Source organism: Neolamprologus multifasciatus, chromosome 13, assembly GCF_963576455.1.
Source record: "Neolamprologus multifasciatus chromosome 13, fNeoMul1.2, whole genome shotgun sequence".
NCBI classification, from domain to species: Eukaryota; Metazoa; Chordata; class Actinopteri; order Cichliformes; family Cichlidae; genus Neolamprologus; species Neolamprologus multifasciatus.
In genome coordinates, this window is record NC_140451.1 from 22,290,363 (window position 1) to 22,400,413 (window position 110,051).

At 40.0% G+C, this 110,051-nt stretch overlaps 2 protein-coding genes and 1 long non-coding RNA gene across 3 annotated transcripts; 1 reads left to right on the plus strand and 2 right to left on the minus strand.

Moving 5' to 3' along the window:
* The first annotated feature begins 20,147 nt into the window (after nucleotides 1-20,147).
* On the plus strand, nucleotides 20,148-71,139 carry LOC146505551 (uncharacterized). Its single transcript, XR_014877555.1, has 6 exons — nucleotides 20,148-20,556; nucleotides 20,797-20,921; nucleotides 21,400-21,455; nucleotides 27,684-27,746; nucleotides 63,107-63,193; nucleotides 64,843-71,139. It is a non-coding gene; the product is annotated as an uncharacterized LOC146505551 (long non-coding RNA).
* Nucleotides 71,140-85,211: 14,072 nt separating this feature from the next.
* hmx2 (H6 family homeobox 2) lies at nucleotides 85,212-92,413 on the minus strand. Its single transcript, XM_085183356.1, has 2 exons — nucleotides 89,663-92,413; nucleotides 85,212-89,053 (listed from the first exon to the last, which is right to left on the minus strand). Exons 1-2 carry the CDS (start codon nucleotides 89,934-89,936, stop codon nucleotides 88,506-88,508), a joined length of 822 nt encoding a protein of 273 aa, XP_085039482.1. The 5' UTR covers nucleotides 89,937-92,413; the 3' UTR covers nucleotides 85,212-88,505.
* A 3,089-nt stretch (nucleotides 92,414-95,502) lies between these two features.
* On the minus strand, nucleotides 95,503-98,810 carry hmx3a (H6 family homeobox 3a). Its single transcript, XM_085183445.1, has 2 exons — nucleotides 97,857-98,810; nucleotides 95,503-97,078 (listed from the first exon to the last, which is right to left on the minus strand). Exons 1-2 carry the CDS (start codon nucleotides 98,143-98,145, stop codon nucleotides 96,456-96,458), a joined length of 912 nt encoding a protein of 303 aa, XP_085039571.1. The 5' UTR covers nucleotides 98,146-98,810; the 3' UTR covers nucleotides 95,503-96,455.
* Nucleotides 98,811-110,051: the final 11,241 nt, after the last annotated feature.

The following is a 110,051-nucleotide window of genomic DNA, read 5'->3' on the forward strand; positions in this document are numbered from 1 at the left end:
TGTGATTGTTGCTATCCGCAATGGCCAATTGTCTTCTTTTAAATGTTCGCTTTTGCATCCTGCTTGATCGCTAGATATATATATATATATATATATATATATATATATATATATATATATATATATATATATATATATATATATATATATATTACTGTTTTTAGAGATTAATATAAGGATGAGGCCTGGTTGCAAATACCGTGTTTGGTTCTGAATGTGTCGCTCTCATGAACTTACATTAGTATTTTGAACATGTATGCCTTCTCACCCAGTATTATTGAGTTCCATCTCGGATGAGAGGGGCTTGCTGGCATTCAAATCACAGTCTGGAGTTCATCCACATAGGTTGGATGCATCACAGTGTAGAATATTAATTTTGAATTTGAATAAGGTCAGTATCCAGCGACAGCAAGCTTAATGCCACATGGGACACCGTGATTTAAGCCCGTTCTCATCAATTTACTTTCTCTACAGGCGGCCTTGTTTGTTTTCGTGTAGTTATATGAGTCGACTAATTAAAACTGACTGTGCCATTGGTTTGTCTGCTTAGCTGGACATCTCCTGTGTCCATCTGCACAGTTACTGCTTCGTCACACCGAACATGCTACTGGCTAAAGGAAAAAAAACTTGATGACCTTTAACGGAGAATCATAACATTTCCCATCTCTGTATATTTTTAGGTCAGTTACTCAGTACACCTGTGCTCCCTCTCAGTGTGCTGCCTTCTTCAGATGTTGGATTGCTTTCATGTTGAATTTACACTTCATGCAAAGCTCTGGTTTTAATATTGGCTAAACCTCAAATGACTGGTTGTTTCTTGGCTGTACATAAATTGTTGCAGCCATTCCAGGCTCCGTTAATCATACCCATTGCCCATCTGCTTTGATGTCCTTTCTCTGGTAATGAGTGTAACATCGCTGTACACAGCCGTGACAGTAAGCAGCTTCCACTAGCCTTTTTAAATGGAGTGCTGGGTAAGTTTTAATGAGATATCACGATGGTACATGTCAGGACCTTCATAATCTTGACATACGAGGCTTTGCTTTATCCTTCTGGTCTCTCCTAGCACCTACAACTGTGTGTGTGTGTTTGTTCCTAACCTTCAGTTCTTATGGCAATTAAAAATTGCCAGAAAAAATGCCTGACTGCAGCCCGAACTGGCTCTTTTGTATTTTCTGGCTGTCTTTTGTTCTTTTTCTCTGTTTGGAGCCATATCACATTTTTTAAGCACAGTTTCATTTCCACATAAATTGCCAAACTGCTAGACAATGTCATGGTTCATCCTTTTAACAGAGAAGTGCACAATTACATTTCTGCATTTTAATATCTATAGGTGATGTCTTAAGTTCAATACTAGTAGCAGCATGTGTCTATTTGCATTAACTCATTAAAGTTATTCTTTTTGAAAGCTTTTAATCTGGTGATTTGTTTTTCTTCTTCTCTGGTGTAAACACCTCTAATGGCAGTGGATTCTTTGGCTCCTTTGGATTTTAGAGCAGATCCTGGGTGGATTGGGCGTCTTCTGGTTGAAGTTTGGAGGGCTTGTCAGCACCCAGTGCTCTTTGCTGCGCTCTCATTCCTGAGTCGTTATTGCAGTGTGGCGTGTTGCACTGCTTTACTTAGAAAGGGGGGCGCTGGGGTGTGTTCTTAGCATGACAACGTGTGCATGGTCTGTAAGAATGTTTACAGATGGATGGTGGTAACAAAGTAATGTTATGCTGTTCTTACTAACATGATTTTTAAAACTGGTCACATTCTAATGTATAATTCAGCTTGTGTCAGCCTAATCTGATCATTTCATACATTTTCTTGCTTCTTAGGTAGAAAATCATTAAATAGCAAAATTCACTACACACCTGTTACATACATGAAGTCGTGTGAGAGGCAAATATTCTGACTTGATAATGCACATAGCAATAGAAGTAAAGGGTTAACGTGGGGATATGTTTTTCTCTTTTTTAGCTGCAGAAAGCTGCAACAGAAAACATATAAAAATGAATATAACCTTGAGAATGTTTCAGTTCAGGATGCTCAGACAGTTAATGTAAACTCATTTTCTTTGTTTGCCTCTCTGACCATAAAAGCTGTTTTTGTTTAATAGCTGAACAATGTGGTTCCTGAAACATATTAAACTCAATTATTTTAAATAATGATGTGGAGGATTGGAAATGTCGGCGTTCACATTAACAGGAAAGGGGGGTTTGTTTAAAACAAAAGCCGCCTCTGTTTTCTGAGACGACTGAGGTGCTTTAACATCTGTTTGCTCTGGATCTTTTATGAGGTTGTGGTTGCCAGCGCCATCCTCTATGTAGTGATGTGCTACGGCAGCAGACTGAGCGCAGCGGATTACAACAGACTCAATAAACGGATTCACAAGGCCAGTAATGCTGTGGGTATGGAGTCTGGCTTTCTGACAGAGGTTTCAGAAAAGAGGATGCTGTCCAAGTTATGGTCAGAATTGGACAATCCTTCACATCCTCTCCATTTTGTGCTGAACAACAACAGGAGCATGTTCAGCAAAAACTCCTTCCACCGCAATATGTCGGAGGAAAACATTTTTCAGTTTTCAACCTAAATTTTCATTTGGATTGATTGTTTGCCGGACATGTCATTGCGATGTCACTATATCTACTTCTATGGGTAGAGCGAGAGAAGTGTCCATGATAGGAGTGCACACCTTTTCATTTACCATTAAGGCTGCTCTACTGGTCCTTTCATATCGTAAGCACCACAGTATGATAAATGACTGTGGATACATTTGTTTGCTTTCATTGGATGCTCATCTTTATGTTTCATTGGGACGGCATCAGACAAGTGCCATTGTCATCTCTGCGCCCATTCCAGATCATCCACAGTACACAATTGCTTCTCTTTAGCTCTACAAGATTAATGACATGAATCTGAATTTTCAACCAAAATAAACAAAAATACATTTGTTTCATATCAGCTGAATGAACGTCCTCCAGGTGTGTTGATTTCATATTTGTTTTGTCAGAGGCTGTACTTCACCTTTGTTTAAACCTACAGCATTGTATGTGGAGGATGCCTCCCCTTGTGGTAAAAGAGGAAAGTAGGATTGTTGCCATCTCCTCCATGTGATAAGAAGCTACTGTTGTCATACAGCAGTAGCATCACGCCCACACTGGACATCTTTTCACCTAAAGCATGGTAGAGATTCTGTTAATCTGCTTTCTGATGCAGTGCTTCCCTCTACTGATTAAGAAATGGTAAGAAGGGAATGACTGTTATTCAAATACAAGAGTAACCGTGTGACAATATTCTTGCTACAAATAAAATTTACATTGTCAATTTTGAATATTTCATTAAAACTTTTTAAAAATTATATTAATGTGACTATTGGTACATTTTCTTAATAGTTTTAGTTATTAAATTACATTGCATACAATTATGAGAAAATTACTCAGTTTTACCTTTTTATATTAATGGGGAAGATACAGGAAGGGAGAGGGGGAATCTTTTCCCTGGAGCACCTTTGAGTCTTCTGGTGATGTCCTTTTTTGTCCAGAGGAGGGCGCTCTCTGCTCTGTTGACGCTCTAAAGACTGAACCTGGTGGAGGTGAGCTAATGCAGTGGGTGCTGTCTGAGCTGTCAACACTCATTAGTGCTGTCTCATTAAAGTAATGTCAGTGGCACTCCATTAGCAGTAAAATGAACAGCTGCCCTGCCTTGAGGCCAAGTCAACAAGTGAACTTTGTGAGTCCGTGCAGCCTGCAGGTCAACCTCCTTTTAAGTAGGAGGAGAGAACAAACTGTTATTTGTTTTGGTTTTTAAATGAGTCTGCAAAGCTGTTTTTAGGTCAAATTGTAGAATATGGTTTCAGATTAGGATCGGGCATAGCTCAAAATTTAGGTAGTCACTGATATTTGAAATTTTGCAGGATGTATGCAGATTTTGGAGATGCATTTGCAGTCATGGCTTGTTTAACACAGAAACATTGTAGGTGTCTGTTTTTCTCCAGACAGGTCAATAACAAAACATGATGATATAAAATTTAGAGATCTCAGTAAGACATGGGGAATCTGGCCCTAAGATCAAGCTTGAGAGACACGGGAAATTGTACCTTTGCTGTTGTGGCCCTAAAAACTCTCCAGTAAGCTTTCCTCTGCATATTAGACTCACTTCTCCACTGCCTTTTTTTAAAAAGGTATTCCACTTTTAAGATACATCTTTATTTATACAGTTTTAACACTGTGTGAATATAGCTTTTGTTTTTGTTGCTGTTTAATTTGTATTGCTCTCGTTGCTTAATATCCTATTTTTTAAATTGGTGTTTTTAATACTTTGTTTTTCTGCTTTGTACAGCCTTGTTTGGTTTTGAACACACCGTCTTCATCATTTTGAATTGATAAAATAAACAATTGAATGGGGAAATGGGGTCCAGAGATTAATTATCTCTTGAGTATTTTGTTAATTTTATGATTTAATAATTGTGTCGATCATGGAAGACCACAGACAACTGACTCAGAACCTTTTATACATCAATGTGTTTAAAAATTCCATGTTGTGACACCAGAGGGTGAAGTTACCCCTTCACTTTGATGTAATGACTGTGTAAACATTAGATTTTGGGGCATTAATATAAAATTTATTCATGAGACATCAATGTATGTATGTGTGATTTGTTTTCTGTCAGTTGTCAGTTAAAGATGTTTATTAAAATGATGATACTTGTCTCATTACTGTTGTAGCCCATTCATGGAGTTGCAGCAGCTCAGAGATTTTGCCATGTTTTTATGTCTTCCTAGTAATGACAGTAGGTTTGTAATTCAAGTTTCAATGTTCTTTGTTTTACTTTTGTCCACATTTTATTTCATGCTTTTTTTCCCTTTTTTTAAAAACACATTTTTACACATTTAATGTTTAATGTCCTCTACCACAGTGGAGACTATATCCATAATAGTGAAGGAGAGAATAGTGGAGAGCATTTTTGGGGGGTGGGTGCATTTTTACCCTTTCTAATTGATAGGACAGTAGAGCATATACAGAAAGGGATAGAGTGAAAAATATACTTTTAAAATATGATGTAAAATAACTTAAAAATGTTCATCTGATCCTGGTTTCTAATTTCCCGACTTTGAAACTTGGCAATGTGTGTGCTTTTAACGATCTGCTAGCAAATTACAGCAAAAACATTTGATCTTTTGAAATGCCTTAATAAAGGCCAGCCACACTTTAGCTCTTTTAATGCAATCCCCTTCCTCTCCATCGGCTCCTTGTTACCCAACACATGCTACACCTCAAACAGCCACTCAGATAGACCAAGATCTGAGTGGTATTTGGGGTCAAAACCACGATTTCCCCCATTTACCTTCCTCCATTAATGGCCTATTTAGCGTACTGCCTATGGCAGTAAAGAGATAGCTGGGCTTTTATACCTTCTGACTGGATATATTAGCAGGTAATGTCCTTAAAGAGGATTAGCGGATGGAAAGAGAGGAAAAGAGAAAGGGAGGGAGAGTGGCTGAAAGTGCCGTAGGGATGGCATGGCAGTAAATAGGCAGGTGATAGCAGGGAGGACAGGAGAGCTTATGCTGCCTTGTGCAGCCTCTGGCTATAGATGGGGGGATTAGCTGCCATTCTGGATTCTCTGGTATCTTTAAGCATGTTAAATCAGACCTGCGTAATTTTTTATTTCTTTGCATACAAAGAGTATCTGTTGGAAAATAATTCTTCCTTTTCCACATATGCATTGAAGAATATGTTGTTTTATCATATTGTTAAACCTCATTGTATAGCACTTTGGGGAAATGCAAGGTATTAGTCGCCATGGTCAGTAAGTGGTTAATTCTGCATTTGTGGTTATCTGTTCTTTCAAATCCAGTGGAGTCAGTAAAGAATGTGCCCTAGATCAAAGGTCAAGAGTCCCAGTAAACCAAACAAATCACCCGTTTACTGTGTTCAACCTCATTTCTACTTAAATGCATTCTTAAACAGGCAGAGCAATGTTTAATGGCGACGTTAAGGAGGTGAATTATGAAGTTGACAAATGTGCGAGTGAGGGAGCAATTAAAAGTATTCACACTGTCCATCGAATGTAGCAGAACATATTTGTTTATGCGACTGAGCTTGAAAGAAGACACTGATTCTAAAAGGGTAGTGCTCCTTGATGCTTTTATAGATATCCTTTATTCTATTTCTATTTCTGTGTGGCTGGTGATATTTTCAGAATAATGACGATATCTGGCCATTTTGCAGCTTGTTACACGTCAATGTTCAATTTCAGTGTCCTTCGTGTATAACAAGGATAGATGGGAGTCATAGATGGGTGTGTGTCTGATTTTCACATGGAAGACAAGTTTTCTGTTCTTTCACACTTCAAGGTTGTTATGTATCAAGTGGTTGAAACTGTTGCTAACCTTATCCTGGCATTTTTCTTTTCTTATTAGTAAATGGTAGACTTACATCTGAAAATGTTGTAGACGGAGGAAGATTGAAGAGGAATGACAGTGTTTGTCGTCTTTTTTGCCACACTGACATAAATGAGGGAGTAAAATGTAATGTTCTGGATTATATTATATGCAATATGACCTGATTTAAAAACAACAACAAAAAAACCAAACAAGCTTAAGCTGGAGAGTTTTCTAACTCTTTTACCAACAATTTTTGAGAATGTAGAGGTTTGGTAAAAGAATCCTTTATAAAGTGTTGTTGTATTGAACTGCACAGGTGTATCTGTTAAGGTGCTCTATGGCTGTATATCGAGAATATTATGTAAAAGTACACCAATTTTCAAGAAACCATTTCAAGTTGCTCCTTAGGACCTTACATGTGGGATGTGGGTGGGGTTGGGCGATTGCTAAATGAGCAAGTCTACTCAGGCCATCCCCGCCTCCAACATTCTCACTGCAATATGACTAATGTCCTAGACCTCGACTTGGCCCAGCTAAGCTGTTTTTGGGGTATTTGATCATGCATAGATGAGTTAAATTGGGTCACTGCAGAATCTGCTTTAGTCAAAGTCCGTTGGAAAGGAGTCAAGTGGAGGGCAAGCACCTGGGCTAGCTGACCTTTATCTGGGAGAGAGGATATTGAGAGGGATCAGAAGGGAGAGACTGCAGAGATCTGGTTTGTCAGAGCGTGCATTTCAAAATTTCAGGGATGAGTAAGTGAAGTATTTAGCTTGGCATGAAATCCTGTCATCAAAACTCTCCATCCAGTTTCTGATTTACTTTACTTACAGTATTACTTAATTTATCTTCCTTGTACATGGTGTCACAGAGTACTTTGTCATGTAAACTCAAGTTTCCAAATCTTCAGAAAGTGTGAGATTGCACCCTCTCCAGGGGAGGTATGCACAAAATATATTCTGTGCCAACACATCCCTGTGACCATCTCTGCTCTCAGTAGCACCAGGATATGAAAGAAGCATTGTGAGCTGCTTCACGCTCCATGCCCAATTGACTTCTTTCCCCGTTAATTAAATGCACTGTTTACCTAATCTTTCATAGCATTTCAAAACCATTAAAGCAAGAGGATTATCCTAGTATTTCTGACAGTGTATCTTTTCCTCGGCGCTTTGATAAAGCTCTCGTTTCCTGTCTCTCTCACTGCCTGTTCCCATTTTTTTCTTTCCTTTCCTTTTGATTCTTGTCATATTTTTACTTTATTTTGATCTTACAGCTTTCCTTTCTCTCCAAAGTTTACTTACTGCTCTGTGTACTTTCTCCAACCTGCCGATGGACATGTGTATCCTTTCTCTGAATATCCTTTCACCGATTAAAGCAGATTAAGCAAATGGAAAGGGAGTCAATCTGAAATTGGGTTTAATACTGCACTTAACTGTATTCTTGACTGCTTTCTTAGTGTACACTTGTGTCTTTGAGCAGGAAGTTGGTGTTGGTTAGAGGGGCTACATTTCGGAGAGTATATCTTATGTTAGAGAGGAAATTGTGAATTGAATTGCACTTAAAACCCTCTTTGTAAAACTAGACGAAGCACACAGCAAACTCACATGCCAGAACAGTTGGCCAGGAACTACAGATTGGTTTAAAGGTTGTAGCCAAGCTGCATTGAAGCTTATTATAGCCCAAAGCTGTGGGAGCATGCAGTTACTTTTCTCACTCAATGTACATCTCAGATATCTTCTAATAAGGTCAAAAACAAGAAACTTGACTTAGAGAAATCTGAAATTTTAAACATTAATGTGCAAAAGTCTCGAGCTACCCCTCATTTCTTTATATTTTGAGAGGAATTTTCTTGTCATTTTTTTCTTGAGCAATAGTTTTCCAGGATTTCTGAAGGTCTTTTAAAGGTTTTCCTTTAGACATTGGCTGTTTTTCATTCATTTTCAGTCCAATCCTTGCACCTGACCATATTGATTAAATAGTAATCATAGAACAGCTTTGGAATGACCTTCAGCTGTTTCTGAAGACTACTTAAAGAAATTACAAGAGGACCTACTTAAGAGAGATCAGGTGATGATGAAGGCTAATGTTGAATTTAAAGCTTGTTTGAATCTTACAAATTTTGTTTTTGCTTTTCTACTTATGCTTACACGTGTTTCTATGAATCACTGCATCCATTTAACATTTTCCTAGAAAAATAAATAAAAAAATTAGGGTTGGGTCAAGAGTTTTTCACAGTAGTATTTATCCAGATATCAAGGTGCTGACAATTCTAAGTAATTTCTAAGTTTTATTGCAGCTAAATAATATCCTCAATTTCATCTATATTTGGCAATATTATGTTTACAGCAAGATGAAGTTGTGTTTTCTTTATAGGCAAAAGGTAATCATGTGGACTGGATGAGTATGCAACGTGTCTGGCGTTTGTGTGGGAGATCTGGACAGACATTGATGATTTTATTAACCGTAATATTCATTTTTTGTCTGTGTGGGTATTGTATAAAGATGCAATTTTATTGTTCTGGATGTAAGAAGAAAACAAACTGAGTAAATGCAGTTTGGATTTATTTTATGTTAGTGTGAAATATGAAATTTAAATTTAAAATAAAGGAATTATGTTCCTTTTAAATTATTTTTTGCGGAAAGTTTGTTTCAGCTTCCAGCTGGAGTTCGTTGTTGCTTTGGAATGAACAAAGGCATGTGTTTTCTTTTTCTTAGCCCAGTCTAATCCTTAAATGATCCTTATTTATTACTGCTGATAACTATAAAGACTTTTGAAGTGTGCGTTATGGTTTTCGGTATGCTTGTGCACACGCGTGACTGAGTTAGTCACGTTGATTGAGTGGTTGCTGATGATTCTGAGGGGTTAATCTGCATTTAGTTGGGCCATCCGGATGCCTTAGAAGCCATCTTATTAAAGGAAATGAGACGTTGTGAGTTTTTTTTTTTTTTTCAGCAGACAGTTACTGAGCTCTGCGTGCATTCCTTCATGTCTTCTGCATACTGGACAGGAACAACGCTGTCCACAGTGGGTCCTGACAGAACAAGGCAAGACAAAAAGGCCCTTGTGCTAGTACACATGTTAGAGAGGGCATGCCGGTGTGTCAATCCAAAGCAATTATGAAAGTTTATCTCTAAACAGAACGTGACCACCGTAGACGGCTGAAGTTCTGAACTATTTGGATCAAGATAGCTGAAGAATCTAGAACCGTAATGCTTTAAAAGATTGACCCAACCCCCCCAGATACAGTGGTGAGGTTGGGGGGAAAAAATGGGGACCTGTTGAAATGGACTAATAACGTCTTATACAGGTCATTTTTTGGCTTGCCAAGGAGTTGACTGTACGTTTAGATGAAAGGGTTTAATTGGAAATGATAACCTGATGACAGAGGGCATCTGTCAGCCCACAAGCCCTGGCTGTCTGTCTGCCAGTACTGCAACAATATCCACAGGGAGATTGGCAGATAGAAGCTGCTGTCAACGCCCTTAACTCAGGGTTGTTCCAGCACTAAACCTGCACTTGTGTCTGCTTCAGCAAGGGTACCTTTTACTGTTGCTGGCTCTGTCTCACAGCTAACCCTGAGCGGATGGAAACAAACACATTTTCTAATTTACATGCTAAGGATAAAAGGATAAAGACACAAGTGAGATGAGCATCAAAGAAAGCAGACCACAAATGCTTTCAGACCATCAGAGTAGTTCAACAAGATCCGGGACATCAAAGTCACTTAAATATTTTTCATTCTTGGGGCCACAAAATGTAGGATGATATGACAGACACACAAAAGGCCCACAGTTTCCTCTTGGCCCCCGCAGTAGTGTTGACATGAGTAGAAATTAAGTTATCACCCTTTTTTAAAGTCCAGACGGCTGTCAGACAAGACCCAATGGCACGGAGGTTGATTCGATGGTTCCAGCAGCATGGCTACTTTACAGGGAGAGCTCTGTGTCACATATCCATTTCCAAGAATACTGCACAGAGCATACCACACGTGTCTCAGGAAGGATTTGAATGTACTTCCTGCTTGGGGCATGCATTTCCATTTTTAGATGGTTTATCAGTTGCTAATACTGCATATGTGGTCATACTGTGCTTTTGTGTATTGTATTTACATTTCATTTATATTGTGTGTAGCAGATATTTTACATATCACAGTGGAGCCGCCTGTTTTTTTGTTGTTTTGTTTCACCTCCTGGTCCTCTATGCAGCGTTTGATCTCATGCCTGACCTCAACCCTCAAACCACCTACTACTATTTAGCTAAGCATGTCACAACAGTCTTTATCCTTCTCAGACTGCAGGCGGGAAGATTAGACTAACTGACAGGTGAGTTAGTTTAAAAAAAAAATGGTGATTCAGTTTGGCACATGTTAATGAACTTTTTCTGATCGGGTGCACAGTTCTGTTGAGATCTGTTTGTGGAGCTCTTGAACATTGAACAATTCTTGAGCTGTTTCTGAATATACATACATCCAAAGCTGTTGAATTTTAGTCTTTAACCTGACAGCTCCCAAGTATAAAGTCTTTTGTTCTTTTGAATAAAACGTTAATATTCTGGTGCATTCGCTGCTCTTTTGAAAACCTGTGTGCATCCAGTATCCAGATGGCTTCTTTGCCTAAAACATGCAAATGTAAATGTGTTATAAAATGTCTGAAGCTGTTTATTTCCTGCTTTGTGCTATATACACACATAGCAGACGGGTCTGGCCCGGATCTGGTGTCAAGCCGGCACTGCTGGCTGACTTCTGGCGTGGTAAGTGGTATGTGATCCGGATATGGGCCAGACCTGGCGTAGATGGCACTGTTTATGTAACCTCGTCCGATTATGGTTTGGTTTATGTGGCCCAGGCTCATAGAAAACAGGTCTTCCCCAGATCCGGCATCAAGCAGGCACTTCTGACTGACTGGTGTCATGGCAGGGTGTATGTCAACCAGATGTGCGCCAGGTCTTGGCAATGATGGCACTATTTATGTTCCTATTTTCCTATTAGAAGACCCAAATGCCGTGTTGCAATACTACACTTCTATGGTAGCCAATGTTTCAGATGCCACGGAGGACAATTGGATCAGCTTTAGGGCTCATTGCTGTGTAACTGTGATTGATGATGACCCTGAAGAAGTCCACAAGCCAAAAATAAATGTTAAAGTTTTCTGTATAATTCAAGTGTTGCTGGAGCTCCAGCCTGTTCTGGCAGTATTTGTCAAAATACTTCTAACTCAGTGGAAACTGGATTTCTAGGTTTATCTGGAATGTCAGCACGTTTCTGCCCTTCAGCAACACAGACACTTTTTTTTAGTTAGTTAGCAGGAATGATCTACCAGATCAAAAACTCTTTTTTTTGTATTCTGTAAATAAATGCTTAAAGAAGTGCGCTTGCTCAAATGGAGCCACCTTTGATGTTCTGCTTCCTGAAGGTGTTGGTTTGAAAAAAAAAAAACATATTCTTTATCCTTGCCCCTGATCAAGGGTCTGTGTCACCCTAACGCATCCCCACTGAAACAAACATGAAGTGGTTCCTACATTAAAAATGGAGGCACACACCATCAAAGAGCCACCATTTAATTACAACACACAGGAAATTATCCCTAGAATGGGCCCAGTGCTGATAAGAAGTCCAGGGCTTCTGGATGACAGCTCTAGAAACCTGAGAGAACTTATCACCAAAGTGGAGGTGGGGGCCCACGACTTGGTGCCTGACAATCTGATTGGACTGTCATCTCCAGGTCATAATTAATATATTTATAAAATAATAACTGAAAAGAAAATCTTAGCATCATTGGCGCTATTGTAACAGAAGCTTGCCCTGGCCCCATAGGTGAACAGTGGCCAAATTCATGTGGCGGCTGGTTTCCCTTGTGGCTAATAAGGCTGCTGTCAGTATAATGGAGCAGAGGGGGGCAAAGTGACCTACCTCTCTTGGAAGCCTTGACAGATAAATTGCCTCCCCATGCATAGAATGAAACAGAATTTAGAGAAAGAAAAGAAATATGTTACTGTCTGCTGACAACTATAACCACAGGCTTTGCATATGAATACTTGTTATTGTGGAAAAAGTCGTATAAAAAACTGTGCCAGACATCACAACACAAAATTGTTTGATTTTCTTTTTTTGTGATGTGTCTAACATTAGTATGAGAAACTGTTAAAATATGTCAAGCTGACATAAGAAGTTATTGTTAGCATATTATGATCCTGCAGGTAAATGCATTGGTTGGGCTGTAGTTAACACATATTGGGATATATTATGTATCCAAATGGGTGCCAGTCTTTAATTTGTCTAGCAGAGACTGTTGCAACTTCATTTATATTTTTCTCAGTACTCTTTTCACTGTCGGCAGCAGATTTAGTATATGATGCATCACAGCTAATTGAATGCTGGTGAAAAGCCAAGTGACTTATTCATAGAAAGATGATCATCAGCCTTTCAAATACATCACAGTAAGCTTAAAATGAGTTTAGTTGCTGCAAAATAAAATAAAAAATAGATATTTTTTTCTAAAAGTGATTTTTGCAAACCTATTATGGTGGAACTTTATGTTCTCTTTACCGCTGATCTAAATAAAACATACTTTGATACTGTGAGGGATTAGAAATTATTTTACTGCTATTGTTAATAATCATCATCATTACCATTGCATTAATAATACAATCTGCAGTATTGATATTGTATTCAGATGTTTAAACATATTGGTACCCAATTAGCCTTTATTACAGGTGCAGTGATAACCACTCTAAACTGTTGAGTTGAATTATAATCTTAAATGCTTTTGAATGCTTGTTATAATCTGAAATGTGTACGTGCTGGCCTTCTGTCTGGTGGAAAAGGTTACAAGTTTCAGCTGGTGAGGTCGAGCCACATACACAAACACACAGTAGACTTTGTCTCATTTATAGGTGAGAGGTTAATCATGTTTGCTTGTAACTCTAAAATTGTCTCTGCAAAAAGAGGAACAGTTTGGTTTTCCAGACAGGAAGTGAAAGTCAGAAGGTTGACAGGAAGCATCTGCTGTGGAGATGGAGACAATGTTATTTTTAAACTGTGTTAAGTCATTGTGGTTTTGAAACCTATGTGTGAACTGTATCTGAGTGACGTTTAAGGGCGTCAGTAAATTTAAGCCCTGAAAGGTATAAAACACCTGCTTATGCTCTGTAAGTCGGGGATCGGCGCTGTCTGTGTACAGCGGGCGGTCTTCCCACGCGTGTCATTAAAATCATCGTTTGACTCCACCCGGCCGGATCAGTGTTGTTATTATGGAAGTTGATTACCTCCTCTACCCCTCCTCAATATTGAACCTAACAATACATACTTTCCTTTGGCAAACCAGTCATTGTTTTCATTAGATATCCAAGTTGCTGGCATTAAATTAGATTCTCTGAACTGCCTGAAGTAATAAAAACTGTTTTTGGAAAGAATGATGGTTTTATACTTATATGGTCATTTTTCATTTTTCAAGAATCAATCCTAGAGAATTGGTCAGATTTTTGTGAACTGGCACACAAGGATCACTTAATGGTTTAGCCAAATCATGCTCAAGGTCAAGGTCACATTTCTTGTCACAAGTATCCCTATTACACCTGGAGTATTGGTCAGTTTTTCCTTGACTTCTGAATGGATTTTAACTTGCATTGTTTGACTGTACTGCACCAACTAATGCTTTCTCTCTGTACTTCAAACATTCTAATAATCTAGCACTGGAGTTTCTCAAAATGTGGACAGATGCAGTAATTTGCATTGGTATTTGCATTGCTAAATAACACCACAGTAATGGACAGACCCTTCTTAAATCTGCGGTAACTGACTTTTTTGCCTGTAAGTGGGAGTATAAACCAACTGCTAACACATCAGTGATATAAAGCCACTTTTGATGGCAGACATTTTATAGTACAGTTGCCTTTTTACATATCCACCAGATATGCTCTATGGTTCACTGCTACATGCTCCACATTCCCCAGCTAGTTGCCAGCCCTAGATCAAAACAAAGCTGCAAAGCTTGCAAAGAGCAATCAGAAAACACAAGTTAACCAAACAATGAGCTTGAGTAATAGAGCAGCAAAATAATTCTTTGTGAGTTTCTTTGCAAGCGACTGCTTACATCTATAAAAAAAAAAATGTAACTATTCACGTGATCAGTTGTTAACATTAAATGTTTGTACATTTATCTTATAATACTGTATGTCTCATAATGCATGTAAGTGATATTAGCACTTATAAAAAATATTTTTATTTCATTAAGTTCCTCAACCTCTTAACCTAGGTTACAGAACCCCATGTTGATTCCCCCAAGGGACTGAATTTTAATTCTGACCCTAGACCACTGCCATATCCTCTCCTGTGCAGGTGGAAAGCCACAGTGGGGATACTTTTATTGGGCATTCCAAGGGTACAAAACAGGAAGGAGGGAAAGCCGAATTGTAAAGGTAACACAATCAGCCGCTAAAGTAGTCACAGGAGTATCAGTTTCTTTAAGCTGCACTGAGCGCTGCACAAGATTAAGATGTGGATTACTGAACATTTACTTCATGTCACACAGACTGAGCCATGTGGTTTGTTCTATAGAGTGATGCGGCACCCTGACCTTATTGCAATCCTGTCACAAGATATAATTATCCAAAGAGATATACTAATGCTGTTTTACTTTAGAGAGAGTTTGTAGCAGCCCACTAAAAAACAGCTCGGGGAGGGCAGAAATACTCATCTGCTGCTCATGCACGGTCACTCCAATTTTTTAAAGTATTTCCCCCCCACACTGGAATCTAATCCTGTGGACAGACTTCACCTTTGACTCTTGTACTTGACCCCATACCTTGGGAATGAGTTTGTGGAAGTCAGACATGCTCAGGCTTTGTATGCATCATCGCTTGACCACTTTCAGGCTGATGTATGAGAGAGAAAGTAGGTGTGCAGAGTCTTTGACTGATGGCACAGCTTTATAGTGCACAATATTAAGCGCCCGGTCCTGAAAGTTAGATGCTCTTTTGCTATTGAAAGGGAAGCTGTAATCTCCATTCGTCTCTGACCACATAGAGAAGGATTTCGCAGTCAGATCTGCAGCTATCAATAAATAAGTTGCCTGTAAGTTGAACTATGTGTCATATCTCAATCACCTTTTGTTCCATGTCCTTGGGGGTTGCCTGAATTTACTGCCACTCTATATAAGTGAGTGGGTAGCACAGGTGTGCATTGGCGCACAGTTACACTGACACTCCATCCCCCACCCCGCCCCACATGCCCTGGGTTCATTGTGTCCATTTTCTTTATCCAACAGAAAATGTGCTTCCACTTTCCAAAAACTGAGTTTGAGATCCAACCACACACCCACCTTGCGCTCATCCAAGTTAGACACAAATGTAAAGATTTCCACCAATCTGGGGAAAAAGATGTGGGTTAAGATATAATGTGAGCAGCACATGGAGGGTGAGGAGCAGTTGGGACCCCCACCGTCACCCCCACCTACCCCTCCTCTACACATCAACCAACCCTACAGACTTTCTTTCAGGTTCTTCGTGTAGAAAAAGGCTGTCCCGCTGTCCCAAAGCGTTTCGCCTCTGTGAATACGCACAAGATGTCCATTCATGCCCCATGGCCCTACAACTTTGCTGCACCAACCCTCCCCCCACCCCACCTCCCGCCCCCTCCACTCCCTTCAACGCCAGCTGAGGCAATTCAACTCAGGCCAAAAGCAGGGACCTTTAATCTAACAGAATGTAGCAGGCACCTGAACTACTTAACCGCTGTGCTTGTTCAAGGGGGTGGGCACAGAGGCTAAGGTAACTGGCGTGTAACAAAAAGCCCCGAACTTTATCCTTGGCCAGGATGAGTACATTTCCTTTCTGTTGTTCCCAACAAAGGCCAGCAGGCACAAATGGTCTGCTATCTGTGTCACTGGGAAGTGGAGAGCAATTTGTTTCTATTAAACAGGACGGTCCTCATCTTCCCCAACCGCAACCCCTTTTGCTCCCCTCCCATACTGATTTAGATGGCTTTTGTGCTGCAGGTAAAACTCTGCCAGTCAGTATGTTTCATGTGAGAGCTCACCTTGACCAGGTGGAGACCTTGTAGACTTGACTAGCTGGTGGCCTTAAAAAGAGCATAGAGGACTCTCGGGGGATTTTTGTGGTTTAGCTTAATGCGAGAATTTGTGGGGGGCAAAAAGGATGAGGAGAACCAGAAATTGACTGCAGCACTCAGGCAAAAGTTGTCCTGCTACACCTGCTGTTGATCAGTCCTTTCCAGCTAATGACTGTGGGTCTCTGTGACACACAGCAATTCAACACTTGTTAACACACACACATGCACTCTAACAGCATAACCCATCTCTATGCCTTCTTACTACATCATATCAGTGGCAGCTTGACCTTCTTGATTTATCAGGATTCCAGTAGAGGGCAGAAATACAACAGCGAGCCACTGTATTTCACCCACATTGGTTCCAGAAGCACACAGACCCATTCCCTGACTTTGACAGAGCCAAGATGGCTGCTTTCGTAAGAGGGTGTTTCTCTTTTTTATTTAAACCCTAGTCTTAGCCCATTCATTTTGTCCTTGCTACAGATATGAAACCTTTTGAGTACAATTGTATATCAGTCACAATACCACAAATCAAGCTGCAAGAAACCTTCCTATTATTTCTGCATAGCGTAAATGTATATACTGCTTGTGAAACGAGGCGCCATGGTTTTAGGTTTATTGGTTCCATTCATTATGATTAGTGTTTGTTTGAATTTCTTGAATGTTTATCTAAAATAAATACAAATAATGTTCTAATAGAGATTAAAATTGCAAAAAATTGTAGGGATGAAAATTTGTCATATTGAGATTCCTGTGTAAATGAAGTGTTCCTTTTCTTCAGTTAATTAGGAATTAGACACATATGGATCAATTCATTTAGCTAATGAGCATCTCTAAATGGTTAAGGCGAGACTCCATCCCTCCTCTCTTCATTTGTCTTTTCATTTCTTCACATTTTATTCCCTCACCCCTCTGTTTTTTGTCCTGCCTCCCTCCCTTCCTTTGTATTGACGCCCTGGGACCCCATCTGGGCCCTTTGGAGGCGTGAAATGCACAGTAATTATTAGTAATCATCACACACCATCAGAAACGGATCCTAGTGCTGTAATTACATGATAAATGTCTGCCTAACACATGCCCTCTATTTAGCAGCCCCCTGGAGACCAAGGATAATAGACAGCTAACAGGGATCCGCAGAATGGGCCTTTCAGCGCTGGCCAGGGCTCATTGTCTACGCGCCAATACACCCTCGCCCCCCGTTTGGCAACAATGCAGACCCCGATCAATCCCCTGCTCTGCTCCCCTATCCAGCCTGCTGACCCCTCCTCATACACACATATCCCTTGTCACTGCTAAGTAGACAGCAACGTCAATCATTGGCATTACACTGCATTGCTAATGGCTGCCAAACAATTTCACAGGAGAGAGAAGAGTTTTGTTCAGCCATTTATCAGGTAATGGTGACTTTGTTTAATGCTGTTGCTGCTGACCCCTGAGCAAAATGTGATAATTGGAGTTATCATTATCTGTGTGTCTTTTGTTGCTTTTTCATGAACCGTTGTGATCGGAATGTAGCCAACATCTGGCTGCTTTTGATCAAGATTTTTATGTCTGAGCTGCAAGAATTGTGATAAGCTTTTGCCTATATGCTTGCAGTAACACATGTGCAAGGACTGCATGCCTGCAAGCCTTAAACATTCTGGTTTATTCCAGTTCTTCCAACGTATGCATTATCTTGTACAAGAAGATAGACGGTGACAGGCTAGCATGCAATAAAAACCTACACATGATGGGACTTGACTTCTCACTTGAGTAGCCACATGGCAAATTTAAATTAAAGTGGACAACGTTAATTTGGAGTTATAGGCATATATTGCGTTTGTGCAATCTAAGCTACTTATTTATATAGAGTAGCATTATAACCACAACATGAGTAATGGCTTTTAAATGAATTATAATCCCTAAAAAGCATTTGATTTATAATGTACACAAAAAATGTATAATTTTCTTTTTCCAAGTTTAAAATTATTATTTTTTGTGCTTCCACATCAGTTCTAGTTCACACTCATCACACTAGATCTCACCTAAGTTAAAACATGCAAAGTCACCTGCAGGCAGGGTGTAACTCTGAAAGCAGCAGTCAGAACTGACAGTGACAGTTAGGAGAGTGAAAGAGGCCACCAAGCCTAAAGGAGACTGCCTCTGCAGTTTTTCGATGCAAATAAGGCCTAGGTGAGTCAATAGACATGTGCAGGGCAACTTTTACACAACGCTTTTATATTAGTTTTTCATCGACTGTCACTGTGCCTGAATCTACATATGGAATGATCAGATATGCATGCAAAGAAGTACGCTCTTATCAAAATGCATAGAGTGAAATGAGGAATCGTGTTTGTGGACAACAAGGGGAATTTGCCTGAGATTTGCCTAGCTGGCTCTAAACAACGGTCAACTATTCGGGGATATTTTATATATTACCCAGGTACGGCCACAAGAGTTTTGGCTGTTAAGCAAATTTTATACACTGTCTTACATCTGGCCAGAATTTTAACAGTAATCGCTTTAAATTTTGGCATGCACACTGTTTATTTCTGGTTCCTGTTAACTCGTGAATACATGCAATAACTGATTTACAAACATGGGTGTCAGTTGATACCATGGAAAGCCCAAATGACCTGTTTACCTCCAGTAACTGTTGAAATGGTCTCTTACGGGAAGAGGGTTGTGCTTTAAGACAAAGGCAGTTTGAGTTTAAACGGAGGCCCACAGTTTTCCATGCTACCACACACTGTTAGAGACTCTAACAATACTTTATTTTATGTGTAATATGGCGACTTTAATTTAATTTAAATTTATCTTTAATTTATTCTGACCTTACTTATCCTTTTACTGGTTGATTCTTTAGCTTCTCTGAGTTATTGCCCAACATTGCCATGACCACACATACAAACTACAAATGTAACAGCTCTGCCTGAGCACAAAACCGAAAGCAGACACTGAATGAAAAGCAGAGCAATCTCAGAGTATGACAATAACAGACATATCAACTATCCCCTAATTGATACAGCTAGGCGGTCAGTCAGTCACTTAATGAATTGCTAATAGTCCTCAGCAATGCTATGAGTGACAGGGCCCAAACATTCCACCTGCCTGATGCTGCCCGGGGATTGAAGCGGATGGAGATGCTTCTCATTAACGGAGGCAGGATGCTTGGTGATTGTTCAGTCTTGTGTGGAGAGGCCTCTTCCTCATGGAGGCCACGCTTCTCCCTTAGCTAGTCCCCTTAGCGTCAGACAGCCAAGCATCAGAGTCACCGACAATGAAGACTTGATCAAAGAGACATTCCACTGAGCCTGGCTGAGCAACGGGACGGGATGATGGAGCAGAGCAGAGAGACTGACTGAAAGAAAGATGAGAAGAAAGAAGAAAAGAGAGAGGGGATGGTGGGAAGAAAAGGCTTATACTCTGCATAGTAATGCTGTAATTAGAGAGTTTGCAAAGCATACTTCTGCTCGCTAAAGAAATGGGATTGATCTAGAAGTCTGGCCAATGACACGCCGAAGATGGTTGTTGTGGGATTGGGATCCTGTTAAATCATTTACGTTGGCTTAACAGGATGGGTGTTAATCACTTTTCATTTATGTGTATTTATATATTGTAATATTTTTTTTTTTCTGTTCTGATCAGCCGGAGCTGCAGTGAATGACTGCCGGTGTATCACTGAAAAGATATACTGGATAAAAGAGTTAATGCGCATGGGTAAGAGTCGAGCTTTATACGCCATGCATTTATTTCTGTACTTGTCACCAACTGCAGCATTATTTATCTTAATGCATATAACTACTAGACCTTCAACTGACCCATAATTCCCTACTAATAACTGCTGTGGGCAGAGTGATTATAGCTTTTCATTAGTGCCGGCAGCTTTTACTAGTGCTATCCCAGCTAAAGGGCCCTTGCTGTAATTGTTAGCCATTATAAATATAGTGCGTTGAAGGTATAAGGGGGGTAGTGATGCCTTTTTGTTAACTGCTGATGATTGAGCAATTAAACTTTGGCAACTTAATTACCTCTCCACAGAAACATGGCTATGAGGCATTAGGACTTACATTATGGTAAACATGTTGTCAGAGATCAACGGCCTTGGCCTGCGTGATGTTTATTTGCAGCTGCTAGAACAGGTATGCCAGACATTTACTGTCAGGTGCAAACTAACACTGTAAAGTTATATTTTGTATCATTTTTATTAGTTAAAAAATAAATATTTCAGTAATTATCATAATTTCATTTACATCAGTCATACTGCTGTTAAAAGTAAAATGTACTATTGGTATTTTCTATTTGTATCAGTACTGTTATTATAATATTAATTCATGCCTGACCACCAGCCTATTAATTAACTGCCTACTTATTGTACACAGAGAGAAAAATCAGGACCCACAAGCGGCGCCTCAACTAGTTTGCAGCATAGAAAGGCTAACAGATGTTGTATGGAGAAAAACAAAAAACACCAGAATAAAAAACCAACATCCATTCATCAGCCCAAGTAGGAATCACACTATGCAAGCTCCTCATTAAGTGGCATTAAAACTGTGAAGGTCTATAATTATCGAATAAATCCTTTCCCACATGAATGAATTCATCTGCGTGCCATAATTCTTCCCCACACAGAGCAGCTCTGGTGGTGAATGAGCCTTTTGTGCACCACTGTGGGAAGGCTTTTGTGAAATTACACTACTGCATAATGATGCTAATCATAAATTAGCATTTCAAGATGGAGCAGCATGTTTGTGTGTTTGAGTGTGTGTATTTTGTGCACATGTGTTTATATATAAATTTGTCCATTTCAGTAACACACAACTTTTTTTTTTGTTTATTTTTGTTTCTGTTTGGGCCCATCCACCAATTTTATATACTTTCCACATATTTTGTTGAGAAAAGTTATTTACGAGCCTTTCAGTTGTAAAATTCAAAAGGTCTCGTGGTTTGTTTCATGTCTCATGGAACTTTTTATCCTCTCTCAGGTAGCCATTGGAGGACAGAGAGGATGCAATGTCGACTAAAGAGAAGCTAAACACATGTAAGTTTGCTTCCTTCACCCTGCCCCCTAATTCCCTTTTGGATTGATATCTTATAATAATCTTTGCCTCCTCTGTCTTCTTTGTCTTAAAACTGCAGCACAAAGAGAGGCACAAGCATGCACCCTGCAACACAAACACAAAACACAGGCATTGTGTATCCTAATAGGAACCACATGACGGTGATATTAGATTCAAGTTTCTATTCACTGCCCGAGAGTAGCAGGTGTGTGTTTCATTACCCACGAAAGAAAACACGACTCCACTGTGGGCTTCTTAATGTAAGGGCTTGACCCACTAATGAAAGGAGACAAAGAGAATCTAGAGGCAGCGCCCACTCTGTGTCCACTTAGCACCAAGCTAGAACCTTTGTCAATTAAGACCTGTCTGTTTGATGCGACAATTAACAAGGAGGCGGTTGGTCATTAATCCCAATATGGTTTCACTCACGATTAAGATGCACATCTTTGTCACAAACATCCATGCAGTCACAGAGTTTGCTGTAAACATCTTTGGAGTGTAAAGGGGGAAAGAAATAAACAAAACAAATGGATAGACAGTTGCGAGTTTGTTTGCATTGTGGTATCTTTCCCTAAATGATTATTAATATTGAATTGTCTGCTGTTTCAAATTGAGCAAATAAGTCATTTTAATAAACACTGACTCTAAGTAGGTATGTAAAAACATCTGTTAGCTTTGACTGATGGACACTTGTCACTCACAAATGATGATTCAAACTCGGTGAAGGTGGCTATAAGTTCTTGATATTTACTCGTAAACATTGCTTTCAATTACTCAAACAATGACTGTCGGTGCCGTAGGTGTCAGGGTTATACAGAAGCTCATTTGCATGAAAAAGATATTTGTGTACTCAGAATGAAGCACACATGTAAATGATAACTGATGCATTGCGTGTTACAACAAAGGGATACTGATAGATATCCACATTTAAATTTCAATACTATTTACTTAACCACAGCTTTTCTCTGGAAGGGGATTATTCCAAACACATTGTTGTACATTTACAGTGAGTCATCAGTTGTTTTCCTCTTTGTTGTTGTCCCAGAATAAGGTCAGTGGGAAAACATGACCACAGTGCTTTGCATCTTTCTTAGCTCTGCCAAACAAATGGGGTTTGTATATGCAAAGCATATGGGTTTTCAAAGATAGAACTTATTAAACAAAGACACCAGAGGTGTTCCTCAACACCACCACTACTTCTACAGTGTTTTACAATGTAATTCTTGAACAGTTTCTGAGACAAACGAAATCCATTGCACATATAAGCCAAGAGGAGGATGCTTATTAACACATTTTTGCAACTCGAAAGCAAGAGGAGAAGATGTGGGGGGATCTCAGTTTGGGATTTTTTGTGTAATTCATGTATGTAACACCCACTTCATGATCTGAAGCATGTTTCAGTAACCCTAGACAGGAATAACTTTCATCAACAGATGGACAGACACAATCTTAAAAATGAAAGCCGTTACAAAAAAAAAAATACATTTTAGCCAACTTGTAAAGAGTGACAACTAAACTAGTTTGCAATTCACTGGATGCTGAAGGTATAGATTGGAAAACAATGTAATCACCAACAAAGATTTCAGAAGGACGGCTTAAAGCTGTAGCATTGACTGTGCACTAGGTGGTGCCCCGTCTCTTTACCAAGACAAAAAACACATTGTGTTACTTTTCGGCCAAACTCCACACTAAAGCTGTAGTGACGGGGCCATACATCCGAGTAGAGTGATAAAGTTTGAGTCATGCGTGACAAAAAATTTTAAGTTACTGTCAAAGATGCTGTCTGTGTGTCTGTTTAAAGTTCAAAATTAAAAATGCACAGGGGGTTGCTTTAAAGCGTGAAGAAAAAAATAATGCTTGAGCGTGAAGAGTGCACTCTTTCAAACATGTATATTGGCACACAATGCATTCCTCTTTCTCTCCATCTCCCTCTAATGTGATCTGAGAAGAGAAAACTAGTGCTGTTTGATTAAAAGGGATTCAGGTGATGAAGGCTTGAGTGTCGGTGCTCAGGGCCTATAGTTTCAGCCTGGCCCAAGGCAGCAGCTGGAAGCATAATTACATAGGCTAATTTATACATCATTAAGGCCTCCATATAAGTCACCCGTTTTGAAAAGAGCAGTTAAGCTACTTACACTTTTCACAAAACAGCAGCAATTCTGTATAAAATGAATGTATGCCGTTCTTCTGAAGGCATATGGTATATTTCTCACCTATTAATAATTCAAGTCGAATGAGCAAAAATTAGTTGGCTCGGTTACCGCTGCGTTTGTCCCACATTAATTTCACCGACATTTTGTAAATGGGGCTATTACGCTAAAAACAAAGCAGAGTGAATGACCACGGTTTGCCGTACTTAGGAAAAGAGAGGGCCTCATTCGTACACCTGTCATTTTCAAACAAGGCACCATTATGGCTTGCAGAGAGGTGATATCACACCTTTCATTGTAGCTGCGTCCCTTCTGTGGAAAAGCTGTAGCCATGAAATAGTGAATTTCTGTGAGAGAAAGCCATTTGTAATCTCGAAATCCAGACATTTACTTTTCACTTCAGAGTCTGTCAAATTACTGCGTTTCAGTGGGCATTTCAAAATAAAAGAAGCCAATAATTTGCATTTTTACTGAGGCAGTTCACTGTCTGCTTTACTCATATTCTTCATATTCTTTTCATCTAACAAAACATACACTCAGTCTCTCCTAAACTCTTAAACTCATAACTAAGGTTTAATTGAAATCAAATTAGGTCTTCTTTATATGGGGAGCTGTAGAGTAGACAAGTGAACAGGTGTTCTTTTAGATATATCAAAGCATATACATTTTAACAACCCTTGACATCTTACATACACACTTAGTTTGAGATGCGCGCACACACCGACACACTCACATACACATTCACCATCAGCACAGAAGGAGCAGCTCAATGGGGCTGAGCACATTGTTGCTTTAACCTTCTGCGCCAGTTATCCCTCTCAGAGCTCCAAGCCTTGGCAGCTAACTCTATTGGCTTTTTGTCATGAAGCCTTGGCTTGTACAGTGGCTGGGAGTTGGGGGGAGAGAGATCAGGGAGAACAAAACGACCAGAAAAAGTCTTTTCTTTAACATTATTTTTGAAGTGAAGTGAGTGTGAGCAATGGCTAGAGGAGGCCTAGTCGAGGCTTTTATGGGCCTTGTCATCTTGGGGTCATTATGCTCAGCAGATCATTAGGCTTTGAAGAGGAGGCACAAGACAAGGTGCCCACAACCTCTCAGATGTGCCACAACTCCCCCACCTGACCCCTCTGCTCCTCATCAGGGCTAAACATCGCTTAAATGAACCGACCTCTGGCAGCCTCAGCTAAATGTATTGCAGCATCTATAAGGCTGACTGATTTTGAAATGAATAGAGGGATGTTGCACACTTCCTTTCTAATCCTCTGGGTAGCTTAAAGTGCAAAATGGGTCCAGAAGTGGGTGCCTTTTGTCCCCTTCATCTCCACTCTGCAACCTTCCACGGTGTGTGGTTGGAAACACAGATGAAGGTTTCCCAGCTTGGTCGAGAGGACTAACACAGAAATGGCAAAATCAAATCTTTTCACGTTATTTTCCAATTGCAAGTTGTGATTGTGTTTGTGTCATTAGGATATTTTACATGATGAATTCTTTCCCTAATGGACCCAGTAGCATGCAGGAAGAAACCAGTCAAAGAGAGGTCATATCTCAAATGGTTCACGTTCATAAATAAAAGGGCAGCAACAACTGAGGCGCTGTTAGATTCGTATGGGCTACATTTACAAACTCAGCCCTCTCTCCGTCGTTCTCATCCTTCCTCCGCTAGTATCTCTTCCTCCTTTGCTTGAATGTCACCACACTGCAGGAGGATTTAACGTTGCTTTTAACCCTCACCGCCTCATAATTACCTTGACATTTACCCTGCATTCAATCAAGTTTTTAACAGCAGATTTATTGCAATGACTTTTTTGTATTGCAGAAGGCAGCAGTAATTATGCAGGTTATTAAGAGTCTTTGTGTTAATGCAGTTTTACCCATGTAATATTCGCTGTGCTCTGTTTTCCTGTATGGAGGAGCACGGTGTCAGCTGCCTTAAGACAGAGTGACACAAGAAAGGACAGAAATACTATTAGATGAAGTATCAGATGACTTGGGGTATGAGGAGTGGAACAGGGTAGCACTGCCTATCCTTCCTTTATTGCTCAGGTTATTATCACAACTGCTGGGGAATTGTCGAGACGGGGAGATAGGAGTGGCAACGATCCATCCGGGACTCGTTCATCACCACACGCCGCAGCCCCCCGAATAGAAATTACATCTGCATCTGAATTAGTAACATTATTCGCCAATTTGGCTCAGAGTGAACATTGTTCCATTGAAGGTGGAATTAAATTAGAAAATGAGTGAGTCTTTAATTTTCAGATTATAAATCAGGGAATATAATTCACCTCCTTGTACCTTAAGGGCAATCACATTATCCTAAGCGACATTTTATCCTCAGCCCCACCAAGTGATCTCATCATAATACAGAGTCACACACCAATCATGCTTCCTAGGGAAGCAGGAAATACATCTTCTGCTCCAGAGTTAGACATAAAATATGGGTGTCTTCTCCTGTGCGGGAGCTTATTTTACATGAAATTTGATGGTCGTTTTGGACTCGCAAACACGGTAAAGTATTACTTGGTTCGAGTGATATTGCTTTCCTTTTTTAGCCCTCTTGAAGCATAATTTTGGCAGTTGATGACAAGTTGAACATCCAGAATATCAAAGTCTTACAACAGTAATTCACATGGCACTTGGAGAGTTTTATAAATGGAAAACGTATACCCACAACAAAAGGTATCCAAAGGTGTCAGCTGTAACGTTATGGATTTGAAACCACTCAAAAACACTACTGTACTTTTGCTGCAGTATGCGTTTTTAGTGTGACCCAAGCATTTGAAAGCATCTACCATGGGGGAAAAAAATCTTCTGCAATAGCATGCGTGCTTTGTCCCTTTTCGAAACAATTCTGCAACATTTCAGTGAAATTGCTGCTCAGCTGTAATAAACAGCTTAGCAACTTAGAATTGAACATAACCTGTTCAAATTAAAAAGGATGGATCGACCTTTTAGAGCCAGCCTTTTCTAGTCTGTGTCCCAAAACTCTCTGTTCATTTCATTCTGGCCAATGCCCAGACCTCATTAAAAATAAATGCACTCCTTAAACCCCAACACTAGGCCTTTTCCATTAGGGAGAGAGATATGAGGGTGATAAACATTATTTGTGATCGGATATGAATCGTGCGAGGATTGGCTGCAATATTGGAAGCCACATTGAAAAGCGATTGTGCTTGAATTCCCCCATGCAGTTTCATGCCATATCACAGCTCTTGTAATTTGATTCCTATTCATTTTGACCATTGTTGTGTATTATATTGAAAGCCCTATCAAGCTAATCTAGACCAACCAATTTGGATTTTTGTTATTTTGTCCCACTTGGTTGATTTTAAGCTGATCAGGATATTTGCTTGGCACAGTCTTGGGCATTCTGAATAGCCTTATCTTACATTTAATTACCATACTCCCTTTGTTGAAGCAAAATTCATCTATTTTGCGGTGCAGTAGTGGGGTGTTTTTATGCCTGCGTGCATAAAAGGAAGAGGGGAAAGAGGGAAAGAGATGGGGAGTGTTTAGTTGTCCTCCCTTTCTGTCACTTTCTTTGATATACTGTACAGGTGTATTTTCTTGGAAACAGTGCGTTGGTGCATCCCCCATAAAAGGCAATAAAGCTGGGGCACACTATTGGAGATTCACCCCTGAGCGCTCCACTGACAACCTCCGAGACGTACACATTTAATATGCCATTGATTGATTGATTTTATGAGATATGGTTAACATTATCATCAATACCGCCCTGAGGACCAAGGCACCAAGTTAGTCTTGAAGGAATACTGCTTGTCACATGCTGTACATGCAAGATAAACATCAGTATAAAGGAAATTCTTTATAATATACCTTTTTTTTCATTAATTTATGACGAGGAAAGGGTGCATATTGGTGAAGCAAAGTGTGCGTGTGTAAGGCATTGTGTAGGTCTTAAGCGCGCATCCATAAAGGAATGCGTTCATATGAAATTGCAGTGCAAATATAGTATATGCTGGTGATGGTTTGAGCTGTATTAGCCTGACTGTTTGACCCCAGCACGGTAGTCAACACGCCTGTCTTACTTTCCTACAGGTTCACTGACAGTCAGAGCAGGACGATAATGGCCACCCTTGGACATTCTGCACCACAGGGCAGGTATGTGATGGGCTACAGCTCATCTACAGCACATATTAATATTAATACATATAAAAGCTGTCCAACTGGCACAGAGTCATCAGCTGTAGATAAGCGTACACACACAGGAATGCATAAATGTGCATATGCAAAGGCACACAGTCTCTCAGAAACACATCTGCCTGCTTGCAGATACACACATATACAAAAAAAAAGAAACAAGTAAAAGCCCCATTATGGATGTAACAGCACAGCGTTTGTGGATGGACCGTTTCCCGAGGTCAGTTTGAAACATTTGCCAGCAGGAAACCTACACAGAGTGCCGGTTGTTCGCACCGTTTGGGGAAAACACACATTATGTAAATGATTCTTCTTTTGGAATAGAGCACACACAACTAGAAACGGTGTGCTAATGGCTACCGTGTCAGCCAAAGCTAATGGTTGTTGTGTGTGTTTGCACATATGTGCGCTGCATTGCATGTGTTTCGTGCATGTCTGTGCATGTGAAAGTATGTTCACATCCCCTTTAACCGTGAATGAAAGGAGGGAAAAAATTAAAGTGCAAAGAGACGCAACAAAAAACAGTCAACAAGGAAAAAGTTTGTCTCGCTTTACATATTTCGGTTAATTCACAAAGGCAGTTTGGTAATGGACGAGACGTGCGCAGAGAGCTGACCCGCCTTCGGACGCAAAAACACAGCTTTTATTCATGAACTTGACAAAGTCGTCCCTGTCTCTCTTCTAACAGAAGGCACTGTAAGTAATCCAATTCTATTTGCATACTTTTATATTGGTTGATAGTTTGGTATCAACAGCATCTACAAACAGTCTGAAGTAATGGTGCATATACATAGTTCATTTGGCATAAATTGCAGGAAATATCTGATTTTAAAGAGTTGGGATTATACCTTTTCTATACTGGAGGCCATGCTGTTGAAACACAAGGGCAACAAGGAAATAAAACTCACATGGTTTGAAAATGAAGTTACTGAGGGGTGTCTGAGTCACTGACATGAACGGTGATCTGAAAAGCAGATTTCAATGTCAGTAAGCAAATGACGAGCCAGGTTCTTGTTTTCCTCTGCATTTCAGTAGGAGATGTAACCGCTGAGAGGGAAAATTAAATAGCAAATTACAAAGCCTTCTACGTGGTATCTCAAGAATAAGTGTGCACCGGCATGTAATGTTCATCATACTGTATGTCACAGAAGTGCTTGCTTCCTTGAACCTTATTGAATCAGCCTCTAATCTGTACTCAAACAAAAAATGAAGTCAGTTCCGGAAATATTGAGTGGGATATTGTTAAATGAGACAATGTTGCAAAAAGGTTTAAGCACTGAAGAATTGCAGTAAAGTTTCAAGAACAGAAGGACCTTTGGATTTGACCCCACGTGGTCCATTTGTGACTTCCTGTTTGCAATATGACATGTTAAGAAAGAATGGGCACTTTTATTATTTTATACCTTGCCTAAAAGGAAGTAAAAGAAGGTCATATATGTGTACAGCCCATCTAAGTGCATTTTTTATTGGATTAAATTAAACCATGGCTCCCTGGGGCTTCCACTATGACTAAACTTGATTCTGTCTTTGGTGCTAAACACGGACTCACTGAGACCTGTGATTACACAGTATGACAGAAATGAAAATAACTAAAGAAAAGGAATAAAAGGGTTGTTTGACAAATAACTAGAAAACCAAGATAAATAATTCATGTTCTGCAGATTTTTTCTTTTTTCCTTTTGCATCTCTAGTCTCTAATCAGACAACTGAAAAGAACAACACATGCAAGCAGCTGCTTTTAGTTTCACCTCTAGACTACAGAAAACTCTGGTCTTCTCCGGAGCGGGGGGTTGGACTGGGACAGGACATTTTTCACCGTCAGCCTGACTTGCCCTAACAATGTGACAGTTGGTGACAAATAACCTGGCTCATGATTGAAATCTGACAAAATAACACTATGTTTTATAATAGTGTCCCCAAGCAGAAATATGGCCGTCGCAAACTAAACAGTGCTTCATCACCTCCATGCCAGTCCCAGCGGTTCTCCATTAAGGGCCAGATCATTGTGTTTTGCCTCCCCCCCCCCCCTATCCCAGCTGACCGCCGAAGTGACAGCCCCGGCTTGCTGCCATGACATTGAAAAATATTTGTACTGACAAGGCCACAAATCACTCGCCGACAAGTTTTAAAACTCAATGTTCACTCAATGTGCATCTGCTATATTCTCGTTAAAAGTGTAATATGGTAGTCTCTCCCCTCTGCGTTCTTTTATTATTACGGTATTGACAGCGACTATAATAAAGTTGTGCTGTTTTGATGCCAGGGAGGGAAGCGCGTGAGATGGAGAGATTGAAGGAAAGGGTGTATGGGGGTGAGAGATGAAGAGAATAGCTGAGATGGTTGAATGCTCACATGGCACTGTAACAAAAGTGCTCCATTTTCATGACAGAACTTCATCTGACATGTTTAGTTTGATGGTCTGCCTCTAGGTTTCTCAATAAGTCCAAAGCCTGCATTATACCGCATGTTGAAACATAACTTTGGAAGCATCAAATGTAATATCTTACCTAATATTCACATCTAAATCCCTCTATTTTCAGCGCTGCTGCCTTTCATTCAGCATACTGTAGCGGGGTGGAGTATAATCAGTATACTCTTTACCTGCTCTAGATTGCCATGCTCCTACTATACTAGTGCCATCGAGCCAGTGGTTACTCTAATATCCCCTTAGTTTGAAGCCTTGTCGACCATGTAGGCCCTAATGTGTGCCCAGTGCACACGAGTAAGTGTGCTTTAGGCTCATTGTTAACATAAGGCCAAATCTGTAATATAGCACGGACAATTAAGTGCACAATTTTTGTATAAATGCAAAATCCCTCACTGTGAATTATTTAATTCCCTCTCTCCAGTTCATTTAATAGAGCCCTTTTGGCGGGCGGTTTTAGTCACAGAAAACTAATTTGATTCTGCTCCTTGATTTAATTAGATTTTATGATATATGGTATTGCTAATTCGGTGGCTCACCATGCGTTGTCGGCGCCTGTCCCTTGCACTGGCGGTGAGCTGTCAGAGCCCCATTTTTAACAGTATTGAAAAATTCAAGCTTTATTATTGCCCCCTCACTCATTTTCTCCCATCAGAGAGAAAGTAATGAGCTTTTAGTCTCTCCTCTTTTACTCGTCCCCCTTTCCTCTTACTTTTTCCTTTTCTCTGTCTTCATCTCTCTGTGGCTCCTGCTTTTTTTTTTTTCTTCCTTTCACCCTTTTTCAAAACAAGAGTGGATAAAGAGTTTGGGAGAGAACAGGGAAAGAACTGTAAGAGCGGGGGAGGCGGAAAGTAGAAATGATGGCACCAACAAGTGCAATACAATAAGGGAACACAAAATGACATGAGCAGAGAATGAAATGAACAAATAAGATAGCAGGACAGGGGAGGGATGATCAAGTAAAAGACTGAGAGAAAAGAATAAACGTGTCAGAGAGAAGTGGAATGTGAACATAGCAGTGATGGTGAATATGAGAGATAAGTAGCAGTTGGAGTGGGAAAAGGAGAGAGAAAAGGGGAGTTGCTGAGGAAAATGGAGATCAAAGAAGCAGGAGACAGAGAGAGTGGATGGGGGGGGAGGGCTGCTGGAGACTGTGCTGCACGCTTGCAGCGCTCCAGGCTCGCTGCTCCGGCATTAGCGCACTGATTCATGAGTTAAGTTTCCCCAACTGCCCACGGCTATTAGCTTTCAGTTCCTTCGGCTGTCATTTAGACTCCAAAGAGTCTTTTGGTTAATGCACTGTTTTAATGAGAGTGCACCACTCGCTAATATATTTGACTGTATGAAAGGTCACAACAGGAAGCTAAACAGATTGAAAGAGAGGGAGCACAATGGCGGAGGCACTGTCAAGAGGCAAGACAGCTTTTCGAGAAAACTGATTGGAGTTGGGGGCGTTAGGGGTGGGCAGCAGGGTTAGCGCTAACCTGTGAGGCAGCCGGCTGTGGTGTCACTGTTCCACGCCTTGTACTCCTTTTACTCAGCGTCCAGCTGTGCGTAATAGGCCTCAGAACTGATGGGTTACTGCTCCCTCTAATAGTTACGCCCCATCCATCACCAGCTTTAACCAGAAAGAGAGAGAAAAGTTAGGGGAAGAGATGGAGGGGGACAAGCAATGGAAGGGGCAGACAGGAGGAGGCACATGTTTCATTACCCATATAATCACCAGTCTGATTGCCACACAAGCAATATAAGAGCATCTCACAGCAGCCCCGGGAAATTTATAGCTGTCTGACTATGAGATTCCCACCAACCCGTTAAATATTGCTGGAATGCTGAGCTGATATTAAAGGCAATGGGATAACTAGAAATCTGCGAACCTTTATTGAGTCTTATTCTATATAAAGATTATTGGTGTGAAAGCTTCTTTTGTTTTCTATTTCTGTCCTTCTGCACTGTGTCCACTCAACTTTCACTAATGATGCCTCTAACCTTGAGGTTCCTCACTGCTTTTAAACCCCAATATTTAAGCTTGAATAAGGGGGAACAGCAGTGTTATCAAACATTTTGACAACTCTGCATAAACAAGCATGGCCTCCGCCCTCCACCCTTCTCACTCTTTGTCAAGTCGCGGCCCCCGTTTTGTCACAGGACACCCGTAAGGGACTGTCTCCAAGCCGCAGAGCCGTGTCTAGGTTTGGGCCCCAAACCCGATAATCTAACAGTAATCCATTCAAAACTAATCAAACATTTACAAAGGTGCCATGATATAGAGAGAGCGCTATTCATCAGCGTCCTCCATCACCATCACGCTCGCGGCGTCTCAATCTACCTATGCAAATGAGACAGCAGCGCGCGGTGGTGAGCGGGGGACTGACAACCAGACTTGTGTATAGAAATTATAAACAAATATTCATCCATTATGGGAGGAGTCACATGATTCAGGAAGTGCCTGGCAGTGAAGGTGCATACAAACTCTTCTTCTGTTGAGCAATTACTCACCGCGCAGGAAGTGACAGTGTTGTCAAGGTGAATTAGCAGCATATGTCAAGCTTTTGTTATAAATCCAAGCCTACTGTAACCCTTATTTCCCCCCTCTACGATGTATGTGCTCAGTTGATGATATATCAACACAGCTCAGAGATTTATAATTCAGCGAGGGTGATTCCACAGGGGGAGTTGTGGTGAGACATGGGACAGGTCTTGTGGTGATGGTTGAGGGGTTTTGGGGGGTGAAAAGTGGACTCCTTTCGCTGTAATCCTCTCCAAGTGCCTGTAGGCTCCAGACCTTTTCCCCCCCATTACCCAAACCATTTGTTTATTGTGCAGTAATTACAAACCTTCAAGCCTAAAGGCAAACAGGCGGAGAGGCACTGTAATGATGGATACATTTATAACAATATATCACAACAGCAGTAGAATCAAAGAATGTATTTAAGTCACAGGATATCAATATCAACGAACAGCAAAACAACCAGGTGCCTATGACTTCAGTGAGTTGGGGCTTGTTGAAGAAGGGAATATGCACTTGTTTTGGTAGACTATTATTGATTTGTAATGAGCTTGATTCCCCTTAAAGGCTAAAGTGTTAGCAAGGTAATATGTTGCATTTTATTTAGCAATTTCATGCATGTTTGCCTCACAAGGTTAAAAACCACAATCTGTTCTGAGACCAAAAAAAGAAAATTTTCTCATTTTCAGCACTCCAGAAGCCATTTAATGCTCCCTGTGTTAGAGTGGCAATCCCTATTACCGCTGGATAAAGTGTACCCTTTTTTATTTGAAATGAAAATGTCAGTAATTTCTTTTGAGATTGATGACTCCTTACACGCAGGCCCAATAAATGAAAAATTGATGAGGCTCAGTTCTCTCTTTTAATATTTAAGGCAATATTAAAGTCTCTCTTACATCTCATGGAAATAGTTTTATTTAAAAGGAATAAGACCATTGGGCATTGTTTACTGAGCACCTCATGCATGTTTTATAAAGCTGGTGCCTCTTGGAGGAATTCAAAGGCCCTTGAAATCGTTACTGTTTTGCAGTAAGTATAAAACGACTTAAGAGGAAGTCGAATGGCATCAGCATTGTTGTGTAGCTGCTCCCTTGTTGTTGGATGTGGGCTGCTTTGATGAGAGTTCCAGTGGTGGATAGCAGTGCCAGAAAAGGCGGGTGGGGGTGCACAATAAATGGCTGAGATTTTATTTCTTCTATTGGGTCGTAATGTGTGCTCGGTGAGGAAATTGATGTTTAACGTGGCTGAGCGGACGAACGGGATGAATTGCCATTTAAAACAAAGACCCATGGGTTGAAAGCAAGGCAGCGAGGAGGAGAGGGAAAGTTAGGAGTAGGACAAGGAGAGGAAGCCACTTCAATGGTTCAGATAGTTTAAAACAAGGCAGAGGCAGGGAGAGTAGCAGGCAAAGCAGAAAAGGATACCCAGGTATTATCGGATAAGTTGTGTCGGTTCATATAGGTCCTAAAATGGGCCGAAGCGGTGAGCTCGTATATGAAAATACACAATGGACCAACTTGAACAAAGGACTTAATAGCTGAGAACAAAGCTTGACCCACGCTGCCTTTCATGGCGTTTGTGTACATTGAAAGCTACATAGTGTTGAGTAAAGCGTGAGCTAGATTACTAGGTTATTGACCCCAGAATATTTTAAAGGCAGATGGTGACAGCATCAAGGAACAAAATCCTGCCAAGATCATTTGAGGCATATTCACAATACCACTCTATTGTTATGCTAGTGTGAAAAACCTGGCCGAGATTTAAGTTGAATAAGTTGCTGAAGTCTAATTTTTTTTTTTTTATAACCAAAACTCACTACATGTACACACCTATGAACAGACACAAGCATGGAGCATACTTGGACACACACACTCGAACAGAAAACATCATATAGTGGAAAACCTCCTATACCAGCAGGACTCAATCAGCAGCTCCAAGTTGAGGAGCCCATTACATTGTAGTGGTGGTTAACAGGGACATTCGAACTGAGAACCAAGATACTCCAGCTCCCATTTAGACAAATTAAATCAAGTCCCATAATGCTTTATGTATCTGTTGCCTGGGTTACACATCCTAGCACACCAGGCCCCTTGATGGAGGGTGGAATGAAGCCTTTTATATCAGATGCTTCGACAACAGGGGGTGACTACTACCTGCCAACTATTATCAAAGGCACTGGTTTCATAGCCCTGCCATATTTTTTGATTGATCTAAATTACACGTCAGTGAGTGCTGCAGTAACATGATCTATAAAGAGATAGCGACTACTTGTACATTATTAAACTCCCCGAGCGGCTGCTCTGCTTTTCGATTGCTGTAATTATCTGTGCTGGAGGCACAACAAGTGGCCCAAACACAGCTGTTAGCCTGCCTGTGCACCCGAACACTGGTTGGCATTAATTGTTTCTGAACAGAAGCTACATTTGGCAGAGGTTAATATTAAGAGGAGGGGTAGAAACATGCCATTATGCTTCGATATAAAGAAACAGCATATGTGCATTTTTGCCATTTAGATTTTTTTTGTGCAAGTAAGAATATTATCTAAATTGAACAAATGTACTCTCAGTCTTGTGGTTTTGGTAAAAGCCTTGTTGACACCACTGTGGTCCCAGTAATCACAACTCAGCTTGCTGGAGCTCAGGAGCTCAAGATGTGCCACTCAGCTGATATTCATCTTTACATCTTCTCTCCAATACCCCATGAACGGAGATTAATCAGCCAGTGGCCTTTATATCTTTTAAAATAGAAATTCCAGTAAATCCTCTCAACTTTAATAGTAACTGCCTCTGCCCCTCTGGCATCCCACCCCATAAGATACAGAAAGTCAGCTAAAAAGGATGGCATTCTGGGAGTCCTGAGGGACCTCTGTGGGACTCTGTCATGTGACCCATGGTGTCTGACACCATGGCACCAACCATGATTTGTGGCTGGTCCTGGTGTTGTGGTGACACAGACCGTAAACAGGGCATATCAGTTTTACCGCAGCGCTTTTCTTTACCTCAGAAGAGATCTCTTAGCACATTACTCTGCAACTATAGCTAAGACGGGGCATGATAAAGCAAAGGCCCACAAATAATAATAGCGCTATTAAAATCATGGATTCCAACTACCTTCACTAATGTTGTTCTGTTGCAGTTTTATGTAAAAGCAGAACATACATGTAAACAGATTTTTTATTAAAGAAATCCATACACAAGCCTGCATAATGCGTCTCTCTTGGTTTACATCACCACACGCCATCAATGCCTTTTGCTTGCAAGCCTTATTTCATATGGCTCACCTTTTACGAGGACTGCTTGGGAGTGGAACAGCAGATGCAGACATTGAATTCGAATTCATACAAGGCAGACATAATATCAGGCAATATAGAGGCAGACAGAGAGGCTATTGAAATGCAAATAGACTGCTGGGGCCGTGGCAGCAGGGAAAAGAAATTGGCCAGGATGACAATGCAAGTAAACCACTCCAGTTTGTCAAGAAGGCCACGCTTTGTCACAAAACTGGGAATGGATTTCAGTACAAGTGCTGCTACAGCACTAAAAAGAATAATATTCAAAAATAGGAGGAAAGGAGAAATAAAATAGTTGCCCACTACACAACTCTCATGTTAAGACTGAGAAATGCCTGTAAAGTTAGCGTTTTTCAGTTTATTGCTGTGTGTTTTCCAAGGGACCCTCTTATGTGTGCCGGTTTATGGTGGACCATGAATGTGAGCGATGTTGAGAGGGAGAGGGAGAGGGATACAATGTGCATGCATGTGTGCGCTGGTGCTGGTGTGCATGCACACTTTCTTCATGCTTCATTCTTCTCATGAGTGGCCTTTCAGTTCATGGCGTGTTTTGTTAGTCAGGTTGGCACGCTCCATCAGGAGGAGGGACACAGAACTGGGAGGCCTCACCGGACCCTCAGCCGTAATAAATTACCTACAAGTGCTGCAGAACAATAACACAAAAAAGTGCGAGCCATCCATTTCACCACCATTTACAAGAAATCAATATCAATACTTAATGCAATGCGGATGAAAAATGAGCAGAGATACAGGGGCATAATGCAAGCTCAAATGAAAAACCTCGGAGTGCTGCTTCCCAAGGGTTTCGGGGGATGAGGAGGGAGGTAAAATGTAAAAAAAAACCTGAAGTGTAAGAAAAAGTGCATTATACCTTTTGTTTTTGTCCCTAGTCTATTTTTGTAGTTTAAGTTTCATAATAATCTTTTCTCAGCCTGATTATCTAATTGTAAATCAATATGCAATTTTGCCTCGCCAACAGCCCAGGACAGAACATGCACAAACATCTATTTAAAATACTCCGTCTTTAGAAAAAAGTACGTTGCACTTAAAGCTGAATTTTGTTCTTTTTCAGCTCGCTGTAGCGGCAGTGGTCTTCACCATCATTACCTGTTAAATGTGCGGACGTTTCCGTAGCAGTCAGTTCAGATCTCTTTACCATGTCCCAAATGAATCATCTGTTAAAGATAAACATGATCTATATTTGTCCTGGAGGCATGTTGCATGATGTCATCTCTGCCTTAATGTCCCATTTCATTGTGGTGCTTGGTGATGTATTACAGATCTTTGCATGCTGTGTAGAAAACTATATATACATATATATATATATATAGTTTTCTTTTTTGACTAACTGGTGATAAAGACACTGAAATAAGTGTAAGAAAAAATTGGGTAAAACGTAGATGCAAGGAACCTTTTTGTGAAGATCTGAATTTGATTGCTGTCGCATGTTTGTGCATTGTTATGTGTTTGTTTTATTTAGCTGATTTATGGTATTACGTTGCATCTTTTTATGCACGAATCACAAATGTCTGTGGCTATTGAGTGAGGAGACACATTTTACTGCTAAGGCCTCAATTAGACTTGTCACCTGCAATAAAAGTTGATTTTGTGATGATGTTCCGTGTATTTATGGTTTGATAAGCTGGAGAGCTACCTAGCCGTTTAGTCAAAGGGTCACATCTTCCTCTCTCCTCCTCTTCATGGTCCCTGATAGCAGATGCACCATTCAACATATGAACTGTAGTTGTCTGGGTAAGATATGATCTTGCCCCCACAACTCTAAAATTGCCTTTGCTCTGGAACATGCAGGCTTCTTGAGTGAGACCTTTAATGAAAAAGCATGCATAATGAAAAAGGCAGGTGAAAATGAAACAGTGATATCTGAAACCTGTTCGGCTTAATATGAATCCTTTTACTGCTTCTTCTGCACTTTCCAACCAGCTCCTGCTTCCCCAAGTGTTTCAGCCATGGTATTTGTCACCAGTAGATGGCACTGTAGCCAAGTTTCAGGCTACACGGCCAGCAATTTCACCTGCCAGCTCTGGCTGCCAAAGAAAAAAGTGCAAATGTATTTGTTTCACCCTAGCTCTGAGGGCTTTTTCGGCTGTTGTGTTCAGGGCCAGATGCAGTGTGTGTGACACAGGGAGAGAATATCAATAACCAATATGCTCACAGGCTGCTGGCCGATGGTTCCAAGTTCTCTAAGCACACAGTGGCGATCCCCCTTTTAAAGTCTGTCCCTATTCAAATTACACTCTTGTTGCCCTGAAAACAAATGATCACGGCTTTGGTAATAAGCAACCAAAAACTTTGCATTTTTCTTGTTTTTTTTCCTCACTCTTTGTATTTCAGTTACTCATGTTACGTGCCATCAAAAGCACCGTGTATATTCTTTACTATTTCGTCTGCCTACATCTGACTTATCAAAAGCCAAATAACATCAATTAGTCTTTGGAGGATAGAGTATTTTGTATGGTTAAAGGTCTGGTGTCGAGTTCTGAAGGGAGCCATTGTCCCTTCTTGAGCTTCAGTCCTTTAGAGAGCATAAGTGTTTATTGAACTCAATAGAAAGCGTCGGGACAAAGGGACCTGATATTCCTTACTCACTTGCTGCATAGTTTGTATCATAATTTCACTATAAGTTGTTGCGATCAGCGCATTGTGAGGAATTTTGGCAGCCATTCAGTGTGGCTCTTTGAACCCGAGCTGGCCCAGTTGTATTGTGGGTTTCACCTGGGCACTCTTGAACACCAATAATAACCAAACAATGGTGCTGACTTTGAGGGTATTTGGGATTTTTATGTGTAGCATTAGTGGGTTATCTGCTGTGGTTGTGACAGGGTTGACAGAGTGGGGTGAGCTTTGAAAGGGTTGTGGTTTGACATGACATGTAAAGGCTGCCTGTTGTTGTGGTGTAGAGCTGCAGGCCACGCAGAAAAAGAAAGTGCTCATATTTCTTAAATACAAGACAAAATTATCTCCACTAGATTGGTATTGAACTTTGGGGGAATTCATGCTTTTTTTTTCTTCAGTGGGCGAAATGTAATGCAATTAAAGCACTCCAATTATAAAGAAACTCCACCAGCTCAATAAAATAAAGATCAGAATTTACTCCAAATATTCTATTACAAGTTGTGAGGATTTTTTTTTTAGCAATAACCTGGAATCATGTACTTCATGCATTACACACCCAGACAGATAAGTAAGCGATAGTGCAGAGAAGAGTGTGACAAAGTTCATGCTGTTGTCCCTGTGTCACTCGAGGCAGGATGAGCTCATGGCTGTGCAGTACAGAATCAAAGAAAGGTGTTGAACCGAGGGCGGGCCTTAGTGTTGCCGTGTCAGAGCTAACATCAGTGCAGCACACACAGCAGTCATTCACTATTGTTTATTGAATGACTCTATCAGTGTCACAGGGCACGTATAATATGCCTTTCTGCAAACAAAACCTTGTAGTAACAAGGTACGGGTGTTGTTTTCTTACTATAAATATGCGTCACTTAACATTTTACGGTGTAACATTTGTGGAAATTGGTGTATTCATATTCTTAGAGATATATAGATAAGAATATCAATACCATGTTCATATCTCAAGGTTAAGTGATGAAATGGTTAGCGTAGCTTTGGATAAACAGTGAAATCAGAGGAAATGATGTGCGTGGCACTTTCCAAAGATGAAAATGTCAGCATTTCTAAGGCTTGATAATTAACAGGTAAGTAGGTAAGGGTGTTCTCCTAAATGTCAAACTTTCCTTCAAAGAGCAGACTAATAAAGTGAATGGCTAAATTACTTCCTCATCTTGGTCAATATTTTATTTCTTTTAATTTTAGCAATTTGTACTCATACTTTGATTGAAGTACTCACGCATTTGTTTGTATTGCAATTAGAGATTAAGTGTTAAGGTTCAGTATATTTGCTCATTTTGGAGTATTTCCTGAAGCGTATTGCAACTTAATTGCAAAAATGTAGCTTCATGTTGAGTGATATTAATTTCTCTGGTTTGAAATTTGGGGTCATCAACCCAAAAATTCAATGACTACACCCACTCAGCTTTCACGATGCCCTTTTACATTAATTCCAAAGCTTCCTTTCTGCATCACCCGCTCTTATCTTTTCCTTCTTTCCTTCCCTCTCTCCTTCGCCTCATCTACCCCCACATCTCTCTAGTGATGTTTTTTATTTTTTTTTTTTAGATCACTTCCATTAACACTGGCATGCTGAGCTCTAATTACTCACTCACTCAGCGTTCTGGGCTGCCCGCCGCTCATTTGGGTAAGCAATGTGGCCCGTTAGCAAGATGCTTGTTAACTGAATGCACTTAATTATATAAGAAGATAATTACATGTAAATGTTGCATCTAAAAGCAGCCATCCAACCCTGCTTGCTGATTTAATAGGCACATGTTTAGGATCCCTGTTTTGTTTATTTTAGAACGAGGTGATTAATTGCTTGCTCTGATGAATCTGCTGGATATTGTTTCCATAGTGGCACAGGCCCAGCCACAACAAGGTTTATGAAAACATGTTTACTTTCCTGATCTGATTTCTATAACATGGAATTACATGTTAAAAACACTGACTGTATGGACTTAGGCACTGTTCACTGATGTGCGTGACACAGCACAACTAAGAATAATGAGGAAAGTCACTTAGTAGACATGATGCAGCAACAACATAATCATGGACCAAGATGCAATAATTGTTAACAAGATTATGTGCTAAGAACAGGCTGCCTATCCTTTCTTCTACATGTGCAAAAAGAAGAAAAAAAAAGATGGCATTAAAGTGGCTCGTTTATCAATATTCTATTGTCCAGGGTAAATGGTGCGACTCTAAGCTGAATTTCATTCAAGCTCCTGTCAAATGAAGGATTATTTAGTGTGTTTTAAGAAGCTGGAGTGCAGGGTGGAGATAGGGGTCAGAGTTGGAGGGCTCCCTGGGGAGGTCCGGAGGGTCTTGGGGACATCAGTCGTCCATTATGAGCTAATCAGAGGGGGGAGTGTTCAGCTGTGTGTATGTTTGTGTGTGTGTATTGAAAATGGGGCTGGATAGGATGAAGAGAAGTAGAGAGCCGCCACATGTTGTGGGCGCTGTGTGTGTGTGTGTGTCCATGTGTCCATGTGGTAGCAAGGGAGATGATGAGGTCTTGCATCTTAATCTCTCAAAGCAGCAGAAGGCGAGATCCCCCAGGATGTTCTCCGTGGAGCCTCACTCCCCGCATGCATGTGGGACATAGACTTCCAGCCTCCAGATGCTTGCAGTTCGATACAAGCCCCAAGACTGACATCCAACCATACTCTCACAGGGCTCTTTGCACAGCCCAGGGGACCTGCTGTGTTAAGAACATGATATAGTATTTACAAAAAAATATTTGTAAATGGAAGCCGTTAGCTTGTCTGTGATGGGGGGCCTGTCCGTGCTGCTATTTCCCAGCTGGCCCTCTTTGGGAGGAGGGATAAATGTCAGGAGATGTATGATCCAGGCGCTTGGCTGGGACTGCTTCTGTCTCATTCAGGCAGCCAATGTGTGCACTCTGTGAGTTTAAGCCACTCGGCCAAACAGAAGCCAACGGCTCCTTCTCTTACCGCCACAGAAACAAACCTTGATGACTGAAAGTGCATCAAAAACATTAAGTCGTATTTCATTTCACATAGCTGGAGCCACCCTGTAGCGGAAGGGAGACTGTGAAATTTCCAGTAAAAAGCTACGCTTGTTACGTCCCCCCCCCCCCCCCCCTTTATAACAAGCACTTTCAGATAATGAATTGATGTTTCGATTAGATAGGCTTTATTTGTAACCACTCAGGAAACAAATACACCACAAGAAACAAAATATTGCCAGAGAAAATTCGACAAAAAACCTCCATTGATTTTCTTTTTCATAGAAAGAGAGGAAAAAGTCCATAGCTTTGATGCTCTAAAAGCACTAACAGAGCTGTATGTGATAAACTGAAATGCTGTTTGTGTTACTGCAACAGTGGAAAGTTTAACATGTCATAGTCGGTCAAGCCGGAAATTTTCCAGGTTGATTTGAACGTTATTTTGCAATATTCACATTTTCCACTTGCCAAATATAAATTGATATCAAGACAAAGTTAGTTGATTTTAATTTCAACAAGGACTTGAAAGCTCTTTAGCAGGCGTGACTGGGAAGCCATTTTTAAGGTTACTTGAAAAGATAACACAGTTTATTTTTGAGAACAATTAATTACACAGCTTGTTTGCAGTGTTCATTTGGAGGATACATGGATTGGTAGCCTGTAAGTAGAAGCTGCTCAGGGAGGATTGGGTGTATCAGAGACATCTGATCCATCCCTAGGCGCACTTTTACAGCCTCTGAAATGAGACGCATCTTTGATTTGCCTGCCCTGTAAACAGAAAGAGACATGAAGGGGCTCTGGTCTCAGCCTCACTCCGAGCTGCCAAAGATTCACTGCCTGAAAAATGGACACAGTCAACCTCGTGACTCTGACACATTTTTTCCACTACCCTGCCATATTAGACAGCTGTTGAAATGGTGGTTTTGTCAGTGTTGATGTAATTGGAAACTTTGTTAACACACTCATTGTAATGGAGGAAAATAAAGTATATTCATAACCGACAGTTGGGATCAGGATTGACAACAGAGCAATGTTCACATGCCCATTGCTATTTACTTTTTTCATTATGAAATACTTCCCAGTTTGGAAACACACACACACACACAGACACTCTCTCTCTCTTTCTGTCTCCCACTCTCACTCACACACACACAGACACACACTCTTGTTGTTTGGGTTCCCTCATACCCCGGGGCCTCTTCTTGGCCTGTCAACATAAGGGCCGCGGGTCTGTGAACCGACTGACAGCCTGCTGGTGCTTTCAGTGGAAGCCTAATTACATTGTACAACATATTTAGAGGAAAGATAAAACCTCTATGGGAAAATAGTTGGGCTTAAATGGGGTGACAGTGTCAGTGGTGCGCCGTAATCTCAAAAGGTTACAGATTTGTTGTCTGAGAGGAAGATCTCATAACTTTTACAGTTGGTGCCTTGAGCAGAACGAACAGGTTTCTCAATCTGAATGAGATGCCGTGTACAAAACAGCTTTGTAAGTGCTGCTCAGGGCTTTTATAGTGCATTAACCTTTTTCCAAAAATGTAAGGAAATGCATAACACTTTTTTTTTAATCCTTCAGTGAGGTCAATTAAAATTTGGCATTGCATTGAATATTCCATTATGTTACTACATAAATTGTATGTTAAATTTATTATTTACCGCTAATGTAATGTAATCCCAATGATAATAAATAGCAAAGTAAAGTAGGGTTTAAAAGAGATTAATATTGCACTTAATTAATAATGAAGAAGTAGGCTAGCTGCAGTTAATTAATATTAATTAATGTAATTAATATTAATTAATGAATTAACTATATTTAAGGATACCTCTTTTGTTAAACACAGAAACTACACTTAGTATCAGTAATGTTCAGCACTGTAATATATGAATAGTAATTTTGCAGTAGTTGCAAATAGAAGACATAACTGTTTTTACTATTAATAATAATATTATATTTGGTTAGTGAAGACTTTTCAGTGTACCCTAAGATGAAAGATAAAACTCCACTAAACAATACATTAATTTGAATAAGGTGCGCCAATAATTTTTTCTTTTTTTTAGTGTTGGTGCAGCCTTCAATGTGCTTGTGGGGAGACTTTGAGAATCAAGCAGCAGCCACGGAGAACAGTCTGTTGCCCCGGGGTTGGTGCTTGGCCCTGACTGAGCATCAGAGGAGCAGAGTTTGTTCAAAGCACCGCAGTGATGGAGTATGTTGGTGAGGTATGAGGGTACAGTACAGTCTAACTCGCTTGAAACAAAACCTCCTCCAAGGTAATTACAACAAAAAGTGTCAGCAGTCTAAATGATGACCAAAGAGACCAAAAATATAATTGTTGACTACTGAAAATGTTCATTATGATAAGTGCTTATGCTGTTCATAGCGACACTATTTCTACATAAATTTGTGTTGTTTTTTTTTAAGTGAGTGTGTGTGTGTGTGTGCCAGTTAACATGTGTGCATGCTGTGGTCTGCTTAACATATTAATGCCATCTAGACAGATGAATCATGACTTAATTGGCTGTAATGAGCTCAGTTGTTTTTAATAAGCTATTCCTGGCAAAGTGAACAAGTAGAGTGGTGGGAGGTAGAGGACAGAGTAGTCCGAGTTGAAAAATCCTGTTGATGCTTTCATATAAACACTGCGTGCTCTTTCCTTGTGTAAAAGGGCAGCTGGGCATTACTCAGCCTAAATTTATATTGTAAATATTTTTATTTTTATATTTGACAATCTAAACAAAGACAGATGTGATTTCCACACCGTGCCTTTGGTCTGCTGTGACCTTTCCTGTTGTCCCTGCTGCTGTGGGCTGAGAGTCAAAAGAGCAGTGATGAGTCAGGAAGGAGGATGGAGTGATGGTGAGTGTTGCTCCTCCTCCAGACAGTCTGCCTCCACTCTGTGAACATGAAGCGGTGCGGTTGGCTAATGTGGCTGGGGAGAGAGCGGCAGAGCTAAGATGTCATGTCTGTCTGTTGGCTAACAATTAAATGTGGCACCTCAAGCAGATCAATTTGACTTTGAGGCTTCAGGTTTTAACTCCTCACTCATCTCTCACTCGTGTTCTCTCTCCCCACTCTCTCTCATTTTTCTTTTCTTTTTTTAAAAAAAATCTCTCTGGCTCGCTTTTTCTCTCCTGAATTTTTTATTTTCCCTTTTGGCAAATTAACCTCTAATTTCCTCTAATGCCCTCACTTCTATAATATCTTTTCCCCTTCAGTTTTTCCTTGTTTCCCCCATTTTTTGAGGTTATGTCTTTGTTTTAAAAATGCAACTAAGCTGAAATCAGAACATAACAGCACATCGCAGAAACCAAAGTAAAAAAAAAAAAAAACACAACACAAAGAGTCACTCGCGCCAGACAGACTCCCGATTCAGGACGGAGACGAGCGATGCTGCGGGGAAACACAACACCAGCACAAACCAGCACTTGAAATATCAACGCTCCAGCCTTCTAATTAAAGCCAAGACTAATGGGCCCTAATTGCATCGCTAAAATGTACCAGTTCTTTTCTCTCCAGTGTAACTTGACTACACTTCCCCCGTATGGATTAATGGGGAACGGAGCTGCAAACTAAAAAGCAGTTAATTTGTTGGAAGATCTGTTAGGAACGATGGGGGCGGAAAGGGAAAAGGAGGAGAAAACAGTGGAGGCAGATGAGGGTTGCCAGAGAAACAGAAGGATATCATCAGGCTCTTGTTATTAAGAATGCATTTCATATCTGTCTTAAAGGGGTTGCATTTAGATTAAGCTTGTTGATTTTACTTGTTAGTGACATTTGGCTGCTACCCAAACCTTTTTAGACTGTAAAGAACAGGAGGACTCTTACATTAACTACTTGTGCTTGTTTCTTAGTGGTTAGTTCAGAGAAAGGGGACTGGGGAGATATGCATTATTTCAAGGTTGCGGATGATATCTTGGCAGATATGATGCTGGGCATTAGAGTGCCTCTATTCCCTTTGTTTATCCAGGTAAAAACAAGAAGCCATTTTCTGTGGTGAGACAAAATGTACTTAACAAGAGTACAATATAAGTGTGTAAATTACTCTTTTTCCCCCAGGTGGAAAACCATTAAAGTTGGTACACTAATCTGCTTTTTTCTCCACCAGCCAGATCTTTCTTTGTTATTGGTTTACTTTTCATAATGTTTTTTTTCAATCAGATATTGCTATTAATCCATTAGAGGGTGATATTAGTTTTGTGGTCACTTCTGTGCACATTTCAACCATAGGAGGCATGAGCAAGAAGCTTCTACCCTGCATTTAAACTAATGTACCTTCAGTTCTGATGTAATACCCATTACAATGTAATACAAAGGTTGGTGTATTGAGAAATGTACTTTAATATTGGCCTTGTTATCCCTGCCAGTTAACTGAATGGGCGAAGAAATGAAGAAAAAAAATGGTGAAAGCACTTTGCAAGTATCTTTCACATTCAGACATCATTACTTTTGTCCAAGCGTCAAAAATAAGCACAAAATGAGAAAGGTCTTTTAACTTAAAAAGCAATTTGCTTGCAGTTGTTCCGCATCTGTACTTTGGGAAGTTTCAAGCAGTCTTTATGTTCACTTATTTTGGTCTTTTCAACAATAGATTGTAACTGCCTTCAAAAACCGTTTACATTATTTTCTATTATGTTTATTTCCTATAAGTGAGCTTCTTATGTTGCAAAGGTCTGCATAGGTGTACACACAAAAACATATATGCTGGCTGCGATAGAAACCTGCCAGTAAACAGAAAATTTGACTGGTAGTGGTGTTGATTTGCAGAAACTGAATGCAGGAGTGATTTGCATATCCAAATGTGTGCTGCAGGAAGAATTTTTGATGTCAATGAGAGTATTGCAAGGTATAAATAAATACAGTCAAAGCATGTGCACAGTGAGAACACTGATATGATTTTTTAAATGTATTTTTTTAACAAATTTGCTGCTTTGAAGCTGTAAGCACATCTTTATTTCAGTCAGTATGAAAATGAAATGTGCACGTGGTGAAAGACGTGGAGCCAAACTCCTGTGTTTGCTATAATTCCAAGTTAAACAAATATGTCGGATCTTTAAATGAAGTGAAAACAGTTTGCACCTGTATTAATACAGCTGACTATCCGTTGTGTAGGAAGTGAAATATGAAATAAGTGCATTTAAATGACCCAAATTCAGAGTGATTGCTTTGCAGTTTACATGAATGCCTGTTCAAATTCAAATTATATGTATTGAACTCTTGGACTTAAACATAGGCATGGCCTCTTCTCATGCAATAAAGTTACGCTGTTGAAAAATGTTTTGGTTTATTTAGTTTTTTTCAGAATGTTGTGATGCCTCAGTGATGCTGCCTTTTGACCTTTTGATATTACATATCATAACTCCTAATGTTTTATAACATATGATGATATCTTGAGTTGTGGCTCAAAAGATGCGTAGTTACATTAAAGGTGGACATACACTGTGAGGTTTTTTTCAGTCGCGTTATTCAGCTCCTGCTCAAACTGTACGATTGAATCTCAGGGGTTAGAAGTTCGAAGGTCACGATGCAGGGTCTTACACTATACGGCCCGATGCTCTGGTGTGACCTGAGTGCTCACACTGTGCGTCCATAACATGAAGCTTATAGCACAAAATCTGTCGTTCACTCTCCCTCTCTGTCTTTCACTCACACAGACACACACACCATCAACTTTGCTAAATTGCTAATGAAAAACCAGGCAGCTGCAATTGAGCAGCAATGTCCATCCAACTATTTTTAGGGTTGTTGTGGTCGTGATAATTTTGTGAGGTCACATCAAAAAGGCTCAGATGAGCTTGACAAAGTTCTACAAGTTGGGCATCCATGGCTTGTGTCCAGATCACACGCTGCACTGCCGTGCTACTCTGTCTTTTTCACTTTCATTTCTGTGTTTGCACGTGCGCAGTGTGAGAGGCTACGTTGGTACCCTCACCACGGGCGACAGGATTTCAAACAGGTTTGATTTTCTTGCGACCATACGATTGCTGATTGGGAGCTGGTCGTGAGGTGTTAATCGCTTCTCGGTGCCCCATGTATACTACACGATGCACACGATTAAGGCGAAACTCGGGCCGATCCCCAAAACGGTCGCACAACTGAAAACTCGGCTCAAAATGGGCCAAAAATCGCGCAGTGTGTGCCCACCTTTAGATGACCTTGACCTCTATTTACCCAAATCTAATTGAATAGGTGGTGGGGTAGTTAACACCGGAGCCTCATCGCATAAGCGTCCTGGTTTTGGATCCACCGGCCAGCTGGGGACCTTCTGTGTGCTCTCTCTGGGTACTCAAGATTCCTCCCAGTCCAAAAACATTAATGTTTGGTTAATTGGGGATTCTAAATGTAAGCCGTGGGTTTGCACTGCAACAGACTGGTGACCTGTTCAGGGTGCACCCTGCCTCTCGCTCCATGACAGCTGGGACAGGCTCGAGCGCCATCATGGGGCGATCGTGGTTCAAAGAGTTGGCATTTTGTCTTGTAACCGGAAGGTTGCCGGTTCGAGCCCCGGTTCGAGCCACAATGACCGAGACCGACAGTCTCGGTCATTGTGTCCTTGGGCAAGACACTTCACCTACCGCCTACTGGTGATGGCCAGAGGGGCCAATGGTGCGATATGGCAGCCTCGCTTCTGTCAGTCTGCCCCAGGGCAGCTGTGGCTACAACTGTAGCTTGCCTCCACCAGTGTGTGAATGTGAGAGTGAATGAATAGTGGAATTGTACAGCACTTTGAGGGCCCCAAAAAGCGCTATATAAATGCAATCCATTATTATTAATATTGGACAAAATGAAGCAAATGAATGGATGAATCTAAGGGAACATATGACCAAACTTCCTAAAGAGATTTTGAAAAGATTTAGAGTTATGTTTTTCAACTTCAAGTAAAAAGATGTTTAACAACTGGTTGAGTGCTTCACAAGTCTTCACTTGTATCAGTTTTTGATTACATTAGTCTTTCCTGAAAAGTGATACAAAATGAGCCAACTTTCATTTTATCTGAATTTGGTGGTTTCTGTTAAATTGGCTTTTGTTTAATGTACTTATTCCATTTTTTCCAAGAAAAGTTATATGTTCTTGGATGTTGTCCAAGTCTTTGAGCGTTAGCACGTTCCTGAAATCAATCATCACATTCAGGTGTACTACAAAGAGAATCTTATTTAAATTTGACAAAAATAAAATTTAGCCCAAAGTTCACTGTGACACCTGTCTTACTGTTCCTTCAAGTCAAGTTGACACAAGTACCTACCTGCTGCTGCCTGAAAGGCGGTCATCTGAAAGCAAGCAGAAGGTGTTAAAAAAAATAAATTTATAAACTCACATTTTAATCAGAAAACATATTAAATGTTTGAACTTAAAAAAAATCTACCATTGTCATACAGGCATGATGTTGTGAAGAAAGTGTACATTTTGACATCGAAGACATGAAAATGAAAATGTTGACATGGTAGCTGTGACCCTAACTGTATGCAAATTTAACACTAGCAAAAACCTTCTCAACACTTCCTGTTATGTAATGTAAAAATATATTACCGGTTTAGCACCTGCCAAATGCGGGCATATTCAAATTAAATACTGTGAAAGTATAGCTAAAATGCATCATGTGACCTCGATTAGAATAATGCAAAGATTACACACATATACAGATTACAGAAATGATGTAGCATTTATAACTTCCAGGGTTCAGCTTGTGTTGTAATGCTGTGCTACATGCACTTTTATTTGAACTTTTTTAATATGTTGGCAGTGCTCGCATATCCTGAGTTTGATTAAGACTTAAGTTCTGTAACTGAAATGTATATTATGGTTAATGTTCAATGACTGCAGTGTATCTCCAGCTGTGATTCTAGTCAATTGACAGTTTGACTCTGCCCTCCTGCCTGACCAAACCTTTTATCTTTAATTGTGCTCACATTGGACTTCCAATCAGACCAATTTTGCCTTTAGCAACAGCTCAATCTGGCTAATTGGTTTCAGCATTTTTTTAAATTGTAAGCTATTGATTACACAAGGTCATCTCTGTTTCACAAATAAGAGAGTTTGCTTCGCTTTTGTTTGGAAACTTGTAAAGCTCTCATCCTTTCAGCTTATTGAGAGGGAACCGTAGTTCTGCTCATTAGCTCACAGACCGGCTGGATCATGAATGCAGCTGCTCAGATACACAGTAATATATGTGCACGTACACAGAGGAACAAACCTCTAGTACACATGGTGCTATCCCTGTATGTGCTTAGAGCGATCGTCTGTTTTTTTGTTTTTTTTTTAATTAAACAGTCCAGTACAATGTACAACTAGGGCGAAAAGAGCTGCACTTTTAACTTCCATTTATTTCGGGCCTGTGGATGTTATAGGGAGACCAATAGCAAATAAAGAGAGAATCAATGGGGCTTCATTAAAAGCAGCAGGCAGTCTTTTGCCTGGACACAGCTTAATTACAGTTTCACTGACGTTTGCTTTAATTGAGGAAAATAAAAGGAGTGAAGTAGAATGAATGGAGGACATTAGCATATCTATCACCGGGATAGGCCACAAGGGCCTGTCCAACCTGCGGCTGTAAACCTCACCTTTTGCTCTTCAGATCTACACGCACAGAACCACACATTTTTTCCAGCTTATTCACGTGTCTCGGATAACTTACAGTAAACACACAGAAATGTGCACGTGTATTTGATTTTACTGGTTTTTGGCACAAAGACCTATTGGAATCGGGTAGTATTTCTGGAAACCGAGTCAGAAAAAATTGAAAGTATTTACAGGCAACGAGCACCATCATGCTTTTCTGATACAGCCTTGATCTGTACAGTGGTATATTTAGCTTGACAAATGACAAAATGGATAGTAAGTAGATATTTAATGGTAGCAGCACAAGAGATATCTTGGGTGTTGAATTTTTGTATTCCTGTATATCTACTTGAGATACAACCACAGCACATACAGCTTAGTGATTTGTGATTGTAGGGGTTTAAAAAGTATACTTCAATAATGATGTAAAGTCATGTAGTTTCTTTGTTCCCTAACATTTTAGAATGAATGAGTGAAATCAAGTTTGACAAAAATTTCAGTCCTCAAATTTCATCCCATATCAAACTGGAATTGACAATACAAGTCCAAATGTATACGTAAAGCACAAATCTAAGCATATAACCCACCGTTCAAGTTGTGGTTGCGTTTGGACGAGTAGCAAATGCAAAGGAAAACTTTCATTTTTATAGCAAGTCCAAGTAGGAGAGGAGCATTTGCATAAAGTAGTGATGAAATAATTTTACATGCTCTGTAAACTTCACAAATACGGGTGCAATAGCCTTATGTTTTTGTTTTAACATTCACTGCATGCCTCGTGATGCAGTAATTTCTGCCACACTGATAGGAAAAAAAAAAACATGTATATTTTATTTGCATGTTAAAGCTGAGGGACTGGAAGGTTGCTTTGACACTTTTAGAACACATTGTTCCAGCAAAAGTGATAATAATGTAAAAATAAAAATAATAATAAAAGATTGTTTTCAGGCATTCAGTAGGTAATAGATATGAATATTACAACTCTGTTTACTTCAAACTATATTTTATTTTTTATATTTTTTCTATAAGTTAAATATATTTTTTAAAGTCAGCGCCCTTCCAATTTAGATTCACTTTATACTTTTCAAAGGGGATTTACTGTGTACTCTGCATTCACTCTTAAAAGAGTTTCTTCTGTTTTGCAGTTAAACTGGAGTGGCAAACAATTTGAAGTGAGCCTTTCGGCTCTCACAGGTACATACAAAAGAAAATATATGAATATACTTAATAGTTGTGAATTATTTGCTGCTAAACCAACCTCTTATATGTAGACTATGGGTAGACAGTATTGCCTCAAAATTATACCACGAGGAAATTTGCACAAATAATGATACAATAATGATATTTCTGGTGAAATCGAAGTGCTGAACAATGTTTTTAATGTGATTGCAGCTTGCAAGCACTGGCACATTGCTGTAAAGTAAAGGAAGGGGATTTTATGCCATTGTCCACTGAACTAACTGTCATTGACTGACTACCTAATTCAAAGTGTAAATCTATTGCCAGAAGGTGCCAGTAGCAGTATTATTATAGTGCTATAGTGTGTTTAGGGTAGTTTAACACTAATAATAACTACAGGAACTTAACCTTGTAGTTCTTCAGGAGACTGAGTATTATTGTCACAAAATAAAATTGACATTGAAAAACATTTCTATCTGAGCTATTGTATCTTGGGTTGAGCTTTTTAACCAGCTGCTTGAAGCCCTGCTTTACCGCATCTGTAATTTCCATTCACTGTTTTTCTCCCCCTGTTATAACGAGTTTAACTACTAAGTGTTCAGACACTGAGTCACTTGTTTATTTGTCTATTTTTAAGTCGCACATCACCAGCTGCTATTATCTGCTCCTTGCACGCTTTCATAGCCTGGTTGTACTAAAGTGGTGAAACAAGTTTGTTGTTCCCACCTTTCGAAGGAATGGTTTTCTTGCTTATTTTGCAAAGTACTGTGCTTTGTTGGAAGTTGTTGATGTGGCTTCCTTTTTACTAAATCGTCACTGGAGGCGGACTCGTGGCTCTCGCTGTTAGACATGTCTGGGTTTGTTTTATTGTTATATGTGCTAAGGAAATAAATAGATGTTGTCACAGTATTAATAATTTATGATATTATACTTAATCCATTCATCCTCTTCCGCTTATCCAATTCAGACGCGGGGATAGGCTCCAGCTCTTCCGTGATGTTATACTGATGTCACATAAAATTTAATTTCGTTATTATCGCGAATGATGCGATATGGCACAGCCCTAATTTAGACATTTTAAACACAATTTCAGAAAACTAAAAAAAATTATTCAAAATCTCATCTAAGTGAGGATGTGAGTCTATCTGTCTATCTATCCCCTCTTCCTGAGTCTATCTCTGACAATGACAGATTGCCAGTCGGGATCAAACCATCCTCAGCAGTGCTTTGGTGACAGGTGAGCGGAGACAGTTTGAGTCTCATTCTCTCCCCCAGCAGTTAATAACAATTTGAAAAGGGGTTCGGGGTTAATAACACAATCATTACCTGGATGAGGACGGGAGACAGCTGTAAGCATGTATGCAGATGGACGGCCATCATTAGTCCTTGTCAAACAAGCTGAATAAGCGTGATCTAAGAGAGCACTTCAAATTTTAGCCATGAATGGATAACAGTTTAGAAAGGTCCAGCATTTAGCTTGCTTTCTTGATCATACGAGAGTGTATTTTTGTTCCTGTCCATACAAAGTCAAACCGGCATCTGTTGTTATGACGTGTTTTATTCATGAGGACAATTTTAGTTTAAAAATGTTTTAGTTAAAAACTGTACATGATGTGTTGCTTCATGGAACAATAGATGTGACCGAGTGAGCGCACTGGAAGGTCCTTCATTATTAAAAAGATTGATCTGTAATTTGTAGTGTTCCCATCTGTCCTGGTTACGCAAAATTATGGCTAAACCAGTTAGTAAACACTTTGCCCCATTGTCTGTTGTTTTGATAATCACCCATAATAGCATCCAGCATCAGTATGGTCTTTAAACCTGATTTAGGAGTTAATGGAATAAGAGGGAGAGGCAGTCAGTATATGTACCGGGCCTAATGTCATTAGAAATGTTTGCGGAGGCTAAATTAAATCAGTCGTAAATTGTGCTCTCAAGTAAGCCAGAAAAACCCTGCCTCGTTGAGGAGAGGAGGGGGCGGCGGGGATTCATATTTTAACCTTGCGTAGAAAATGCACTTAAACAGATTAAAATAAAATAGGGACCGTGTGGATGGATGGGAATGGTAATTGCTGGTGCTTTAATGGTTTCCTGTTAGCCAAGTCGGGCTGAAGGCAGAGCTATTTTAAAGTTGGAAATGGTGATTGAGGTCGTAACTTTGCAAATCTGGTGATTAAGGCAAAGGGTGCATGTCACCAAACAGCACGTTAGACATCTAATGGGGCTTTCGCTAAAAACAGATGTTTGTAGAGGGTTTTCAGTGCTCTACATGCTAAGTCGTGTTGCAGAGCAGGTGTGGGTTGGAGTGGATGGCTTTTGACCAAACAATCCAGTAGAATGTGGACTGTGAGCAATATAGCCTGCCAGAATGGGGAAATCTGTGTGTGTGCGTACTTGTATGTGAATGCACATAAAGCCCACCCATGTGTGTGCCTCATCCATTTCCCTTAATGCTGTCAGTGCAGGCATACTGTTTGTCTGGTTGCATCAGGTAGCTCATCACACAATGCAGCCCAGACGGTAATGATAGCCATAAATACTCTGGGAATTCCCAAACGTGGATTAAATTAAGACAGTGTCTTTCCCAAAATCTGACAAAAGGCAAAAAAGCAGTGTCTATATCAGGGGGAATAATATAGTTACCCATCAGACATAGTATTATAGTAATAAGGCACTATGGATAAAGGATTCACATTTCTGGTCACTGCTCTCTGACATGTCTTCCTTTTCTCCTAATTTGCACTCACTCACACCACATACCTTAGGTAGTTTGAAGCACAGTTCGTGCAGACACAACATATTTCATTCCTTGAACACTGTAGTTCTCAGACTTTGCAGGTTTAGCTTTACCTTTCTAAGTTGGGTTCACTTGTAACTCAACACTGTTGGCTCCAGGTAAAACTGTGGCCCCATGCATGCTCATGTTCAGCTATTGTGTAAATTAACAAGGAAAAGCCTGTGCGGATTGAATGGCAAACATGCCAGTGATGACACATCCCAGGCGCACACAAAGTATGTGTCATTGCTCAATGCCAGTTAAATAGTCAAACTGTCTATGATAAAATCCTATAGTTTCTCTTTGTCTGCTTATCTTTCTTTTATTCTTCATCTGTTAAAGTGGTGGCATTTTGTCATTCATGAATATTCAGTCACTTTCACATAAATGTTCCTTAGAGTTTAAGTCAGACACACCTATGCTGGTGACCGAGGAAGCCACTGGTTACACGCAGTACATGCAAAATATCTGTTGCACTGAGCACTGAGCATCAACTCAAATGCAATCACACTTTTGAATGTTTAATTCGCCGTGCGATTTTCACAGGGATTCAGTCTGTTTGTGTTTTTATGTGCGCTTCTGCTGCAGCAGCAAGTTATAGCTGCCCCCAGCCTGCACACGAACTCAGACGGTGAGATCTTTTTTCTGGACTGGAAAGAGAGCGCATCGTAGATGAGAAACGGAGATGGTTAGACAAGGTGTTATGGGTTTGTTATTGCAGGACCTCCTGGAAAACAATGAGGTTTTAAAGTGAGCCAAGTACCTGCCATGAGAGACGTGCAATGATAATCTTAGGCCGTAGCAGTAATAATAAGTATGAAACTTTTGTCCAACAGTTTTCAGTCTGCCATACAGAAAGAGAAAAAAAAGCTCACAATTAAGAGTAAAAAGGCTTATAAAAATAAAAACATGGCATAAGTCCTGAACAAAAAATTTGATAATATAGCAGGTAAAAAAAGCTAAATACAATAGAAATAAATAAGTCAATAAAGAAATATGATGAGAATAAGAAGAACAACAGTTTTATCAGAATAAACCCTTTATTTAAAAATAAGTTTTAAAAGTAAATAGCCTACCAATAAACCGAATGCCTGTCTAGTCCTGTGCTTTGTTGATGCGATATGTAAATCTGGCTTGCAACATTTCCGTCAGATGGATGGAAATGACTGCATGACTGAAAGGGGCTTTTTGTGATGCTTTAGCTTTTTATAAATAGTCAAATTAGGAAGAGAGACGTTAAGAAGCATTTAAGACATTAATTCAGCGTAGTATTTGTTTTGTTGTGGAGGATGAAAATAATTTGAAACGTTGGCCACGCCTGAAACACTATGGACATGGGTTTAGTTTCATGTCCCGACCTCTTATTGTCATATCTCCAGAGACCACTGTATTGTCCGTTGGTACAATTGAAACTAAATTTAGAGAAGAAAATGACACCATCATCCAAATAAAATGAGGAAAAGTCATCTTTTCCATCAAAGACTTTATCGATGTGTGTCATCTATGTAGTGACACGCTATGATACTTGTGGGTGTCACAGAGTTAATACAAATTGTAAATAAATGAATCGAAATTTGTGAAAGAATTACTTTAAAAAGGTCGTTGGATATCTGTATACTTACTGTTGCTCTGTAAATTGAAACCTGGACTAGGCTGTCAGTGTGCCAAAGGTTGATGTCACTGAGTAGCACAGGGTGACAGAGACACAGAGTACAAGTGTTGAAAAGGCAGGACAGGAGCATGTGTAGAATCACCTGTGTTGTTCCCTTTGTGTTTCACGCTGTAGGGCACATAGCTCACTGGGTCACAAGTGTGAGCTAAAACTCTTTTGTCCAGCGTCTGCGCCCCTAGGGTTTAAATCTCCTAGCTGGGAAAGATATTGGAATGCACCCTTTTCTAAATGCACTGGCTGCAGCATACTAGTGCGCTGAAAGTTTTTAACAGTGAATTGTATTATTCACAGTATTAGTAATACTGTAATAGTACAGTATTATTTGTTCTATGTACAAATAATACCAAAGCATAGCCAAAATTTAATAAAGACTATTTTTCTGTGCTAAACACCTCGATTCTTGTTTAATGGACACAAGCTTTTAAAAGAAAGCTATACAAATTGGACTTCTTATTTATATCACTTAATGGTATTTGTTAATGCTGGAGATCATGACATAGCCAAAGTTATCATGATTGCATGCAGTGACCTTGCAGTCTTGTTCTGCTCTTAGTCTGATATCAACTTGCAGGTGAATGCAATCTGTTTGGGTTAATATGGCGATTACTTGTGATAAATGGTTGAAAATCATAAACCTGTTGCTGTCTGCATACACATAATTTCACATTAACTACATACATTCAGAATCCAGACAGAATTGTATTGATTTGAAGTAGAAATTAAGAAATTCCTTAGCAAGTAGTTGATGCAGGATGATGATTTAACTGCAAAATAACATAGGCAGTTGGCAACTTTAAGCTTTCATTTTGAAACATAACCAGAATACAATCTATGGTCGACCGGTTAAGTCGAGTCCCCTATTACAAAGAAATGTGTTGCAGATAGGTTGCACTCATCAGCACAGACTGCGATTGATTGCAACATGTTAATAATCTCTCTGCTTTAATTGGACAACAGATTATTTAAACCATTACCAGTCTGTCTGAGAGCGATTGCAGTCCGTCCAAATTGGTCTATGATGGTTTGGAGACAGTTTGCTTCCCATCAGGCAGCCTTTGCCATGTCAACAGTTGGTCACTGCTGAATTTTGTCTCCTTCCACCACCAGTCACAAGGTGGTTGCCATCCTATCTTTACTCTACTGTAAGCCATTAGAACCTGACGGATACACTAGTTGGTCAATATCATCATTACAAAAAACTGTATATTAGTTTTGTTCTGCCTGTTGCTCAAAATGAAACAATATGTGTCTGAAACACACATAGCATGTGAAATGTGTGGTGTGTGCATGTGTGTGGTTTTAAAATTACAATGACAAGTTTTCACAAGTAGAATGAAACAACACAAAAAGCCGGAAAACCTTCACGATGCCAGCAAAAAGTGTCTTGATTTGGGGAAAACAGAAAAGACTTGCTGCACAATATTCATATATATCTCTGCATACGTTGCTTGTTAAATAATCATCTGTACCATTAGTCAACCAAGCTTCTTGCACTCTTTGACCTTTCACACAAAGCTACAATTGGTGTTTGTGAGTCAAAAATTGCTCTCGGGTGGCTCATGCTTCACAAACACCTTATTCAGTAACAGCAGTCTGAGCTGTGATTGAAGGCATGGGGAAATCCACAGGTAAGAGTAGTCAGTTCACTTCGCTTGAAACCAACCCAGACAGTGTTTAGGCACACAGTCAACAACTCTTGTCCTTGCTTATCTTAAGAATGTAAACCTCTATAAGCAAGCGCTTCATCTGTAATTCTATTGTGAGTTGGCCGGTTGTCTCAAAGTGTCTGAATAATCTAATGTAATGTAAAACCAGCTTTGTCTGCGACACCAAATACTTGCTTTAGCACAGGCGTCTCGACGGTTGGCCTGCACTGTATGGAATTCACAGGTAGACAGGATGACTAGACCACACCAAAACCTGCCAGTTACATTCTTTGCATGATTCAGATGTATCCATTTCCCCCACTGGGACTGAGCTGAGAGCTCTGATCAAAAGAGCCATCATCCTGAGGAGCTGAGATTTGGATGTGAGGCTGGAGAAAGGAGGGATAGCGAACTGTTGGTTGTTGTGTTGTTGTGTGTTATTATTTCCATTTGTTGGGGAACAGAGAGATGAATGGAGGAATAAATGGATGATGGGTGTGCGGTGGGGAGGAGGAAATTCCCTTGTCTCGATGGAATTGGATGGTGAGCTTGCGGATGGATGGAGGGAGGGATGGGGGGCACCTGATGTAGAGGGTGCTGTCAGGCCCAGGACAGCGGGGTCTTTGTCTTCTCAATAATCACTCGCGGTACCTCTTCTTTCCATTCCTTTTCTCCACACTGCCATTTTACCTTTGTTTTTCTATTTCTCATCACAACTTTTGGCTCATAGGTCAACCATCTGTCAAAAATAGTGAGAAAGAATTAAAAGTAAAGCCTAAAATTTATCTCAATCCTTTATCCAATTTTTTCAGTCATGGAAAAAAAAGCTCCTTTGAGGTATGTACCATTTGCATTAGTTTGAAGGTAAAAAACAAAACAAAAACATGCTGGTCTTGTATCTAAGTATGTTGCACTTCAAGTCTGAAGTGAACGGTGTCACATTTAAGGTAGAGACATCAGAAAACGAAACATATACAGAGAAAAATGGTGGGAAAATCCATATAAACTTTTCAGATTCCCAGATTCAAAAACAAAAATTCAAGTAACTTTCTCCTGTATTTACATTCTTTCATTCTTTCTTTCATTTAATAGCTCCAGCATGGGACTTTACTGAAAATATATAAGCTAATCTGAGTTTCACCATATTATTCTGCTGTTAAAGTCCAAGTCTCAAAAATGTGTTTTGATGGCAGACACATTACATTCTATGTCAGGTCACATAATCCAGGTAACTTCATATGTAGAGGACAGGGTTATACCGTATTATACATGATCTTTTACTGTTGATTTACACGTGCAGGTTGCAAAGATACGACCAAGAGATCAAAGTCCTTTGAACACACACACATTATGAATGTATATGTGTGTTCAGCTAACACAATTTCAGGCCGATTGGATGTCATGTAACGCCGTAGCGGTTTCTAAGCTATCCTAAGAAGTTATAGTACATCTGAAGACATTTCTGGAATGTGAGTTTATCCTCCTCATTTGAGGCGCTTGTTGGCCAGAAGTAGTTAAAATAATCAGACTGTCATTATCGCACAAACCACAGGAGACAAGAGGCATAATTCATAACCCGCAAGAGCCGTGAAGATGACAGGTGGGTCTCATTCATCAATGGGAAGAATTGTGTTTGATTTAGGGATTCTTTTTGGCTTTGTTTTCTGAACAACAAGACGTTTATTTCTGTAATGATATAGTTGTGGTTAGATATATTCATGTTAATTTAGAACTTTGTGATGCAGTATTTACTTTCAAGGTAATACCTGACATAATAACATGCATTTTTTTTCCTACTTTTGTTTATTGTATCTCAGCGCTACAAGCTTTTGACAAAGTGAGTTTTCACGTTTTTGTCATTATGATGAAAGTTGCCCCTCTCTCTCTTATTCCCTCCTATATTCTAGTTATTTCCAAAAGCAACTTCTGAGCAGCTTCCATACCTTAACCAATTCACCTGACCCAATCAATTCACCTCAAGCCTTTCTCTGAGTCAGTCGTAAATCATGAAAAAAATGGCTGCAAAAATGACGACAGTGACAGTAAATAAATGTTTGTTGTTTCTTTCCCTTCCTTGTTTCCCACCCTTTTTCTTTCTCTACTCTTTGTAATGGATGGGATATTGGTGGTGCTGCCCTCTGGGCAGGGTGAGTTGTTTACTTGGGTGTAAAGTCCCCCATCCACCAAGGGTCTCTGTAGGGGATGTCTCAGCCTCACTCCTAACCTCCCTATAGCTCCAAAAGTTAATAGCATGGAGGAGACGTGATTTATATCAGCTTTGGAACCACCACCAACAGACTGACTTCTTTGTGCTCGTGGCCTGTTCAACCAGCTCTGTTCATCAATAAAGATCGCATTTAGAATTCACTCCAAACTCAGTAGATGGTGATTTAATTTCTGCAGAGTTTTTCTAAATAAATAGTCACCCACGTTTTGGAAGTGGCTTGAGGCAATAGGACTGAATTTTTATTCTTCCTGGTGTAAAACTTTTTGAGATAGGATGCAAGAAGGAGCTCTGAGATATCAGTATGCTAGCACAAACATACAACTCACTTGTGTCTCTTTGGCTTTAGAGTTTGGAAATTCCTGCGTGGAAAAAATAGAGGCTTATATGTTGCATATTTTTTACAGGAAGTTTCCATTTGTTTTGAAGCCCTGTGACCAACAATACAGTGAGCCATTTCAACTGCCCATTAACACGAAAGGTCATTTTCATGAGGACTTTCACATACTGACGCTCAGCTAAACTATTGCCTGCCTGTTTCACCTTTAGAAAGCCACTAATTCAAAGCTTTGTGGAGTGTTTTTTTAACCCTTTCGGTTCCATACAGAATGCTTTTGGGAAAAAAAATTCTCTGTTTTGGTCTAAGAAATTTAAACTCTCAGCAGTTCTGAAGCATGTGTTGTAGCTAAAGAAATGGCGTAATCTGCAGTGTAAAGGTACCGTTTTCTGCCCTTCTGTTGCACATTGAATGTGTGTAATTTTAAGTATGTAGCCTCTGATCAGTTACACGTTTTTCATTGTGTCTTCAGTCACGTAAGCGCTACCCTTGAATAAGATACATAAACTGGCATAGCATAATCTCCTTACATAAAGGAGTCATTTGCTTATCTATTATGGCTGTATTCCACTTGTTCCAACAGGCCTTTTAACTGGATATGTGGAGTTGAGATTACAAGGTGTCTTGTTTGGGAATGAAAAATGAGGAGCTTCTTGGCAATAATAGTTTTCATATTAGGTTTTTTCAAAAAAAGATCTCGGCACTGACACTAATCCCTGTTGTGTCAGTCTGTGGTTGCCAAATGTTAGTATATCATCTCCTTTATGTGTGTGTGTGTGTGTGTGTGTGTGTGTGTGTGTGTGTGTATTCTTTTCACTTTGAAATATACCAGCACATTGTGTCACTATCATACATAGAACTATGGCAGAACTGTAAGATTCAGTTTAACCACAACTGTTTACAGCTGTCAATATATGGACCAACAGCACAATAAATGCATTAAATTGCATGTGGCCTCATGTCACTGAAAATAAGGTGAGTGGACGGGCTGTGTAGGTGATGCCGGCTCTCACTATTATTACACGGCTGTGTCTTAAGGGTTGTCTGGGCTGCTGTCCATTGGATTTAATCAGCCTCTATTACCTGCTACCCTTTTCACAGTTAAAATAATCACCCACAATTACTGACATAAAGGGGAGAGCTGACAGGAGAGTCAGAGGCAGAGAAATCACACACAAAGTAATTTCTCTCCACCTTGGTTGCTTACGTGGCTTTTGATGTTTCGGGGTGTATAATAAAAGGATTGAGGGGTGTCTGGCACGACTCGCCTTTGGAGTAGATATTGAAATGCCCTTTAAACACACACACACACACACACACACACACACACACACACACACACACACACACACACACACACACACACACACACACAGACAAGTAAATGTAGAAGATACAGAGTATGCATGGTGCACACAAAAATACAGTCTCACATGAGAGAAAAAACACACATTTATAGTACATACAATACACTAGATAACCAAAAGGGGGGAAAAAAGCACATGTACAAATACAGACACAGTATGCATTCTCACATACATGCAGTGCACACAGGTGTGAACACACACAGACACCCACTGCCAGTGCCATTAACCAAAGAGCTTCGTACAATTTATTGTATGTTGGAGATGAAAGAAAAAGTGAAAATAATTTAATAATTGACCACCTCTAAAATGAAGAAAATAGAACCACGAGAAAAAGGGCATTGTGATCTACTGTACTTTAATCCTCAACACGCCGCTGAAAAATAAGAGACACCATTAAATGTACCTTTGAAATAAATGGGCCCAATTACTGAGATGGCTGGGGCTCTCTAATGAAGCTTTTGTCAAGGCAGACAAACATGGTGCAGGGACACTCAAAACTGGGTGAGGAGCAGGAGGTAGAAATGGGCGAAATCATTCAAAACTGATCTTTCACATGAAAGTTAAATTCACATAAATGTTAATGGCAGCATAGTTGTGATGCAGGGTCCAGAGAAAACATGACTGAAATTTCCCTATTTGACGAGATAAAGAGTGAATGATAGCAGTCATAACCACATGAGAGCAGTGAGTAAAAAAAAAAAAAAAAAATTCACACAATTAAAAAAAATATGCTAAATGTAGACAATATGAACATTAGTCACAATCATTACCAAGAGGGTTGCTCAGTTACATTAGCTGTTATGTGTTCGGGAAGTAAGTCGTGTTAAATGGGTTTAGGAGAGTTGTTTTGATAATGGCGTTTTGTTGAATCTCTCCTTTTTAATTATCAGGTCAGAGGGTAGCAGCTCAAACTCCCTCTTTTTCATCCCTCTTCACAACAGTGAGTGCTACCGACCCTTCCCACAGCAATACAGAACGCTCTGTACTGCTGGTGTAAAACATTGCCTCAATTACTTTTCGTTGGAGCTCTTTCCCGAGAGTGGATTGAACAAAGAAAATCAGCAATTGCATGAAAAGTATATAAATCAGGCATTACTAGTTATGATTGTATGGTTCAAATAGCTCTGCTTTTTATAATTTAGAGAAACAAGTATTTTCTAAAGGGTGGTTGAAAGCTTCTAATCAGGAGATAAGATTTGTGGTATCGTGTGATGACCTCTACTGTATATGCAGAAGGCCTTGATCCTTACTCGGAAACGTCCCTTCCTTGAGCTTGATCGATCCAGGAAGGAACCAGACCTTAGACATGGATCTTGTAGATGATTTTGGACATAACAGCTTGTCAAAGGGTAAAGGTTAAGGCCACGAGTGTCTGCTGGAGCACAGACAGAGGTCGTAAGGTCTCAGTCAGGGTCAAGACCCCAAATGACCCCAGGTCTGCACTCACAGTTGCTTGTTGCATTCATGTCTGTGAATTAGGCACTGTTTTCACTGTGGCTTCACTTCTTTGTTGCACCAGGAGAAAATCAGGCATTTAATACTCAAATATTCTGATTTTGACTCAATTTGTGGTTGCAAATATGATTTTTGATGGCATGTTTCGGGTATCCGTGTAGCATAATGTAATACAGTGGACTTTAATAATAGTAATATTAGAATTGAGGGTGACAATAACTCTTACAGCTCCAAATTACACCCAGATTCTTTATTTTGATATTTGTCTGAATTGTCTGAATTCTCTCTCTTTTAGCCCTGCGACCTCTCCAGGGTGTCCCCTAGGCTCCATTACCCCACGCCAACTTCAATCAGATACGTGGAAGAAAATTCACAGATGGATGTAAGGTTTCTTCATTATTATTATTTTTAATGAACACGGTTACAGTAAAAACCACCAAAAACCATATTCACAGATATAATAAATGATTTTGCAAATAAAGAAAACAAACAGGAAATCAGTGACAACAAACATACAACTCAAGATTTAATAGAGACATCCCATTATCTTGATAAAGCTCGAACAGGTTAACAAGTGAAATGTAAGCTTTACGCATCGTCTGCAAAGCCAACGCTTCAGCCTCAGCTGGTGCGTTAAACATAACAGAGTGTAATGTGTACTGCAACCCTACTGTACTATTCATTTCTTCATTACTATTTTATATATGCGTATGATTAACACTCATTGCATGGCTCAGCTCCCAATCTCTCTGTCGGAGGCCTCCACTAAAGACAGCTCAAGCTTGAGAGATTTTTTTTTTCCTCAGTCATTTAAATTTTTACACTTCCATTTACCCGCCTTTTAATTTAGCGTATAATGATGCCATTAGAACAAAATCCATCTGGAAGTTCTGTTGGGAGCGGTTAATGTTCCATGGCTTTTTGCTGCTAATGCCATTGCGCCTGCATTGGCAACAGATGCTCTGAAAGCAACAGATACATTCTCTCACAACATCATTACAATCATGCCCATGTCCAGGATAAATGTTGCTGCTTGTTTAGGACTATCATACCTGCAATGGGACTGTAAAAAACAAAGGATATACAGAAGGCTGTAACGCTGCCAGTGAATTCCAATTTTTCAAGCTGATGATTCATAAGCATTGGGTGTGATCTTATCCCATAGGAAGCTGAAAGGCAATGATGCCTTTAGAAGTAAGGGGAAAAGAATGAGAAAAGGGAATGCATACATATTTAAAACTTGCTAGTTATTAGACTAAACCGTGTACATGAAGTGTTTTGTCACAGCACACTCAGCTTCTTTTGCTCCCATTGCAGCCAATTTAGTGACCTCTCTCCCACCCACCAGCAAACACTCTTGGACAGTTCATCTTCTGTGATATGAAAGCTAGAGAAAAAGGCCAAAAAAAATTGATTTCAGTTGCAATTTAGGTGATTAAGTACGGTGGATAATTAATTGGAATAACAAACAATTTCCTCCATAGAGGATTACTGATTCGTCACACTCCCCTACGCTGCCGTGGCCTTTTTATCCTCTCTGCTTCAATTATGTTAATGCTAACTTTCTTTCCCAGAAATTATTGTGATTAATTTTGTCTTGTTTTGAATTACAATTGCACCGGCTTCTAGCACTTTAAAGCATTCATTAATTCCCAATTAGATTGGTGGGCTCATTTGCTCCAGTGCTGCTCGGTTCTGTAGCGCTTTGTGTTTAATGTGCTAATTGGGCGAGATTAAAAACAACTAACCTCTTATGAGAGGAGAAAAGTTATTCAACGGTTACATTAGCATAATTTATCCCAGGATGCTTAATTAGACATTGCCACAATAATCATGAAAACTGACTAACAACTGTTGTCAGCAGTTGGATACTAAAACTGTAGTAAGTTTAGGGTCCAGTTTAATGCACATGCTGGCTTTCTTCAGATCTGAGTGTCTCACTAATGTGTTGTCTGTGCTTATCTCCAATCATCCGACATGTCTAAGACAGTACGGTGTTTTTTTCAATTTCTGCATTTTATGTCTCTTCAGTGCTTTGTTACAACCACTCGAGCAGCATTAACAGCTCACTACTCCATTTACCCAAGACTTGGATTGTCTCTAACTCATTTACCACCATCAGAGGATCGGCGCTTCAGGCAAGCATGAATGGGGTTGGATATAAGGAAAAAAGAATGCTTTCATGTCCCGATGTGATCTCTTCAAATGGGACCTGGAACCTGGGAGTGAAATATTGTTTAGCTGTGTGTACCGCACAAGCTTTTTCATCATAAGATGAGAGATACTGGTGTGTGTAAGCCCAGAAACCGGTCTTGAGAGGTTTGGTAAAGAACTGGGGTTGTGCAGATCAAAGGAATATAAACCTTGATCATTCAGCTATCAGAGCTGTGTGTAGGTTTCTGAAGTCTGAACTTTTTTTTAAAAAATTCACCAATATTTCAGTCTGTCATTTTGTTCAGATTGAATAATATCATCAAAATTTAGAACAGAGCTTTTAGTTAAGTGCTTACCTGTTTTTTTATTTACTTTTTCCCAGATTTCCTTATCTCTCACTCACACCCAGGACGTGCAAACGGCAGAGCAAAGGCTATTTGTTAAAGATAAACAAAATAACCCTATAGCTCTCAGACATTTTAGTTTTTGATATGTACATGTATATCTTTTGTGGGACTCAGGGATGAGGAGGCCCAGAGGTTTAAAAAAAATAAAGGAAAACCATAATAACAACAACAAAAACTTGACCTGTGTTTCTTGCCATGTGACAGTGTTCAGACTGTCATGTGATAGTTGGTGGTTCAACCAGAGGGATGCTCTGTTCAGTTGTCAGGTGCCCAGTGACACTCTATGCATTTGAAAAGGCTGCCTGTTTAATGTTTTTCAAACTGCTTTGCTGCAGCCTTAGTAACTGTCAGAAACCTTTGAATTTTAAAGAAAAACTTCCAGCACTCAAAGTGACTTGGCTTGCTTTTCAAGGAGGAAACTAACAAATTGGCACATGTAAAAATCAGGTGTCATAAATATTTTGTGTTCTTTACCAGCATATCTGCTCAACACCTCACCTGTATACAGTTATATTTACACGTCACAGGTATATTTTACATGTCAAAATATGGTAAATGGATTAGTTTTATATGGTGCTCTGCCATTCTACCTCAGCACTCAAAGCGCTTTAACATGCTTAAGTGCTTTCTGTCAAACATTCGCTCTCTGATGGAGTCATCAGAGAGCAGCTTGAAGTTAGTATCTTGCCCAAGGATATTTGGTATACAGACTGGAGGAGCCAGAGATTGAACCACCAACTCTCTGATTAGAGTATAACCTACTCAGCCTCTTCCACTGCAACATAATTACTCACCAAAGCTGTCAGGTAACTGTAATAAAGTAAAGACTTTAATATTTTCATGTAAAATGTACACTATAGACTTTTTTTTTTTTTTTTAATTATAAAGTAAGTCTACTGGAGTTGTAATCGCCACACCGTATGCTGTGTTGCAATGAGAATCATACCTTTAGTCAAAGAACAAAAATGTATTATAAGTAATACATATAAAAAGGGGAACTCACGGTGTAAATAGCTCCAACAGAAGTTGTGCTTTTCAGTGATTCAAGCCAAATCGCTGCAGGGACAGTGACCACATGCAAGGTTCAGCGAGGCGGCAGTTCTAACCATTGCTCCAATGTGCTTGCTACATTCAACGGGCATAGACGCCCGTTGAATGTAGCAACGTTTTGTTTTTGAGGCTCTTAGCCAGTCTGTGAGAAAATGATTCAGAAGCAGTCTAATTCTACCCTGAAATCCTTTTTCTGTCTGCTTGTCCATACACCTCAAACTTGTACAGAGAGCAAGCAGCAGCTTCTGTGTCAAACCCAGTTCTTATATTGAGGGCCATTACACGGATGAGAGGTGGATCTCCGTCTCTAACCTAGAAAAAAGTGTCAGTTTTCAATGTAGGAGCTCACAGTATTCAAGCCCAAAGAAGGTGCATTAGCTCAGGATGACCAGAAGTGTGCATGCTTTTTATTTGAAGTTATTAGTGGTTAATTTGCCCAAGTTCAGATAGTCAACAGTGAATTATATTGTCGACTAAGGCATCGAAGGGGAAATATTCAGTGCAAATTACCTAAAATGTGTTGTGGCATGATGCGCCCGCTCGCTTTGCATTGTAAATACTGGAATTTCTTGGATGTTTTGGCTATGCCAGCATAATCAAATTCGCACTGTTTCCTTCTTCAATGGAATCATTTCAGAGCTTTAACTGTTCCGCATAAGCAGATGTTATTTTGGACCATTTGCCACAACAACTTGATGTTTCCTGTTTTGATAAAACATGATAAATATTAGTTGCTAGGCTGCAAGGTTTCCTTCAGTCTTAAAGATATTTGTTTTCCCAGTGGGGATAAAGAGTTCACGTAGCTTTACAATTTGATCCATACAGAATCTTTCCTAGACTGCACATACACTAAATAGTAAAAGACCCAAAAGGAACTGGATACACTCACAAGTGTGGATAAGTGAGTATAATGACATCTGGTGTAAATAGGAATGAATGAAGAGGGGTACTATCATCTCAGTTCCAGTGTTGCTTTAACCTCTTTCATGTCTCAAGTGCTCGGACACTGGCAAAATCTATTAGTACCCTTTGAGAATTTCAATGCAGTGAATAGTATCCTATCTAGTGTTTTGTTCAGGTAATTCATGGAGCACTTTGAACAATACTGAAGCATCAAGATGAAAACCATTGTGCCTTGTGTACAAATGGACACTTGCTTATTTCATTGCACACATTTCATCTATATGGAAATGATGCGCTTTCAAGCTTGTTTGCTTGTTTGTGTTGTCCAGCAGGGACAATGAAAGGAAAATAAGAATTGCCTGTGTGCTGGGAACTTTTGTAGAGAAAGCTCTCGTGGCATTATTTGGGGGCAAGAGGAAAGAAGAGCAGGATAAAAGAGATGTCTAGTGTCACAGGCAGCCCAAATTCTTATTTTGGAAAATAACTATATTTTTAAGAGAGTCATTGTACTGTTAGCACTCATCTATACGTTCTACCTCTAAAGATGAAATAATATTTAGGCCATATAACCCTTGCTCTTTTTGATTTTGTTTCTATTAAATTTCCTCATGGCAAGTCACATGGAATAGGAATATTCCATGTGACTTGAATAGGAATATTCCATGTGACTTGTGACTGTAGGAACTGTTGAAAATTATTTAGATTTTATTTATTTATCTATCTGGCAGATGCCAGGTAATTTGAGAATTTGAGGAAAGCAAAGATGATGGTAGTATAGCTTCTACATGTCTTTGGTGATTCCACACATGCCCTTTTTTGTCATTGTGAAAACTGAAATTAAAATAATTTAGATAATGCCTCAAAACTAAGCACGTGTTCAAGGGGTGAAACTGACTTATAGGAAGACTTTGGTCATAATATGTTTTCAACCCAACTTAATCCAAGCAATCCAAAGATACCTTTCCTTACCTTACCTAAAGATATGTCTTAACCAAACTTGAACTTTTTTATCACTTGTTCTACTGCAATCACATTACATTTTTTTAGTAACACACTAATATAACACAATCCTGTACTTAATTCATTAATTATGTTAGAGTTACGTGTATATTGTTATTTTTCTTGCAAAGGTTTTTCAGTCATCTGCAGGATGGACTGATAAAAAAGATTTTTAAAAAAGGGGGTTTTTTTTCCAGGAAAATTGTGGTGTGGTCTTCACCTTTTGATGAGGGAATGTTTTGGAAATGGAGATATTGACATAACTTTTATTTTTAATCGATTGAAAGGACAAATGTGCGATGGAAAAGAGCAAACTGCATCCAGGTCAGAGAAAACAGCATTGTAGTTGTAACATAACATTAGCTCTTTGTTAGCATCTGCACAGGTACTACACTAACACAAAGGTAGTGAAGAACCCAGTGTGATGTTAAACCTGAGTATATGCTGATCAAACTAAGCAGCCAGATCCTGATCTTCAGTAACTAAGATGAGCAGTTAGGGTCATAGCTTTGTAGCCTCTATTTCTATATGCACCTGTCTCTGCAGTAGAATCGATGGTGATTGCGCAAAAGTCTCTTTTTTTAAAACTTTGCTTTGTTTTTACACTGAAATACTAAAATAAAGTTTGTCTGCTGTGTCTTCATTAAGATAGAGATTTGTGTCAGTGTGTGAGCCTGTGGGTGTATATTGTTAATTGGAAAATGTGACAATGCATTTCAGGTAATGTTACAGAGTAACATAAAAGTAATAGTAGAATAACAAATTACTTTTGTGTAAAATAGCGATCTAACTTGTGAATACAAAGATGTATTACAAAATACTGAAAAGTTGGGTCTTCTTTTAATTAAATTTTAAATTAAATTTTTAAAAATCCTGTAGCAAACAACAAAAATTGTGTCTTTTTTTAGCTACTGTGATTCTCAGGAAGCATAGCACTTCAGTCACACAAAAATCAGTCTTAGCAATATAACTTTGGATAACTGAGAGAACTTTTCATATGGATTTTCAGGTACTTCATACAGTACAATGGCATGCCTTCACAATTTTTTTTAGTACTTTTGCATGTTGTTGATAAAGAAAAAGCTGCCTCTTTAGACCTTTCAGCTACTTCTCTTCAATTCCCAACTCAATTTCTTCTACTTCCTGCCACAAACAAGGGACAAAGAAACTCTTGTCTGCTAGCCGTGTCCACTGCCATTGGGACGTTAAGGCGGAGAGAATTAGGAAGGGGCAGGAATAGGGCTCCCAACTACAAGGTAACAAGGGAAAACCAATCCCACCTGGAATTATCCTGATACTGGAGACACAGGGCTCACCAGACAGTGGATCAATGGGTCTCTCTGGGCTGAGAAGGAAGGAGGAGGGGTCCAGAGCAGGATATTGCCCCCAAGAAAGTGTGCCACACCATGTCCAAATTACCCCCAAAGTTGTGTGGGATCCAGTTACCTGTTCAGATGTTTCAGTTTGAATGTTCACTTGTCTGTTTTGGCTGTATGCCCACCCCACACCTACCTGGCTTTGAGACTAGTATTACAGATTACAATAAAACAGAAGTGTTCAACAAGGTTTATTCTGCTGAGGTCTAGAAAGACAATGTAAAGAACAAAAAAGGTCTATCTGGACTCAGTTTAGTTCAAGTTTGGTGGTGGAATTGCTACCTGATAACATTTTCTTTAAGACATGATCACTTGGCAGATTGCAGTTCTGCAGATGCACTATAAATCTGGAAAACTAGTAGGTTTGAAAATGGCATGAACAAGTGCCAAAATAGGGTAAACGCGCTGTCTTAACCAATCAAATTCTTGCAGGCATACATTCATAGTAGATAGATTTGTGGCATCAACATGGAAATCCTGGTATTTGGCCTTTGTAAAAAAAAATTTAGGCATATGCTGTAGCTTGTGAAAAATTATGACTAACACATCTTCAAGAGTTCCTGCACCACTTTTCTCTCTAGGCGCTACCTGTTTACATCTTTTCTACAACCACATTCATTAAGACTGAGGCTCTCGTTTCCCTTTATCCACCAGCACACATTGCTCTTCCCCCCGCCCGTTGTCTGCCTTTATGTAAGCATTAGCCAACACACGTTGGAAATGAAAGAGCAGAACACTCTTGGTCCTCACCCTCCCAGTCATTGCCATCATCCCAGCCATACAATGCACTCTTGTCTAGTGCGAGCGAATGTCATCATCCAACATCTATGAATGAGTAGAACAAGCGCATCACATATTGATCCACTCCCTTTGTGAGACCTTCCAAGCTTGTGATAATTAGCATCGTCCATTAGCGACTTTGCCGTGCTAACATGCCCATTAAGAGTCAAAGCTTCTGTTCTTCTCTGTGAACATTCATTTGGCCCAGATTTTCTTCTTTAAAGAGCATAATAAGGGAATGGTAAAATACGTTGTGGACAGATGAAGAGCGGACAATATAAAGTGGGTGTTTAAATGCATTAAAAGGCATCCAGATTTAATTAACACCCTAGATAGCTGGCAGCTTTGTTCGTGTGCTGTAAATGATCATCTTAGCAAAGAAGAGAGCTATAATTTTGAGTATGTTTTTAAAAGGTGCTTTGCAGAGACATTGCAGATGCCTTCTTTTCATAGCCCAAATGCATAACTTCTCTTTGCCAGCTTAAAATACCAAAGTAACCTATTAGACTCCAACGCAGTATACTACCCTTGCACTCATCCCCTGTGTTTTTGTAATTTGCCTTAATTAGGGGAAGAATATGTGTAATCCTCAGGTTTGCTAGCAGCAAACACACAACTTCCTGACTCAAATTGAAGATAACAATTTAATTAAACAATTAATTAAATTGTATAATTAAAACAGGATGTATAAAACAGGATGACACTGTAACATTTTGTCAAGAATAACAAAACATAAAAAGTAACATGTGAGCACTTGATGGAATTGTTCCTTTGGTGGTCCAGAGCGGGGTATTGATTGCAGCACAAGAGGTTCACATCTGCCTGTTTACTTTCTCTGTTTACTGTTTGCATTCCTCTGGCAGGCAAAGATATTATTTTTCTGTTGAGGACCCTAGAAAAGCGGCCACCCTGCGCTCAGTGTGCGACCTCAGCCCCATTGCATCACTACTGATATAATGAGAGACTGTAGAGGGAAACTACCAGTGCCAGTAGAGGCTCTTTGTGAGGCACCCAAACAGCAGCTTCCGCTCTTTCCTGTATGGATGGCGTTCTGGGATGCATGCATGTCATGTTGACCTTACTGGCCATCAGCTGGCTAAGAGGGGAAATGAGCGCGGGGTATGAGAAGGAGGGAGTATGAAAGTAAAGTGCTCACCCTGAGCCATTATGATTAACCATCAGCAGTTTTTGTGTTATCATCGGCAATGTGCACACTGCAGAATCCAGTATAGAAAGAGCTTCAGAGAAAAATCAATCACATTATATTACTGTGGACATGCTTTATTGACCTCTGTTGGTGTTCACACATTTCATACTTGATTTGTATCTACTGGCGGGCATTTAGAACAATGTGGGCAATTTGGGCAATGAGGAAAAACAGGGCAGCATTTTCAAGCCCGGAGCCCATGCTTATAGATTGAGTGCTACTTCATGAAAAAGAGGAACCTATTTAGATGCACTTTCTGCATACATTTCATGAAATACCCCGAAGCAATGGATGGAACTGCCCCTTTATTCAGTTCATTCAGGCCTATAGTTTGGGCTGAGTTGTTATATATATATATATACATATGCCATATATGGTTGGATAAGGGCCAGCCACACGGTACAATGTGCGAAATATCTTGCTCAGGCAGACAACAGTAAATAAGATTTGGATGTCTCATTATCTGAACACCAAGCTGTGACAGATGCATTCATCCAAAATGCATTGTATCTAAAGGTTAAGAGTAGTTATGAGAAAAGTAATGTATTATTAAAATACCTTTCGGAGTGAAGTACCTTCTGATATATTTTCCTTGGTAATGAAAGTAGGATTCGGTGGAAATGTAGTAATTTGGAGGCCCATTTCTTCAAGCCTTTATTCCCCCTCTCCCTCTTCAACAATTTATCTGGGGAGAGTGAAGAGCTCACAGCTAGCGAACAGACAGTAAACATTTTGTTATAGTCAGAACCATCTCTTATTACTGGTTTTTCATTAAAAAAGAAAGCCTTTCGAAGCATTCAAAGCATTTCGGCGGATGAAGATGCTTCACAATTTTCTCCCTCTCACCCTCTTTCTCTCCTCACTATACCTGAATCCTTTCTCTTTTTGATGCTGTTAAGGGAGTAATTGAGTGCAGAAAATGGCTTGGCTTATTTGGACTGAGCCTGATCCAGAAATGATTAAAGCTAAAGGGGTTTGAGGTATTCAAAAAGAGAGAATGACAGAAAGAATATGGTTAATGCTTTTTTCTTTTTCTATTTTGTGAGGAGAGAAGGAGACGGGAGGGGTGGTCAGGCTGAGCACCGAGCAGCCAGACAGGTTGGTGTTCGAGGGGACTCGAGGGGAGGGGGGTGTGGACGCACAGAATAGCCCCTACTCATACCCCTATTAAAAGCATCACGGTTGTCAGAGACGGTAAAAAGACAGGAAATCACTGTAAGAAATGAAGCTTCTTTTACCAATTACTGAATACCGAGTGCACACCTTGGAGTTCTTTGTCCTTTGTAGCACCAGTTCCCTGTCTCTCAACCCCTTTCTTCCTCTTTTTCTTTCTTCCTGCCTTTCTCTCTCTCGCTGGCTTACAGCCTTTGAGTCAGATGCATTAGCACCAAGGCCTGGAGAAGAGGCAGCATTTTCAAAGCCCAGTTGGACTCACTTCTAGCCTGTCGTCGTAGCTCCTTTTCAGGCTTTTATTCACAGACAGCAGGGGCAGGTCTGAAAGAGACGCCCTCAACCTCTCCACTCAAACATTTATCTCTCCCTTTTTCCCTTGCTACAGCAGAGATGATTAGCAAAGGGAGCCATTTACTGATTCGCAGCACCTTTCCATACAGAGTGTTAGAAAATAAAAAGGGTGCACATTCAGTATGTCTGATTAACACACACCCACACAGTTGTGCACATTCAAACACGTCCTCCAACAAACATGTATCGTACATGGGCACAGTCAGTCAAGCACACAGACAAATCTGTATCGTTCAAATTGCACAGTGGTGACAGCAGTGGTTTTTTGGGGGGGGGTTTGTCCCTAAATAAAGTCTCTTTTATCTCATCAATAATTGATATGAGTGTGAGCCTTTAGTTGAGGATCTGTCAGGTCATTGAGTTTGGATAGATGAGCTCTGCTTTGCCCCCTCACCCCAGAAATGACTCTTGGGACCTATAAACACCTTGCAGACTGGCTCTCCATCCTACCTATTGACAAAGTCAGTTAATTACCTCCCTGTTAAAACAATAGTGGATAGCCCATGCAGTCTGTAGAGACCATTTAATGCCTTTGGTTGTTTGACTTTGTAGCCTGTACATCTGTGTAACAGCACAGCAACATCCTGAGCCAATGGGAGCTGCGTTAATGTGGTTTCACATCATGGATTTTGCGAGGATTGTTGCTGTGGATGCAGTAATCGTGATAGCCACTGGTAATGGTGTCGTTAAAGATATACTTTCCAAATCAGAGGTTCACAGAGCATATTTGCCATGGATATAGCTGCCTTCAGGATCCATAACATTGTTAGTGGGTTTTCATAGATATGCTGATGGATGCTGTCGGCTTGTTCATGGTTTGCTCTTATCAAGACACATGAGGATATTATTATGTAAGATTACTCATTTTGAAGGGGTTTAACTCAGGGTCTGTTTCTCTGCAGCCACTCCAAACACCCCAACCCCAACCCTTCTCCACACCAATTCCTTTACATCGTCCTCACCTCATCTGTCATCCCCGCTAGCAGACAGCAGGAGACACTTTTCAAATCACCCAGTATTTTGCCACGAGCGTTGTTGTGATGCTAATAAGATTTTCATTTATTTGGAAATATATGGCTTCATTTTAGCTCCCTGCATGAGTACAGGTGTTTTTAATGGTTTGAGATTTTTGGCGTGGTGTTAATGTCAACCATCAGGAAGTTGCCAGAGTTGACAGTGTGAGTGTGCACGCATGTGTGGCGTGAGACATAGCTGCTCTCTGGCAGCCATTTGCAAGGTTAATGTTGTAGAAAACAACATCCATCTCTCCGTTCTGCCCTCGCAAAACAGTTTCATTAGTCCTACAGCTCTGACCCCTCTTCTTATATCGTTGTCGAATGTGACATGCGTCATATTATCAACGAGTGATACGATCAATAACATTTCAGAGTCAGCGCCACGGCCAAGGTACCCATCCTGTGTGCATATTTTAAAACAGAGTTAAATTGGCATGGCTATTTCTCATTCATTCCCAGTGGGCTAATAAGACACGCTGAAGGCACTGACTATCAATAATAATAACAGAGTGAGTTAAGTTTGAGGCTGTTATGATGAACAAAGCTTGCATGCCTTTGAACAGCTTTTTGTTTCTTGTTTTTAGTGCTGACATGTTGGCGTTCTGGGCGAGTAAGTCTCAGACAAACACTCAGATTAATTACATTAATAAAACAAAAATACAACTGGGATCAGCCATGGTCTCTGCCTCAGTCCATCTTATCCTGTTTGGATAAACTCTGCTGAAATATAATATTCATATACATTACTGGTTAATTAACTTTGTTGTCTTAAAATGCTATCTTCCCACTGAGGTAACACAGTTGTTGATTCTTTTATAGCAAGAAATTTTCATATGAGGCGATAACTGTTGGTATAATAAAAAAACAAAAGAAAAAAACAACAACATCCCATTGGGATTTAAATAGTTGGAGCCTGGAACTGGTTCATTTCTTGCTTTGATGAGAGTGGGTAAATATTATTACTAGATAAATACATTTAAAAGGAAACACTATAGATGATTTCTTTTTTCTTTTTCTTTTTTTATCAGTTTTGATTGGTCCTCTAATAGCGACATTATCTCTAATCACATCGGGAGTTTGGATGATACTTCTTTCTTGAAATATCTTTTTTATTCAGTCATACAGAGAAAACCCCAACAATGAAACAACAACCTATCAGCATGCACTTGGTGACAGTAGGAAGGAAAAACTCCCCTATAACAGGAACAAATGTCCAGCAGAACTAGCCTCAGGGAGGGGGCAGCCATCTGCAGCGACCGGTTAGGGGTGAGGGGAAGCAGAAGGGACAAAAGACACCACCAGTGATGGTGAATACAGAGAACATCAGTACACCCTCAGCTGTGGCTGAATGTGCACAAATCTAAATTAAGACCCACTGTAGGACCTATTTTAATGCAACTTTTAGGATGGGAAACTATCAAAGCCTGTGGCTTTGATAGGTTTCTGTTAAACCTGAGTTAAGTTAATGGGTTGTTTTAATAAGTTTTATACTGACTATATGATGCTGCCTCGATCTTGAACTGGTGCGCCTTATCGCAGGTTCAGATTATAACACCATAGATTGAGACACAACTAATATTGCCTGTCACAGGCAGGTAGAACAACCAGAGTGTGATCAAAACCAAGAGCTGGATGCTGTTCTCAGCCTTTTAAAATGAGCAATGAGTACGAAATGCATCACATAAAGTGACACATCATCTTTCCTTTACCCTATTTATTCCGGGGGGAGGGGGGTCTCTCAACTGGCAGGATACAATGACTGGATGAACATATTAATGTTTTTTTTATGTATTTTTATTGTGTGGTAATCCAAAAGGCAGTAAAGCAAGCATTTCTGTCAGGTAACAAAAAAGTCTTCAAAAAAAAAAAAATCCTTACCTTGACCTTTTACCATCCATCCATCCATTCGCTTCCGCTTCTCCTTTTCAGGGTTGCGGGGGGCGCTGGAGCCTATCCCAGCAGTCATAGGGCGAGAGGCGGGGTACACCCTGGACAGGTCACTAGTCTGTTGCAGGGCCAACACACAACCATTCGTGCTCACATTCATTCGCACATTCATACCTAGTGGCAATTTGGATTATCCAATTAACCTATCCCCACAAGATGCATGTCTTTGGACGGTGGGAGGAAGCCGGAGTACCCGGGGGGAACCCACGCAAACACGGAGAACATGCAAACTCCACACAGAAAGACCCCGGCCTGATGTTGGAATTGAACTCAGGACCTTCTTGCTGTGCGGCAACAGTGCTAACCACCGTGCCACCGTGCTGCCGGTGCTTTGTCATTATTCTTAGAAATCATATATTTATCTATGTTGTGGAAATTACAACATGCTTTGGTTAATGACAAAAAAATATTGTAATGAATACAAAATGTTGCACCTGTTTTTTGTTAATGCATTGTACTTAAAACATGTTCATATTGCATAAAATACTTTAAGACAACTGAAACAAACTCGTCATTGATTTAGGAATTTGAAATAATTCTTGATTAATTTAAAAATAAGAAGAAGACAAAAAAAGGTATAGATATCCCAGAAGGTGTAAAATAATCTAACTGGGGATTTTACAATAAAATCATACTGGGTTATAAAATTCAGGATACCGCTGGCGGATCATTGTTGTTTTTTTTTAGCATAGACACTGTCAAATATATTGTTGCTGCCGTTTCCTGTGTGTGTGTCAAATGCATTTTTTAAAATGGACAAAACAATGGAGTGAAGGTCTCCTGTTCAAACAAAGTTAGAGTCTGACACATTTATAAAATGACCTGCAGGTAATCAGTAAGTAAAATATTCTTAAGCCCGAGCCAGCAGAAATGGACAAAAAAGCACTGATAAATTGCTGTGCTCATTGTGAATTCCATACTCAATTGTGGCATTTTCCAGGGTAAATGGAATTGTACATTAAAGTCTGAATATGCCTGACTTTGGGGGAGTGATACATTTTATTTTCCTTTTTTCCCTACAGATGTGGCCCGTGGAAGCCACAGTATTGCAGTGCTTTCAGTGAAAAGGCCATCTTTAGGACCTCTTGATCAATCTGTGACCTTTAAGTACACAGCCATCTCGTAAATAGGAGGGTGCGCTTACAGAGACTTCAAAAGCAAGGGGACCCGATAATTTCAAAATGGAGCGGTGTGGAGTGGCGCTGGTGGGGAGTCCATAAAAGCCTGCCTTGTTCTCAACACACCTCCTCTTTGCTCCACAACAGCCAGTTAGGGTAATAGCTCAAGGGAGAAAGGAGAAGAGAGAGAGACAGAGACAGAGAGATAGAGGAGGAGGGATGGATGGAGGGAGCGAAAAACAGGTAATTACTTGTAATCATTGGTTGAGGAAGAGCTGATGATCCCTCCAGTATAACAGATTGTACTGTTCCCCGTTGAAAAACACTGAGGAAGCCGGATGTGGCACTGTCGGCAGTAACGACTGGGAAATTAGTTGGTAACCTTAAACCCCCTTCGCAATCATGGAGAAATACTCTTTCCCTCTTTCTCTCCTTTTCTCTCTCATTGAGAGGAGTTATATAAATCTCAATGTTCCACTCAATAAGCACCGTATAAGTAGGGACTATGGGTCCTTTATTATATTACAATCTTTTTTATTTAGATTGCACATCAAGTAGAGGGAAGTAGCTGTGGTTCAACAAGGAGACATGGTGATACAAACAGAAATATGTAAGTGAGAGACAGAAGCACTTGGAGTTGTACCTCAATCTTCAAAACATATTTGCGGAATATTTCGGAAAACCCATCAGATCTCTGTGTTTAGTCAAATTTGGTCGGGTTCTGGTTAAAACTAAATCAGAGTCAGAGTCAAATATAAGCTGTGTCCACCAGGCAATCAAAGTGAAATGCGATTATTATTTTTTATATCCATATGCTGCAACAAGATTCTCCTGTAATGCACCTGCAAATAGCATCAGGTTTCTGAGCCTGGCTGTCCAGCAGCATTATCAATTGTCTGCTAAAACCATGTACGTCAAACACAGACTACACCATTAATTAAATGAAACTGCCTCTAACCATTTGGTAGAATGTGCCATAACTTTTTCCAGAAATTACTGCCCATTGATTGTTGCAACAACTATTACTTCTTTCTTTTTTTTTTAAACTGAAAAGCATATTTTAGTCCCTTACAATAATAGACGAGAGAACTGCAGTATAGCACAGGTAAAGCCAAAGAGGAGACATTTGTAGAAGAAGTCATGACCAAAAAAAAAAAAAAGTGGAAAATAAAATCAAACATATATCCAGATCAATTCCAGTAGCCCAGCATAACACCAGTTTTTCAAAGTACACTCAAACTATATTTACATCACTTGGGTTTCATATTGCATAAAACAACTTGTGCAGTTAATATCATCAATGCTGGGCTACAAGAAGTGTGGACTTTAGCAGAGCCAGTGACACAAGAAGAATTATTGATTTTGAGCAGTGTCTCTTCTTGGGCTCCGTGTGACTAGACAGTGGCCTCGTCACATTGGGGGCCTTTAGTGAATCAATTGGGAGCACTTGTGCTGCTTGTACCTGTTTGTAACTGATAAGACCGCACTTCAGACAACTGATAATGATTAGCTGAGGATAAACAGAGCAAATCAAGATACTCAGGAGGAGCAAATGAAGAAAAATATGGAAGAGCAACATTGATTCTCTTCTAATTAAACTGTAGTACTTCTTTTTGGTTTTCTCACTATTTTGCTTCACACACACGCACACACACAATTATTAATTTTATTAGACAGGGGTGTTTTAACTATAATGCCCAACAAGAACACAAATCCTTGAGCTGAAAATTGCATTGTGATATTTTCTTGTGTGACAAGGTGTAGTAAGTGGGTATTTTGTTGTCACTAAAGACTCATGAGATCACCACAGTTTCATCCATATCCCATAATGTTGACACGCAGAGCCCATACCCTGATCCTCCCCCACATGAAAGGGGAGTCATGAGATTCGGTTTTAACCCAGATGTTAAAGAACATACTGTGCACAAGCCCATTGTCTTAATTTCTCATTTTCTTCTGCAACATAATATTTACTGAACTGATTGAATTCACTAACTTTTATATTTATGTTGCATGAGAAAATGCAAATTGCTCCTTTCATGAGTAAAAAGTAATTGACCAAACTGATCTCTGAATGGAGATGGGTTGAAGATTAAAAAAATAGATGAGAAAGACAGGGCCATAAAATATGAATGAAAGTCAAGGAGGGGTTGACGTTTGAGGGCAGATGCCTCTTGTCCTGACATGTGACAGGGCTAACTGTTGTCATGGGAAGCCCATCACTTAAAACAGGCCAGATCAAAATGCGCCGCTGGGAGTTACGCCTTCCGTCAGCACTGCCAAACAATACCACAGCAGTGCAGGCGTAACTCTTACTCTCAGTTTGTTTTCAAAATTACAGTATCACTAGCACGTTATCCACACCCATGCAGTATCCTATTTTTTGAAGCTCGTCTTAGCCATTGCATAGTTTTTGTCGTGGCAATTCAAAAGGAATTACCAATAACACAGCTAATAATAAAAGACTTGTAATGGATACACGGGGGTTTGTCGTCTTGCTACAGTTTAATCTGCCCTGCAGTTACTCCAGCAGTGGAGGACAGGTAATGTGAGACTCAAAGATTCGCTGCATTAGTTCTGCTTAGCTAACCGTGAATGCTAATTGCAGGAAGAACAAACTACTATTCTCCCCTCCTTTTCCTCTCTCCACCCATTTGGCCAACAGTAGCGCTCATTGGAAAGCACAGAGAGTGTCAGACAACTTTACATGAAGAGGGAACAAAGAAGGTTGTTCTGCAAGCGATATTCAATATGTAGAGGGGAAAACAGTCGAACATACAGCCACTGAGTTCCCCACAGCCATCTCATAGAAAAATCAATATAAATCTTCAGGACATAGCTTTAACTTTACCTTGCCAGGTAGGATGCTGTGTGGTCCCCTTTTAGGCCATATAGTGCAAAATATTGTTTTGTTTTAGCTATAATTAGATATAAAAAATCAAACATTTCTTAAGCCAAAACATATACACATGGGGTTGTCATGAGGCACCGATTTTAAAATTGTGTCTTCTGGAATATCACACAGCGTGACCGAAGACATCAGAGTACAACATGAAACCAATTGCAAAAGCTCACAATAGAGACCTAAAGTCCCAACTTCAAGAGTGTTCTTATGGAAAGGAACCCAACCATGCCTTCATGTGAAAACAAAACAATAAAAGAAGGAGAACTAAGAGTTAAATCCAGTACTAGGACTGATACTGATACTAATCTGTGGGCAAGGTCAAAGACCCAGTTACACACCAGAGGCTATAAAAGTTCAGAGGTGCTGGTCAGCCTGAGCTGTGAAACCTGTGATCACTCACTGAGGTTCTGACCTGGGCAAATGAGAGGCCACTACCCTGGTGGCAACCATTCTCTCCTATCAGTCTTCTATCCAAACATCTATAGACTACCTGCAGGCCCTTGGGAAAGAGATATCATATAGCCACTGTACCAAGCACTTCTGTCTTTACCTTCCAGTGGAGATTTATTGTAATTAGAAGATTCCTTTACAAAAGCTTGGGATCTGCGTTTCTCCAAGGCTCTCCGTGCGGTCCCAAGGGGGACACCTTTTGATCTCGACCTTCGAACCTTAAGGGTTAATCCCTTTCTTTGCAAATGAGTTTGACATGATGGACCACTTCCTAACTGGCAAGTTGCTTGGGTCATGCTGGTTTAACAAGTGTATGTTTTACTTCACACACTCTCCAGTGTCTTTCCAGAAAGTCTGTCTTTTGAGCTACCATAATAGAATCATACACGCTTGATGTATGGAAAAGGATCAAATAGTGAAGTACTATAAGAGATGTAAGAATAAAAAACGTAAGGGCTCACTTGCATTTGCGCCTTTGAAACCACATAATAATTAAGTTTATACATTTGTAACCCAATCAGGCTTTTAAAATGTGTTGAAATTAGTTTGCGTATGCCACTGGGAGTATTGCGTGTTTTCTCTCTTTTGACTGTTTCACTGTTCCTCCTACTGTGTGTTAGCTTGATCATGCTGATGGCTATGGTAGCTCCTTAACGATCAGAGACCCTGGAGAAGAGGTGGTGTCGAGTCCCACCCTGCAGCATGTGGTTTGTAAGTTTCTGCCCTTCCCCACCTCCTTCTTTTCCCCAATCAGATTAGTTTGTCTAAATAGTGAGAGGGAAGGTTGTTGCCAGTGAGCCCTTCAGGCTTAGAAGAACAGGTGGCCAAGTGCTGAAATGGTTTCTCTGGACTGAACTGAAGAAATTATGTTAATGGAGGCCTGCATCCAAGATTTCAGAAAGATTTTAGCAAATAAATTAGATCGTACTATCCATTAATTTCAAAGCAGATTCAGAAATTTTTTTTGAATGAAATTCGTAAATAAATACATTGAATTAATAAATCTGTTTGTGTGCTTCAATCGGCAATAAGACTTTGTTTCATTGCAAATCCTTAGAATGCCTTTTTACATATAGCTATACTTTCACATTCTACCTGCAGATGTTATTCTGATGGATTATCCAGTAACCTTTCCCGAGCACCTATGCAAAGTTTGCCCACCTGCAGGACGACTGGAATCTCCCCTGCTAAAGCACCTCCTCCTGTGTACACCAGGAACGTGCCTCACCAGCCGCCTAGGCATGAGACGGATTGCTTAGAGGTGCAGAATTAGTCAGGTCAGGGAATCCTTGGCCTTAGGACTGGCTAATTCCTTTCTAATGTGATGACGATTCTTTTGAAGAACCAGTCTCTCACTGGCCAAATCTCTTTAAAAGCATCTTGGGGGTGCAAAAGGGGCCGAAAGGGAGTGCACGGTGGCAGGCCACACCAGGGCCAGAGGGGGGGCTCGGGTTACACCCTGCCTGCCGTGATGCATTGTTGGTGGGACGTGTAGGCTCCAGTGATCCCCCCCCCCAGCCACCACCTCCATCCTCCTTCTCTCAGTGCAGTCCCTCCAAGAGAGGCTGCCACAGAGCCTCACAGAAACTCTGACACCAGTCCAGAGGATGCACTCTGCACATGAAACCTTACACTCAACTAATGGTTACAAATGTGTTTTCAAAGAAATCCCAGGTCTCTCATACAAGCCATAGACTGACACTCCTGGCTGTGCATATGGACGCACACACACTCACTGCCATGAATATGGCCGTACTAGAAGACAAAATTGGGGAGAATTGTTGTTGCTGAACTCTCAGATTTTAAAAGGACTGTATGAATGTCTAGATACAGTATGAAGTTCTTACTTGAGTTCACGCGTGTGGGGAACAGGACAGAAAAACTAAAACGGCCTATAATTGAGATATTATTTACTGTTTAGAACAAAGATAACCAGACATCAGGAAGTCCGCTCTTTGATAAATTCCCTTTAGAAATTGCAGGTGTCTTGTGGCTTTGACTGACACTTCACACAGATTTCAGTGACCTCTTGCTTTCATTCCCTCATTCCCTCAAAGACAATGTATTCCCTTCCAGGGGAGTGATCCCTAATTAGCTGTCAGGTGATAGTGTGCTGCTTTCATTGTACTGCCTGCTGCTGCACTGCAGGCTATGTGATCACCAGTCAGTCTCAGACTGAAGTGATAGATCATCTCTCAATACGTGAGACCCCTGCAGCTGAAAGAGACCACTTGGTCCTTACAAAGAGATCGCAACTCTCGTGTTAAGAAGACCTCAATATCATATCTCATAACAAATGGATCACTGGCCCAGAAAAGACAAAGAGATCACTTGAGAATATGCCCGTGCTCTCACTAATAAAAACAATAAGCAGTGATGTGTTTATCATCCACCAATAGATGACTGTGGACTGGATTTGGATCTGAATTATTTTGTGTCTTTTATGTGTGTCAGTTTGTTCAGTGTAGGGGATTTTAATGGCGAGAATATTGTCATATCATGTTCCAACATTCAGTGAATCTGACAAAGGCTTTTATAAAATCACAATCACATATTGCCATAAAAGTGCAAAAAATAACTATCCTTTCTTGTATTTTCCAATAAAAGCCATATCTTCTCACTTCCCAGGATATGACAGGGCATTCCTGATATAAAAGATATGATTTCTTCCTGTCTGTCTGTTAGGTCCACTGCAGGGCTCCAGACAGTTCCAGTATCCACCCAGGCAGCAGAGGGACCTTGTTTGAAGGTCATGTCAGCACCAGGGCGTAAACGTTAGACCTTTTTGTGGTCAGGGTAAATGTACAAGGCCGCCCTGCGGGAGCACTCCTTCCCTCTCTTTAATCGGCGTGTAACAGGCCCTTGTAGAGCCAAACTGTCTGCGACACATCAGCACTTAGAAATAAAAACCCCTCACCCAACCCTGCAATGGCTGCGGTTGGAGTACGGCAGCTGGATCATTTCAGAGGGACAGCACAGACAGGTCTACTAACTGATCGGGAACAGGAAGGGAAAATCTATCGTAAACTGAAATTCTGCATATCTATAGCATGTTTAAACTCTTGAATATAAAATAGTTATTTATTACACACAATATAAGGTAATGAGCAGCTCTCCTGATAATGTTATGAAGAGGAAAATTACAGAACTGGTTCAGTACCTCTTTTTTTGACACAGTGGCAGTGCAGATACATTTTATGGCACCACTGTTGTCTTTTAGCTGTAACAAATTGACCTAATTTGGATTCCAGCTTCTTTTTTTCCCCCAAAACAGTGTTGAGATTTGTCTCTCAGTAAAACTGGATTAAAGTTTAGACTCACTGGCTTAATAGTAAAGCATGAATGTAAAATGTAGCCTTAAGGATTTAGCATGCTTTGTGTTCCCCTGTGATCTGGGTTAGATGCCCAGATTATTTTAAAACTGCGTTTGTAACAGTTTTGTTAATGCTCCAATATTCAGCTCTGTAAAGCGTACAAAGTTAATGAAACAAAACAGAGAATATGCGGCCATCTCTCTGTCAGTGAATCCAATCATTTGAAGGAGCCGAGAAAGCAAACTTAACAGTTCTAATGCTCCAGCCGAGAAACTTAATTTACCAATTTGCAGGAAGACAAGATGGCAGGAAACAAGCCAATTTGCCACGTGTGCAGCGCACAACAAACCCCAGCCTTGCTCCACAGCCTCATGAGAGGTAATTATCCCTAAAAAAGAATGCCATGCTGTATTAAGATGTAGCCGCATCAAAACGAGGGAGACAGCCTCATTACAAGTAATTATGAGGGAATTAGAAACATCATTTAACTAAACGAGCAAATAATGTCCAGGATATTGAAGAAGCTGCCTGCACTTCTGCCGACCACTGCAAGTCCCATTACAAAAATTGTAGGTCTTTAATAGAATAATGACATGCTTTATCTTCCCTGCCTCTCTCCGAGAGGGTCTTGGAGCAGAGGGGAGGGCCGAGGGAGAGAGGGGAGGATGTGAAAACAACTGTTGCAGAGCTCTCTGTCTCTGTGGTCTCATGCTTGAGCGTGTAGCATAAGGCCTTCAAGATAATCCCCCTATTATCCTTACAAATACAAAATAGAGTGCACAAAATTATATCTCACATCCATTATTGTGTCAAAGGTAATGCTAATGGACTTATCTCTAAAGTAATAGCCGAATTCTCTGCACATACTGTAGTCTATAATAGTTTGATGCATATTGACCAGAGAAGGGCACTTCAGAATCAGAGTTTCAAGAAATGGTCGGTAATTTTACAATTACGCACAGTGCATTTTGCCATTAAAGCGCTAGTCCACATTACTGAGTAAATATTGTTCTTGAGTTTGACTTAGGCATGGATAGGTTTTCATTATGGTTCAAATAAAAGAGATTTTTCTATTTGACCTTCAGTTTTTAAACAGCTTAAAATATACAGTACATTAATGTAGACCGTCACAATATCACGAGTTTAACTAAACTGATTTTGAGACTGAACACTATTTTTGTTATTTTTAATCAAATAACAGACTTAAACTTTTATTAAAAGGCGTATTTATCTATTTAAAAGATATAGCCCCTTATTACAGGTTTTCATTATGATTTTGGTTTAAAGTCATTTATAAAGCCGTAACTTTACCTTATTTCATTTAATAAACTCACTCCATATGTTGCATTTACTGCGGCCATTTGCCTGGTAGCATATTCCTCCCCTGTTAAGGCGAAGGGGTAGAGGCTGTGGAGGGGGGACAAACACAATTTGCCTTCAGCTACTTCATTTCCAGTTGATATAAAACAGAATCATGAAAAATCACTTCTGCTCCAAGCTCTCCTTTTTAACCATTAGCCCATAAATACAGAAGCTGGTTAAAGCCAGCGGATGACAGGGCCTGCCTCAAAAATCTTGTTACGCTCCTCTCAAATTCATTTAGGGAGCAAACAGGTCTTGAGAGTTGTCTGGCTTAATGCATTGCGATCGCTTTTAAAACTCTTGTCTTGAGGCAGACCCGGGGCTCTGCATCTGCTCGTGGTGTTATACTTCATAACCTTCCACTCTAATATGAAGCCACACATACCCTCTTTAAATCAAATTGGTGCCGTAAATATGTTGGGAGGTAGTTGAAAAGCCCTCATCCAAATAAATGATGAAAGGAAGGGATATTTTAAAAAAAAGAAGAAGAAGAAGAAATCTTCAGATGTTAGGAGAGAACATTATTAACGAAAAAGTAAAGTGTTAGATGGTGTTTTTGCAGCCTATATCAATTTAATGTGGACTCAATTAATTTAGTTTTGATCTTCATTTTATCTCAAGATGTAAAAGAGGTGATATCTGGGGGTTTTAATTCATTACGATTCTGTAAATATGCTATAAAAACTATCCTGAGAATCAATTTGCCGGGTGCACGCTGTCTTTGCTTCTCCCTCTCCACACTGTGTGTAGCCCACAGTTTCCATTACTCCCATCATAAATTATACCACAGAGTGAATTACACTTGCTTTTCACCTTACCAGGCAGCTTTGATGAATCCTAAGGCACAACATATCATCTCAACAAATCTTCATCACCATGCCAGTCGCTGTCTCTTCGCAGTTTAAACCACTTCAAATCATTTTCATTGCCTTGCTATTAAAATTTGTAATTCACGCCTGCCATTGCAGTGATACATAGTTACATCGAACACCCCCCCCCCCCCACCCCACCTCACCTATTCCTCTCTTTCACTTTGGCTCTTATTTTCTCCACACATCTCTCTCCCCCTCGCCTTGTCTTCTAAATCAAACAACTTCAGGTGACAGGTCATGCAGATTTCCCAGAAGTCAGTGGGGTGCAAACATCCATCCAAAAGAGCAGCATATTACCGTCACGCCTGATGACATAATGACCACTTGGAAACTAATAAACAGCTTCATTCAACCAAAGCTATTGCTCCTTTTCATAAGTGTTACTGTCCCCCATCGCTCTCTCTATCTCTCTTTTCACTCTCTCTCCTATCTGTCACAAATTCATCCTCCTGCACCTCACCTCTTCGCTGCTGCTGGAGTTGCCCATAAATCACTGCTGTTGTCTAACGCTATCCATTTTCCCAGAAACACAGGGCGGCTGTTGCAGAAATTGGGTCAGGCATAATCTGCAGGGCAGCAGAGCCTGGCTAGTCATGATTCTGCTAGGTAATGTAGCCATTAGCACACAGTGAGAGATTGGTGGGATGGGTAGAAGGGCTTGGTTGGGTGTGTGTGTTGGGGGGGGGGGGCTTGTACATGATGTGACACCCAAGAAAAGCTGGCAAATGACACAATTTTATCGCTCCCCATCAACCACAGGACACGTGCATGTGCTTCTGAGTGAGCGCGTGTATGTGCGTGAGATTATGGTCAGGTTTATGGTTAATATTTACATGTAGTGAATTGTTATTAGATAGTAAACACTGACAGGGTGAGCTGATTTAGTGCAACAGGCCTCTTGAAAACCTAAACAAGCTCCTGTGTTAACCAGACACACCACATGTGGTGTCCAGAATTCTAAAGGGACCTGATAAAATAATTAACTACACAGACAGATAAAGAGCACAGTCTAATGACAGCCAGTCTTAAAGTTTGACAAAACGCCTCCTTCTTAGGTTTCCCCTTACAAGTCCTGATGCTTCAGAGCCGCAGAAGGCAGACTTCAAATGAGAGAAGATCCCGCCCAGAGGCATGATTGGCCAGTGATAGTAAGCAACTCTTTTCCAGCCTGAAATGTGCTTTATCTACTTCTTATAAAGCCATGTGCCCTGGTCACCAATCTCTTAATTTACAGAGGAGTTCGCTGGTCACTAGCGTATACAAAAATATGACTAAAAATGGCAAACAAATCAGATTTAGCTGTATCTCTCTGATGAACTCAATAGATTTAGACAGATTTTGGTATTTTAGAGTATTTCCAGGCTAGTGTACTTAGCAATCAATACTTCACACCGCATTCCCTCGAAGTACATTTGTATTTCTTAAAAATGTAGTCAGATTAAAATGCACATCACAAGAATCCCACAACCTTTAGTATTATAAAATAACTAATATTTTTTAGTGTAATGTGAGAGCCAATAGTCGTCTAGTGTTTCTGAATTTACTATCAGTGTCTTCCCCTTTTTCCCCTTACACACATTTTAGTTGTGGTTAAATCTTACATATAATGAAACAGTTAATTCAAGAATACAACAAGAAAAAAATATATTAAATTAATACCCATTAACATAAAAGGATGGTTCCTATTGTGTTCTTCAGGAATCTCAGAACAGCTGAAAATAATTTTGCTTGCTTTCTTATTTACAATAATTCTTAGCCCTGTGTGCTGGGGGGATGTACCAGTGGCAAAGTTTACAAATAAAACCAAGCAAACCAAATTTTTCACTGAAATAGAAAATTTATTGAATGAGAAGGTTATTATTGAAGGTCTAGATTACAATAGAAACAATGATATTTTTCCTTAAATGGAAGAATTGAGTGTTTCCTGTCAGTTTTGCGTCAGATGGAGTGAAACTTAAAATATCTTTGACAAACCAATTCGGAATAAAAAACAGTGTAAAAGTAGGCCTTTTTAACGTATTTTTCAAATGTGATATGAAGGATTAAATCCAGTATTTTATCACTTAAAGAAGAAGCAAGTTAAAATAAAAATACAAAATCGTTATAATAATTATACACATGGTGTATTTTATACATATAGGGAAGCTTGATTGCTTTCTTTCGAGACATACAATAACTGCATAATAAGAGTTTTCTCAACAAAAAAAGTGATACAATTGATATACAAGGCTTATGAGACACCTAGAATGTCGTATTGTTTTGTAATGCTTTTTTTTTTCGTGGACTGCATTGAACGTACAGCAGAGTCAATCAGTACTCGATTTTGTTATACAAGTTGTATAAAGGTAACGCTGGCAGGTTGCTTCCCGGGTAGTACAGGGGCGTTGGAAAGGCGATAGACCTAGGGACGGGAACACGCAGTAAGGAGTTATCTCTGAAAACCAGCGGCATGCCCACTAGTGTCTGTGCGGAGGCGTGGGCCATGTTGGCCGCCTCCAGTTCAGCAGAGAGCTGTCGTTTCCATTTGTTCCTCCTGTTCTGAAACCACGTCTTGACTTGAGTCTCCGTCAGCTGTAAGCTGGAGGCTAAGCAGGCCCGCTCCGAGCTGCTCAGGTACCTCTTCATGTCGAAGGTGGACTCCAGCTGGTACACCTGACTCCGGGAGAAAACCGTGCGCGTTTTCTTTTTGGCCGAGCTGCCCTGCTTGTCCGCACCGTCTGTTTGTCTCTCCTCTGACAGAGGTGACATTTGATGGCACGGTCTCTCCTGCTCCTCCTTATAATCCTGCAGCAGAGGCTGTGACAGGTGCGGCCGCCGTGCGAGCCCGTCATTTCCAGACAGAAGTCCTTTAGCGGGACCTAAACGCAGCAGGGGGAGAAGGACGTGATGAGTAGGCTATCAGCGGTCTATGATTTAAGCGTGCTTTTTAAACGACTGAAAAAAAAAATGTTTTACATTTTTTAGACATACTCAGTTTGAGAGTTCGTCAAGTGTGAACTCTGACTTGTTAAATCGACTGCTGAAAGCCTGTGACTTTTTAAATAAACAATTCAGCGTGAGTGTGCACGGTGTACAGTAAGCTATTAATTAAATCCAGCTCTATTTAACGCTCAATTGACGACGTGTAGTGCAGCCATTTTGGAAACATGTTTCGTCAATTAGGAGGCTCAATTAAATTTGAAATGAGAGGAAAGACAGAGGGCTAATTATTCGACCTTCCACTCTTCCGCTGCTGATGCGATAGTCTGCGCAGAACGTACAAGTGGCAGCGGATGGTCTGCGTGTCAGTGTAACAGTCTCAAACACAAGCTAGTGAAAAGTGAATCAAAGTGCAAACAAAGCATTAAACCTGTTATTTCTGTGAAAAAGGAAACTCAGCTGAATAGGTTTGAAAGTGTATCTGTGGGTGATAATATTGTATTAATATTTCTTTGGTTTTTAATTTTAATAATAATAATAATCCTTACCTAAACAGGAAAAGTTATGGGGTTGGTGCTGGGTGCACGGCTCGCTGTGACCCGTGTCGGAGCAGAAGCAGTCTGCTGAGTCCTCCCCGCCGCTGCACTCCTCCTCGGACGACACCGACAGTGAGCGCCTCCGCGGCGCTGGCGGCGGCCCCTTGGAGAGCTCCTTGGTCCCGGAGCGCGGCTCATCGGATGGCGTGCCTAAAATAGACTGGATAGTAAAGCTGGAAATCGGGCCCGACGAGCACTTGCTCCCGCTGTCTTCTGCGCTACTCATTCTCGCTTCATAACAGTATTGAAGTATTGACTGAATCGGTCTGTCCCCTTGTATTCCGTTATTGCTTTCTACGGGGTTGGTGCGCGAAAAAATTACGAAAGCGCCTTTTGTCGGCTTTTGTCAACACAATCCGGTTTAATTGTGGAGTTTCAACATTGAAGGAGTTGGAGGTGTTTTTTCTAGAGCTCGAGGTACATGAGTGTATTCCTGGTCCTCCTCCTCACGCTCTGGATCAGAGGCAGCAAGGCTGCGTTGCTTCATTTGCATGTAGGTAAGCTCCTCGTGAGCCAATGGCAGCCTCCAGCATGAGCCCGGAAATTTCAAACTCCTGTCTAGTTTTTTTTTTCGGTTTTTTTTTTTCAGATATGATGAGAAGAAGGAGAAAGCCGAAGAGGAGTATTGGCCTTCGTTTTTACATTCACTTAAAACACTCAGACTAGGCGCCCTAATATGCAGACTATGGTCTGTATGACTCAGAAGAGTCACCAAACTTGACTTCTTTTCCTGTATTTTTATTGCTTACAAGTGTGTTAAAGTATTTCGCTTTAACGCTTACAACAGCTTGGTGTAAGTGCGTCTAAACTGCGTTGCCTTCCATAATTTCAGACAGTATATCTCAGTTTATTAGTTATGTAAATGTATAATACCCATCCAAGAAAAGAGGAACTGTCGTGTCGGCTTTTTCTGATTATGATAAAACTGGCTGGCGTGACGGCAACGCACACACAGTCTTGGAACTAAGACAAAGGCCTAACTCATTTTTCCTGAAAATAATAAACTCATTCCGCGTCCATTATCTACGATTAAGAATTAATTTGATCATTACTGAGCTAATCTGCCTCGTGATGACCGCGCGTGGAGTGGAGGCCGGCTAATTGATTGACTAATTGATTGAAGGTGGTGGGGGCTGAGTGCGCGCGCGTGTGTGAGAAGAGGGGATTTGCTTCCCACCACCGCCCATCTCCCACCTTCACCGCCCATGCTCTTTCCGTGCCTCTCCCTGGTTGTGTGTGGATGCGGGACAGCTGCGGGGCTTGAGCTTGAGGTTCGGGCACATTATCCCTCTTTTACTGGTTTGTGATGAAGCCCCAGACACATTACAAATAGTCAGCTTTAATCATTATGTCAGCGCCCTTCCTGGTAGCAACCCAAGCGGCGTTCGGTGTTAAGACAACTTGGAAAAGGGAGAAGACTGTGGCTGTGGACGTGATGCTGCTCCTGATGCTGCTGCTGACGGCCGATTCTGTCAGCAGCTGCATCACGGCAGTCAGATGGATGCATCCGGATCCACGCGTAAATATCCTCAACTGGCAGTGGGACCAGCAGCTGCTAAATGATCTTACTAAAACGCTTACGCAGGGGAGGCTTTTACTGAAGGGGGGCAAATATATGAGGGCAGCCAGGGTGGATGCTGAATTTATGGTGGTTACACATAAGGCGTGAAATCTGCAATGACAGTTAAATGGGTTTATTTTATATGCCGCTCTTTTCAAACAAAGACCTTTGTCGGCGCAGGCGCCTTCATCACTTTCAGACGACTTTTGCGTCGTCTGAAAGTGAGATTGGTTCATCACGGAGATAGTGGACATAACAGACTGCCATTGTGCTGCAGAGAATAAATTAAGCATGTTTTTATTTTTTTTATTTAATGTCAAAGTGGTTTTATAGGCCAGCAGTACAGGCTGAGCAGTATGGGTCCTTCTAATGGAATTGAAATGTTCATCCCTTACCTATGTTACATACGTTTCAAGGCCCGGCGAAGCCCAAACAGCAAGGAGTGGGCCTAAGTCCGCGCTCTATCACAATGATAGGTGGTGTATGGCCGCCCTACCGCAATAACAGAACAAGATCTTTAGCAAGAGAGAACGGTCTGAGAAAGACAGATGAAGTTATGAGGCGCTTTGATCTGGGAATCAAGCTTCGATAAATATTAAACAAAGACCCGTTACACGTGTGTATTATGATATATGGCGTGTCCAAGTCTAGAATAAGGAAATTACCAGAGAAAATGATATCAATAAATTTTCTAAGTATAAACGTTGATTATGTTTCGATTTTCATTCAAGAAAGCGGGGCCTGCTCTTTTTTCAGGAGGCGTTTGGGTGCCTCCGTGCGCGCACATTTTGTGTGTATGAGGGTGTGCGCGCCTGAGAGAGAGAGAGAGAGAGAGAGAGAGAGAGAGTTGTAAACGCAAGCAGAGCACCCAAGCCCTGGAGGTGTACAATTTATGTAATCTGAGTGTGGAAATGAACTGGGTAATTTATTGGAAAACACAAAGTCAGGAAGATTGGATCAGTACAGCCTATCCAAGGGCTCCTATCCATCAAGTTCCAATTAACAACCTAACCATTGAGTTTTAATGGCTTTCCAATCTACTGCCCTGATAGACTCATCAATTCCTCGGGGAGAAATTAAGAAAATCGACCGCCCCTCGGCGTTTCAGTGTCATTCTTCACAGCAACTATATGTCAAATTAAAAACACAATTAAAATTTAAACTGTTCCAATCAGACGGTGCCCCGCAACCTATGTTTCACTTAATAGAACTTTGATGAAAATCTGATGCTCGCATTCAATCAGGAAAGCAAATGGGATGGGTTTAAAACAAGATTTCCTCTTTGAGAAGTGTCAAAAGAGTTCTTCAAACGCATGACTTTGGCAACTTGAGGTGTCGACGTCGCTTTTATCTGCACGCAGATTACGGGAATTCACTGGTATACGATTTGTATATGACTGTATGCAGTTTTTTTGGGCAGTAAAGAGCCGAAGATCCTTTATAAGGAGGTTTGCTTAAACGTTTCTGTACCCACAATCACAACAATTTGGCCCATTTTGCCAGAAGAAGCCAGGAAAGATGATGTTTGTTGTTGGATATGACTTTTAAAAGATATCGAAAACTTTAGAGGTCAGGGTTTGAGGACTGGGACTGGGACTCCTGTGATTTTTGTTTTGGTATGAAAACGTCAGATTCCCCAAAGATCTCGGGGACCTTATTTAATCTTTCTTTTTTTGCAGATATATATATATATATATATATATATATATATATATATATATATATATATATATATATATATATATATATATATATATATATATATATATTAAGACAATAAAACACTGCTTATTGCTGTCAAAATAAATGCTTTAATATCAAGTCCAGTTATAATGATATGTAACACATGTGAGGGGATGCAAGTGGCTGCAAAGAAGAGGCTAGCATTATGCAAGGTGGTCGGGCCACTTGTGTGTTTCCAAACTGGCACTAAAACCTATGATAGGGCTCAAAATTACCAATTCAGCGCTCCATTTTAATGTAATACACTAAGCGCAGTCCCCGGTCACGTCCGTTTGTCCCAGTTCCTGCAAATGCAGCTACTTTATCTGATTTTGGCCCCGCTCGCTCCCCTTTCTCCTTTACATAAAGATGTCGCACAAATGGAAATTATTGAGTGGTAATTTTTTCAATTTATGCGCGCAAATCAAGGTCATAAGCCGAGCCAGGCGGCGTGTGAACGTTGCTCTTACTTGACGCAATATGCTGCAGACGTTTACGGATCAATATGAGCCAGAACAATAATCCCATAACAATCTATTAATTTGCAGTAATGGGGCCATGTTGCGCGTGCACAGTAGTTGCACGTCAATACTTCTATGATCTGACGATATTTGAATGAACCCTTTGTCTCACGATGAGGTCATCATATAGAGTTTAGAGCTGACTGATTCATTTCCAATAACTGTGTTAGCCTGCAAATGGAAGCGGAAAATGGCCTTTGATGAAAAGGTTGTTGTGATGTAGGAAAACGCTTCTCTGAGCTGGATTTTGAAATTCAAAAATATTCTTTATGGTAATGTTTTCAGTGTTTGGGGAATGCAAATACACCATAGAGTAGTCTTTTATTAGATTTGCCATCCACTCTACTGCAGGCTAAAACTGCAGAGGCTCCTAAAACTGTCTTCAAACTGTGAGGCTAGAAGCAATTTGTCTTCCCGCGCCTCAGACACTATGAATACACCACAGCGAATGAAGCCTTGCTGAAAGATCGTGTTTTAATTAAATGGACTGTGAAAAAGCAGGCCGTAGTTTCTGTATGTCGTTTCTGGATCCTGCATCAGATCCACCTGATCCCTAATCACAGTCTAGAGGTGGATTCTGCTCAGATTCATTAGAAAGAGAATAGAATCACGTCGACATAAAATATTGTATCCTATTTCTTGTCTAAACCAGGATTTATTTTTGCAGTAAATTATTATCAGTTATCGTTGCTATTTACGGCCTGACTGGTGCTCAACTAAACAGAGGATGACGAGTGTTGCCTCCCTCCTTTCATAGCCTCCTCCCCCAGGTCGGTGTTGCTTTCGCATAAATTCGTATAGTTACGTTCATATTTATTATTATTATTATTATTAATAATAATAATAATAATAATAATAATAATAATAATAATGTACATTTAAAAAACAAACATATGTAATTAGATTTTCAAAAATCAGTCATGGTTCATTTAGACTTGATATAATGTGTAATCTGATGAAACAAAAAAAAAAATTAATATAGAAAAATGTGATTCTGTTTGTCTTTTATAAAGCTCCAGCAGTGTCCACATTTCCGCTGACTCTCTGAAATGACGCAATAAAATTAGAAGGCTGTTTAAATATCTCCACTTTTGCTCAGAATTTGTGTTCCTGTTCCGAGAAAACTTACAGGCTGATTATTTGCTATATATACCGGAAGAACTGTCTACATTTATTATATATATATGTATATATATAATCTTGAAAAATGTAGGTATATACAGAAACCACGCGTGGCTTTTCAATGTCCAGTAACACCTGTAGGATTGTATGCGTTAGAAAGTACCCACAATGTGGAGCATTGCAGAGTAATATGCTTCAACTGAAAACCCTGTGAGGAAGTAAAAAAAAACAAAAAAAACATCTGTACAAATGATCTCTTTCTTTTTATTTCCCTCTATATTGTTTATATTGTTTTTTCTTCTTCCTTTTGCAATTTGCACAGTTTCCCACCCTAATATTTATTATTTATTATTGTATATATATATATATATATATATATATATATATAAAATGAAAAGAAATGGTTAAGGCCGCGGCGTTTAGCAACATCAGGTGGGGATCCTTATCATAGATGCCGACATCCTTACACGCACGCTAACACAGCCCAACACACAGCTACAAAAAACACGCGGTCACGACAGAGAAAAATGTTAAAAGACAGCAGCTCATGCACAGGGAGTAATTTCCACTTCTGAATACATTATCCATAATTTTGACAAGATGGTGGCAATTACGCATCTAATTGACCGAGCCACCTTTTATGTAAAATCACGCTTCAAAGTGCATAACACTAAGATGATTACAGAAGCCCACCTGCTCAAGCTTAGAGAGCTTATTCACGCATGCGCACGCGTGCACGACTGTAGAGCTGTTGGGGTTTGTTTTATCACAATTAAATTTTCTACATAAAATATAGAAAACACGCTAAACATAGCTCTATTTAACACCCTGTTATTTTTTTAGACGACAAAAAATGTGTTAAAATGTACGGAATATTCTCCATTTATTTCACAACATGGTTCAGCAATACAATATCAAAACGATGTTTTAACTGTACAAAGAAGAAGCCGTATGAGGAATCGCCTTTCCCCGCGCCTCATTAAATATATACATTTACATATTTTGTACACCAGGGTAGTCGATATTTTTGCCGTTCCTGCTCAAAAAACACAAAGCTCAGGAGACACTGGACCTCACACTTGTGCTTCAAAGACGTGTCCATGAAGAGGGGGCTAGAGTGAGAATTACTAAAACTAAACATAAAGCTACATGGGTATTTTACAGCTCAGAGTGTCTTGATTGTCCCCCGACAAACGCTTTATAAAGCAAAAATAATAATAATAATAAAAATAATGATAATTACATCAAATCCTTGTCAATATTTTAACATGAGCAGATGACAAAACGTATGTTTCCTGTTTCATTCATTCACAGCATGCCGTGTATTGCACATCGTGATATCAATTCTTGAAATGTGAATAAAATCAAATGCTAAATGATGAGCAGATGTCGACTTCAGGCCGACACTTTTTGTAAACATGGTGATTTTTTTTAGTCACACAGCTGACGTGTCCAGATACAAACGCAGTCTGGGAGGAAAACGAATAATAAAGACACTCATCAGGCAGTGTAAGCAAGTGGACTCCTGAGGTAATAATAATAACAATAATAATAATAACAATAATAATAATAGTAATAATGGGATTCAAATTGTCAGATCACGTGTAAACGGCATCTTTATGAAAAATGAAACAATCTATTTGCCAAAAATAGGTCCACGAAAGCCTGACAGTAACAGTCTCTCATTTTTCTTTTTCTTTTTTCATTCACTGGTTGTATAAAAATATTTTGTCCTTTTTTTTTATTTCTTTCTTCTTCTTCTTTTTTAATGAGTTGATATAGGAAACACACCAAGTTGTGCCTAAAAACTCAACTATTTTCAAACTGGTCTGAGCAGCGGCACAGATGTGACGATGGGATGGGAGTAGTAGACGCCGGGGTGCGGGAAAGTGAGGAGCGGTTGGCTCACGGGCACGTTGGCAGTGGCCCCTCCGCTCTCCGAGGCCGAGTTCTCGTGGTAGAGGATGGGCACCCGGACTATCCTCTGCGCCGCAGCGTGGCTCAGGTTGGCAGCCTCTAGCTCCGCGGCAAGCTGCCTTTTCCACTTGTTCCTCCTGTTCTGAAACCAGATCTTCACTTGAGTCTCCGTCAGGTGAAGGGAAGCGGCCAGGCTGGCCCGCTCCGAGCTGCTCAGGTATCGCTTCATGTCGAAGGTGGACTCCAGCTGAAACACCTGGCTCCGTGAGAACACCGTGCGCGTCTTCTTCTTGCGGCACGGCTTCTTGTCATCGTCCCTTTTCTTCCACTCCTCCAGCTCATCTTTTTTGGCCTCTTCCGTGTCGCTTTCCTCCAGGATTATCTCGTCACTGCTTTTGTTGTTGTTGTGCTCGTCGTCCTCGTCGTCATCTTTGGTGTCTGGCTCGGATTTGAGCGCCAGGTCCGGCGAGTCTCTGTCCGTGCCCGAAGTTGGAGAGGAGTCTCTGGCTCCTGGTTTCTCGGTGACTGAAATGGGGATACATGCAGGGAGACGTAGTCATAAATATTGGAGTCTATCGGGCATTTATTACAGCCTGTTGATATTGGACAGTCAGTGGGTTTTGGGAAGCGTATGGTTGCTAATAAATAGTGGCAGAAGAAAATGCGTTGCGTCATGACACAAACCATTTCAGAGGTAGACATAACTGTAAACACCATCTTCAAAACTGATGAAAATGTCATTTTTACCCCACTAAACAGTAATTTGAATAGACCTAAGATATAAACTATGTACACCTATTTTATTCATTATTTTTATCAGCCTATACTACAGCCTAAATAAGTAAATAAGCATAAAATAATATCGCTTTCTTTGTATTAGGATATCATAATGCCATCCACATTAGTCTATTTTTTATTCCAGGTGAATAAATCACAGAAAAAGGCAGATAAAAGGCTCCCAGTAGCCAAGCCTCAGAGGTAAGATGTGCGCCAATAGACAAATCAAAAGCACGCTGCGCATCGTCACCCTCCTCCAATGATTTCATGATGTCTACTTCATTTTATGTGTGTTTCTTTATTGATCTATTATCCCACGTCGTGGCATAACAAAATAGGCCTTCAGAGGACAAGGTGTTAAATCATACACTCTGGTGTGAGGCTGTGTGTGCATGATGCCTATCAAGAAACCGCACAAATCTTCCCTTTCAATTTAGAAATTTGCTTTACTCTACTTACTCATTAGAAGGAACTCATACAAAAACAGTGGATTCGTTGGATAATTGCGCAACAGTTGTTTGCTTACCTTCAGTTCTGTGTAGGTGGGCGGCTGAGTTGAGGGTGTAAGGGTACCACCACGCTGAGGTGCGCTCCAAGTAGTGAGCGGGTAGACTGAATCTCTGTGCGGGCAGTTCGAAGCGTGGAAAGTTGAAGTCACCAACCTGGGAAAGGGAAAATCCTCCCTCTAAAGCTGCCTTGGTGGCCGCCAGTACGGGCTTGGGCTTGGACGGTTTGTTATCACAGTTCAGCAGGTTCTTAATGAAGAAAGGAGAGTCCTTGGCCGAAGCGCACGTCTCTTGCGTTGTCTCTGGCATCGCTGTTGTTGTGGTCTGAGCGCGAGGGGACCACGGAAGCAGGATTTTTTTTAAAGGGGGGGAAGGCAATGTTGACTTACAGGCTGTCGTTATCCTGGCTACGAGGAGTTCCTGTTTTATTCTCTGAAACTTGATTTCACAGCCGAAAAGCTCACCAAAAAGAAACGCGTCCGTCTAGGCTAGAAAATAATGAAATAAACTGTTCGAGAGGCAAAAAGAGCACACGCGCTTACAAACATGGAGATGCCTCATCCCGGGCTCTTCCGTTAAAACGCAAAAACTGGGTCCACCGTGTCAGTCAGTCTGGTGTCTGATGCTAATGATGAAATAAAAATGTCATCCAAGTTAAATGCGGAAAGTATAGGCGATTGGGCATGTACAATGGCAAATGGGATTAAGGGAGAGACGGTGACTAGAGAGAGAGAGAGAGCGAGGGGGGGGGGGGGGGGAGTCCTCCCCTCTCTGTGCTCTCTAGCTGCAGGCTGTGTGCGCTCGCTTGTTATTGGTCTCATATAGTCCAATTAGCAGCAAACGAACTCGGGGCTGTTACCGCCAAAAAGGGAGGTTTGGACCGTCAGAACAAGCGTCCCATCATACAGCTGACATTACAACGAGACCCAGGTTTACTGCGCGAGGTTATTCTGAATCCAGTCTTTTTTTAATTATATATTTCAAATCACGTCCCGCATGTTTTTGGAAATTGTTTGAGTAATATATCCCAACGAAACACCGTTTTACATATGACTTTTTAAATGATCATCAAAAAAAAGTCGAGGCCTATTCTAAAGAATAACTCGGTGACCTGCTGGCTAAAGCACATCCAAACTTATCGTCAAATATGTGAGGCCTAAATGTGATGTTTTTATTTGGAGTCCGTTTAAACAAATCGCTGTTAATGAGAAGCGAATAGTGTAAAACGAGCATAATAAATAAATAAATAAATAAAATCCAGTCATGATAGAGTATCAGGTCAAGATAATATAAGGCCTTCTACTCATAAAATAACCTTAATAAAAACAAAACATAATGCAAAACCTCAGCGACGTTTTTCAGTTTATAAATCTCCAGCCCGTATAATCTTTAACATTTCCATATTTACTTGACAAAAAGCGCTTACATTTGCCTATCACTAAGGTGCTATGGCCTCCATGCCAGCACTGCAACTGCTAAATAGCGCACGTTTTTAGTTCCTCAATTTTTTTGTTTGGCTCTCTGCGACACGATATGAAAAAGGCGTGAGATCAGGCTGCAGCTGCTCAACGTGTCACCAATGGGCGATTAGATTCATATTTCTAATTCATTGATTTTCAGCGAGGGCCACTTCCACAATGTCTGCGGGTCGCACGGTCATTTTTTTCCTCCCTAATCGATTTGGTTAATTCATCCCTCAGATTGCACTCTTTGTAAATGTGCTATGTATATTCACTCATTGATATTAATTGAGTTGTTTAAAAAAGAAAAAAAAAGTCCATTGGTTGGAAGCTGCTGTAGAAGAAGAAGAACGAGGAGACAGCGTCCTCTGTGGGCCAAAAGGAGAAACTACACGTGTGTGGCATATTGGAAAATATTTGTGTGTTTAAGTTAAGCACAGTAAGGTGGCAACAGTGTTAGCATAATGTGGTATAAAGGAAACTGGGAGACAAATATTGCAGTATACAAGGGAACAACTATAATTGAGGATTTTAGTTATGCTTATGCGCAGCTCTGTACTACTTATGGTAAAATTCTCCCAAAGAGACCAAAAAAGTATGTTTGAATTCAGGACAAAAACGGATTATTCGCCCTATAACACAGTTTCATTACATGTGTGGCCTGACTGATGCACTCATTTTTGCTATCAATCCTTCTCATCATCATCACCTGCTTCCTGAAGACATTCATTAGCCCTATAATATGCAGAGATGAGGAGGGATATGAAGGTTATAGTCGGCATTATGGTTCATTTTCTACATCAGCATCAGAGTTCCTATGCACTGGCATGTCTGTGCAATTACCACGTGTAATCCATTTAGTGAGCTCTGCAAGTGGAGATATCCTGGAAGAGGGATGTCATTACAGCATTTCCTTATAGGCAGCATTGCATGTGTTTAACACTCCAAAGGCTGAGATGGAGATTGTGTACACTTCCACTGTAAAACCCCATCATTCTAATTGTATATATCTTTCAAATGTCACCTGTTTGAACTTTTTCATATAGCCCTTATAGTAGTTTAATTTTTTTTAATCAATTTACTACAATAATAATACTGAAATCAGTAAGTTCCAGTTATGTTTGTCTCTAAGATGCTGAGGTTGTTTGGGTTTTTTTTTTTTTTTTTGTTTTTTGTTTTTTTGCAGGATTTGTGTTATACGGCACTGAGTTGGCCATGTTAAAAAGCATTTCATGACAATGGCCTCAGATCCTGAACTACTTTTTAATAAGTCTAAATTGGTTCACATCAAAGGGGTTACTTTGTGTAGCTATAAATATTGAATTGCCAAATTTAGCTCTGTAATTAGTGTTCATCGCACATATTTGTGGACTATATGACGGCTAGCTTATAAAACGAGGCATTTTTGTACAAATGGTTACATTTTGGTGTATTTTCTTCATTTAGCAAATGTCAAGTTCACTGACATTTTTTTTCTCCTATTTTCTACCAGTCTCTTTACTCTCATACGTATAGCTTAGTGTTGAATTAAGAAAAAAAAAAATCAAACAGTTAAGAAATTTAAACAAGTCATCTTCTTTTCAAGCTCTTAGTATAAGATAGGGTTTTGCTTAACTGATACAACATCTTTAATGTACCTATGAAATTGTAACTGGACCGGTACTTTATATAGCACCTTTCTACTCTATTTGACCACACAAAGCACTTTCTAACTACAAGTCTCATTCACACGCACAGTCAAGCAAATGGAGGGTTTACAAGTATCTAATTCCTAATAACCATATATGTGATAACCTGTGTAATTTGAAAACTGTTCTGTATGTATTAATACAGACTGGAGTCACAACACCAGTCTGTATTAATATTCTAACCCCTGCATAACACTGACTCTTGTACCTATTTATTGTGATGTGCCTCAACAGAAATGACTGACAAGTAATATTTACCCCATAAACACAACCATGCTTAAGTGGGAAGAAGAAGGAATGCAACTAATGCTTATATTGAAAACAAACTGTACAAACTCAGATCCCGTAGTCTGTTTTTTTTTGTTTTGTTTTTTTAAAAGTACAGTTCATATTATGCATTGATTAGAAACATGCAGTAGACATTGCCCAGAAGCCATATAGGCCTTCTGAATGCTCCATAAGTCTATTTTTGTTGCTCCTCGGGTAGGTTACTATGACTTTTATATTATTTATTTCAAAGCGCCCAGATATTGATTATTTCACAAGGAAAAATGACAAATGGCAGGAGGGAATGACACGGTCAGCAGGTTCTATTAGAGAAATGATAGTGTTGCTCGTGGTTTGTTAAAAGGTCCAGTTTAGATACTTTATAGGTTTACATCCATCATCATCTAATGACCTATTTGATGAAAAACACGCGCTCTGGTGACAACAGCCTTGTGCAGCCAACTTTGCTTTGTAATTGCGCCCATATTAAATATAGATTTTTGTTTTGATATCTTGTGAGAATTCCTTTCTGTGGGTAAAAACTGTGATAAAAGACATGGCTGCAAAGGTGAAAGCTCGGAGAAAGAAAACTAGAAAGAGAATGGGGGGAAAATAGGTGGGTACGAGATTTTGACAGTAGAATTGTGGGTTTGGTTTTGGAGATGTGCGCAGCAGTGGAGGAAGTTTTCAGATCCTTTAAATGAGTAAAAATAGTAGTGCTGCTATATAAAAACAACCTCTTACCAGTGAAAGCTCGACACTACAAATGCCACTTTAAGTATATTTTCTGTTTTTCTACTTTTACTAAAGTATCAAAAGTATAATCATAATGTAAAACAATGCTCCTGTGTTTTATTATTATTATTGTCAGTTCCAATTTCTAGCAAGTATTTTTACCATTGTCATTTGTTAAGGTGAAGCTAATTTAGCACATTTATACTGTTTTGTTGTTTCATCTTTCATTGTTACATTTTAAACTGTAAACTTGTTTTTGTAAAAATCAGGATCTTCAAAGTAACTAGTGCCTAAACAGCTTTAAGATTAATGTGGTCAGAGATAGAGGAATACGAGTTGAAAAAAATACTATTATCACTCTAAAAATGACTCCATTACAAGTAAACATAGAAAATGATATGTTATAATCGCAAAATGTACTTAAAGCATGAAAAAGCATTGAAGGTGGTTATATTTAAAAACCAAATTCTTTGTTAATGCAGTGTAGAAAAAAGTAAAACTAAAATCAGGATGGTTTCTTTCTTCTCTACTTGAGCACTTGAAACGCTTTAGACATCATGCTTCAATTATCCATTTACACCCATTCATACAAGCATGTATGTTTTAACATTCACACTCTGAATAATAATAATAATAATAATAATAACAACAACAACAATGGATTGCATTTATATAGCGCATTTCTAGACACTCAAAGCGCTTTACAATTCCACTATTTATTGACTCTCACATTCACTCACTGATGGAGGCAAACCACAGTTGTAGCCACAGCTGCCCTGGGGCAGACTGACAGAAGCGAGGCTGCCATATCGCGTCATCGGCCCCTCTGGCCAACACCAGTAGGCGGTAGGTGCCCAAAGGACACAACGACCAGGACAGACAGAGCTGGGGATCGAACCGGCAACCTTCCAGTTACACATCCAAGAGCTAGTTTAGATTGTGTATCTTGGAGTAATACTTTGGACAAGATACAGGCAAACTGGAAACTGGAGCAGTCATGGGTTAAGCCACCAACCTTCCAGTTTGTCGTTGTCCTGCTCTAGACCTTGAGCTACAGCCACAGACTAGAATCATTTAATTTACAGTCATGTGAAAAAAAGAAAGATTTAACAGGTTTTTATGCAGTCTTGTGAAACATTGTACACCTTTACTGCTTTCATAAGAATTAAGTGGATAAGTAGCAGCCAGGCATTGCTAATCAAACACTTGATTGACTGATCATCAGCAAGTGTGGGCACCTCAATAACCCAGTGTTTTGGTCTGGAGTGTTCAGAAGCAATCACTGCTGCCCATCAGTCTGGGAAGGGTTAACAGGGTATTTCCAAACAATGTGAAGTTCATCATTCTTCAGTGGGAAAGTGTATTAACAATTGGAAAAACATTCAAAACAGTTGCCGTTCTTCTCAGGAGTCTGTCCCAGCAAATTCACCCCAAGGTCAAACCATGCAATGCTCAAAGAAATTACAAGAAATCCAAAAGCTACAGGCCTCAGTCAGCATGTTAAATCTTAAAGTTCACGACAGTAAACTTAAATTGTCAGTATGCCTTGGCGACCCTTCTTTGGAAGAGACTGATAAAGTCATACAGAAAGCAGTTATTTCAATTTAATTCAAGTTATTGTTGCTAAAGGGGCTTCTGCAAGCTGACGAATCATGGAGTGTTTTCAGTTTTTCAAAGGACTGCAGAGTCCTGTGCAATTAAAACGATAACAGCCTTATTTAATATTAAAATAATATAGTAGTCGTTTACTGTACTTTGGACTGTAACTGAAGCCCAACAGTGCAAATGACCTGCTTAGGTAAATGCAGATGCCAGCTGACGAAACATCACTCTGAAACAGAGTTTATACAGAACCCTGAAGGACAACGAGGTCTTAGAGTCAAACTGCATCCACACAGACGACGCCATTGATCACTGAAACCCGTCCAACCTGTGTCCTTCTTGCACTTTTAGCTGTCCACTCCACTTGGAACGAGCCATTAAACCAATGAAGGCCACACTGAGATTGCTTAGATTTAAGTATTGCATTTAACTTGTAAAGGAATTGGTGGCCGTCCACTGACCCGGCAAGCTTTAATTGGGATTGTGCAGGTATTGATTGCAAGTGGCCAGGCGAATCTAGAATTACAGCCTGATTAGCTTTTACTTGGCTCCTTGCACCAGCTAGTTGAAGGAGCTCAATGTCATTCAGCCGGCACTTGGTTGAATCTTGTTGCTTCTCGTGTAAACAGAACACAACACGTATGAAGATGACAGCTCTTTTGGCAAATGTTTTTATGTCACACGAGGCCATAATATTCGATATATGTGTGTCGACTCTCTTTTAGAAATAATCAAAAAGCATGTTGCTTAGCACCTTATGAACAGATGTGGGCATACAGAAGATATATTCTCCTTTTTATCCTTGCTGCTATCATTTTATCTACATTTTATCACCCTTTCCCTTTCTTTATTGTTCCTCAGCAGAGATGATGACCTCTGTAAGGTTTGGATGGAAACAGTCATAGGAGTGATGTAGTCCTTTTTCTCCATTATGAGCAGCTTCATCTGAGCCCTCCAGGCACACAGGCTCAATGTCCATCCTCTGTACCTCCAGAAACTCTGCCCTGGATTGTAAGCTTTTACCTAGGCAGCCTGTATGTGTCATTACAACTCGGTAATCTGGAGAGGGTAGCAAAAAAGTTCTCATCAGTGTCAGCCTGAGATATAGATATGGGCCGGGTAACAAATGGCCAAATGCACAGGCAGCAGAGCAGACCATCAATAAAGCAATTTCTTGTGTCATAACAGCCACGCTTTTCCTAAAGCCAACCTTTCAAAACTTTTCCCTCTGCAAATCGCTGCAGCCCCACCATTAGAGTCCTGCCTTGTGAATTTAATGGATTCCGTACAAATAATATTCCACCATAATGGAAAAGGTTGAAGTCACTGAAGACAGATGAAGTCATAAACACGTATAATTGAGAATCAAAGACCGATAAATTTTAAACTGCTATCCATTTTCTCTTTTTAGATGATGATCTATGTCAGTGCGGCGGCAGGAGAATGGAAGAGATTATGGGGGAAAATTATAACAATAAATTTTCTAAACATACACCTTGATTATGCTTCGATTTTTTGGAAGGGTAGAGGGTGAGAGAGGGGGTTAGAAAGAAGGCTGGGATTGCTAAAAGCTTGCCGGCTAAATGGCACCATAAAATAGGTTCCCTGCTCTTTTGCCTGCAGAGCGTAGGCATGCCTGGAGGTGTGATTCCCCCCCACCCGCCCCCTCCCTAAATGGGGGAAATGAATTGTGTAATTTATTGCAAACGTGCACACAGTGAGATTAGATCAGCATATCCCATCAAAGGAACAACAATCAATCAGCCTATAGTTAACAGCTTGAAACACATAAACCAGGGCACCTAATGGCTTTCCAATTTAACAGATTGATAGACTTATCCAGTCCTAAGGGATGAATTAAGAAAACCGGGTACTTTCACACAGGCACAGGCACTTTTGACAGAACCTTTTACCCCTCTAGTTTACTTACAATCTTTACTTCTGAGTATAGAGATAAGGTTAACCTGGAATTTAAGACAAAGTTAGTTTTCCCTCTTTTTTCTCCCCCTTTCTATTTGAGAAAGCACAGCAGAACTGATTTGTTATTCAGATGAGGCGGGAGTGGAAGTGTGTCAGATGTGGAGAATGGGCTCATTTTAATGACCTGATTATCGCGGGTCATTTGGAACTGTGAAATCAAGGGAGCTATTGAAAGCCACTTAACAATATCTAAATGTGGCCCGGGCGACCCACTCAACCAAGGATGTAGTTTTTTAAAAAAGGAACTTGTTTGTCTCATATCTTATTAATCACGTAATTGATTGATTGCAAAATATGGTAAAAGATTAGTTAGACATTTTGTGAAATTTGCTTCTTTGCATTCTTGCTGAGAGTTCAATAAAAAAGCATTTATACAACACTTGTGTGTCTGTATGAGAACACAGAGAAAAAGCTAGGCTGGCTTTCTCCAAAGGTTAAAAAAAAAACCCCACTAAAATTCGTAAAACAGATTACATTGAAAATCCTCAGCACTTAAAAAGAAAAAGGAAATTTGTGGGAGTGTGTATAATTCAGCAAAAGTTATTTGTTAACTGCTGCATGAGGCTTCAGTAATTTGCTATTTCCTGACTAGGCATAGTTTGATCTCCAGTAAAACTAATTAGCTGCAGCTTCAGTTCAATTCAGTTTTATTTACATTTTATATTTTATTTACATACCGAATCACAACAACAGTCATTTCAAGCACCTCAAGATGTTTTATATTGTAATACTATAATAGAGAGAAAACCCCAACAGTCAAACTGACCTCATTTGAGCAACCACTTGGCGACAGTGGGAAGAAAAAACTCCCTTTTAACACGAAGAAACATTCAACAGAACCAGGCTCAGGGAGGGGTAGCCATCTGCCAACCGGTTGGGGGTGAGGGGATGAAGACGGGTCAAGATACACACTTTGGAGGAGAGCCAGAGATGAATAATAACTAATCATTAAATGCACAGACGTGTAAACACATAGTGAGGGAAAAAGAAACACTAACTAAAGACTGATTCACTGTTACTTAATCCAGGCCTAACTACAAGCTTTATCAGAAAAGAAGGCTTTAAGCCTAATCTTGAAAGTAGAGAGGGTGTCCATCTTCCAAACTGGGAGCTGGTTCTACAGCAGAGGGAAGACTCTGCTTCCTATTCTACTTTTAAATACTCTGTTGGAACTACAAGTAAACCAGTAGTCAGGGAGTGCTCTGTTGGGATCATCTATCCATTCGCTTATCCTTTTTCAGGGTCGCGGGGAGTGCTGGAGCCTATCCCAGCTGTCATATGGCAAGAGGCGGGGTACACCCTGGACAGATTGCTAGTCTGTCACAGGGCTAACACACAGAGACAGACAACCATTCGCGCTCACATTTACACCTATGGGCAATTTGGATTAATCAATCCCCACAAACTTGACTGCATGTCTTTGGACGGTGGGAGGAAGTCGGAGTATCAGGAGGGAACACAAACACAGAGAGAACATTCCACACAGAAAGACCCCGGCCTGATGGTGGAATTGAACTCAGGACCTTCTTGCTGTGCGGCAGCACCGTGCTGCCTTTTGGGATCGTCTAATACTATTTTTTCGTCAAGATAAGATGGGGCTGATTATTCAAGACTTTGAATGTAAGGAGAAGGATTTGCTTCTTGCTCCAGCTTCACGTGTAATCTAAAACAAATTTAAAAAGACATTTGGAGCAGGATATGCCAAACTTTTCCAATTTATACAGGCACTGGGAGGTTATGGGGCATTTTGTACACATAGTCTGCCTGATGACTATATGTTCAGAAACTTTGTAGTATTAGTAGACCAAGTGAGTAGTTCAGCAGATACTAGAGCAAACCTTTACTGCACAATCTTAACTGAAACAATTGTACTGAGTTATCCTTGTCATTTACTGAATGAGTAGCTTTCTGGAAGTCTGTCTGAATCAGTGGCTTAATTCAAAAAGCCTACCTCTACAATGAGCATCAGATAGCAGAGACATATGCAGATAAGGTTAACCGGCTGTACTGTCCTCTAAAGAGCTTGGCTACATACCCAGAGAACTTGTGTAATGCACTGTCAGCGTCACCATATTATCTTGTCCCCATCCACAGAGACAGCTGATCTCTCTGTGTCACTGTATAATTGAAGAGTTGTTGGTATCAAGGATGTGATCCTGACAGGGATGAGAAAGTGTCACCTTAGACCTCGACAAGCAGAGCAGCGGAACCACCTCAAGTGAGCCCAGAAACACAGACAGGGTGCACTCACAGGCCACAGATAGCTGACTATCTCCCCACGACTTCAGTCAGACTGCCACAGAAGCCAGTGGCCCGTAAGAAATACATGTAACTGATGTGTGGGCTCCAGTGTAATGAGAAAGACCGCCACATTAAAGACTCACCAGAGCTTCTTCGTAGAATTAAGGAGGCACTTCAGAAAATGGATTGAGATTCAGCTCATGGGTTGGGAATGAGCCAAAATTGATTACTGATGGATCAATAAATTGGGTAATGAATAAAAGCCTATTACTAACCAATCAAAACTAACAGCAGTTTAACTGCCTCTTTGTCTCTGCTTTTCCATCAGCTCTAGTGGAAAACCTGCAGCTCTCTGACACATAGGGGGATGGATGCTCCAAAACTGAAGAGGATAACTGGGGAAATAACAAAAACAGAACAGGAGCAAGACTATTAAACTCAACGAAAATCTCACTTTTCCAGGTCAAAGAACAAAAAAAACTTGTTTTTCTACTAGACACTAATGCTCATATCTTCCCTGTGGGCGCAGCTTTGCTGACCCTCTTGGTTGGTTTGTGAGTATAGCAAGGAGTATATGATCACGAACAGGGCTCAAATACAAATCCCCCCTCCCCATAACAGACAGTAATTGGTGTTTGTTTGCTCTCTCTTCTCCTTCTCTCTTGTCATGTTTTGGTAACAAGTGCTATTGCTGTCAACTGATTAGTATGTCTCCTCTGCCTCTTACAGCAGCTGCCTAATGACAGGTAATTTCAACAAAGACAAGAGAGGCCTGCACATACACATATATGAATTTGAACATATGCAGAGTAAGTTTATGTACTTTCAATATATTCTTCACATAGGTGTTTTTGTATTTAGTCAATAAATAAAAATCTATTTATGTGGACACCCTTGTCTTTTGCTACAAAAGGACCTCGTTTAATGTTTGGATTTACATTAGAAATGCATAAATACATAAATAAATACAGTTGAAGATGAAAAAAAGTATAACATATAAGTTAACTTAGTTACTCATTATAACACTTTTGTATTTTCTGCACTCAGTTTGAGTCTCAAAGGGTTTGTTTTACTTTCATGTGTTGTTGTATGGGCTAATTTTCAAAATAAAATACATTTTGAGGAAGAATTTAATAAGAATAAGAAGAGTTTTAAGTGGGTATAAAATATTTTTGCTTTATTTAAAAGGCTGATAAGTAAGGGCTTTAGTGTCTATACAAATAAAGACATATATATATATAGTACATATACAGATACATCCTATAATGTAGATAATAGAATTTTGCATTCGTCCTATACCAATCATTAATGGGCCTCTCAAAATTGCTCTCTTCATATGTCAAGTATTCAGACCAAGCCTTGACAACTCTATCTTCCTCACATCTTAACACATGCCAAAGTCCTCAGGGCACCCAGGAAAATTAACCATTTAATAGCAATAAATAACAGAGTCTGACTCAAGGGGACTTCAAATCACTTTCTCTGTTAGGCACATACACACAATGAGTAGCCTCACATAGCTGCTTAACACCAAAAAATTCAATCAAATGTTTTATGACTGAGATAGAAGAGCATATGTAACACATTTTTTTCTCCATTTATGCACACAACAACACAAGACATGTTTATAATACACACTGTATTGCTAAATATTGTGCACTCTGTTATTTGGTTGGGAGGCATAAAAGCAAATTGACAACAAGAAAAAAAGCTGTTGATATACAAAGCTTACTTTCATGTAACTGCACAAATTTATTTAAATACTTGGGCAGAAATCACACTTCAATTATACATATAAATGTTTTATTTTTATTTGTATTATTACATGCATTTTTGTCATCAATGAATGCATCAGAAATATAAAAGATTAAAAGACAAAGTGGGAATTATGTGAACTTTTCAGATGTTTAAATAGATTTTGCTAATAACTGTTGCATAAATTCACATAAATAACATAAATGAAAGCGAATTTTTCTTTTTGTGTTTTTTATTTTAGTATTTGTGTATTTACATAAGTAAAAGATAATGCTTGCGTCAACATTCGTTGGCCTGAAGGAATTGCATAACCTGTTTGTTGAATCTGTGCTATTTCAGGCTCTTGGCTGAGCACTCCCACATTGATCCTTTTTTTCAGTTACAAATATATATTTCTTACTTCTTTCCTTTTTCCCTCTTTGACAGTGTATGCAGTCATTACGCCTTGTATCAGTCAAAATGGAACATTGATTATTTGTAAAAACAT

Bases quoted from the DNA above. Each gene is read 5' to 3' on its own strand.
- hmx2 (XM_085183356.1), bottom strand. From the start codon at position 89,936: ATGAGTAGCGCAGAAGACAGCGGGAGCAAGTGCTCGTCGGGCCCGATT. The intron at 89,054-89,662 runs GTAAGGATTATT...TGCTGCGTTTAG, and splicing joins CCATAACTTTTCCTGTTTAG to GTCCCGCTAAAGGACTTCTG.
- hmx3a (XM_085183445.1), bottom strand. From the start codon at position 98,145: ATGCCAGAGACAACGCAAGAGACGTGCGCTTCGGCCAAGGACTCTCCT. The intron at 97,079-97,856 runs GTAAGCAAACAA...TCCCCATTTCAG, and splicing joins CCACCTACACAGAACTGAAG to TCACCGAGAAACCAGGAGCC.